The sequence below is a fragment of the Drosophila rhopaloa genome, unplaced genomic scaffold (genome assembly GCF_018152115.1).
Source record: "Drosophila rhopaloa isolate 14029-0021.01 unplaced genomic scaffold, ASM1815211v1 contig_3, whole genome shotgun sequence".
In the NCBI taxonomy this organism is placed as follows: domain Eukaryota; kingdom Metazoa; phylum Arthropoda; class Insecta; order Diptera; family Drosophilidae; genus Drosophila; species Drosophila rhopaloa.
Genome location: NW_025335123.1, coordinates 5,190,832 through 5,328,765, shown reverse-complemented (window position 1 = coordinate 5,328,765; position 137,934 = coordinate 5,190,832). Strand labels below are relative to the sequence as shown.

The window sequence follows — 137,934 nt, the reverse complement described above, 5'->3', positions numbered from 1 at the left end:
GCGGAAAGTGTAAGGGGTGAGGGGGGTGAGGGTGCCTGAGGAGGCATGACCACTGCAGTGAGCGCTTTTAACTTAGTTTGTGTGCGTGGATGTATTCCTTTTATGCTTGCAGCCTTATAATTTGATTGCATACTTTTCGGGATGCCCATTAACACGATACGCGTGTGTGTGAGTGTGTGTGTTGCCACCAGCGTATGCGTGTGTGTGCGTGTAAGCTTTTAGCTAGCTAATTGCGGCCAATTGGCCAAAACAAAACCACCGCAAAAAATTGTACAAAAATTATACAAAAATTGAAAATGTACAGCAAATGTATGTTTTTGAACTCAACCAGAAAAAGACAAGGCAGAAATATTCAACAAATTTGGCAAAAACTGTGTGAAAAGAGTACTGCTATACAGTTATATTTATGCTAACTAGTTTGAAGCAGTGGCAGCTGCATAAACAATTCCCTGCGACTCGTTTCAACTTCCATGGACCAACTCGTTGCTAACAAATTTCGGTAATTAAACTACATTTGCATTCGCATTGCAGGGAAATGAGAAATGTGCCAACGGGAAGGGGAATGCGAAGGGGAAGGGGAAGAGGAAGGGGAACATCGAATTTGTTCACAAAAACATTGATTGTTCTTAATTGCGAAATGGATGACTGATAAACTCATTCGATGCCACAACATAATGGTTGCAATCGATGCTAATGAACGGGCGGCAGCGAATGTTTATAAGCGGAAAAGATCAATCGGCAAATGATTTGCTTTCTATTGTGAAAGTTTTGTTATTCAGGAAATCAATGAAATTTGACTAATGAGAATATCAAACTTATAGCATTGTTCTATAGTAAAGACGTTTTGGGGCATTTCAAATAAATACAAAATATTATAGACCAACATACAAAAAAGCAGGCTAATAAAGAATTCAGTCAGAGCAATTAAATCGTTGCCCAAGAAAAATCAATCAAATCACAAGCGTTTAGAGCAGCATTTCAAAGTTTGTTCAACTTTCTAGTGGTGTAAGCCAAGTAAGCAATATAACTTGATAACATAATTGATGCTCTTCGTCGGCACTTGGGAATGGGCTCTAATAGTTTCCTATTAAAATTGCAGCACTTCATTGTACCCGAGTTTCCATAAAATTGTTGCGTATATTAATATAAATTGATTGCGGAGCGAGTCTCTTGTAAGTTTAATGAGACAATTATTGTGCAGAATTTATGAGCCACAAAAGGGGCAATCAATCACTTAATTGCATAGAATTCCTGGGCACATTTATACTTTACAGAAATTTAACCAATTACCACATGAGTTGAATTAGGTGAAACCGAAGAACTTACCATTTTGCCGGCCTGTCAAATATGAATATAAATAGCATTGCCCTCTATTCGCTGGCAGTCTGAGCCAACTTTATTGCCCTCCTTCGGCCACGTTAGCCACTTGAGGCTTCAAAGAACTTCCAACTCCGAATCACGTCGCTTTATTAGTTCAACTTTCATCGTTCGCCGATTTTTCAGGTCCCCAGATCCCAGCCAGCTTTTCCGGCAGGCGGAATATTTTCGAGGGGTGGGGAGGAGGGTGAGAAGATGGTGCCGGTGGGTGTTACTACGTCCACTCACCTATTGACGTTTATTGAATCAAAAATGTTCGATTCCCCGCCGCTTTGGTTTTAGTTCGGTTTGCTCTGGTTTTCTGGTTCAACCTGGTTCTTTGTTGCGGGGACCTTTTAAAAAATGGAAAACACGGCAAAAAATATCACTTAAATGTGCCTACAATTCGAAATTTAACGAGCAGACGAACGAAAGGCTTTTTGTATCGAGTAAGAACCAAACTCAAAATATAATTCTTTGAATATATTTATGAATTGTTTAAAACATACAAGATTTGTGATTGTAGCCGTTTTAGGAACACCAATAAATTCCATAGATAAAGTATTTCCATAAAGTAGTTTCGATTGATCGAACTGTATTAAGTATATGTAGAAAAATCTGAGGATATAATTTCTGACATAATTAAAATAATGACGAAAAACCCGATACATAAATAATGCACCTCAATAAATGTAATCGAAATAAAACTGTATCTTAAGCTTAAGGCCTTTCCTTAAAATGTAAAATATTTGGTCAAAGACAACAGTACGTATGAGTGATAAACTTTGAAGTTAATGCGCGGAGCGTGAAACACTTTTTTCCCAACAGTTTTGTATCTCTGCACCAAAGCTCATAGTATAAGTAAATAAAGGTATAACCTTAAAATCTTGTTTCACATTTGGACTGCCCTTTGATATTAAATTATTGAGAACTTTTAGACCAACAAAAATATGAAGAAATATCTAGATAATCTTGTAACAACCTTACAACTGTTTTAAGCCCTTGCGATTTTTCCAAGTGCAGGGGAAAATGTTTGCGCGAAGTGGAAAAACAAAAGAGATTTCCCCATGGAGCGTGTGCTCGGCAAACTGCTAAGCCTTTCAGCTCCGTCGCTGGCATTGCCCACACAACCTACACAACCCACACATCCCACAAATCCTACACATCCTACACAACCTACACATCCCGACACCCGGCAAACATTTCAAATCGCCGGGTCATGATTCAAGCACTCAGTCAGCTGTATTTTATTGAATTAAGGCGGAGTCCCGACTGCTGTTCGATGGGCGGTCTGGATCGGATCGGATCGGATCATGGGGGGGGGGGGGGTTATCCCCACCGACTTCAAAGGGGGACTTGAACAAATGCGACGCCTGGGGCCAAAGCCGTATGCGATATGGATGCAGGAGCTCCGGGCTCCTCGTGCTATGGTCCTTTAGTCCTTTAGTCCTTTTCCACTCCCATAAACGATAGGTATATGCGGTCCACAGCCCCCAATAACTTCATAAATCAATGCGTTTGCTCAGTCATTTTTAGAATTTGTTTGCCACTGCGCTGCAATGCAAACAACTCGTATGAGAAGGCAAAGCCGAACCTATACTAGTTTTTTTTTGTTCCTCCAAATAGCATTCCTCTTAGCCTTTGTTTTTCACTGATTTTTCTGACGTTCGCTTTTATGGCCATCGAAACGGGGTATACTGGAAGTCTTCTGGACTAAACCGTATGATTAAATCTATTTAGACTAGATTAATTCCGAAATTTTCGCTATTGCGGCATAAATCCATTAGAGATTTAAATAATTTCACTTTTTTCTTCAAAAAGGAGTTCCCTTCTGCACAACTTTAAAATAAATCTTTAAAAATATATAAAATTTGTGGAGCACAGCTTTGTTAAGTCTAAAATATATTTTTCAGATCAAAAAGTTTCTGATTACCACCAGAAAAAGTTTGCAATAAATAAGGGATCATTTAATTTAAACTTTTTCTTGATACAAATTTAACATTAACTTTTTTCCAGCAGCATTAAAAAATATTTTGAAACAAAGAAAGTAGTTCAAATTGAAATAATTACTTATATATTTAGACCTCAGAGAAATAACAAAACAAATTATGTAAAACCTTTTGCAACATATTCTAATGTTTTGAAAAAAGTATAAAAAACAAGAAGTTTAAAGAGAAGTATTAAAATAATAATTGCTATCGAATTAGACAACGAAATGTTTACATTCTAAAAAAATAAACTAAATAAGAAACTTGAAAATATGAAGTATTAATAGACTATAGAAAAAATGAATAATATTTTTGAAAGTAACAAACATTACAAACGAAGAGGGTGTGTAATCTAGAGAATTGAAATCTCGTTCGAGGGCGTCTGAAATTCGATTCCCTTTGGCATTACGTAACTTCTTTGTCCTGTCCCATTTGGATTTCCATTGTTGTTGTAATTGCTCTGGTTGCATTTTTTCTGTTTTTGTTGCCTGGTTTCCTTTTTTTTGTTGTTTTTTTTTTTTTTGTTGTTTACCTTTGTCAGTGGAATGCTTGCCTGTATGCTAGATGTTCGTTTGCTGGTTTCTTTGGCAATGCCATTCCCATTGCCATTGCCATATACCCATGGCTCCCTTTCAGTGATTTAAATTACAATTGTGGGTGGCGAAAGGAGGAGTCTGTTCATCGATGTGTCGCCCGTGACATTGTCATTTGTTTAAGCTTTATTAATGGTTTATCGGTTGTGCGACGCGGAGTCTGCTGAAATGCGAAATGTGGCTGCCCCTCAAGGGTAGGCAACACTTTTTGTCCCCGCCGAGTGCTCTCTAATTAGTGCTTGTTTACGGGGCCTGAGAACTCTCGACAGCCGTCGCCTTCAAGTATCCAAGCAAGTTTTGCAAAATACGATTTGCATATTAAAGCAAAGTAGGTAGGGGGAGTTGTTGGATGTTAGAGCAGCCAGGCGAACTCATTGAAATTGAACGGAAATTTTGCGCCCAAGTTGAGCGAAAGTTGAACAACTTTTCCTCGTTTCTTGTTTTTCATGTTTATGGATTTTTTTCTAGCCACTTGCCTTTCACATTCCGTATTGCTTGTTGTTTGGCCTGGCTTTCTATTTGCAGATTATATTTTACCGAGGCCCTCCAGTCCGTTCCTTGGCTCCTCTCGTATTTTATTTACACGCTCGCTTTGACTTGCCCGTGGAACAATGAATGTCACTTTGGTCTAGACCCCAGACATTGCCCCCGGCGTTGCGGTTGACGCGGGTTCCTGTCGGTTGTCCTGTCGAGGATAATGCCGACACGGGCATACCCTTTGGTTGCCCGAAATCCTTTTTGAATCTCACAAATTAGATTTTCAAATATCTTGAATAACAAAAATAGCATTAATAACTTCATAATTTGTTTTTAATACTGTAACAAATTCACTGATTCTGGAGATTGTTTCAATTTAATTTGTTAAAAACAAAAAAATACAAATATTGTGCTAATATATATATATTATATATTAAATATAATATATAATATTAAACTACAATATTTATTTTGCTTGGTCTAATTTGTAATTATAAAGCAATTTTTATTACAAATGTTACAAATTATTTTTCATACTTTTACATTTTTCTTAAGTTCCCTCCTATTTTTGCTTCCTACTTACTTTTTCATTATTAAAGGCTCAAATATGTTTGTAATGTATTGTAAAACTTGTAAAACTTTTTTATTTTAGGAGGCTCAAATTTATTGGCAATACAAGACTCTGTAAAACTTGTTCAATTTAGAAAATTCAAATTTTTGAATGACTAGCTTTAAGAATATGTTAATAATTCATTTTACAAACTTGAAAGCCTTTTTTTTTAATTATTGAACAAAAACTTTTTTCTTGTCTGTTTTATACTTCATACTTGTCCTTTTATAATTAATAATAATTACCGCAATTAATATTTCTTTTAAACAATTTAATATTATAGAGCTAAGGAACATTGCAACACATTATTAAAATTACTTTTTTATAAAAAGAATTATTGAGCAAAGCCATATTTATTATTATTTATTTATTACTTGAAATATTCATATTTTATCAAAAGCGACGAGCCGATCTGATCCATTTTCCATTTGATGCGTATAAATCTCTTCGCATTGGACTAAAGATATTTTTGGAAATTTTTCGGTTATGATTGAGTGAACCTGTTGCCCCCGGTAGAGTAATCGCCTCAAATATTTTCGTGTATAACTTTTGTTTGTGCCGAACTGAGGTCCGGGGGCTGAGGGGCGTGTATGTACACACAAATATTCGTGTGGCAAGTAGTATGTGGCATGTAGTATGTGACCTGGCCTGGGGTCACACGTGAAACGGGGTAAGCTTATAAGTTTATAAAGTTGCGGATGGACGCACGTGTCGTTGCTTTTCGAATGCTCTTTTCTTTTTATTTTGCCATCGATGCGGCTGACTCTTTGCTGTTGACTCTGACCCCTGACCCCTGACCTCACACCACCCCAAACCCTCTACCCCCCCCACATTTTTCCCGGTTGTTTCTTTTTGTTGTACCTGCTGTTATGGCTGCAAAGGATTAAATTTTTGCTGCTCTTCGGACCAAAGGACATTTGAAGAAAGGCTCTTTCGCTCTCTGTGTCGCAATCGGATTTATCGCATTACCCATACGCACTGTTGGTAGCCTGGATATTCCCCAGCCCTCCCATCCTGCCATCACATCACCCTTCGTCCTGTTCATGGTCATTTTACATAGCCAAAGCCTTAATCAGCCCACTTAGCCAATACTGTTGTTGGGGCAGGAGTTTAAGTTACCCGTGTGCTCATGTGTTGGTGCGGGTCAATCGATTATTCATCGTAAATGCTAGTGGTCGAATCACTGAGCCCGACTAAAATCCCCAATTAAGGCTTGTATTTGCAGTCCACACAACTTTTTGGCGCTCATTAAATATAGCTGCTTGGTTGGCTAAAGCCAAAACTAATAATTTGTGTGGGAATTGATTTTAGATAGGAGTTTAGGGAATTTTTATCCCAATTATAGAATTGTTTAACGTCCACTGCTTCAAGTTTTACTTAGAATGGGCCTGTTTACGAATTAAGCTAATTATCTTATAATTGGATTATAACAAAAGTTTTTGTTGACAGTTTTCGATTACATTAGAGAGGCTATACAAAGCCATTTAATACAAGTTTATAGAGACATTATTTGCACTATTACCACTGAACAATAAAAAATCCATTTTCTAGTTATAAACTTCCAAATTGGTAGTATGTTTTAGGAAGTAAAGTAAAAGTAATTTTAAATTTCTTAAATTAATTAATTATGCCAGGACGTATTTGAGGTCATGTTCTTAAATAATCAAACTTAAAAAAAATGAAATAAAAAAGCATACGTTTTAGATAAAAGCAGTCAGCAGCAGCAAAAAAAATGTCAAATTAATTGATTTAACAATAGTATTTTAAAACCCTTTAACCCAATTAGTAATCAAAGTTATTTATAGTGTATTGAATGCTTAAACAAATAACCCATAAATGAATCAATTAATAACAATAAAAAAATATAACAATTACCAATTACAAAATTGTAACTTTCCTGCACATAGTGCACTATGTGGTGATTTATGGGTGATCTTTGCCTTGATTTGGCGACGTGGTTAACAATAATGATGTCACCTGTTTGGAACTCCGACAATGAACTAATAATCTCTGCAAAATGCCTTTGTGGCCGTGTCCTTCCTGTGGCCAAGTAAGATCATCTCCCCTTTTTTTGCAGCTAGTCAACGTTATAAGGTCCTGGGGCATTGCTTATTTTTCTTCCTTTCCTTTGCAGTCTCGCACAATGAAATCGCTGAAATTCCATGCCAATTTTATAAACAACAATGAACAGGCAAGTGTCGGTGGCGTGTTGGTGCCAATACCAGGGGTCCGGGTGGGAATGCTTGCCCACATTTCAGTTTGTGCATTATTCTGCTTGTTAAACAGTTGACGGTGGCCTTTGACTGGCGACGCCAAATAATACCAAAAACACCAACAAAAGGACCAACAAAAAAAAAAAATAGTTAAAGGCAAAGGAAGAAACACAGCCATCGCATAGAAATGCAGAAACAAAAAGTAATGGCTTGACTTTCAATTGCACAAGGACAACAGGAATGGCAGGACGGCAGCAACCAGCGGCAATCAACAAACAACACAGCAGCGCCGACAACAATAAAAGGCTCAGTGGATGGGGGAGTGATGATAGGGGGGTGGGGTTGGGGGGAAGGGGGAGGTCCTGCGGCGGGGGGGGACATCAAAATCAATTCGAGTACGGAAACTGCTGCAGTTGTTCAGTTGAACGGCCTGGACACACAGGCTGGAAAAGTGGCAGAGAAAATGGGGAGACTGCGCTGGCAAAAGGAAAATGCACAGCGGGAAACCTCAACTCGAAATTCAGAAATCGGTGTTGTAACTGATTTTCCAAACAACGGTTTGCACGTTTACCATTTTCTTAAAACTCTGTCATACGAAGATGTTAAAACAAAAATAATATCTAATAGTAAATTAACTTAAATAAATAAGCAAATAACTCCTATATTGATAAATTACAAAAACGCGAGTTTTTGAAAATTATGATATATTGTTTCTCCCGAAGAGAAGTGTTTGTTGAACCTCAAAACATGGAAAATAAAAAATAAACCGTCAAAGCAAAATAAACGAGAAGCGCAAAATTACTAGATGATCCTTTTATAATTTTTCGTGATTGCAGAATTTTTCCGTAGAAATTTTACCACAAATTTTTTAACAACTAAACCATACTCCTCTTAAGTTATATTCTAACTTTAAAATAGTTTAAGCCATTTAAAATCATATTTGTACGAACTAATGCCTTTTTCCTTTGTTTTTAGCATTTATTTTTTTCAGTGCACTAGAGTTATTCCCGGAAAGGATTCCCATTGTTTTTACTGTTGTGGTTTTTGTTGTTACTCAGCAGGCTCTGCAGAATATGCATCGATATAAATGAATTGGTGGAGTCAAAAAAGGATGGAAAATGGATGCACACGCGTTAAGAGGGAGAGAGAGAGACAGGGAGAGGGAGAGAGAAAGAGAAAGAGAAGAAGAACACGATGCCGCAAAACACGAAATCAACTTTAGTGGCTAAAATTTGAATTTAGATTAAAAGCAGATTTCGAAGTGCCAAAAGGCTAAGGATCGAAGATAGGTTTTGCATATAAATGTTATCCTTTTAATAATAAAACTTAAGTAAGTTTATAATGAAACTGAAGATCTTTAAAATAAATTATGGATATTAGCATTAAATTTAAATATGATAAAAGACTCAAGTTTGAAATAAAAAAACTTAAAGGTTCATAATAAAAAGAGCGTAATTAAAAGCTCGCCTTTTTTAAACTCAGAAATCGGATGTTTGTAGGAAAAGTTATGAGATTCGAAGAGCAGTTCTTTGGTCAATTTTCCGCAAAGCCATTTTTGCATTTTTTTTATTTTTTACATCATAAAAATGAAAAATCTACCCCAAAATAATAAACCAGATAAAAACACAGATTTTTAGAGAATTTAACCATGATCATTCAGAAGTACGTTTGTAAGAAAAGTTATGGGCTGGGAAGTGCAGGTCTTTGGTCACTTTATTTATTTATTTATATTTATTTTGACTTAACTTATAAAAAGGTTTGCAAGGGTATAAAAAGAAAGCAGATTAAATAGCTTGGATGGTACTTTCCCAATCATGGTTAATCCAAAAATGATTCGAAGGCTCATTGTCATCGTAAGAACTTCGCAAAAGGGCGATTTCTGGCAGTTATTATTCCCACAGCTCATTTTTGAACCCGATCAGGTTCGGTCCCAAACGGAAATCAATTCAAATTAGATGAAAATTATAGTTGAAATTGCCGGGGGCACCCTGCCGCCAATCTCCCCAATCTGATTAACACTTGATAGTCGTGGGGGGGGTGGAAGGGCTGGTCAGATAAAGAAATCGATTTGCCAACACCCACGCAATCAGGGCAGCCGGAATCGGAATAGGAATCGAAATCGGAATCGAAGCGAAGCGAAGGGACGACGCGCTGACCACCAGTTGCCCATTTGGTGGCCACCAACTGATTACAGTCTAATAAGTATGCGTGGGGCGTGACCGAGGGTCCTTTGTTAATAGGTATCCAAAGGGTCACTCGCACACTCGCACACTTGCACCCACACACACACACACACACACTCAGCTCACATTGTGGTCATAAAAGGGCGAAAAAGAGGGAAAACTCGAGAACCGGGATTGGGGGCTTCCAAAAGGGAATTCAAATTGAAGGCCACGACGAAACGAAATCTTAACAATAAAATAAGTTCAAAAGTTACGCATCAAGAAAACAGCAGCAACAGCAACTAAACAAATACCAGCACACACACGTAAAACACACAAATACACTGGAACAAATTCAGAAATACATCTCACGTTTGCCTCCTCCACAATTTTTAAAATAAAAAAATAAACTAATTGCCTATTATTAATACAGTAAATCTGGTAAAAATTCACAATTGATTATTGATTTTATTAATTCACCAAATTATTAATAACTATTGCTTGTTTTCAGCAATGATAATAATTTATGGTATATCATAAGTCAATTCATTCACCTATAGTTTCTCCCTAGATATTTACCAATTAATATATTAATGATTTAACCTATGCAATAACTTAACGAGAGAATTATCGTATAAAAATGTAAAGTCCTATTAAAACTTTTTACCAAACAATTACGAGTTTCCCAATGGATTAACCAATTCACAAACAATTTTAAATATTTCTAAATGTATTTTTTTTTTGAGAATATATGCTCCCTTTTTTTTTGGGTGAGAATGGGTGTTGAAGGGATCTTGGCATTTTGATTTTGATGTGTTCATTTACACTTGTACTCACTCCCACCGAAGATAAATTAAATTTAAACTGATAATAAAAGGAGGAAATTTACGAGCCAATAAGACAGGCAGCTGGCCTTGAGATGCCGATGAGGAAAAGCCCTTCGGCCCACCACACAAATAAATAATAACAAAGGGCCAAATCCGAGGCAACAACAACACGTCGGGCGGCGAAAGAGCAGCGGCGGTGCCAACTTCAAGTCCTGACAAAAGGGATGTGTGTGTGGGAGGGGAGCGGAAAGGGGAGTCCTGACAAAGGGATGTGGGGAACAAAGAAGGAGGGAGCCCAAACCGAGATAAGGACAAGACAAGTGCAGTGCGAGATAAACTTAACAAACGAAGTCAACAGCAACCAGACAGGCGGCTGGGTGGAGGTCCATGGAGGTCCTTCAAGGGAGGAGAGGGGTGGGGGGATTGGGATTGCCCACAATAAGGGGAAGAACAAGAACAATGGCATTGACAATGTTTAGCACATGAGAACAGGACCACCAGTAAAGTAAAAAATAAAAAAATGAAGGGAGCCAAGGAGCAGGACCAGCTGGGTCATAACAACAGATTCCAACTGCTTAGTGGATACTTATCCTGGCAAGCACACACACACACACACACACACTCACACATACTGCTCCCCGCAAACAATCAAACGTTAAGGTATATTACGTATACGTATTACGTATACGTAATGTTTGCTTAACGTGAGCGAGCGGCGGCAAAGAGATTAGAAATCGCACAAAGCACAGCCAGCCAAATCCAACTTCAATTTAAGCTTTTGTCAGTGAAAAGAAAGGCGAAAAATGGGGGTGGGAAAAAGGGAAGAGTAGAACATGATAAAGCGGAAGAGAATGGAGGAGTGCACTTGGCCAACAAATGGAATTAAATTCGCCACTTACCAACTCGCTGGAGGGAAAACTAATCTGCTTGCACTGAAGTTGAGCGAAATGTCTTGTTCTGGTTTGGCTCTATCTTCTCTAATTGATTTAAATTGGTTTCTCTGCAATTCTTTGATTACTTTCAATCGATCGCTTTCGAGGATCAAGTGGTTTTTTAAAAAAATTATGTCGACTATGGGGTTTTTAATTCCTGAATATTAATACTTTTTCCTAGGTAAATTCATATTTCCAAATGCTTTAAGTCCTTAAGTGAAGAATTGCTCAGACAAGAGCATGGTTATTTAATTAATCGTAGCCTTCATTTTCTTATTGATTGTGACCATTTGTTGTGTGTCTAATTTGCTTTTCGTAATCGAGTTTTTTCCAATTTACTACTGCTATTCTCCCATTTTACTTATTTTTCTACTTTGCTTCTTAAGTGATTAAATACCTTTTTAATTTATTTTAATACTTCTCCAGTTTTCCCATTCAATCTGTGCGTATCTTTTCTTCAATTTCTTTTTATCCTATCGCTCCCCGTCGACTGCCATGCGAATGACCCTCGAACCCTGCGCCCATATCCTTTTTGAGGAGCGCAGAAAAGTATGCTAAATGATTTCATTTAACCAGCAAATGACACCGACACCAATACACCAACTGGCGGAAAACAACAAGGGCAGCAGATGCGAAGTACGAAGAACGGCGCCGAAAACGAATGTAATTGCAGCAAATGAATAAATGAGACGAGGCAGACGAAGACCACTGTTGGTTGGGCTCTGCTCTTAAGACCCCCTTAAGCCCCCTCCCCCCAAATCTCCCTTAAAAACCCCCTCAAAAAGCCTGATATCCAACCATCTGGCCATGTGTGTGTGTGTGTATGTGAGGAGCTTGAATGCAACGCATGTTTTGCCGCTTATTGCCCCAACAACAACAACAACGGCAGACAATGAGAGCAACAAAATAATATAAAGAAAAATTATTGAAAAAAATGGCAAAAAATAAGTCCAGAACCTTAAAATACCTGTTAATATGATAACATAATAATATCTTTGGTGATTTTAAATATACTACTAAATCTATTTTCAGTTGAATTTTTTTAAAACTTTTGTACAAGTCTATACTACTGTTAAAAACAATCTTTAAAATAAATGTTGTGATGTTTGTAGGTTACTTTTATTTCAAATAAAATAAAATATTTGATATTGTTTTCTAAATCTTGGGATTTGAATTCTCTCCTAAATGCAAGTCTCAGGTGAGCTTAAATTGAAAGAGATTTTAATAATTGGTGTTTTTTCTCTTTAAACTCTGTCATAATTTAACTTATGATATAGTAAAGTTTTTTGAGGGTTTCGAATTTCTTTTCATTTGAAATTACAAGTTCTTTGAAATATCTTAGGACTTGAAATGTCTATCAACTAAAAATTACAATAATTCTATGTAGTGAACTTATAAAGAAAATGTAATATTAGACAATAAAATAAAACATATTGTAGTTTAAGACACCTTTAAAAGTAGTCTAAAAATATATAAAGTACGGAATAGAATTGTATAAATATTTAAATAATTCTCCAGAGAAAAACGCACACATTTTAAACATGTTCCTGTTGCAAACACCCCAAAGGATACGATATACCCTCGAACTCCACGTGCACCGGGTAAAAAAAAATGAAAATTAAGATGAGCAAATGTAAGAGCACTCGTTGCCTCTCTCTCTCTCTCCCTCATTCTCCAATTCCAAGCCCCCTATATAGCCGCCTGATCCCGACGCTATACTCCTCAACTCCGCTCCCCGGGTGCTTCATAAATTCAAATTTGATTTTCATGTTGATTATGATGCGAGAGATGTGCAGATGATGATGGAAATGAAGATGGCAAATGGCAGCCGAGGCCTCGGAGATGGAGCCACAATCAGAGCCAAAGGCACACGGACACCCAGCATCCTGATTATTGTCCTGTTGTGTGAGTGTGTGTGTAAGTGAGTCCTTGTGTGTGAGTGTGTGTGGTAACTCTGTTGCTGGTGCTTTGCATTCCACTTGGATTTTTATTTAAGCTTTCTTATCGTCTCGTCGCGTCGGTTGCTTTTACGTTTGCGTTTACGACTTGAACGAAACTTGTGAATTGTACTAGCCTATTTCCCCAAGAAAGAGCCTTTATGTGTTTTGGCCCAGAAGTGCCATATACTATATATGGTATACTATTTATGCCATACATTCACATACCCGCCAAATGTCCTCTTGAAATCTATTATTAAGTGACATCCGATGATTAAGTGACTTGGCGATTTCTCCCAAGCTCTGTTAATGCACTCGTAATTAATGAAGGGGGAATTACAGCACAACAACATATGACTTATGCCTCTTAAGGAGTTATTATTTTAAATTTAATATTAACGCAGTGGTTTATTACACAGCTTTTTAGCCTGTAGTGGTTTTAATAACAATGGAACTAATAAATAATATTAATTATAGCCTGATAATAAACATGCATAGCTATAATTATAATAAAAAAAAATCTTTATATCCTACTCTCAATTTTCAAGGATCGGAAACCTTCGAAGTCGTTTCCAAAAGACACATATACATATATTATAGAGTTCAATCGCATACAGTTACAGTTGAGATCCATTTGCTGATTCAAGGATATTGCCTTAACTCTTTTGGGATACATAAATGTCATATAGCATTTCGCAACCATTCTACTGCTTGCAGCCAAATCACTGGCTGCCAAATGGCCAAGACAATCAAAGGCGGCGGCTATAAAGTCAACTCACTTTATTACAACCCTCCAGCTGGCTCGTTAGCGCGGTTAATGCCCAAAAGCGGTGATGGCAACGGCGATGACAGCGATGCATTCCCATCTCGATCTGCAGCTCGGTCTTTATCTGCCACATCCTTCGCCTTGGCCATCGCCATCTCCATCTCCATGTGCATCCTGCACTCTGCATTGCCATTTCCAGGACACCACCAATACCAATACCAATACCAACACCAATCCATGTCGCACTTGGCCAGAAAGACACAAAAACAAAACCGAATGGCAGGCGACATATGGACGTCATCGGCCAAAAGGGGAAAGGGAAATCCCCCGCCATAACAAGGCAAACTGGCGGCAGCTGCTGGCGACACATCCCCTATGGCCACCCACTCCCAATCCCAACCCAATCCCAACCCAATCCCAATCCCAATCCCCACCCACTCCCATTTCGAATCCCATTCCGAATCCCGAACCCGGTGACAAAAGACGCCGTTTCCCTTGTCGCACGCACCACTGTTAAAGTCCGCCGTAAAACTCTCATTCTCAATTACAATTGTAATTGTGAAAGGCAATAATTTGGTGCAGGCGAGGTGGATCCAGATCCATACGCTCGAATACATTCCCTTTTACAATTCCCGTTTTGTCTTAACCGACAACGGGCTATTCTCTTTCGATGCCATACAAAACTTGATCCTTAATTCTGAAAATTACACCTTTACACACATGCAAATTGTTGTTGGTTAAATCAACCAGCTGTTGCAGTAAAGTAATTCTTAAATTATGGAACCGTATATTTTGATACTGCATTTTGAAAGGAAGTGACGGAAAGAAACACAAAAATTGTTTTTTATAAGTAGGATCTAGACTATTTGTTGTTAATTACTTTAACATACCTGTTATCTGTTTTTTCCATTACCGAATCTAACTTTAAGGAAACTATGAAATTGTTAGTTTTTTATGTTTTAATCTACTTCTACTTGTAATTCCCAACTAGTTCTAGAGCGCCATGAAATAAGAACCAAAACTTTATTAATTGATTTTATAAGGAATTTTTTATCTGTGTATGGTTAAGAAATATTTTAGTCCCTAAGCAATTGCACCATTATTTGTAGACGCTCAAAACAATAAAATGAAAAATATAAGCTTGCACAAAATAAATTATAGAAATTGTTAAGCCAAAAAGGTGATTTTTATCATAAGTTAAAAAAACAATATTACAAATTGGAGGACTTAATCGATTTTCCAGATCTATATCTTTACTTATGTAAATTAAATGAAAAAGAGTATCCCGTTTCCGGTCGGGTTTTGTGGACATTCTTTTCCGCTCTGACCAACAGGTGGAAGCGACGGATGCGAGTCCAATGTCATAACATCCAGAGGCGGCAAAAACAAAAGGACATACTGTGAGCAAAACGGGGACAGGATACGGGGAATCGGGAAACTGGAAACGGGGGGAATCTGCCGTTTGACGCCGGCCAAATGGCGAACGTTGACGGTCCGACGCGGTTGTTATTGAAATTTTTCGAGCGTATGCTGTCGATTGGGTGACAGAGCCGAAGTCGAGGACCAAAATGGGGGCGGGCCAGCTGCGAGGCCATTAAGTATGCAACAAATTGCAGCCAGGACAACCGGGACGCACACCACATGCTCCAGCATCCAGGACATCCACGACATCGACAATCAAATGGCCGCAGCTGTAATGCAATGATAGGTTTTCGAGGAATTTCCCAATGAGAAAAAGGCCAATCGCCGGAGCAGTGGCGAAAAAGTTAACGGATCCAAAAAGACGTCGGGCATCAGGACCGCAAAGTGGGGACATTAAAGCTGCAAATGCACGAGGTCCTTGCTTGAATCATAAATTTAACGACACGTCCTGCAACTGTTTTTTCTCTCTCGGCAAAAAAAATAACCCCTTTGGCATATATCCTGCAAACTAAGAAAAATGGCGCCCGACTGTGCCTAAAAATGGAATCGAATTGATCAACTGGGAATGCCGCACTCCTTCTATTCACTCCCCCCTCTCCCTCTCTATGGCCACACCCACCGCCCCCTGCCACCCCTTTCAAGGTAAACCAGCCATAAACCCAACATAACCTCACATAAACTTAAAAAGAAGAGTGCCACCTAAAAAGGGCCGAGCAGAAAGTCGAACAGAGCGAGGACCGTCGTAAAGCAGCTGTTGCTCCTGTGCGTGGAGTGTCCTTGCCACACCACACTCACACACACACACACACAACACACATCACCGAAGACACACACAACATTACACATACACGCATACACTGGCCGAATGTGAAAAAAACATGGACTTAACTTCGATACTCAATGCTTTACAATTTTTTTGAAACAACTAACTTTTTTACGATGTTCGATATTTTATCCACTATACCATCACTGAGAAAAGCACGCGAAAAATATTACATGCTTACTTTCTTTTAAGTTTTCGTCACTACTTTAACTTTATATTTATTTTTATATTTACCATTATTTATTATTTTTATTATTTGCATTAGTATTAAAGGTTCAAGCACAAACATTACTTAACAAATCCAAACGTGAATACGAATAAAACAAGTTATGAGAATAAAAGTACATTCCTTATAAATTCGCCTTGCTCTTAAGAACACAAACCAAATATTATGCACAGGTACGATATACCTTTATAAAACAATCAATTTTCTTAAGGCTTCTCAATTTGACTTAACAATTTAATAGAATTTAAAAAAAAGTTTTTAATTTATGAAAACTTTTTAATTATGTAAATTAGTAGTCAATTTATTGCGATTATAAAACTGTCTTTAAAGTTTTGACAGCCCTAAGAACACTTATAACATTTTTAACCGAAATTCATTTTTTATCGCTGTCTTAATAGTAATATATTAATTAATTACCAGAATAAAGATTTTACAAAATAATTTTCTGTAGAGAACGCTCGGAAGCAGTTTTGAGTATTGTGTTTACTATATAATACAGGATTATTTTAAAAATTAAATAAGACTCATCTTAATGTGGCATATTGTCTTAACTAACTTGTTTTTCCAAGTACATTTAGGTAATATATTTATGCAAGTGAGAGGGGCGGGGATGATAAAGTGGGGGAGAAGCACCAAAAAGAGAGAGAGAGACGTTGGCCGCCGCAGAAGGCAACAAAATTCAATTTACTATGCGCGCTTTATGGCCGATTCCAGCCGTGTGTTTGTGTGGGTATAAGTCGGGCAAACACCGCCCACCGGAAACCACCCACCGAAAACCACCCACCACCATTCCGCCCACTTAAAATGAATCCCAGTTTATGGGCAACAGAGCTTGGCCAGTTGGCCCACTGCTCCGCAGACAGAAGTAATTACAAGTGTTTGCTTATTAAGTTCCATGGCTCATTAGGCTGCTGCTGGCGATAAAGTCCGTGAGAAGAGGAGAAATCACCATGTGATCTACCTACCAGGAGGCATCGACACCGCATTAAGGCAACAGGCAAACAGGAAAACAACCAGCAACATCCACATCCACAGCAACAACCACATCCACATCAACAACCACATCAACATCAACATCAACGAGCAACAGGAGACTGCACGGCCGCTTAAGCCCACGTTCGCATTATCTAATTGTCAGTCTTAGTGCGGGGATTACTGTACTAATTTTTCATCCATCAGTCCGTAAAACCCTGAGAACCCCCCCTCCCCCCCCTAGCCCCTCATCCGGACGACCTCTGACCCCGGCAAAGGCAACGTTCCGCGTTGCGGCCATCGGCAATCAGCGAAATTGTTAAAGCGTTAACAACACGGCCGGAATGGAGCTCAACCTGCTTTCACCCGGTTGCCACGTGGGGGTTCCCCCGATTTGATGGCTGCATTTGTGGCCGCCAGCAGACGGATTTTCCATTTTCCATTCGAAATTTGCGGCCATCACGTTGCGTTTCTCTGCCACTTATTTCTACCGATTACAGAACAAGTTTGGTTTTATGAAAACCGGAAACTAACATATAGTAAAACTATGCACTTGAATTTGAAAGCATAATTAAGTTGTTTTTAATTGGTTTTGATGAAAGAAAATAAATGATAATAAATGTATTATCAAATGCAGATTAAAAATAACAAATATGCTAAAAGACTAAAAAGGATTATATATCCATAAAACAATTTCTCCTTAATTTTAGTTAATAACATTTTCTTTATTCTGTAATTTAAGAAATAAATACATTGTTAGCAAGCTTTTGAGATTATTAATTATTAAGTAAGCCAAATTGAAAAGGTTAATGTTATGTAAAATTATACTTTATACTTTTTTTTTATTTTATGCCTTAAATGCATTAAATCCTCATAACTAACACTAATTCGAATCTCCCAAATAAATTAAATTATATTCAATTTTAATTTTGGTGTTAGCCAAATCAATGTTATTTGTTATTTAGCACTTGATTTAACAAGAGTACTTGATTCTTCTACGCCAAATAAATAACGCAAAAATATAATCAATAAATTCGAATGGAGCAACAAATCATTGACAACTTTTAGTAGATTTCCTATAGATTCGCACATTAACTTATCAAAAGCTTTCAATCCGTTTCAATTTTCTTCGTCACACGCCTCACTTTTCACCTCCGTTTTCCGCCTGCCACTTGACCCTTTCAATCTTTTTTTGCCACTGTTCAGCATTTTCCTTTTGGCCAGCCCGTCTGCCAATTACCAATTAAGCTTTGCTTAAAGCCCAATTAATACCCTCGCTCTGATTACCCGCCCACCGTCATCATGGCCATCATCAATGCAATTATTGACAACAAAGCTCGGCGCTGTGCCAAGTCCCAATATCCCAATATCCCAGAATCCCAGAATCCCAGCCAGAAGCGCCAATCGACTAACTGGGGCGAGGCATGGCACCCCTGGACATTTGGACATTCGACACATGGTGTGTCCTTGGGGGTGGGAGTGCCGGGTGGTGTGGTGTGGTTTGGAGGATGGCAATCGGACTACGGCCAACCACACAATTCCAAAAAGGAAGCTGCTGCAGCCCGATGACCCAAGGCATTTCGTCTAACCGAAATTTTGCAGACACTTCAAGGTACACGCTGAAAAATTAAGTAATTCCTAGTTCAAATGACGGACAGACAAAAAAAAACACTTTACTTTAATAAGTGGCAAAGAAACATTTATACATAAGACAAAAGCTTCTTATATGTTACAAAAAATGTGTCTGCCTTGATACAAAAAAATTAACGATTAAATCTTTGTAAATTAATTAAAAATCATGTTATTTTAAGAGAGCAGTGGAATTTGTGAAAGTTGCTGCTTGAATTTCGCAAGCCAGTTTTGTTCAATTTCTTTTAAAGTTTAAAGTTTTAAAGTTTTTTTATTAATTAACATTACTATCCATTCCTAAAATGCCACATTTTTTAGAAACCTTTTCGTTCCACTTTTTTTTTGTACTTTAAAAATATTACTTTTAATGTAGATCGATTGGCTTTTGTGTTGTGATCATAAAACTGTCAACTGTTTTTGCTTCCGACAAATAAATTTCCAACATTGTAAGCAAAGGAAAGTAACTGCTTTGTTTATTTGTAAATTTTATATTTTCTAATTGTTTGTTACTATCAAGCAAAACATAATTAAAAATATACATTTCATTTCGAGCCACATCATTTCTGCATGTGTAACAGCCGCTGGCTTTTCAATTGGTCTTGTTGGTGAGGTAAGTGAAAAATTGGTCACTGATTAAATTCAACACGTTGTGGGATTAACTAACTTGTTTTTTATTTCCCGCCGAAATTGTGTTGTTAACTTTTGGGCCCACGCGAAGCGGGCGACGGAGGTCCAGCCGCAGACCAGCAATTACACCTCATCCACTGGCCATTTCAGGAGACTCCGTCGTAGCCCCCGTAACCCCCGTAACACCCGGAAACCCCATGGAATACCCCCCGATCCGCCCAATTGAAAGGCCCTCGAGCATTCAGACAAAACACTCGCGCGGGGAACGCTACTTTTTCTTTCAATTTTCCCTTCAGGGCTAGTCAACAAATGTCCCGCCCATCAGCCCCGCCCCCTTCTTTCCTAGCCGCCCACTACGTCGCCGCTGTTGCGTCATTAGCGACAGCAAAAAAAAAAAAAAAAAAAGAAAACAGGAAAAGGAAGAGATTTGCGCCAGAGATCGAAGATTGGGATATCCTGTAGGTGAAGTTGTTTTCGTTAAGAGCATAAAATTAGTTGGCGATTGGAAAGAGATTTAGTTGTATGTACTTTGGGGTAAGGAAAACGGATGGGTAAATACAAATTTGTTAGTCAATTCAGAAGCCAAATTTAAAAACATTTTAAATACAATCTTTGACCTTTTCAATACCAATTGAAAACCATTTTTAGTCGAAACTAGACTTCTTAAAAAAACAACAAACAAACTAACAATTTTCGGCCTAAAATTATTTTGGCCTTAAAAAAGCTTATTATACTTCTTAAATATACTTAACCACAAAGCACTTCTTATTTATTTTGAGTTTTTGCAAATAACAATCTTTTTTTTAGTTTCTAAATTAAGATCCCTTTGAAGCTGTTTTCTTCCATTTGAAAATAGAAAATACCCTTAGTTTTTGGCTTCAAGATAGAGAAGCTGCCATGCCACAGAATTTGCCGCCGGCGGGGAATCGTTTTTGTTTTTGAAGTTTGCCCAACTGGAGCATCGCGGCCAGAAATGTAGGAATTGGAGAAGCTGTGGGCACGGGAGTATGGCAGGGCGGGAGTGGTTCTCGGATTAGGACCAGGATGCAGCGAAGGCGGCCCAACCTGGCCAACAACTTGGGGCGACTTTTTGCACTCATTTCGCACGTTCAAACAAAGGCAGCGAGGCAGGGAATGCGGACTGGGGAAACGCACAGCGAGCTAAAAGTAATTGGTAGAGGAAGAGGACACAGGACACAGGACACAGGACATGGCCCAAGGATAGGGAAGTATCTGGGAAAGGAACAAACTCCGGCACGCATCTAAGCGCTGTGGCAAAATTAGGAGCCAGGCGACAAAATTGTATGCTTTGATTGTTGTTTTTAAATTGGCTCAAGATAGATTATTTGTAAATGCATTTTTGTTCAGTTCTTTAAAACCACTTACCTATCAAAAAAAATGTTTTAATGAGTTTCCACTTAAATTTAATAAAATTGGCTTGCAATTAATTTTGATATATGTCTTTATATTTTTTAAGATTACAAAAATGAATTTGAAAATGTACAACCAAAAATATAAGCTTTCAAAACCAATAATTCCATTTGTTGCTATTTTTTATGTGGCTTACATAAACATAATATAATTATGTTTTAAATTGCGTGTTGTTTAATTTGTATTATTTAAAAATAAGTTAATATTTTTGTCATCATATTTTATTTAATTTTCAACATGAATTCTAAAAATAAAAATTTAAAAATATTGAAGTGAATAACCTGGAATTCATTAAAATGTTATATATATATGAAAGTTTTATGCTGAAATAAGATTAAATTTGTTATATGTGTAACCTTTGTTTCCAGGTTATTTACCCTAATTTAAATAACCAATATCAACGGGCTTTTATTCAGTGGCCATAAAAGTATTTATATTTGGGGGACCATTATTTTCTAGGTTATCTATTTTACAATTTCTGACAAATCTACTTATACCATCTGTAGGATATAATCGTACCTTTGAAATCTTCCCCTTGGCAATACTTCAGTTTGTTCACTTTCATCTTTGTCGGCTGGCTATTTGTGGAAATACTAAGATACCTTCTGCGTTTTCGACTGGGAAAACTGGGCAAAAAAGGGAGTGGAAGTGGGAGGGGAAAAGCGGGAAACTGGGAAAACGCAGAAGGCATTAGGGGCATCAGCCGCACACGAAAATACAGTTAGCTTAAAGCATTTCCCGTATTTTACTGTCAAGCCACGGCCTCTGTTTTTGTGAGTGTGTGTGTGTGTCTCGGGGGGCGGACGGCGGAGGGGGCGTGGCAGCCAAAGGGGCGGGGCAGTGGGAGGTTACCCAACGGTGCTTTGGGGTTTTCTACTTGGTCGTTGTAAATTACTTGATTCGTTGTTGGAATTTAATTAACATTTTCCTAAGTTTTACTTTTAGTCTTTTTAGTAACTGTCTGTGTTTATATGTGTTTGTTTGGCTGTGTGTGTGTGTCTGTGTGTGTGGGTGCACTCTCCATCTCTTTCTTTCTGGCAATTCCCTCTCTTTCTGGAAGTGACAGACATTTCATGCGGGCAGAAACGGACCCAAAAGCTTACGAGCTGTTATGTTTACACATTTGGGCTTTTGCATTTGTGTTGGTAAACAGGATCACACACACCCACACATACCCAAACACAGCCACACACATTGAGCAATGTACATTTTAAAGTGCAGATAATTGCGCGTGTAGACAAAATGGATTTTCGACTATTTATGTGGCTATCCCAAACTGAATCCTGAACCACTTTTCCACTTTTTTGCCCCAACCACTTTTTCCTCCACACACACGAACAGTCGCTGGAAAAACTGAGCCAACAAAAATTGTTTTTAATTGAAGCCCGATTGGAAGCCAGCCCGAAAATTAAACAAACAATTTGATGAGCCAACGCTGAATTGCACCAAGGTTTAGTTTTTTGAAAAGCATTTATTATCGGGTCCTATTTCGGAAAATACAAATAAAAGCACATATTCCACAATCGATGGTCCTTATGAATGTCAGCATAGTTACTAAAACTCTGAATTCTGAAGATTTAAAATCCAATACAATTTGTGTGGCAATTTTTTGATACACGTATAATAACGTAATCTTTTTAGTCTTTAAAAAATTTTTTTTTTAATATTACTTTAATTTTTTTGCCGAATATTTGATCCATATTTAATTATTTAAGTATTTCTTTTATTACCAGTACCAGTATTGGTGCTAGGCAGATCAATGGTGCCACATTTATTTTTTTCGATAAGCCTTAAACGTTATTACCAGTTTATGTATTCATTTTTTAAGATTATACAATTATATTTATGAGCAAGCTTAACTAGAACACACGGAGATGGGGCTAAACAAGTAAATAGTAGCACATCTATGGCTTCCTGGACATTTCAGGACTTTTTCCTACGGCCAAAAACGAATTGCAGTGACAGGACGACTCATGGATAGCAATTTCAAAAGGAATTTCAAATCGAGCCAGCCAGCAATAACAACAAAGGCAGCCGCATCATCGGGAACAACAAAAACAAACGGCAACAATTGTAATCATTTACATAAAAAACAATGCAAATAGAGTAAAATTAAGCAAATATAAATAAAATGCATTGCTCAAAAAACATCAACTGGAAAATGAAATGGAAACGTGTGGGCAACAACAAAAGATATCTACGTGTATGTATGTATAGAGATATATGTATGTATGTATGAATATATATTCTATGCGAGTGGACAGTATAATGTGCATGTAGAAATCGGAATCAAATGCAATAAAATGCTCTGACGTGTTGCGATATGTAACAGAGAATTTTGCTAGCTAGATAATAAAACAAAATGTTATCAAAGTGAAAATCATATTGTATAGCCATATGCGGGTGGCCAACAGTTTTTGACCATAACAGCTAACCAAATGGCTTAATTCTTGGCCAAAGGCCTAACTAAAACCAGTTGGGCAGTTGCTTACGGGTTATCCATTTCATATTGCTTTTTGGAAAAGTATTGCCTAAAATTATTATAATTTGTCTGTATCACTGACAAGTTTTCGTGACACTTACTCAAAATACGATATTATTATCTTCTGTGGAAATATTGGCAGTTGGATTCTGTTACAAATACTGCAAAATCTATGATTTTCCTTGATCAAACTTTCCACAAACTAAGCCACTGAATATTTAAATATGTATGGGCAATTGGCAATTATTCATGTATTCCTTGTATCAATTAGTTATTTGCATCAAAGGAATGTAATATAAAGTCAATAATACACATCTAAATATTATATGTAAATAATGTGGCAGCCTCAACTTGAGACTACAAAAATAAGTAGTTTAGTACTGAAGCTTAAACAAATTGTAATGTAACCAAATTTAATAAATGGCAAAAACAAATATGATGATGAATTGAAAGCACACCTGAAATGTTTTGGCTTCTCACAGGATTTTCTTTCTTTTACTCACATTCTTCAGGAAAAATGTAAGGGTATTGAATTCATTCATCTATGGATATTCTTTTGTTCTCTTTATTTTTCTGCCGTTTTTCCCTCAATATCGCAGCACTTTGTGTGCAGCGTAATAAATATTTACATTTTGCCGTGCGCGCAAACAAACAAACTTTATTTTTGGGTAGCATAAAACAACTACAATTCCTTTCTACCGCCCCCTTTTCTCCACCCCTTTATCCATCACTTTCTCCCGCCCCTTTTGGCACCCCCTCCACCTTTCATTTCTTTCTTCATTGCCGCTTGACAATGTAAGCTCAAACAATTTCATTTCCAAACAAACATACTCACAGCAACTCACACATACACATGAATACATGCGAGCACGTACGCGCACAGATACAAATACAAATACAAACAGACACTTACTGATATACTGACACACACACGCATAACGGTACATTAATTGATAATTGTTTTGTGCTCAAAAGAAATTAAAGAGCAACCCTCCGCTTCTTCCAGTGTCTTCCCGTCACCCCCGTCACCCCCTTCTCCGCTTTTCTTCACTTTTTACCCTTTTCTCTTCTTCTCTTCTGCTCCCTTTCTCCACTACTTCCCCTTCATGCCCCATTACACTGCGGATGTATTGCGAAAACAGAAGGCAGACGGATGTAAATAAAATGCGAGACGACATCTGAGCACCTATACATTGAAAAACGCGTTTCGCAAGTTAAATAGAAAACAGCATTCTTTAAAAATTACAAATTTAAAGAGCTTTGTTACTTCTTAAGCCCATTGGAAAGTATTTATTCTTTCAGAGTTTGTCTGTTTGCGACTTTACTTACTACCCGCTTTATTCTGTTTTCAATTTAGTACTGTATACAACAGAAGGAAATAGTTTTATGTCAAAGAAAATAAACTTTTCGTATAAAACAAAAATAAAATGATATAGCCAATCAAACGAAATCTATCAACACAATTTTATTGGCTATTTGAAAAATTGTAAATGAAAAAATTCCGGAATTCAGATGTCTCCTTCACTGCGTTACACACTTTTGACCAAAATTATAATACCCTCTGCAAGGGTATAAAAATAAGTCTTTGTTTAGTGTTTCCTTATAGTTTTAACACAACGAATATTTGTTAATTCACATAAATCAGAATGAATGGACAGACATATCTTCAAAGCTTTTTTAGCAATGATAAATTTAATACTTTTTAATAAAATTTATTCAATTGACAACATTTGGCAATCCCTTTACTTCATTATATTATTTCCTAAGCAACACTTGCATGTAAACTAAATTTAAGACACACTATTTTCTTACAGTGCATTATATTGTGTATTTGCTAATACAATCTGCACAAACTCTTTTCTCTTCGCTTTTTTCATTAACTTTTTGTGTTCGCTGCTTGTTTCGGACAAGGTGCCACGCCCCTTGGCCGCCCCGCGGGCAACTTAATTGAACGATTAGTTTTTGTACGTGGACCACGCCCACCGGAAGCGAATCTCCCTTTTGAAGCCCCCGATTTTTGCTGTCCATCCTGGGTCAGTATTTAATTTTATCTGCTCCGTTTTGGCTTTTATTTTCGTTTTTATCGCAACAGCAACCAAACTATGTACTACAATTTGCCACGCCCCCTTCCAGCCGGCACCCGACAACTCCCGCCCACCGATGCCTCTGTTTTTTTTGTTTTTTTGGAAGGAAGGGAAGGGAAAGTCAAAAGCCAAAGCACTAAAAAGTCAAAAGGCCACAAAGAAGCAAGGACAACAACAAGAAATAGTAATGTCGATCTACTGGTTGGGGAAGTGAGATAGCAAGCAGGAGTGAGGGAGAGGGAGATTTGGGGATGGGAGTGTGGGAAAGAGAGAGGTAAATGAGACAAAAGTTGAAACAAATAAAACAAGGCAAACGCATGAAATGACACAACAGAGACAAAGAAAGTATGGGCTGAAAGGGAGCGAAAAGGGGGCGGAAAAGGGGCGAGTAGGGGTTGGAGTAACGCCCCCAATAGCACCCACCCACCAAACACCACCAGCTGGGCGACAAAACGTGGCCAAACGACACGAGCACCCGCCTAAAAATGATAGCAAACGTGGCAAGATGTTGCCATCCTAAAACTACACAGAGAATAACACTTCTTAGAGTTTTGAAATTACTTGAAAAATTTAAATAGTATACCATAAAAAACAGAACGTCGTTTTTCGTAAATCATTTTCCTTTACTTATTTATTTAGACTAATTGAAAATACATATCGCATATACAGTGATATTAAATCCTTAGAGATTTCTGTGGCACTCCCGAAATCTCTATAACTACTTAATATTTTACCTAAAAATTAAGTAAAGTCTTGGACATACATAAAAATAAGACTGTAACAATTACTGAAATTTGAAAAATAAAAAACTTCTTACATGGTATTGATCTTAAAGTTCCTCAATCAGAAATTTAATTAGTAATTTAAATTATTAAGACACTTTAAGACCTTTTTCTCTTTATTATGGTAAGTCAAGAATAGCTTTAAGAATCCATACAATTTATCACTTTAAAACTTACATTTAACTAACCGTGAGATTATCGTAGGCTAGGAGGTTAAAAAACTATTTTAACTTGCATAAAACAAGGCAATGACTTTTTTTTGTATATCACAATATTTATTATTATTTGTATTATTATTATTTCCTTTGGAAAATAAAATTTTTACAGGTTCAAAATATATGTTTTAAAAAATTAACAACTAAAAAAATAAATTAAGTGAATTGCTGGCTCATTAAAGTCATAACTTGTCTCAGTGCAAAAGGCTGCTAAAACTGGAGCGTTAAATAGTAGATGGGTGGCAGTGGTGGGGGTGGGGTACTTTTGGGGAAAGTGGGTGTTTGGGTGGTTGGGATGGTGGGTGGTTGGGTTGCGACGGGTGGTGCCGGCAGCAATAACAGATAATTTAAAGCAACACGGCAGTGCCGACTCCACCAGAGCTCTCCGATTCCCTGATTCTCGACCGGCTCCTGTTTTCTTCGCCCGCTGTGCCTCCAAGTAGCCGAATGGCAACTGTTGATAATGATGATGAAGATGCCGTCGACACGCTCTCGCTATGGGATACAGTGAAGCCTGGCGACAGGAATTGATGAGACCTGGTTTTTGGGGCACTATTTCACCGTGGATTAGCTAGAAAAGGATATTTCTAATTAGAGGTCTTTTGTGTATGTTTGTTCTTCATATTTGATATTATATAATATTTATTTTGATTTCGTTTTAATACATGATTAATTAGAAAACACTTGGTTGTTCCCTTTAGATGTGTATTTTTAGCTTAGTCATTACAATAAACATTTTCGAATTGTTGTTCAGACCCACAGCTAACTTTTTTTTATAGCTGTATGAATTTAATAATTTTTCCCTTTTCTTTAATCAAGTTATTGTTTGATGTTTGAAAGCTTTAAGTTCAAATGAATACTATTTGCTTTCTAATGTCTTTAAAATCATGCCAAAATAGTATAAACCTATTTTTAAAATTTAATTAGTTTAATTTAATTTAGTCTTTAAGCTGTTAAAATGTTCAGTCAACAGTAAGCTTTACTATATTGGTTTTACAATTTAAAACTATTTTGTATTTTTTTAAATTGTACTTAAAACGTTTGTATGGGTAGTTTTAATGTATTGATCATTTGAATGCCTCATGTTTTTTTCAGAATTTTATTAAAATCGCCAATATGTTTATTTTTATGTTCTAAAGAGTAAATACCTCCTTGATCATAAATTGTTATGCCACTACTTTATAGTTAGGATTACCTGAAATGCCTAAAGGTAGATTGAATTGCTGAGAGCTCTGTATGAATTGCTGCACTCATTAGTGGCTCAGCGCACGTCTTTTACGCTTCATTAGATCCCAAATGTTATGACAAAGTGACCTCCGATTTGGTCAGTCAAAATCCTTTGTCCCGATTTTGCGGCTGCGACTGCCCGATGTTGATTTAAATGTTGATGCAACTGTGGGCGGACTGTGGGCTCCTTGAGGTCGCCGCAAAACGCACACGCGCGTGAATCAAACGGCACAGGTGGGTGGTTGGGTGGCTCAGTGGGTGGCTCAGGAGGTGGTTGAGTGGGTGGGTGGGCGGTTTAGTGGTATGCGAATCGCTGTCTTGTCTCGCTGTCACTGTGTGTATGTTCATACAAACACACGCGGTAATTAATTTTATTTAATTTTCGACGACAATTCAAGCGACAAGAGCAAGGGCAGCCAAAAAGCCGTCACAGAAATGAGAAAAGAAATGGTGGTGTGGCCGGGGGGAGGCGTGGCCTTTGTGGCACAGGAAAAAACAAGTTAACAAAACGACAACAATAAGAGGAAAGCCGGCCAAAATGACCAAAGCGTTCAAAGAAGGCGGACAATGCCAAAAATAAAAATGCCCCAACAGTTGACCATTTTTCGCTTGCTCTAAATGTTTGTCACTATCCACTGCACAGCAGCAAATAATAACAGAATTCCATTTTAATTTTTTTTTTAATTTTTATTAAATTTTGAAATGTATGTAGGCCAAAGTTAATTTTTTTGTCAATAAAACAATTTTAAATGCCAATCCTTTTTAATAAAACTAGTTTTGTTTGTTTCCAATTTTCTATATATTAATGAACATTGGTTTATTTGTTGTGTTTATTCAACTTTTAATCATTTATGTTTTTCGCAGCTTACGCAAATTTGCATCATATTTTACACAAGGAATTCAAGGTATATTCTGTATAAGAATTGGTATAATAATAATCAGTGTAACATGATCATTATATTTCCTTCTTGATTAGTATGGCATGCTCAACTTTTCGGCTCCGTGTGTCTGCAAATATAAAGCGTGGAGAGTGTCCGTTGTCTTCGTTCCGCTGTCCGTTGTCCTTTTCGTCCGTGCAGGGGGCACATAATTATCAGCCACATCAGCCGCAGACGACAGGACTTTGACTTTTAGAGGGAGAGCGAAATTGGCGAATCGTAACGAAGCGAAGTAAGAAAACAAGTTTAACTTAATTGTCAACATTGTGCCAGGCGGACACAAACAGCGACAGCAAGGACAATGGAAGGATGTGGAAGGATATGGGCAGGAGATAGAGGATAGAGGATAGAGTAGAGAGATGGCCAAAGCACAAAAAGCAGATGAGAGAACAAGCTGAAGTTGAATACCAAAACGGAAGGGCATAAAGTAACGGCACTAATGATGGAGCACGCCATCTTTGCAAAAATGGTGTGGGAAAGAGAGGGGGCGACCAGCGAGGAAGAAGGGAGGGAAGTCGACAGTTCCACTTTTCTAAACTATAATTATATGAAATTTATATACAAAAAATATAACAAAATTTATTAGAAAACATTAATAAGAATGTTTAGTTGCTCCAAAAGGTGAACGGTACTCACTCCTTTAACTTCTTTAATTTTAATTTTCCTCAATTCAAAAATGTTCACCTTTATTGCACGTTCATTTTCCCACCTCATGATGCTCAGCGGAGCACGAGCAAAAAACTAAACGCGGAAAAAATACAATCAAATGGCAGCGTGCTAATGAGACTCTAAACAAGCGTCGCGACCATTAACCCATGCCACCCCCAGCGAAAAACGCATGCCAGCACGCCTCTCATAACCCTTAACACTTGCTCCCCCCAAAAAAACGAAGCGAACTCAAAACGAAACACAAAACAAACAGCAAACAAGTAGCGTGCCATGGCAATAAAATTTAAGAGCGTGATTATTTCCAAGAAGCCAAAAGAAATATGCATAAATGGGGCTGTTGTGGAGGGGTTAAAAAAATAAGAGGATTTAAAAAGCTTTTAGCGCGGACTAATTATGATTTGTGGCGGCTAAAAGCTAATTGCGACTAATTTTGGTTGGCTATGAAAAAAAACGAAAGTCTTAACAATCCCGCTAAAGTACACAAATCAAATTTGAATTTGAATTTCAATAAATACATGGGAACCACTATCGATAACAATCGATATAAGGGGACCGGAGTGAACCAACTTATCAGTGTGTGCACACCATAATTATGGTTTACAAGTCAAATTAAAGTTGTATTTAAAATTTAAATAAAAAAAAAAATTTCATACAAAAATCATTTACAGATTTTATTAATTTAGAGACAAGCCCAAATAGGAACCATCGACATAACATTTTTTTCTTCAAATAAATTTGATTAGCTTAACATTAAAAAGGAATATTTTAGTTTCATTCCCAAAAATACTTGAACTAACTTTCGTCTAGTAGTTTGTTTGATTTTAAATTTATTATCTGTAATCGATAACCGTTCGATGCCTATTATCGATACGCGCAACTATATTTCATTATTTATATAAACAGTATGTTTTTACGAATTTTATAACGCATAGTTTGGCGGCCCAAAGCTCTTCGAACGGTTAAATTTGAATTTAAATAAATGATACATTTTTGGGGAACCGAGTGGTCAGCTGTTTTCAGTCAGTGGGAACAGATTGCCATATCTGACTAAACATTACTTAATTTGACTGCCCAAAAAGACGACTCCCCAAAAAGACGACTTCCGTACAGTGAATACAATGTCGGAGGACAAGCAATTAATAGAAAGGGAGCCGGAAACCAAGGAAACTGGACACAAGACGATAACGAAGGATGTGGATATATATCGGGACACCTTCATTCGCTATATGGGTGAGTTCTGATCCGGATAAATCCGATGTGGTTAGACGACTCATTTCCCATTTTCATTTTTTTATTAGGTTACAGCAACGAGATTGGCGAATCCTTTCGCCCGCTGGTCCCCAAATCCCTAGTGGCTGCATCCTACGGCATGGCCATCGGATATGTCTGCACCGATACCTTCGACAAGACACTGCGCCTCCAAATGGAAGGGGCATCCCCCCGAGAAGTGGCCATCAAGGGCGGCGACGTCTTCGCCTGGCAGATGCTGGCCTCCGTCGCCATTCCCGGCCTGGTCATCAATAGGTGGGTTCATCCGTTCCCAGGGGATTACCATCCAAACCTTATATCGCTTATGATTAAATGCAGGCATTAGGATGAGGGGTTTACCTTTTGGGAGTCCATTTTTTATATAGGTTACGTAATGGTTAGCTAAATTAAGACAACAATTTGGGCTTGGTCAAGCTTAGATATTGTAAAGTACTGTCATATATAGTATATATATTGTATATATATATTGTATGCTGTCATTTATATTATACAGTCATAACAATCAATGTCACTAAAAACTGGTTTAATGTTTTGAATGTACTTACATTTTGCATCAGTAGATAATGAAGTCATCATTCCCATTTCGATAACAAACCTTGTATATAATATATCAAGTAATTTAAAGCAGATATTTTAACGATGCATCAAGTGACATTTTAAATAGGTTATGATACATTTAAGATACTCTTTCTGTGCATTCAAAAATATGATTGCAATTTATTTTAATAATTATATTTTTAACGTTGAATTAAGTCAATCCTTCAGCAAATGAGAAAAAATAATTAATATTATATGCTATTTAAGACAATATACTAGCAACTGACACATAGAAGTTTTCTTTAAGACTACCTGCTTTTTCAGTATTATGTGATATATCATATTCATATTTGGCTTTTGCTCTTCCAGGATCACTTGGGCCACCAAAAGACTGCTGAGCCGAGCTCCCGTGCCGATCCTGAAGACGGTGCCCACTCTCGTGGGCCTGGCCAGCATCCCGCTGATCATCCATCCCATCGACAGCATGGTGGACCGCTTGATGGACGCCACCTACCGCAAGATGGTGAGGTAGTGAACGCCGCGAGAGATGGTCGCCTGCCTACTATTCCCATCCTATGTATACTCCCCCGGTGATAGTTCTTAGATACTAAGAGTTCGTATTAACTGTAGCGAAGCTTTAAAACCCCAAATCCAGTTTGCATCTTGACAAGGATTTCTAACTTAACGTTTTGTTTATTGCAATTTGGGTGTGGGGGAATTAGTGAAAAATGTACAACACGCTTTACAAAAATAATCATTTATACAAGACTGAGGCAACAGGTGGAATGCCGGCTTACAGACCCTTGTCCCAAAGGATACCTAGTTCTCCTCGTCGTCGTCATCGCTATCAATCAGATAGGGACTGTCCAAAGCACCCAATCCGGCCGCCACGCCTCCTTCGTTGGCGGTCGAGAGCTTGGTGCGCAGCATGTGCCCCGCCTGGTAGTTGTGCACAATGTGCTCGGCGTCCCCGATCACCACACCAAAGATGCCCAGCTCGGAGACCATGTCCACGATCTGGGGCGGCATATCGCCACCGGGCCGCACCATATAGCCCTTGGTCAGCGGCGGATGGATCAGGTCCATCAGGATCCAGGCGGACCGCTCCACGCGCGACATTCGCTGTGAGCAGAAATCAATAAAGGTTCGTTAGTAAAGATTAAATTGTGTCAGCTATAATCAGGTGGGTCTCTCAAAAACTGTACAGATGCAAAAAGCATTACTGCTTTTAAAGAGAACGAAATTGAAATCTTGCTTTATTAATTAAAATCAAATAGTTGGTTCATCATATAATTCCTCATTTAAATATCAATTAGGAAAGCAGCGCAAAGAGATTCCCAGGTGGTTGTGTTTTTAAAGTTTTTAGGGGAACACCTCAATAATATAGGTAATGGACAGCGGGAAAGGTTGGATAAACTTACCTTAAGAGCGTCGGGTATGTCCACGCCGTACACATTATTGCCACCTCCTTCGCGCTGGGGCTTCAGCACGAATCTCTCCGGAGTGCGGAGCGCCATCTCGTAGCTGGCATTGCCCGCCTCGTTGTCGTCCAGGGAATAGAGGCCCGTGAAGATCTTGCCCACCGCCTTGATCTCCTCCGGATCGTTGATGAAGCGCTCGAGGACCGCCGGCTGGGCCAGGGCCTGCTGCACCTTCTTGGTGCCCGCCAGATGGTAATGGATCGAGGGGCACTTGATGGCCAGCGATGTCTCCATCAGATAGCGGGCATCCCACTCCGCCTGCGAGTGATAGTGTCCGGGCTCGTAGCCGGCACGGAAATAGATCACGGCCACCTCCTGGTTTCCCCTGTAAAGTGAGGAAATGTACAAATTAGTAGACTGTCTATTCGGTTAGATGTGGGCTGACCACCTACAGCAGCAACTCCTTTCCCAGGCCCAGTTTGCCCTCGCGATGCACCTCGGTGAGGGTGCGACGCAGCACCTTGATGTGCGGGTACGTCTCGCGGATGTAGAACTCGTGGAAGCGCTGGTCGCAGATGTTGTACGACACATCCTCGATGATGAACAGGATCACTGCCTTCGGCTTGGCATAGATGTCCCAGGCCTTGACCATGCCATCGCACAGTCCAGACAGCGCCTTGTTATTGGGCATCTATACCGGGAAGCAGATACAATAAAGATTAAAGCCAAAGGTAACCAATATTAAACAGATTGAACTTGCTTATTTATTTTCTCTATCATTACTTGTCTTAGACATTTTTATACCCTTGCAGAGGGTATTATAATTTCAGTCAAAAGTTTGCAACGCAGTGAAGGAGACATTTCCGACCCTATAAAGTATATATATTCTTGATCAGCATCACCAGGAGAGTCGATCTAGCCATGTCCGTCTGTCCGTCTGTCCGTCCGTCTGTCCGTCCGTCTGTCCGTCCGTCCGTCCGTCTGTCCGTCTGTCCGTCTGTCCGTCTGTCCGTCTGTCCGTCTGTCCGTCCGTTTCTACGCAAACTAGTCCCTCAGTTTTAAAGCTATCTGCTTGAAACTTTCGCAAAACTTGTCTTTCTATTGCAGGTAGTATATAAGTCGGAACGAGCCGGATCGGGCGACTATATCATATAGCTGCCATATAACTGAACGATCGGAAAAGTCATAACTTTGGTGTTTTTAAAGATAAGAAGTTGGGACTCTCTATGGGTATTATATTTGGCCAATCAATCCGACGTACCAAATTTCATAAGGATCGGCCGACTATATCCTATAGCTGCCATATAACTGATTGATCGGAAATGCCATAACTTTGGTGTTTGTAAAGTTAGAAAGTTGGGATTTTCTATGGGTTTTATATTTGGCCAATCAATCCGACCTACCAAATTTCATAAGGATCGGCCGACTATATCCTATAGCTGCCATATAACTGAACGATTGAAAATGCCATAATTTTGGTGTTTGTAAAGTTAGAAAGTTAAGATTTTCTACAGGTTTTATATTTGGCCAATCAATCCGACCTACCAAATTTCATAAGGATCGGCCGACTATATCTTATAGCTGCCATATAACTGAACGATTGAAAATGCCATAACTTTGGTGTTTTTAAAGTTAGGAAGTTTGGATTTTTTATGAGTATTAAGAATTTTTTTTGTTCTTCAGGATTTGTTAATATTTAAATACTATGGAATTACGGTTTTCATTTTATTAAAATCGGATGACAGTATCATATAGCTCCCATAGGAACAATCGGAACAATTATATGAAATAAATGAGAAAAAAATTATTACTTCGATGTTTAATAATTTAAATAAATATACTTCAAGATATAGTAAATCTTGAATATTTTAGATTTACGTTTTAATTTTTATTGAAATCGGACAATAATATCATATAGCTTTCATAGAAATGACCGAAAACTTGAGAGTAAAATCGACCTAGCTTCATTGTTATATCAGGCGATTCGAATACATCTTCCGTCAGTTCGTAACTATAACTTTGTCGTTTCCTAAAATATTTCCATATACTCCAAGATATAGTAAATTTTAGCAATCTCAGAATAATAGTTTTAATTTTATAAAAATTTTAAGACTATATCATATAGATGTCTTAGAATGATCATTAAATAACAGGCAAATCAACACAGCTTAAGCGTTTTGAAACATTTACTGACATTTTTGGAGAAATCATATGTTTTAAGATTGTATACAAATCATATAGATCTTGCAAATAAGATTGGCATACTGACATAATCTTTTCCTTTCAACATATTCCCAGATTTCAGATTCAGTTATTATTATTTTTTATACCCGTTACTCGTAGAGTAAAAGGGTATATTGTATTCGTGCAAAAGTATGTAACAGCTAGAAGGAAGCGTTTCCGACCCTATAAAGTATATATATTCTTGATCAGGATCACTAGCCGAGTCGATCTAGCCATGTCCGTCTGTCCGTCTGTCCGTCTGTCCGTCTGTCCGTCTGTCCGTCTGTCTGTCCGTCTGTCTGTCTGTCTGTCTGTCCGTATGAACGCTGAGATCTCGGAAACTATAAAAGCTAGAAGATTGGCATTTTGCATGTAGATTTTAGAAGTTCCTACGCAGCGCAAGTTTATTTCAAAATGGTGCCACGCCCCCTTTAACGCCCACAATCGCTTATATACGATTTTAAAAATTTAAATATTTCGGAAAAGTAAAAATGCAGTTTTATTGTGTTTATCAATACCTACCGAAATGTAGAATAAATTTTTCAAATCGGACCATTCGTTAAAAAGTTATGCGTGATCAAAGTTTCTATCTCCATCTCCCTCGCACTCCCTTTACCTGAGTAACGGGTATCTGATAGTCGGGGCACCCGACTATAGCGTTCTCTCTTGTTTTTATTTTAAATATACAAAACATCTGTCATCTATTTTACAAAGGTCTTTTTTTATGTATTAAAGTTTGATACCCCACGACTGGTTAAGGGTTTCTCTGATAGTTTTATTTTATATTTATTTGTAACCCTACATACTAAAACTTTTACAAATATTGCCGAACACTATGCAGGTTATTACGCCCCTACAGAAAGTCACCTTAATTTACTTTTACATTTATGAATCAAGGGCAGGTATATACAACCCGATAGTTTGATTTCATATTGCAACCCAGTCTACCTAGACTTTTCCAATTCTTGATTTACATCATACAGGTCAAATGGTAAGGTAACTGATTCACTAATGTACACGTACACAATCCTTTAATTGCATAATCAAAGTAGTTACCTGCACCTTTCTGCACTACGGGATTCTTCGTGAGAAAAAGGGTTGACCTTTGTGCTGTCAACAGGTAAAATACCAGCCTTTATATTGACACGTATGCCTAATCCATGGATTAGTCTGTAAATAACAGTCGCCGTATAACAACCTGTTTCTGTGAAGCCTATATTACTTGTATTGTGTACTTTTTGTTATTCAAAAGTGAAAAATTAAATTAAAAAGTGATTTAAAGTGATATCTCCTACAATTGATAATTGGTAAGTTTCCGTTAATTTGTTAAAACTGTCCGAATTTTCTGTCTCCCTTTGCTGTTTTAATACACATTATATTTTCCACAATTTTCCACAATTAAATAATAACAATTGCAGTATTTTGTCTATCTATCAGAAAATTATAAAATTATGTATGTATCAACCGTAAACCAAATACGGGGCATAGTACATAAATTTATCATTTTATCACAATTTCAAAATTCCCTGAATTTAAAATTTTTTAATAACAAACACGTATAATCCCTTTAAATTTTTATTTTTACGATTTTTTAAACAGCAAAAAAAAAAGAGAATGCCACGCGTATCTTCTTTATCTCAGGAACAACGCCGCCAAGCCGCACTGAGGCGCAGCCGAGCCCAATATCGTCAAAATGCACCGCAGATAAGGACCCGGAATGCCTTACATATTGCCGAGACCCGCGCAAGTAATTTGGAACTAGCTGAGGACGCACGCACGCGAAATACGGCAGCACGCCTTGTCAGAAGGCGAAGTGATCGAGTTCGAGCTAGGGAACGCGCACTGAACACTGCTAATCGCGCTACCTGGAGGGCCGATGAAGAAAATCGCAGGCCAGAGCGGGAACAGGACGCTATAGCTCACGCTCAGGCCAGAGCTAACTCCGAGGAGCGCCGACGACAGCAGTCGCAAAATACTGCTAATCGCGCTACCTGGAGGGCCGATGAAGAAAATCGCAGGCCAGAGCGGGAACAGGACGCTATAGCTCACGCTCAGGCCAGAGCTAACTCCGAGGAGCGCCGACGACAGCAGTCGCAAAATACTGCTAATCGCGCTACCTGGAGGGCCGATGAAGAAAATCGCAGGCCAGAGCGGGAACAGGACGCTATAGCTCACGCTCAGGCCAGAGCTAACTCCGAGGAGCGCCGACGACAGCAGTCGCAAAATACTGCTAATCGCGCTACCTGGAGGGCCAATGAAGAAAATCGCAGGCCAGAGCGGGAACAGGACGCTATAGCTCACGCTCAGGCCAGAGCTAACTCCGAGGAACGTCGACGACAGCAGGACCGAAACACTGCAGCGCACGCGTTAGCCAGGGCAAACTCCGAGGAGCGCCGACGACAGCAGTCGCAAAATACTGCTAATCGCGCTACCTGGAGGGCCGATGAAGAAAATCGCAGGCCAGAGCGGGAACAGGACGCTATAGCTCACGCTCAGGCCAGAGCTAACTCCGAGGAACGTCAACGACAGCAGGACCGAAACACTGCAGCGCACGCGTTAGCCAGGGCAAACTCCGAGGAGCGCCGACGACAGCAGTCCCAAAATACTGCTCATCGCGCTACCTGGAGGGCGGAAGAAGAAAATCGCAGGCCAGAGCGAGAACAGGACGCTATAGCGCACGCTCTTGCCAGGGCAAACTCCGAGGAGCGCCGACGACAGCAGTCACAAAATACTGCTAATCGCGCTACCTGGAGGGCCGTTGAAGAAAATCGCAGACCAGAGCGCGTAAGGGACGCTGATGCTCACAGGATCGTTAGGAATAACCCCATAACTCGTGCGCATCAGCAGCACTATAACACATTGCGTAGCCGGGAGACACGCCTACAGCGGAGGCTTCGAGAGCAACAAATTCAGGAAATGGCCGCGGAAAGATTAATCACATATAGGAGCAGTACCCAAAATCGTCAGGCGGAATCTTTAAGGCAGTCGCAGCGAAATATTGCTGCTAGAGCTGAACTTTCCGCAGATGAAAGGGAGGATCAACGGGAATTACAGCGCCGGAGGAGCCGAAACACTGCGCGGGAACAATATCTTCGAAACATTAAGGACGGACCAACAAAAATATGTACATGCTGTGGAGGAACATGGTTTTCATCCCAGGTAAGTGGTTTGAATCAATTTCTTATATCTTCTAAGTTCCCCAATATGAACGTAGGCAACTCATTTTATTTAAGTAGGAAATTTCCGAGTCCGTCCGGTATATATCTATTCTGCAGTACATGCCGTCAAGCTGTTTCCAAAGGCAGACTACCATCTCTTTGTCTTTCCAATGGCTTAGACTTTCCAGAAATTCCGGAGTGCCTTAAAAACTTAACGTGTCTGGAAGAGCGCCTTATTTCTCCTCGAATTCCGTTTATGCGCATTATCTCCTTAGGATATGAAAGGCAATGCGGAATAAGAGGAGCGGTGGTAAATGTTCCTATTTCTGTCCCAGACACTGTAAGTGCGCTTCCCCGATCGTTTAATTCCACACATGTAATCCAAGTTCACCTTAAAAGGAAACTGGAATACTCCCATAATTTTATGACAGAAACTATTCGACCAGCTCGGGTCCTTGAAGCTGTACGGTATTTAGTTAACACTGAACTGTACAGAAAACACAATATCATATTTGATAATGACTGGCTTAACCAAGTTGGCGATAGGGAAGAATTACCTTTTATCGCAGATGAATCTGATCGAGAAGAAGTTGAACAACTATTGCGACAACAGCTTTATTCTCAACAAATCGATCAACAAGAAGAAGAGCTAAATCCAGGCGGTCATGAAACTTTATTAGAAAATAACAATACTGAGCTCGAACGTATTGCTTTGGCCCCTGGGGAAGGCCGCCGTCCAACAAACCTAACCCTAGATGAAGATGCGGAAGAACTTTCGTTCCCAACTATATCTTGCGGTGAAATATTTAAGGCCAATGTGACCTATGCAAAGAAAGCTAGATCACAGATTCGTTTCTACGACCGTCGTTGTGCAGTGGTACCTAAAGTCCTTTATATGTACAAGTTTTATGAGATGCAGCGAATTCAAAACACAATTTCCATCGCCCTACGAAAAAAGTCAGGTGCGGTAACTGCTGCAAATATAAGGGATGAATCATTTGTTGACAGACTTGTACAGCATGACGACGGGTATCATATTCTTAAAGGTCTACGTTCCGCCCCAGCTCATTGGGAGGCTGAAAAAAAAAAAGTTATTGCCATGATAAGACAATTTGGGTTGCCTACATTTTTCATAACTCTTTCCGCTGCTGAATCTAGATGGAATGAGCTGTTAGTTATTATTTCTCTTTTGGTGGATGGCAAAAATATAAATGAGGACGAAGCGGCAGCTCTTTCGAGTACCGAAAAAGCTCGCTTAATCCGATCTGACCCAGTAACATGCTCCCGTTACTTTGACTACAGGCTCCGACAATTGCTGAAAGTTTTCAAAAGTTCTGAGATATTTGGCGAATATACCCTAGTCCACTATTATTGGAGGATCGAGTTTCAGCACAGGGGATCGCCACACTCTCATGGCATGTACTGGCTTTCTGAAGCTCCAAGGCTGGACGGAGCAGAGAATTGCGATCAAGTTATACGTTTTGTTGATCGGTTTATTACTACTAGCGGAGAAGATCCTGAATTGCTAGAATTTATTCAATACCAGCGCCATAAGCACAGCTCTTCATGTTTAAGAGAGCTGCGTGGCCAGGAATTCTGCCGCTTCAATATGCCATACCCTCCAATGCCTGAAACATTGGTGTTATATCCATTAGAAGAAAACGAAACCAATGTTGAACATTCTAAAGAATTGTTTAAAAAAATTAAAGAGCTTTTAAAGTCTAGTTCCGATGAAGAAGCAGGCACTTTTAATAATTTTAACCTTTTCCTGACCCACCTTGATACTACATTTGAAGAATATAAGTTTGCCATTCGCTCCAGCCTAAAAAAACCTCAGATATTTCTTCGTCGCAAATTTTCCGACAGGTTGTTAAATGCTTACAACAAAAATATTTTGGGCTTACATAGAGCAAACATGGATATTCAATTTATCCTAGATGCGTACGCGTGTTGTAGTTATATAGTTAACTACATTAACAAATCCAACCGTGGAGTGTCGCAACTCCTTCGCGAAGCAATGACTGAAATAAGTCACGGAAATATTTCAGTTAAAAGAAAACTGCAGCATCTCGGGAGCAAGTTCATTAACGCTACAGAGATTTCTGCCCAAGAAGCAGCCTACAACATTTTGGGATTACACATGTCAGAGGCTAGCGAAGGAAATATTTTTGTTAACACTTGCCATCCAGATAAAAGAGTGCGGATAGTGCGATCTAATAGGGAAATAGAACAGCTTCCTGAAAACTCCACTGATATCTTTGAGAAAAACTTACTTGATCGGTATGTACAAAGGCATGAACAATTAGAGTCAATATGTCTTGCAGAATTTGCGGCTTGGTACAAATTCGGCAAGTCCAACTCTCGAACAGAAAGGTCCAACGAAGATTATGATGAACCGATCGACTTGGAACCAGATGAGGAAAACGCCATTGCTGAACAATGTTTCGCACTGCTAGATGGGACTGGTAGTGTGAAAAGGCGTAAGCATGCCTTAATTCTTAGATGGGTTCGCTTTAGCTTAAACTCTTCCCCATCTGATTATTTTAGAGAGCATGTAATGCTTTTCTTTCCGTGGAGGAGTGAGGAATCGGAACTTATTTTAAATGACAATGAAAGTACATTCAGAAATAATTTTGAAATAATCAAGGCCAACAAAGAGCAATATGATGTGTTTGATGATATGGAATTGGAGAGGGTTCTTCAAGAATTGCAAAATTTTGATAGAGAACCAAACAGTCATCTTGCTGAGGGGCTTGCCTCCCAATACCTAGATGAAGAGTTTAGAGCCTTGGCAGTACCAAACGTTGGGCAAAACGTAAATGTACTCCAAGATGACATTGAAAATAACCCAGAGGATGGAGAACTTCAACTTATTAGACTTCCTCCTTTGGTATCTGAAGACACACTTTGCTCCCTTACTAGGTCGCTTAACTTTAAGCAACGCCAGTATTACGCCCATGTAATGCATAATGTTGCAGCAAAGAACATTTTTTATGAATATGTTGGTGGAGGTGCTGGAGTCGGAAAAAGTAGGCTGATTTCAACAATATATCAGTCTATAACGTGGCGGGCGAATAAGCTTCCTGGGGCAACTGATTCTGCAAAGGTTTTACTTTGTGCTCCTACTGGAAAAGCTGCTTTTGGGATTGGAGGACTTACGCTTCATTCCGTTTTCTCCCTTCCTGTTAATCAATCTTCGGGTCCGTTAAGACCCTTAAATAATGATTCTTTAAACACTTTGCATTGCAAGTTAATTGACATCCAATTAATTATTATAGATGAAATTTCCATGGTCGGATCGAAAATGCTTGGGTATTTAGATCAAAGACTTCGACAAATTTTTAGAACTCAAGATCTAATTTTTGGTGGAAAATCAATAATAGTGTTTGGAGATCTGAAGCAGCTTAGCCCAGTTGGGGATCGGTGGATATTCCTAGAAAATAGTAATAACCCCTATAACATTCTTGCCGGAGCTAACCTTTGGAATAATTTTAAGTTTTTTGAGTTAACTGAAATAATGAGACAACGGGACGATCACGCGTTTGCTTTGGCATTAAATAATATGTCCGAGGCTAATATGACAGACGCAGATGTAGAGCTTCTTAGGCAAAGAGTTGTTTCAGCCACCGAGGTTGCTGATGACGCAATTCATTTGTTCTGCTCTAATGATGAGGTTACCCATTATAATACCTTTAAGCTTGCCCAAATTCAGACTGAAGAGTTCTTTTCAACTGCCATAGATACTGTTAAATCAGCAAATATGTCAGAAAGCAATAGAGTCAGGACGTTAAGAATGGCCCAAAATATGAAAACCTCAGAAACCCAGGGCTTACCATATATTCTTCAGCTAAAAACAACGGCAAAGTATATGGTTACCGTCAATATAGACACAAATGACGGACTAGTAAATGGTGCAACTGGCCAATTAATGCAAATTGACCATTGCATGGTTAACGGCTCCCATATAGTTACAGGACTGTGGATAAAGTTTTCAGATCCTACGGTTGGGGCCATAGCCAGGTCAAAAGTTCGAAGGAATGATAATCCCGGTTGGACTCCCATTCAGAAAACAGCCCGAGTTTTTCAGTGCGGAAATTCAGGACATTCTTCGATTGATCGTAAGCAATTCCCAGTTGTTCCTGCTGAGGCTATTACCATCCACAAAAGCCAAGGAGCAACCTACAGCAAAGTCGCAGTGCATCTTAAAAGAGGCATTAAGCGAGCTTCGCTTTACGTAGGATGCAGCAGGGCAACATGCGCATCGGGTCTTTTCCTTTTAGGAGACTTTGTTCCTCCAACTAGATTTGGAGCAACAAATGTCCAAGAAGAACTTCAATGTTTAAGAGGGGAAAAGGCTTTGACTACGCAATACGAATTCTTGTTCAATAGAAATGATGCCATCTCATTGTATTACCACAATGTTGAGTCTCTTCGTGCTCATCACGAAGATATTGCCAACGACAAAATTATTTGTTCCGCAAACTTTTTATGTTTTGTTGAAACCTGGACTCTTCCACATGAAGAGTATAATATAAGAGATTTTGACATTATAAGGAGAATAGATAGCAATCGTTTGAATGGTATTGGGAAGAACGGAATACTCATCTATGCTAAGCAGAGTATTTCGCAAAATGTTGTATTTTTGTTCGAAACAACTAAATCAATAAGCCCGATGAGCACCTATCAATCAATTGCATTTAAATTTCTTGACACGTCATTTTTAATTGTATATAGGAGTCCTAGATTTCCTATTACAAGATTTCGAAATGAAATTAAAGCTGACGTCGAAAAAGTACGCAGAATAGATAATAATAAAGTGGTAATATTAGGAGATTTTAATATTTGCAGATACTTAAGAACTGATTCTCTGGAGGCAATTTTAAATGCGTATAACCTTTTTGGAACAAACAGCTCTCCAACAACAAAACACCTTACGCAGATTGATTGGATATTTACTGATGCTCGAATTCCGGAAACCCTCGCCCTCATATATGAAACACCATATAGTCATCATGATGGAATTTTCCTCAGTTATAGCTTGTAAAGAAATATAACTATTATATAATAAGCGCTCAATTGTAAATAAATAAAATAAATAGATATAATATAAATTGTAAAAAGATAATTGTATATATATTCTAATTGTATTTATCTTTATTATTTAAGCAAATATAGTTTCCCCCTCGTGGATTGAGACCTTGTCGTGGTGTGGGGGCTGAGTACGTGAATTTCGAAATAAATATCACTGAAACTAGCAACAATCCGATAAAATTAAATAGGTTCATTTACTATATATTAACATGATAAAAATATAAGGCCAATTTACGCGATTTGATGGCTGTCATTTTCTTTCTGACCAAATAAATACACTGAATAATTATTATAACTGCAAGGGTATATAAACTTCGGCATGCCGAAGTTTGCTTCCTTTCTTGTTTGTATTTAGAATAAATAAAAATATATTATTATTATTTCTTAGTTAAGGTACATACTTGAGTAACATAGTTTTAAAATGAATTATGTATTTTGAATCACAATAAGTCTAACATTTATCAGGACTCATGAACATAATTAAATATAACAAAATATGTATAATTTTTATATAAAAAACTTTTTAATTTGAATGTGAGCAAAGTAAACTTAAGAGGTTTGCGTTATTGTGAACTTCTAGATTATAGAATTTGTGTGGGTAGGTGCATTTCTAATCTGTATTGATAATTGTTAAAGATTGTTAGGATTGTAGGAAGTTCCATTTATAGGTGTATCGACTATATTCTGTTCTTATATTAATCTTTGAAGTACTTTCATGGGTTTATTTATTTATATATTTAAAAAACTGTTTTTATTGAAGACAAAATGCTGTACATTTTCTGTTTTTGATAGTTATATAAAGTAATTTTGGATGGGTATACTCACATTATGCAACTTATCCGCATGTCCCAGTTCGCTAAGTACAAATCTGCGCGGAAGAGAGAGACGGGAGAAGGGATTGCCGGAACGGAAAGAGACAGATTAGCATAATTCCGTAACAGTCTGATGACCAACAACAGCAACAAACAACAACAAATGTTTTGGGGGCAGATGGGGGTTAATTACTGAGTCCACAACCGCAAATAGGTTAGGGAAATTGGGAGGGGGGAGGTTATGGGGTTTACGTGTCAGTGTTAAGAATGTTAAGCTACAGCGTGTAGAAAGAGACGGATATATAGCCAGAACCAACTGAACCGCATGCAAAAAGGAAACGGCAAACGAAAGAGATGGAACCAGTGATCAGTGATCAGTGATCAGTAGTTAGTGATCAATGCGTGCGTGCGTGAGTGGGTGGGGGGTGGGAGGTAGTTGGGGTAGACAGACAGATTCATAGATAGACAGACAGGTGTGTGTGTTCTTTGTTCTTAGGTGTGTGTGTGTGTGTTTGTGCATTCGTGCATTTGGTAGAGAGAGAGAGAAGAGCGCTTAATACTTCTGCTGCGGCACCAATTGGGTGGCAATGCCAGCGAAACTGGAGGCCACCGTGTTGATCTCGACCTGCTTTATCGCACAGCCCTCGGACACGTGTGCCATATAGTCGGATCGCAACAGACCGATGCTATATGCCTGCAATTATGATCATTATACATTATATATACATTAGGACCGTCACAGCAGCAACCCTTAAATTATCTACTTAGCCGGTAAAGCGATTAAAAAAATAGTTTGCATATATCTAGGTATGGTGTGATCCTCGGCCATAGGTCTTAATTAAATAGGATGAGGCAGGTGCAGTTGTATATTTAAGTATTCAGAGAGAGGTGAGAAATGGCAGAAGATGATAGAATGAAAAGATGCTTTCCCCAATTCAATTTGATCAAATTCCTTTAAAAAAAGAGGAATTTTGTCTTTTATCTCAACTAAAGTAAATCTTGCGTTCATTTTTAAAACCAGAGAAAGTTTCCACTCCCGAAAAAATTCTTATCAATTAATTTAGTCTCAAATGCCAAATATTAGATGGTAACATGTTGAAAAATTAAAATTATAAACATTTTGTATCATAAATATTTTGGTTGTTCAAGGCAATAAAGTATCAATCACGCTGTTTTACTAAAAAAATGCTAGTAAGTTGATAAAGCTATCTCAATTTAGTTGAAGAATAAATGAAAATAGCCTTTGATATGGATAATCAATCTTTTTGGCAGGAATTACTTTCAAACAGAATATATTTAAATTTAAATATTTGGCGCATAAGTAAATACTTTAAAATGAGCTTTGGTTCATTTTTGTCATATTTTTTGTTCAACTCGAACTTGATTATGAATCAGCTTTATTTTTGGATAAGCAGCGTTCTACATTTGCAATGTAGTCATTTTTAAAATCATTAAGCAATTATTAAATTAAATGAAACCAGTAATTTGCTTATTAACCATCCCATTTCAAAAAAAGGGGAACTAAGCATTGTATGGCAAAATAAACCAGTTTTTATCCCATCATCATTTACAGCTGTTACTTTTATTATTTAATAAACATGTTCTGATCTATCTGTTTAGATTATGTTTACGTCACCGCTGCTGGCAATTAAATAAACAGTCAAACAACTGGAACCAAACCCCATCGAACAGGTGTTTTTGGTTTTAACATTCTCAAGGAAGAAAATAAAAAAGTATGGCTGAGCTAAACAAGTGATTCTAACGATTCGGCGAATTGAAAGTGCAGATAAAACTGGCTAAAACTCCATGACTATCTATAATTCATTTTTAAAAACCAATTGCTCTGGTTGCTATCCATACTTTGCACCTAAAAATGCACCTAGTTGGCCTGTTATCGCTCACCCGTACTCTAAATAAACAATTACCAGGCGTATCTATATCAGTTGGGACCGTATCCCTATCTGTAACCCTATCTGTAGTACAGCCATGGCCTCTCCACGGGGGGCTTTATACATGTGAGTTCGGTCTACAAAGTAAAGCGAATAATCGTGAAATTCTGACCTTGAGACTATGGGTTTAATATCTATGTTTGGGGTCATTTATTATTTATAATCTATATTTATCAAGACTCTTTTAAGAATATAAATAAATGATCTACTGAAATGGTGCTGTTTCAATTTTGATTGATTAGATCCGACATTTATATGTATGTTCTAGAAACTTCTAGAGACACAGAAACATAATTTTTAAGTTGTGAAATGTATTATTGGGGTATTCACTGATAAGGTGGACACAATTTAAATGACAAATTACAATAGTTTATCTTCTAAACATATCACTTTATCAGATCTTATCTATACTACCTAGGTTTGCTTGATATTTTTTGATTTCTTTCATCATCTTGTGGATAAACCATCTACTTTTTATGATATTGGGTCACCCTAATATTTGTACAACCATAAATCCCCCCCTTAAAACACAAACTAATTTCTGTCATTTGAGGGGGAACTTAGAAATTATTTGGAAAAGCAAACGACAGCTGAAGGGACAATCACTGAGGGAAGTGGAGATTATAAAGCGGGTTAGCTGCTTGAGTTAGATCGGGAGGAGCAGGTGGCAGGAGGCAGGAGGCATGTGGCAGGAGTCAGAAGGCGGGTGGCATGTGGCATGTGGCAGGAGCAGAGCAGATCAGATCGGGTACAGAGCAGGCAGGAGGCAACAGGCGAAACAGGCAGCGGCAGCAAATCAAAAAACTACGCAACAGTCCCAAGGACTCAACCAAAAATGTTTGTTCAGGCATATTGTCACCAAATATGTAGCTATATATATACATGTCTAAGAAACAGTGGAACAAAATCAACTTCAACTAAAGTACAAAGGACATAACAAGGCAACACACACTAAAGCACACATAACAAGAGAGGTTTTCAAAATATATTACTTCTTCAATTTTAATTCATGTCTGAAACCATAAAAAAACAAATATTTTCTTTATGGTTTTTGATTTAAAGATTGTAACATACATTACATTTAGATTTATTAATTTTGCTTTCAGACATAATCTGGTTTCTTACTCGAAATTGTTCGAATTGTTCCGACATTTAAAATCAAACGTTATCTATTAAAGGAGTAACATATTAGATCTACATCACTTCGCGATTTCTGTTTCTAATCAAATTTAGATTTTTTTTATACCTATATAATATAGGATTATTTAAGGAGCAACAATATATTTAACATTGGTCTTCTTATGAACATACGAGGCTAGGAATATTAAATAGGCCACACATTTTCGTTTATCAAATTGGATTTCGATTCGGCAAACGGGATGTATTCTGGATCTAGTGTTAGTGTGTGTTTTGTGTGGTTAGGCGGAGGATGCAAGCAATGCAGGAATGCAGATATGCGATGGGGTGATCGGGGCATAAGAGGACTGGGGTTTTCGGGTAATGTTGCTGATGGTGGTGTGGTGTTGCAGTAACAATTGCATTGATGGACTGTGGGTGTGGACAGCACCTTTGTATGGTTTTACTTGCTGGTCCCAAATGGCCAAAGCCCGAAGCTATCGTATTGATCTCGACTTGTTTCCAGCAGCAGTACGCGGAATGAATGCCGGCCGCCCTCCGTTCCCGCTCTTTGGTGGCCCGGCTCAGCTGAATCTCCCTGTGCTCCTCCTTCCGATTCGCCCGCTTCTCCTCCTCCTCCACCTCCTGCTTCTCCTTGCCGCTAGTGCCCGCAGCAGCAGCAGTAGCAGTAGCAGCAGCAGTTCCGGCTCCTCCTCTCCCCACAGCAGCCGCATCCTGGCCTCGATCCTCGCCTGCCGCCGGCCGCAGTGCCCGTGGCGACAACTCCGGACAGCCGGACTCCAGCATCAAGTCGCTGCGCAGCATCCCCAGCGATATTTTCTTCGATTCGATTTGTTTCGATTTGATTCGTTCATTTTTCGTGGCATAGCGATGCAATGAGTGACGCATAATGGAGCAACAGATTGTGATTGGAGATCGAGAGTTTGTACAATTGCGTGGTTAGGTTTTATTTTCGAAAGGGTGGTGACGAGAAAAGCACATAACTTGAAATAACTTTGCACAGAAAACAAATAAGTATTCCCTTGGAACTTGATATTTACACATTATGGTATTTTTAAGTTACGTTATTCATTTAAAATCAAAGTTTGAAAAAGCCGCTAACAGGTATTATTTGATTTTAAAATTCACTAATATAATATGTTATCAAAATAGTTTTTTTAAAGCACAAGCTTTAGCAACTAAGCAAACAAGATTATTAAACGTTCAACAAATTGTATTTATTTGCGAGAGAATTTAGTTACGAATAAAACTTCGATGTGCAAAGATCAAGTTCTTTTGGACTTCAAAATAGTCAAATTCGTATCTGTTTCGTTAGGAGAAATTAATGTAAATTAAAAAAGGAAGAGCAACGGCAAAGAACTAGCGTTTTAAGGGGCAGGGATGGGCTGTCCTACATCGATTTACAAGCGGCTAACTGGGCGAACCAACGATAAGGAGCTGCGAGACCAGGATGCTCGCATAAATCACGCGAGATTAGCGACTACAACCGAGTTCTTGGGTAAGACTATGGCCGGGCGATTTATGGATGGGCGATTAGATTGCGACCGCGGGTGTAGAGGGGCCCAATAAATTCTAGCGAGAAACCCACTGGCTGCCTGTTGATGTGCTCCCGATGGGGATGAGGTGGATACGTTGGGTGATGGTGGTGTGCAGGGCGGATGATCGGAGATGGATGGACGCCGGCTGGCGGAATCTCACCTGGGTGAACCCGTGCGCCAGCACCTTGCGGTAGATGTTGAACAGATTGGCCGTGAACTCGTCCACCTTGATCGTCTCCGCCAGCGTCGTGGTGATGAACTCCTCGTCGTGGGCCACATTGTGCATCAGCCGGTTGATGATCGGCTGCAGGGCCACCGCCTTCTCGAACTCCTTACGCGGAAACGAGGAGGGCACCAGCACAAAGGGGGCGAACTGCAAAGAATTATGATTAGTAACTTTAACTTCAATCGAACAACGCTAGGTTAAATCTCCTGCAAATGTATTTCATGGGTTCATTCCACTCATTTCATTCCTTAACTAAAGATTTCATTTAGTAAAACCTTTATAAATTTGGTTTCGTACTGTCTACTGTCTGAAATATTTATATTTATACTTATTAAACTTTATATATATTGAAAAGGAAATACTCAAAATCATAAATCATTAAAAAGAAAGATAAAAAAATAAGTATACAATATATAAATAAGAAACTATAAAAACCATATTTTTAATCTTTAAAGCCGTTGTAAATCATTTCAGCCGATAGAAAAAATTAATCAAATCTAATGTTAAATAAAAAAATTTTAAATTTAGAAACTACTTCAGAAAATGTAACGAAAAAAATACTTAGAGAGATACGACTGTACTTGAGTTTACAAAACAATCATAAATCACCTGTCGCGATGCAAATTAAAGAAATTCTAACTAACTCTTCGGTATGGACACTTTTATGTTTATGTTTAAATATTTAAAAACTAAGCACTTTAAGAACTAGCGCTTGAGTCTAGAAAACCATATTGAATGTCAAAAAATAAATAAATGAAATGAACTTGAAACTAAAGATCTCGCTGGCGAGGATCGACTGTACCACCCACATTGAGGGAGTCCGGGCTGAAGGCGGTCTTCGAGCGCATGGCGGCGCCGTGCATGATAGCATAGTCCTTGGCCTTGGCGGTCACCTCCAGCAGCTCGTCCTCCGGCAGCGGCAGGCGGATGCAGTTGCGCAGTACGGGCGTATTGGCGTCGCTGGACATGATCGGGCTTGCGGACGGGATGGCTCTCTGTGGGGGATGGGATCTGCGGATCTGCAAAACGGAGTGGAGAGCCCAGTGTGAGTATGTTTCGATCCACCGCGATCCGCGGCCATCTCACGGGTCTGTTCGCCGGAACTGCTCGCTGGGCACTGAGTATGTGTGGTGTCTGGTACTGGGACTGTGGTGCTCTAATTCTCTGGCACTCTAGTACTCTAGTACTCTAATACTCGGGTACTCGAACTCGAACCCACCACTGGAACTGCGCTATCTCCCGATTTGATTTCGTCACGTTACACACACAAGGGCCCGATTGTTGTGGCTGCTCCACTCGTTTCCGTGGCGACACTACACCGGTTCGGCTGGACACACTGGGAATTTGGAGGCCTAATGGGTTTGTGCCGGGTTTTCAATTTAGAAATCAGCCAAAAACTGACACGAAACGAAAATAATAATAGTTGGAACGGAACGTAAGAAATCAAAATAATACATGGGAAACTAGAGCTGGAACAAGAATCGATGTTCGTCCGATAGTATCGAATGGAAGGCCGACGGACTGCGGATCTTATCGATCTGGCAGCGCCGACATCTATTCACTTACTCTACGAATACGTTACGTTTTCAAATTATTTATCAAATATTAAAATTTTTTTTGTATATTGTTTAAATAAATACATGTACAAATATTTTAACATATGAAAAACGGTTAGTAAATAAAAGCGCAGTAAATGAGAATATATTGCCATAGTTTTATCTTACGATAACATCAGTAAATAATTTTTATTGTTATAATTAACCATACATATATTCACACTTCTCATGTTTTGAGAGTTCAAATTGCGCACAGCAAATATACAACTATTCGAATATTTGTTTTCTTGAACTGTATTAATTAATCAGTGCCTGGTAAGGTACAGATTAAATTCGAAATTCCCGCTAAATTGGTTTGAGTCTTTGCTTAGTACATACTTAATATACATATATGGTTCAGTCCTTTGCTAAAATGTCTATTGTAAACGCCCAAAAATCATCGATAGTAGCACTCCGAAAAACTAAAATGTTTGATCTCTTAATAAAGTTGCGTTAATAGTATTTTTCAGGACTATATATCACGCTATTATAAAACCTAAGGGATTTTTAGCCACTATCTGACAAAAGTACCAAAACACTGAACAGTTAAAAAAAAACTTTAAAATTGTTCACATTAACAAATAATTATTAGTTTTTATACTTGTCAAACAAATTTTTTACTGAAACCTTGGCATGAGAAAAAGGGAAATATGACATTATAATTCAAGGTTTATATATTATTCATTACACATGCCAGTATACCATTATCAAAGAAAATACTGTTTTAGCCCTAAAAATACCATAAACGCCGCTAATCGATATGAGAAGTCCCCCGGGCCTATCGATAGTGTGGGCGAACAAAAATCGATGTTTATCTGACACTATCGATATTTCCACTTTTCACTTTTTTGTTATTGTGCTGTGCTGCCGAACCTTGCAAAGATCTGTGAAAAAGCCACGCGCTGCCGTCGCCGCCAAAAAAGAAGAAAAGCAGAGTCGGTGAACCAAAGAAAAGAAACCGCTGCGATAAACGGGAAAACCGAAAATTTAACGCTTTTATTTAAGCATTTTCCCCGATTCGCTAGTGTCTGTGTATGCGTGTGCGTGCGTGAGCGTCAGCCTGCGTGAGTGTGTGTGTGTTTTTTTTTCCTCTTTTGGTGTGTGCCTTTTTTTTGTACACTTCTGTGGAGACGCGCTCTTTTTTGTGGTAGACGGGCGGAAAAGAAGAAAAACCAAAGAGAGAGCTACCATACAAGAAAAAAATAAAAAGCAGGCAAAATCCCAATGTGAAAAGTTTCTTAATTAAGCAGTACAAGATGTACATTTGTGTGTACAAAATGGAAACATAGAAAAAGGAGCAGCGGCAGCAGCAACAACAACAAGTAACGAAAAACGGCAAAAATTTTTGTTTGCCTCTCTCTCTCTCTTTTGCTGCCTGTGTCGTGTGTGTGTGTGTGTGTGCGCGTCGCATATCGACGTCCCTCTCCACCAACAACAACAACAAAGAGAAAAAAAGGAATAAAGTGAAACATGTTTTTCTGTGGCAGCAACAACAACAGAGGCAGCTGCAACAACAACTCCGAAAATGTTTGGAATAATGTCTAACGAAAACAACAACACAACAAATCCGAAAGCCTGGAAATAAAAACAAACGGTGAAAATTTAATGTAAGTAAGCCTTTTTTATGCTTCTGTTTTTCTATTTGGTTAGGTTGAAAAAAGAGAGAAGAGAGTCAAAATTAAGCGTCGAGCTTAACAGTGTGCTGTTAAGCGCTAACAGTGTTGCTGTTAGGCGCCCAAAGGCAAGCTAATTGGACTTGCCGGCATTTTAAAGTCCAAATAGATTTTGGGTAATGAATCCTTTAGCTTAATGGTTTTTAATTTGAGTCAAGCTATACATAAGGTATCAATTTATTAATTTCGCAATTAAAGGTCCTTTCAACAATTTAATTATATATTTTACTACCTTATTTTCGGTCAAAATTAAAGTAGGTTTTTGAATTATTTATTAGAAAAGAGCCTGTTACCACAAACGAAAAGAGTTTGCCGGCATTTTAAATTTGTACCGTATTTATTGTATTTAAAGAATGCCTTTAAAATGTATTTGTTTGTAAATTAGTAGTTAATTAATTAAATGGTCATATAAGATATCCAGTTGGTATAACAATATAAATATAAATTTTTAAGTTTTTTAAACAAATGATACGTTTTATTCGTTTATTATAGGGCTTCGAAATTGTGCTGGAGTTTTTTAATTTTAAATAAGTTTTTTGTCTTTTGCCCGTTATTTTAATTACTTAATTCAATATGCTTAAAGTGTTCATTGACGATTTAAAAATTATAAGTCAATTTATTCTAATTCCATGGATTTGCTCTCTTTTTCGCTCTCTTTCTCGCTGCGAAATGCGCGCGCCCTCTATCTCTCTTTTTCCCTCTTCTTTCTCTCTCTTCCGTTTCGAGTTTCAAAAAGCGACGCCAAAATAGCAATAAAAACAACAACGACGCAACAGCGGTGCAAAAGATGGCAACCCTGCCGTCATTGCACTTTTAACACCCAACCGCCCACCTTTTTCATCAAAAATACAAACGAACAGAAAAAAAAAACCCAAACAGCTGGACGCGTCGCATTGGCAGATGTTTTATTTTTCGGTTTTTACCGGAAAGAAATGGGTTTTCCACGCTCCTACTTCCATTTTTTTCTTTTCCTCTTTGCGATCGTGATTCGTTGATTTTTGGCCTTGCACTCGTTTTCTTTTGCTTGTGCCATTTGCCCAACAACAACATTTCCTCCATTGTTATTGTTTATTTCTCAAGAATTACGGCACTGCAAGACGAATTTGTTGGTAAACATAATCAAGCAGGTACAGTGGTAACTCGAAATGAATAACCTCAATAGTTTTTGATTTACAGCTTTAAACAATAGTACAGTGCACGCTAGACGGGCGTTCACTGTTACCATAGGCAAAAGAAAATATACAAATTTAAAAAATGGAAAAGGCAAATATGGCATCTCAAACAAAAAAATGTAGAATGCAATCGCGATCAGTCCTTGAATGTAGTAGCAAACCTGATGTAATCTAAAAGCATTTTAGGTATAGATTACACTATCTTTTGTAAAAATAGAAAATGTAATCTGTAACCATTATAAAAATAGAACGTGTACCTTGGAACCTCTATCAAAATATAGAATGCATTTAAACGGGAATGTAATCCTCTGTGATCCTTAAAATATGGAATCAATTGAAAGACAATGATTTTACTGGAATTTTCTCTTTAAATGTAAAGTACAAAACAGTAGATAATGCATAAAAATAATAGTGCTGTAGATCGGGGGAGATATCCTTAAATCCTTCTTAATGTGTGTCTAAAAATCTCTTCTGAGGATGGCTTTTATTATAGAAAGTAATTGTCAAGCAATGGATTTAAATGAAGAAGGAAAATTAATCTCCAAAGGCAGACTATGTATATTCCAAAATATGATTTCGAAACTTTAAGTAAATACAAAATACAATCTATAGTCGTACAATAAACAATCTGTATCAAAATATAGAGTAATGGTAATCCTTGTATTTGGATTGTCCTTGCCCCCGAATCCCCCGCTTTCGGATCTTGTCCCGTCGCTGCCGAAGTTGTTGCCTGCGGCGCTGCCTGTAGAGATCCAGGAGGGCGTTGCAGGTGCCCCTCTCGGAGGAGACGCCGCATCCACCCGGCCTCTGAGGGGGCGGAGGAGCAGACGGTGGAGGTGGACCAACGCCTCCCAGGGGCATGCAATTGTTGGCAGAAGCCTTTTGTTTGGCTTCCACAGCGGCGGAAGCGGCTCGACAGGCCGCCTCCCTCACCTGCTCGTATTCCAACCTGGCCTGCGCCACCTGGCGGGCCAATCGATCACCACGCGCCTTGGCCGCCGTCAACATTTGGGTTTTTTCATCCAGGTCATCGTTGGTCTGCTCGATCAGGCCTTCTATGTCCGTCAAAGTTGCCTTGGTGTGCTCCACCAAGATCCTGACAGAAATATTACGGAAAAGATCGATATCAATTCGATTTTAAGACGGTCGATATTCGTATCGGTATTTTTACAATATATAAATGCTATATAATTAATGATAGTTTACCGACAATATGTGGAAACAAATTAATTATTTAAAATATTTTACGGTATTGTCCATATGATTAAATATCAAAGTCCGATTATCGAAATCATGATAACTTCGTGTTTTGAAATGATACATTTATGTAAATATTAAAAAAATTAAATTATTGGAATTTGTCTGATATTTTAACATTAGGAACGATATTTGGGAAACATTTAAAATATCGATATTTGTAAGGATAAAATACTTTGGATATGATAATATACATAGGTAGGAAAAATACCTGAAAGAGGCGGCTTGAGCCTCAGCCGCCTTGGCCGCGGCACAAGCGCAATCCACATCCGCTTCACTGGAGTCCAGGGATGAGCTCACCTGTGCCACAACCGCCTCGGACTCCCGGATTTCCCTTGCGTAGTTATCCACAATATTTTGTTTACCTTCCAAAACGGCATCGGCGGCCCGAGCGGCGGCCATCGCCTTGTCGGCCAATTGCATTTTCACCTGGCGCGATGCATTCTGGGCGGCCGCCGCCTGAGCATCGTTGGCGGCCTTGGCCACCTGGGCGGCATTCTGAGCTATGTGGGTGGCCTTCATCCTAGTCATGCTCATCTCGATTTCATTAGCGTCGCAGTTATCCTTATCCCGATGACTGTCGCACGATGGACTGGTCTGGTAGGGCGATCCATGGCCATGTGGGGGTTCCATTGTAACCGAAGCGCCGCCCTCCGGATCGCAGTTAGCCTCCTCGGGTGACATGTCATCGCTGGGGTTGTCCAGGTAGGAGTCGAATCCATACAAGGGCAGGTCAAAGCTCATCGAACGGGCACTGCTTATCCGGAGGATCATCGTTAGTACGGTATACGCTAGAATCGGCTTCATTTTGGGATATACATTTCGAGGGATTTGACTCAGGCTGCTGGGTAGTCGATAAAAACAAGTCAGTTTAAATGAATCTTAGGTTTATATAAATAATTATTTCTGAGGGTTTAGAGAATTATCAGTAGTAGAAATAACTTGATTTTAGAAGCTCAGACTGCTGTGAACCCATAAAACTTACAATATAAAACGGTTATTAGCTTAAAATAACCCTAATAAAAGTCATTATATTAAAATCAAATTAAGTAATCAATTTCGGAATACCACCTTTTAAAAACCCATCTAAAAGTATTTTAGCTTATATTAGTTTGAAAATGGTTAATAACATTTCTTTATTGCTTTCATTGTTTCTTTATGTGAAATTCATCACAATGAAGTTTCTTCAAGCGTCTGGTTTCCCTTTAATGAATTTTTAATTAAGTTGAAAATAAAGAGGTTGCTCATATTTTCCCTCTTATCGCTTTCTCCACTTTCTATTTTTCCTGCAGGATTAATGGGTGCCACAGCGATGGGTAATTAACACCTTAGTTAGTAGCTTTCACACCTTTCTCCCCCTTCTTGCGGGTTAAATGCGTATCAAGAATATTTCATTCGTCCCCAATTGCGGCGCAATTGCGAAGCCGACGCAGTCGACTAACTAACTAACTAGCAAAGTAACTAACTAACACGTGTGCCGACCAGAGAGAGAGAGTGACAAGGGGGAAGAAAGGGGAGAAAGTGGGCGGCCAAACTGTCACTTAATCAAAACAAACCAGATGCCATACACGTGCTGCCCCGCGAGCGAGAGAGAAGGCATTTGTTTTGGTTATTATTATTTTTCTCTCTAATCAGTGCAGCAAAACAAATAAAAATATGGAAAACAGAGACCATAAATGCAGTTAACTAAAGGTGGGGAAAACCAGCAGGCAAAATTACGCCAACTCATCGCAACGATCTGTGGATACAGTAAATATTGGTAAATATCGTTGTAATAGGTTTGCACTTGACTTGATTTGGATTATCAAATAGTGCTTAATATCGGCTTTGTCGCTCCGCAATTTCCATTGCTTTTCTCAGCAGACATACATATAAAAGACTGAATGTGTACATATTTATTCTTCACATTAACATTTATTGTTTTCTAAGAAAGATATATATTCTTTGTGAAAGAATTTCCTAAGAAAATTTTAATAGCTTTTTAATCTTCATAGACATTTATGTGTGTCATATTTTAAAAAAAGTCCTAAAATGAATATCAAAATAAATAAGTAATAAGATCAAAAAATATAAATTTATTTTTACTTAAATCAATATTACCATTATTATGTAAACATAAAATATTTAATGTACAATGTATTTACAATTTTAAAGAATTTTTAAAAAGTTGTAAAATATTTCTTAAAATTACAGCATGTAAAGCTTGTTTAATTATTGCAGTTTTGTATGTCTTTTCTTATTTAATTCTTGTATTTAAATATATATTTTTGTATAAAAATATTAGAAAATAAAGATGTGTTATCTCTGATGATAATTATGTTTACATATGTAATATGTTTAAAAATATAAAAATTGTTATAGAGGGGATATTTATTTAATTAAAATTCATTCCGGTTATTCCTCTCCTTTGTTATTTAGTATAGTAATTGTAGCTTCTTCTTATTCTTTTTCTTCCTGTATATTTGTATTATTGTTGTTGCCTGCAGTCTGCTTGTGAAATTGAAAATTTCAATGCCACTGTCAAAGCTGCGACGTCATCCGTCATCAATGAATGCGCAGTTTTGAATTACCATACAAAACACACAGCTGCACTCAAAGAAATTGAGAATGATACCAAGAGTTGTATAAGAAATATGCATGGGCATATTAAAAATGAATAAAACTATAAATATCGTCCAATAGTTTATAAACATAGACAGATTACTCATATAATTTCAATGTTGCCCAATTAACATCTAAATATTTTATGGTTTCCTTAGTATTTTTTGTAAATGAAATATTTGTTTTTCAGTTAATTTAATTGTTTCTTATTATTAAAAATATATTCTGTATTTTTTGGTAAGCACCATCTGCGTTTTACGTCCAAAACAAACCGATTGCAAAAAACTATCATGTTAATGTATGAAATTAATTAATAATGATTATTAAATTATACATTGCCCACAATTAAAAATAACTTAAATTAATAAACATGAAAGGTTCTAGTATATGCCGCTTATTCTTTTGTATTTTGCCACTTGTTGGTGTTGATATTTTTTATTTGCACATTTTTGCGCTATTGCGTATTGAGCAAAAATCAACTTTATTAACTGACCTTGTGTGTGGCCATGTGCCTCAGTGTATGTGGGAGTGTGTGTGTTTGTGGGAGGGAGACGGGAACAAAGCTCTGCGACTGCGCCGCTCACTTCAGTTCACTTTATTTTTATTTCTGTCCATTTCGCTTCAGTTTCGGCAAAGGCAAAATCGGTCATTGAACTTTGAACCAAGCTGAGGTAAAAAAAATAATAAAAACAAAAAACACCAGAAACAACAGCAACAGCAGAATAAATAAAATAAACTTTGCCAGCCAGCGGCATTTAAATTCTTCGCTCTCCTCTCTTCTCCGCTTTCGATTCTTCTCTATCGCCCTTTCTCCTTCTCTACTACGCACTTAGCCGGGGTGCAAGCGGGATGGAGGACAGGGTTATGGGGACTACGGGGAGTGCAAAGAAAGAAAGCATAAGTTCTTCGCCTTTCTTTGCACGATCTTCCATTGAAAAATCGCTGTCAAAGCGCAAAAACCGTTTTTTTTTTGTCGTTAATTTTTTTTTATTTCAGTTGTACCTATATTTAAGATCCAAAAAAAATTAATTAATGTATCGCTATTTTTTATTTATCAGAAATAATTGAGCTCTCCGGCCCAAAAGTCTCTAAAATATGTCAAATGTATCTTTGATTTTTTGTGTAAAAATCTATATTTTTTGTTTATGTTTATTATAGGTTTTATTTTTTAATTTTTTTTTTGTAAATAAATAAAAGTTATAGAACTCGGAAGTGATATACTTGAACAATGAAAGGTAATACTTGGTATAAATAGATAAGTTTGAGAAAAGTTTAGTCACCAAACTCAATTGTCAATAAAAAACTTTTTTTTGAAGAAGTAACGGGTAACGTTCAAGTCATGGAATTTCTTCCGTATTTGTTTCCTCTTCCACAGTTCAAGTTTCTTCAGTTGTTTTTGTTTTTTGACTAATCAGCGATACTAATGAGTACAAAAGAAGCGAATAACGCCTACAAGGTATTTTTAGTAGTCACCTAGAAAACTGGAGCACGCACATAGCCAAATATATACACTAGGTACTAGTGTGAGTACGTAATATTAATGAAAACTATTTTTTTTCGGGCGTCGCCACATGTTGCGCAAAAATAAAACGAAAAAAGAACAGAGGAAGACGCTGTTGCAGAAATATGATTTATTTCACTTATTAGTTTAGTAACAGCATTTAATGTGCACGCAAATTGAATTAAACAAAACGAGCGCAAATGGAAAAAGTCACACGAACGATTTGGGTCACCACATGCCGTCTTCTTTTTCTGCGGTGGGTGGATGTAGTGGGTGGGGTGCGGAGAAAGGAGAAAGAAAGAAGAAAGAGAGCACGAGCACCGAAGCAACCACATATACATACATATGTTCACTATCCGTTTGTATAATGGGCACAATCTGACAGACAGACAAACTGATTCTGACGTCAAACGGCCGCCGCTGATCATAAAGTTGTATTTTTTTATGCCCCAGATACATATAGTGGATAATCGCTAAGTTGGCCACAATATCGGTATTCCCCACTTGAAACTTGTTACTCCGAGGAGGAATTTAAAGATTTCGACAGGAAAATTATAATTTCATAATGCAATCACAACCAAACCCTCAAAAAACAAGAGCCTAATCTCTATTGATTAACAATTGATTATTTTCTGCGGTATATTATTACTTTTTAAAAGAAAATATAGGATTAATAACTAAGGTGTTAGAATGATCTATAAAAATGTTAGCTGAAATTATTTCATAAAGTTTTTGCGACTATAATCCCCTGACAAATATTAAGGACTGTTTTATAAAATTCATTTGCGAATGATCACTGTATCTATAGGAATATTTATGTGGAATTTTCAGTATTTTTCCCAGAGTTGCGGGAGTAGAGACTCGATCTCGGACATATTTGTAGACCACCCAATCACAGGATAGGATTACCAGATGCTCCAACAAAAAAAAAACCGAAAACATTAGCTCGCGTTTCTTTCAGTGCGCTTTATTTTGTTTTTTTTTTTCGTGTGGGGGGTGCGTGGGTATGTGTCGTTATTGTAGCTATTTATTGTTTCTTTTTGTCGATTCCGTGTTGGCCCCAAAAATAAATGATGAAACATGCAAAAAACTGTGGCTGCTGCCTACGCTAAAAATAATTGCAAAAAATAAATAAATAACACTCTCCCCGGACATTGCAGAAAAGTGTGAAAAGTCAAATGAACTGATAAGCGGTCGGCGGTCGAGTCGATCAGTTGACAACAACGGGTTAACACTCGTTAGCCGCATGATCTGCAAAGATCCGCGCTCTGGGAATTACTTGTTTATTAGTCACAAACTGCAGAGAGGAGTGACGCATTTATTCGTTTTTATACATTTCTGATTCACGGCAGGAGAATCATTCACAGGCTGCAGTTTTCTTTTTTTCTGTTGATTTAGGAACTGGTTTCCTTCTGTTTTGCCGGTAAATTGTGTGAATAATTTTCTACAGAAATACAAAGAAACAACAACACACTAACATACACGCCTCTACAGTGGCGGTTGGAAAACTTGTTTTATAAATTTTGCATATTTTTACAAATAACTAACGGACTTATTTCCCTGCGATCCAGATAAAATAAATGTATTTAAAATATTAACATTGTTAAAATCATTTAATTCATATTTAAGTTTTATTCTGACCCAAATGTTGTAAATTCTCGCTTTCTTATGATCCCAAACTCCTTAATACAATTTTGCAAGACAAATTTTGTGTTTTTCATTAATAAACTGAAAACTGGTAATCACATCCCAAATTTAAACTTAAATTCAAGTATTCCCATTTTAGCTGTACAATTATTGAAATATGTGACCACTATAGTTGTGACCATAGCTGCACTTTTGTCCTTTTTTGTGTTATCCCTTTTTTGCCGAGAGGCAGAGCCAAAAATTGAAAGAGGGGTGGCATCCCTGGTTGACTGCTGGTCAATTCCATTTGCTTGGCAACAAAATCGCGGAATGCCGACATGTGCCTCAGAGAAGCAACAACAAAAAGCAGGCGGCGCAGCTCTAAACGTTAATAAACGCCACTTTCACCGCAACAACAACAGTAATGTGCTTTTTGTTTAGCTAATTAAAATATTTGCTCACGTATATTGTGAGTTGTAGGGGTTAATCAGCATTTGTAATTAAAATGCACACAAATTTTTCGCCTTGACAACAGAGTCGAAAAAGAGTAATCGAAATCGAAATCGAACTTGAAACAGCTGTCACTCGGTGTGCATGTGTGTGTGTGAGTGCAATGTCAGAGGTGGGCGCGTGTGTATGTATTAGAGGCGGCGCCCCGGCAGCAAAAAAAAAACGATAAAAAACGCCAAGCCACACGTTGAACTTGCGCGCTCTCTCGCTCGCACACAGACGCATGCTTTTTGCGTCGCGTGTCGTTCGTTCACCTGCCAAAGAGAGAGAGAGAGAGAGCGGCAGAAGAGAGATAAACCGTTAACAGTGAGTTAACAGAGGCAGGGAGCGCGAGATTGTTATTATTTATTATTTTTATTTGCGCCGTACGTTTCAACCTTTTCCGGCTCTCCAATATTTGTATATTATCTATTAATAATTATAATTCAATTAGTTAATTAAACAAACGTGTTCTTCTCTTCTTCCAGCAAGCAACAACAACAACATCATCAGCAGCAGCAAGCAGTACAGTTTTGTAAACAAAGCGTTTCGACAATTATTGAATATTATTAAATGTAAATGTAAATGTAAAAATAAAGCGAATAATAAAAGTGCTGAGATATGATTAAGCAAAATGTTGAGAAAAGCGGCAACCAAAAATTACCATAAAATTAAAACAACATTAACTTGAGGAAATCGATAAGGAATAGCAAAGAAATCGATATTAATCCACCAAAAAACGCAGTAGAAAGCCAGATCGGGCTTTCTTCTCAAATTTCCCTCGTACGTGTGTGTGCGTTCGCGTGTGTGTGTGTGTTTTGTTTTCATTAGAGCACACACACACGCTCCCGTTGTGTGGGAGTGTGTGCAATTACAATGCTAAACGGTAAATAAACGGAAAGAGCAATAACAACAACAACAGGAGAAGGAGTAATACACATACCGACGTGTTTTTGTTTTGTTTGTTTCATAAATGTTTGACAATTACACTGCAAAAAATAAAAATAAACGGCAAAGCAAATCCAACAAAAGACTAAAAACTTGTGTTCATAATTTTAAAATAAACAAAACAAAACAAACAACAAAAAGTATTCGACCCATAAAAATATATACGGAAATATATATATTAACCAACAACACATGCAAATTTATATATTAACTGGTACTCACGAAAAAGATGCAACAACAACGACACAAAGGATAACGAAAAGAATAAAAAAATACACAAACAACTATTTATTTATTGAAAACAAAATCACAAACAACCAAAATCGGACAAAAACAAAATTTCAATCTATCCAAATAGCATGAACAAATAACGCAATATATATATATATACACATACACCGATATATATATTTATATATATATATATATATATAAACACAAGTATATATATGTCAAGTACATATAGAGTAAAATATAGGAATAAACAAATCAAAGTAACGATTCATTTATCAGCGCAAAACCAACAAACATCAGCCCCATGTATAGATTAGAGGATACGAATAGCGGCGGCGTTATGGATAAGAATAAACAGAAACGTAAGTATTCTCCGATTCCACTTGTAAAAACTCAAGATCGTATTGCTCGATCCCATTCAAATACTGCCGATTATTTCATCATCCTTGCTGGGTCTTCAAGTTAAATTTCAAAAAGTTTGCTATGACTCTGCTGCAAATTAAAAGACCTTTGTACTTTACCAACTGTTAAAAAATTCAGAATTTATATTTTAAGTTTTGTAGTTTCCTTACTGTTTACGAAAATATTTCAAGTTTAAGATCATTTCTATAATTTGTTCAAAAACCTTCTCAGTCTTTTTGAAAACATTACTAAGACTTCCAAACATTTTCCGGAAATGTTATTAAGAACATGCCTTTTATATCTCATTCCTTTCCCTGTAACTCAGGGTTATAAATCAATTTAAAGTTATAACATCGTGTAAATATGTTGGCTTGACTTCCCAAGAAAAAGGGTGTTGGTTGATGAAACAATTTGACAACGTTAACGATAGCGTATTATTTACTTTTCAAATAAGTAAGTACAATTGACTATTACTAGTTGCAATTGTAGTGCAACGGCTAAAATTTCTTTGGAAATAATATTTATACCCGTGGAATTGGGCGATATCAGGTGGAATTTTAAGGGGGAGGACAGGAGTACTTAAGCAGCAAATTCTGGCTGTATTCTTCCTACCTTTTCCGGCTTTTCTACCCGCTGGAAATGCAACAATCTCACTCCATTCATCCAACAAATATTGTGTCAACTGTTTGCTTATCACTCTACTGTCTCCGTCTGTATTTGCCTCAATCCGTACTATTTCGAAAACCCGTGACTCTGTGTGGGACTTCCCCATGTTGCGTCAAATTTGTGGGGTTACGGGGACCGAGAATTTTGTATCTGATTAGCTTGGTCTGTTCATAAACTTTTCAAGTGGGCTGCCACAAGTAACTGCAATTCATGACATTACCTTTGCCAATAGGTCGTGACTCACTTGCTCCGCATTCCATCGTCATAGTCATTGTCCCCCTCCCAAATGTAATTATCGATGGAGGTGGTTTATAATGCCTCGATCCCATTTCTGGGCCAAAATGCAAGTGGCCAAAAGACGAGGAACGAACGCAAAATGTCGTCAACTATTTTTATTTTCGGCCGAGACGCGACAGACATTTGAACATCGGATCGGGGGAAATCCTACATTAGAGACGGAGGATCGGATCCCTATAAATAGAGTGGCTGCTCACTCTTCTCCTCCTCATCTCATCTTGCTCCTCCCCCTTTTTGAGGGGACCCAAACTCATTTATCATTCAACTCTTCCATCGATTGGCAAGCGTTCAATTTATTTATAAAAGCAAATAAATTTATAATTGGTTCGGAAAAAGGCTTCAAAAAAATAAGTATAACGTTTCTATAAGTAGAATTTTATATAATTTAAAAAACACCCATTTATTAAGTAGATCTTTTGTAGAACAATTATTTTGATTTGCTTGTATTGCTTTTTCATTAGTTTGATAAATGCTTGTCCTTTTTGCTTATATACAGATCTTTTTGTAAATCATTCAAGTATGTATTGTTTGATTCTCTCTTTTCGTATTACATGTTTAAAACTAGTTTCGAAATATTTTGAACACACCCCTTCTTTAAAAGACAACCCAATCAGTTATACAATTTTGTAACGCACTGTATTATGCACACACTTTTTAGCTGGGGTTAATTACATTTTATTTTAATTTCTCATTTCATTCGCTTTGTTTTGATTTCCTTGACTTGACGACGACGCAAAAGCCGAAACAAAGAAATGAATTTATCTGTATCTCTGCGCGCACGAGACAAGTGCGAACGCTTTACCACCCACTACCCACTTCACTCCGCCACATGTCATTATTGGAATTCCATTATCTACAAAAAGCGAAACTCACCCTTTCACTACCCAAAACAGCTGAGACAAAAAACAAAAGGGGAGCCAGAAGTGCTCGTTTGATCAACAAAGATACCGGAACACCCCTAAGAAAACACAAATAGAATGGAATATCTGTTTCTGATCACCGATGAATCGGGAAGTTAGTTCGTGATCGAAATTATACGGTCTTTTTGAGACCACTAAAATCGAAAAATTAAAAATGTATTGCTTGATTTCTTAGCACATTTAAATTTTAATAAAACACAATAACAAAAATTGATTACATGTTACTTTTTTTGTTTTCTATATGTGTTATTATAAATATGTTTGTAATTGGCCAACACTGTTTAACTCAAACATAGTTTCTTAACACTAAAAAGGCAGCTTTTTCAAAAAGGTGAACTAAAAAGTAGGACATCGATGGCGGATACCCACTGAAAGTCATATTGCTGTTTTGGATCGTTAAAATCCTATTAAGTAGTTGGGCTTTGGGTACTATTTCCGCTCTTTTACTCAACTCAGATTGTGCAACACTGAAAAGCAGACGAATGTAAACAGAACAAATTCCGATGCCAGATTGCCGGGCATCCCCTACACCTTCATTATCATTATCACCCCGAGATCGTGATGATCGTTGCAATCGCTATCGCTCGTTCGTTCGTGTGATCCGCAGAAATGCAGCAAAAAAAAAATGCAAAAACAAAATAAAAGAGCAGCCAGAACCCGCGACAGAAAACACGGTTCCGTATAAATAAAACAGACGACAAAACGACCAGTGGCAAAAACTTTGGGGCTAGGGAAAAAAAACTGCGTCAGTTTGCGCTGAATTTTCAAGCGACACAGATCGCGCTTTCAAAGCCAGGGAAATGGATCTATAGCACAGTCAATTAATTAATTAATTGAATAAAAACAAACAAGGGAAATAAAAAACATATAGATAAAGATTAAAAGGAAGAGGAAACGGGAAGTGCGAGTGCGAGTGCGAGTCACAAAAAGACAAGATATGTCGGCGGCTTTGGTTTATTGGCAGTCAACGAACGGCGGCGATGCGGTTGACAAGGCCACCACCGATTGGGCGCCATTCGCCGTTGGTCCACCTGGTGGCAGTGGCAGTGGCAGTTTCAGTGGCAGTGGCAACTTGAACCACCATCATCACAGCCATCACAATCACCATCATCCGCCTCATTACATCAATTATTTGGCGCAAATTGGCTGCCAGCATCGTGTCAGAAATTGGCCAACAAATGGCAATCAGGAGGTGGACGACGATGACGATGGCGATGGCCATCAAATCATCTCAAAGTTCCAGCCCAAAAGTGTTTGGAGCACTGTCGATGTGGATCGAGTCGATGGCAATCTCTTGGTGGTTCAGGGATCATCGAGGAGTGAAGAAGAACGACCACTGCATTATTCTTGTAAGCTAAAAGTCTTTTTTTCTTAATGGTTATCCAACACTTGTAATCGGATAATTATTAAACTTGAGTATCATATTCTTGTCAACCATCTAGATTTTGTTTAAAGAAATCCACAGGTTTTTAAAAATATTTTCTTGGTAGTAAGTCTATGTTTGTAAACAAAGCATTTGCCACAATTTAAACTGAAACTATAAAATAGATCAATAAATATAGACACAAAATAAAATTAAATTTATAAATTTAATTGTCATTTACTTTTCAATTTTACTATTAATGCTGTTAAAATCATTGGCACAGCTAAAGTTTCAAGCAGGTAATCTTTTCATTATTTACATTATTTCCTCTTAAATATTTCATGTTTATCATTTGAATTGGGCTTTCATTACCTTTTATTGATCAGGTTTCTGTCAGTCAAATGTTGATGAAATAGAATATCATTTAACATTAAACACAGCTGCTGCGTCTTGCAGGTTTTTCGTCTAACCCTCCTCAACCCCTTCGCCGTGTATTTTGGTGTCTTGTTTATATCGTTGGGGCTATTTTTGTTGCACAAGCCAAGCTAAAAGCAAAACAAAAAGTGAGCAAGTGAAATGGTCATAGAAACTTGGGAAATAGAATCAAGAAACGGCAGAATTATGTATGTGCGCCTGCATATTGTGTAATAATTTCAGTTCCGTCTGGTTCTAAAATTAAGGTAGAGCTTCTTTCTTCTATGCTTCTTATTCTTCTGACTGCCTCTGCACAGAGGAAAAGAAATGATAACAAGAAATAATTTAAAAGGAAGTTAATAATGAAATAGTTTCCAAAATGAAAGGTAGAACTGCTGTTAATGTAGGTTTGCTATCCATATTAAATGGCTGTTATAAATCTTTGACAAGCCGTGTATTTAAGCCATCGAAACTTATTTTTTATTTGAATAATAATTTGTCATTTCATATTTATATAAACAGTTTAAAATTCAGATAAATTATTTTAATTTATTTAGTTATTTTATTTATTTTACATTTTAACATAAATTTCATGATGCGTATATTTTAAATGCTTTGTTTTAATCAAATTACATTTGAAGTTCTATCAAGAAAAGGTATTTTTGATTTAATGATGGGTGATCCTGCCATCTAAGGAGTATAAGTTAGCGATTCTAAGATAAATTTTACCCTAAATGGGAATCGGAATTGGACGTTTCCCTCAGTGCATATCATCTCCTCTCTCCCTTTTTGCATTTATCATCGTTTTGGCAACTCTCGGCGCTGACGTAGTCAGGTGTGCGAGAAAACAGGTGCATTCTGCAAAAGAGCGGTGTCCGAGCGATCCGGTCAATGAACCAGCACAAAAAGCAAGCGAACAAATACAGAAATACGGCAAACACATATGTATATAATTCCCGCCGATAACTGATAATATCTCTTCTCTCATTCGCTCTAGTATCCGCTTATGGGTCCAGCGGAGGCAGCGTCGCCGTCGACGCAGCCCAGGGCAGCGGGGGCGGAAGACAGCGCCACGCCCCCCTCTACGGACGCTTCGTCGTCGAAGAGGATCTGCCTGCCACGCACCGGGATGTAATGCACCATGTGAGTACTTGCACCATATCAAATACTTTTTCCACAAAACAACATACCATTTTGACTAAACAAACATTACACTAAATAGCAGTTAAGAGTCAAAAAAGAGCTAAAGTTTATTTATTTTAATAAGAGTAATTATTAAAAATGAATAATATGGGAAAGATTTCCAGAAAGAATAATTCAAAAATTTGAAAAAACGACACAAGTGTAAAAGTTACCATTCCACTTTCAGAAAACTTTTTCCCATGCTCCAGTTAAAATTAAAGTTGCAATTAGAAAGGTTAATAGCCACATTTAAGTAAGCCCAGCCTTGAGAAGAAAATGTAAAAGAAAGGTTTACCCACAACAGGTTTTTGCCATCACCAAGTGAGACAATTTCGAAAAAAATATTTTTGTTTTAAACAACTTATATGTTAAGAGTTTAAACAACATTAAACAAATTACATTGAAAGGTATGTTTTAAAAGAATAACAAGTAATTTAAAATACCTATATAAATTAAAAAGAAAGACAATTATTATCTTTAGCAAATCGATGGTGTATTACTGTTTAGATTGTGAATAATAAATAACAATTTTTTTCATTCGATCCCGCAGCACTCTAGTCCCTCGTCTTCGTCGGAGGTGCGCGCCATGCAGGCCCGTATTCCCACCCACTTTCGGGACCCCTCCTTGGGACCTTTGCGCAAGCTGAGCGTCGATCTGATAAAGACCTACAAGCACATCAACGAGGTGAGTGTTAGTCCTGAAAAAAATCTACAAAATAACAAATTGGGTCATAGTTTGATATCTGTGACATATCAATATGAAATTTTCAATGGGTTACAATAGGTTTCTTTAGACAAGCCAGAAAACCTATTTTTGTAATATTTGGAACTTTGTTCGCATTACCATCATTAAACATATAGTAATGAAGTACTTTAAACTAGATCTTTATTGTACAATAAGTCACTTTCATATAGACATAATTTAAAATGATTTTGTGGTAGTTTTTTGGCAGTTTGCAAGCTAACAAATACTATTATTTTTTTTCTGTGCAACTGCTCAAGAGCCTTGGCATCTATCCCGTCTTTTTTTATACTGTCACGCTCTTATGACGATCGGAATTTAGTCGGGGGTTTTTCTTGTCTTGTGGTTGTGTGACTATCTGCTGACAGCGGATATTTGTGGCGTTGAGCTGAGCTAAAGATACGTTTGTCCTTGACCCGCTTGGGGGGTCAAATCCCACTCCCACACCACCCTCGCCCACTCGCAGTTGACTTCGATTGACGTCGTCAGCCGCATCGGTTGACAACAGCCAAAAAAATAGAAAGAGGTTAAATAAGTAAAGAAAGCTAGCCACAGCCACACGCAACTGTCTCGGTTTTCCTGCCAAGTTCTTAACAAAACGACCCCGAATCCGAATACCCAATAACTTGGCTCTCATGGAAACTGTCAAATGACGTTATGACGAAATGCCGCCGACCCAAATCGGTGATTATATTTGCCTTGAGTGGACGGGGTGATTGTCCTATGCCACATTAGGATGTTAGTATTTGACGCTGCTCGAAGGAATCCGAGTTGCACGCAGGTTGCGTACGTAAATAACTTAAAAAACAAATACGATTGGAAAGTGGGACCTACTGAAAACACAACATAAGTTTTATTCAGGCATATTTTGTTTGAATCGATTAGATTTTGTTGTAACTGAAAGACAAAAACACTCGGAAGTCAAATTCAAAGACATGACATTTTGTAATTCAATTAGAGAAATGGTCCCAACTTGTTATAGGACAAAACAAAATTTCGTGCAGTGTTGTTTTTATCCATGTATTTAGAAGAATTTTTAATTCTTCTAATGCAAAATAGGACAATATAAAAATATTGATACAATCCAAGTTATCTTAAATTTAAACTATAAACAATTGCAATATTTAAGCCCTATTTGAGATTGCAATCAAACATATTGATGTTGGTAAATATGAGCTTTGCAGTCAGCCGATTTGACAGCTGGCGTTGCGGTTGGTTGCAGGTATTTGAATTTGACAGGTGCTCTCGAGCAGGCTGGAGTGTTTTTGTCAGACGTTACTGTTACATTTGCAGTTGGCATTTTGTGACGTTAGAGATGCCGTAATATTGCAAAAGCCTTTTCGCTGCCGTTTTGTATGCTACAGTTTTCGTTTTCGAGAGAGTGGGGCTATTCCTCTCTCTCACTTTATCTCTCCCTATGCGGCGCTATCTCGCTCGCTCCACCGTCAGCTTGCCGCGTTAGCAACAACTTTTTTCGCCAAGCTGCCACCATTTCCCCCTTCTCCTTCCCTTTCCCAATAAGAAAAGGGAGCGTGAGAGAGAAAGAAAGTGGGAGAGAGCGCAAAAAGAGAGAATTTTTCATCTCGTTTTTCTCTGCATTATTTTCAGCTGGGCGTCCGCCCTCTTTCGGCATTTTTTTATTTGCCGGTCTTGCCTCTCATTTTCGCTATTTTCTCATTTTCCCCATTTTGTGTTTACATTTGTCGTTGATGAAGTGGAAGTAACAGGATAACTTCTAGCTGGCCAATAAGATCCAATTAACTCTACCGCCTTCAATTTGGGGCATTTTCATTTTTTCTTGTTACCCAACAAACATTTTAAGATGAATTATTGATCGATTAACATCGATCGTTTTTGGACCATAGTTACTCTTATCTCGAGCTTCTAAACCGAGACAGGTAACGCCAATCCCTGGAATGATCTTTAAAAATAAAAACGAACGTATTATATTAAAAATTAAATCACAAACTAAACAAAATTTGAATATAATGGTCTACAAACCAAACATAATAACAAAGGTTCAGCTTAGAATTGAAAATGCAAACAAACTTTAAATTAATATTGTTGATTGAAATACATGAATTTATTTAATTTTAATATTATTGACTTGTTTGTTGATAACTTTGGAAAATTTCCGGCTAGAAAAAAAATTCTATAAATTTGTTCAGATCAAATCATAGTTATATATTTAAGAGATTATAAAAATGCTTAAACTTTTTTTGAAATTTTAGGTTTACTATGCGAAAAAGAAACGCCGTGCCCAGCAGACACAAGGCGATGACGACTCGTCCAACAAAAAGGAGCGAAAACTTTATAACGACGGCTATGACGACGATAATCACGACTATATAATCAAGAATGGCGAAAAGTTTTTGGATCGTTACGAGATCGACTCGCTGATCGGTGAGTGGGAACCTAATATACTGTGATTAATTATTCACTGACTGAAATGTTACCTTAATCCCACAGGAAAGGGCAGTTTTGGTCAGGTGGTGAAGGCTTACGACCACGAGGAGCAGTGCCACGTGGCGATCAAGATAATTAAGAATAAGAAACCGTTCCTAAACCAGGCACAGATCGAGGTCAAGCTGCTCGAGATGATGAACCGGGCGGATGCCGAAAACAAATACTACATCGGTACGTAAATGCCACAGAATTGGTTGGTTTCCTTTTCAAAAAGAAATTGGTAAAAAATTATGAAGAATTTATATATATTTCAAAGTTATATAGAATCAATCTTAGCTAGATGAAAACAATTTGTTTGTAAATAATAATTGCCAACATTTATATTTAAAATAATAATGAGTATAATTTTGATATCAATTGATTGATTTAATTAAGGATTAAGCTTAATATAAAAACATTCGTGCATTGAAGGATCTCACAATTCTATTTAAATGTTAGAAAATTTCATCTCAAAAACTATACTAAGTCTAGAGTTAAATACTACGGAAACCACTACGATATTTAATATTGCCATCTTTTCGATCCACAGTTAAGCTCAAGCGGCACTTCATGTGGCGCAACCACCTGTGCCTGGTGTTTGAGCTGCTCTCATACAATCTGTACGACCTGCTGCGGAACACCAACTTCCGGGGCGTTTCTCTGAACCTCACGCGCAAGTTCGCCCAGCAGCTGTGCACCGCACTGCTCTTCCTCAGCACCCCCGAACTGAACATAATTCACTGTGATTTGAAGCCCGAGAACATCCTGCTGTGCAACCCGAAGCGCTCGGCGATCAAGATCGTTGACTTTGGCAGCTCCTGCCAGCTGGGACAGCGGGTAAGTCGAGTCTACTCCTCGGAATTGACTGAAATCCTATATAATATACGACTTTGAATCCCCTTTCCAGATCTACCACTACATACAGTCGCGCTTCTACCGCTCGCCGGAGGTGCTGCTGGGCATCCAGTACGACCTGGCCATCGACATGTGGTCGCTGGGCTGCATCCTGGTGGAGATGCACACCGGAGAGCCGCTCTTCTCCGGCTGCAACGAGGTGGACCAGATGAACAAGATCGTCGAGGTGCTGGGCATGCCGCCCAAGTATCTACTCGACCAGGCGCACAAGACCCGCAAATTCTTCGACAAGATCGTGGCCGATGGATCCTATGTGCTGAAGAAGAATCAGAACGGAAGGAAATACAAGCCGCCAGGATCCCGCAAACTCCACGACATACTCGGTGTGGAAACAGGCGGGCCAGGAGGCAGGCGTCTGGATGAGCCGGGCCACTCCGTTTCCGACTATCTCAAGTTCAAGGATCTGATCCTGCGCATGCTCGACTTTGACCCCAAGACCCGGGTCACGCCCTACTACGCCCTGCAGCACAACTTCTTCAAGCGCACGGCCGACGAGGCGACCAATACGAGCGGCGCAGGCGCCACAGCGAACGCAGGAGCCGGTGGCTCCGGATCCAGCGGAGCAGGCGGATCCAGTGGCGGAGGCGGTGCCGGTGGCCTAGGAACGAGCAGCAGCAGTAGCGGAGCGGTCTCCTCATCCAGTGCAGCGGCTCCGACGGCGGCGACAGCAGCGGCCACGGCCACGGGATCAACTGGTTCGGGATCGAACGTCGGCACAGGATCCTCCGCGGCGCAGCAACAGCAGGCGATGCCGCTGCCCTTGCCCCTGCCGTTGCCACTGCCGCTGCCACCACTCGCGGGTCCTGGCGGTGCGTCGGATGCCCAGTGTCACGGTGAGTAGTAGTGGAACACACCTAGAAACAAACTCCTAAACGCAGCCAGTGGCTCGATTTTTTGGCATACAAAGGGAAGGAATCAAAGGTGCTTTATGTAATCTATAGTCTGTTTTTGGATTTTGGGTTATTAAGCAGTGGATAAAATTACAATTAATATAAAATATTTACTTCTTATCAATTTTTATTTAAGGAAACAAATGAACAGTCTAATACAAAATAATTGAAGTATGGTTATAGCAAGGCACTGTCTTAATTTGATCTCAGCAGACCTTAGTTATATATTTTTACATTTTAAAATAAAATCTTAGAACATCATATTTTTCAATATTAAATTCCGGGGTAATTTAAATGATAGTGGCAAGCGGTGCAATTACCAATAAAAGATTTTGATTTCAGTACACATTGAAGTGAAGTAAGAAATTAATTACAATTTTTCATTAAAGATAATGTAGTTGAGATCTAATAGCAAGATGAGGCGTTAAATAAAAAAAGATAAGTATAGTCATAAGAACTAAGAACTATATTTACGGGGGATACGAATATGAGAATAGTCTGAAGATTACGTTGGGCATCTAAGAACCTTTGCCTTAAAATCGAGTTTGTAGCTGCTTTCCCATAGAATTTTGTGTTTGTTGATTATGATTATAATTTTATCGTGAGCTGATTTGATGCAAAAGCTGCGAGTTATATTTTGTAGTTCGTAGCGAGTGGCGACTGTGTTCATGCGTTGGTTTTGTGGCCAACGCATATTCGCAATCTTTGCTTGTTGAATTTCGTGTGTGTTTTGTGTGTGAGCAATCAAAAAAAAATTTTAATTTAGTTATTAGCTGTGGACAAAATTGTACTTAAAATATCTTGTTTGTATTAGGCTTTTATAATTTTTAGTTGATACTGATTACCATTTAGTTGCACTAGTCACTCTTAAATGTAAGAAGTGTTTCGTTTTATCTTTAGTTCGGCGCTTAGTGCTAATTTAATTAGTTGTACGAAACGAAAGTTTGCGAAATGTAGCAATGCAAGAGCGTGAAATGATTGTGTTCCCAACTATAAAGATAAATTCCTTTCTTTTTCTATTCGAACTCCTCGATCTCGAACACAAAATATAAATCAAATAAAACAACAAACTCAAATGGCGGCAGCAGATGATCGCCGATGACCGGCAACAGCAGCAGCAACATCCGCAGCAGCAACAACATCGATTGCAGCCGCAACTTCAAGGCTGCCACAACAGTAACCAGCAATATGCAACGTGAAACAAGCAACATTGAGCGCAGCAGCAACATTAGCAGCCCAACCAGTGACCCGCTGGCCATGTTATTATCCATTATCTAAACAGCTCCAGCGTTTTGTAAATAGTCATGTCTCTCTGTCACACACACTCACTATCTGTCCTTTTCAGTCCTCTGTCCCTGTCTGTCTCTATATTTATATCTGTCTCTGTCTCTATATTTGTCTTTGTTCTGTCCCTGTCCCTGATCCTATATATGCATCTGTCTGTGTCCCTGTCCCTATTTAATTTATAATTGAGAAAAAGATGTTTTTTTCCTATAAGAATTATTGTGACACCCTCCTTGGTTTCCGAAAACCATATGTTTTTTTTTCTAGAATATAAAATGTAATTTGTATTATGCTCACGCATTTCAAACGCTCGGATGAAAATACAATCGTGTGTTAAGTGTTTAAAGTTTTTTGTCAACTTAAATTACGCAAAAATGGCTAAGAAAAATAAATAATTATTTAAGTCTAAGCATTTAGGATCATAGAATTGTACGAAGAGTTTGCGAATACATAAGAATAATAATAAGAGGAATCCTTAACGACTTTCTTAATGACTGCCATACATATACATACATACTTAATATACATTTATGCATAAGTAAAACGGACATACAAGTTAAATCACACTGAGAGAAAACAGCGAGTAGCGGGGATCTCGTAGGAATACATATGTATATTTTGGCGCTTTATTTATTTAACAAGCCACAGAAATATCGAATGATTTAAAGTCTCTTTAAAATTGTTTATTCCTGATTAACGCATTAGCGTGAATTTCCATTTAAAGTTTGAAGTTTCTGAAAGTATTTTTAAGAATTTTTCTTATAATTGTCGAAAGTGTTAAAATAATTACAGATTTTTATACCATTTGAAATGTAATTAAAATGATCATGAGAATATTTAGTGATATGAAATCGCCTCTTAAGATGTCTAAATGTAGTAGGCAATGACGTGTTATATGAAAAACTTTTTGTGCTTTTTTTTTGGATTTTTGAAAATTGGAAACTATTAACTACTTTTTTGAATTGTACTTAAAGTCATTACATATTTTTGTGGCTCACAATTAGTTTTGTGGAATTACAAAAAAAAATTTTAATAAACACAAAGAACCGTAATCCCTCGGTGTTCTTCCCATAACACAAATTTCTATGCATTCCTCAGAGTTTCTCTTGTAAAAATAAACGACCGACCCTGCTGTTTAAATTTCGACAAGAAATAAGTGCGAAAAACGATATTTGAAATTTTGAAAAAGCGATAATGGATCTCAGTGAAATATGCGAAATACGAAACACAAATCATAGTTTGTAAAAAGTATAAAACCAAAACAAAAAAAAGTAGACATGTAAAAACAAAATTCACATGCAAAAAGGTGGTAAAAAAATTAAGTCGTTTAGTAAACCAAGAATATAGTATGTACTACATACATAAACCAAAGTCAAGTAATGAAAAGTGAACTTAATGAAAAAATACCAGTTTTGTAACATAGACGTACATCCTTATTTTTTTGTTCCCGTAATCTAAAACTTTTAATTGCTCTCGGATAAGGAGTGGTAAAAGCAAACAATGAAAATTCTTTAAAATTTTTTCAAAAGAAAACATGTTTCCAATATTTGTTCATTAAAAAAGTCTAGATAACTATCTTGAGAACAGTCGTCGAGGTATATAATCAAGAAAAAATTTGGGTCATCTGCGAAAAAAATTGATAACCAGAAAAAGAATTTGATTCCATATTGATGCAGATTAAAAGCAATTTCATCGCAATTTTCCAAATTGCAAACGCTCTAAAATTCTATTTACCCCAGAAAAGTTATTGAATATTTTCGCTTTTACTACACCTTATCTGCACTTCATGGGCATTAAAGGGTTAACCTAACAGTGGCGTACTCGCTCTCTTTCTTACTCTATCGGGAATTTACAAGGATTTGGTGTAACGGAACCTCAGAGAAGAAGGGGAGCGAGCAGGCAAGCGATAGTCGCTTTCTTTTGTGATAAAAAATCCGCAAAAAATATTTATCCTTCTAAAACCTTACCATTGCCGCAATCTTCAAAAAGTTCGGGCCTTGTTACAATAAAAAGAAAACAGGCAAAATTGTTAAATAACAAAGCTAATATAAACACACTCTCAGAAATAAAGCAGCGGTAAATATATACATATATACATAACAGTTTTAATTGGAATGATTGATAAGCGATAACCGATAAACAAAGCTATAATTATCGATAGAGCGCAAATAAGCGACATACGAGTTAAAAACCAAACACAAATCATAGTTTGTAAAAAGTATAAAATCGTAGACTTGTAAAAATAGCTGAAAAAATAAAGAATTGGTATAGAAATGAATGCGTTTAGTAAACCACAAAAAATAAGAAAACAAACGAAATCGTATAGCAAGCATAACAAATTAAATCAGTACGTACTAAAGAGATGAACTTTAGCATTTAATAAATTAACATACATACATCTATATATAACACTTACAAGTAATTATGCGGAAAACTCAATTAATTTTATTAGACACAAACATAAACGCAGACAGACAAACGGATACGAAATACATATAAAAGTAAATATTAATTAAAATTAGAGGTTAGCCCCGAAAGAAAATGATCCATGATTCAAGAATTTAACAGCAACCGGAAAGACACTTAACGAAACTTGTGTAAAATACTAAAACCCGAAAAGCGAGAGTTATAAGTCGAATAAGTTTAAAAATCCAATTTCCATACATACACACACATACACCCACAAGCAAACACAGAAGATGAAGAAAATATGCAATATTAACGATAATTGCAACGATAACGATACCATAAATGATTGTTATTCGAGCAGAGTTGCATTTTGAAACGAAAGCGGAAACGAAAACAAAAATAAGTGCAATAGCGAAAGAAAGAGGGAAAATCGGGGAGACCATAATGCATTTTTTTTTAACGAAACAGTATTGCAAAATATGAAAAATAAAAAAATTCAAATTCAAACCAAATTAAAAAATAAAAAACACAAAAAGGCACTCACACATACACACAGATAAACCAACAGACCGACACACATATGGACATGCAACATGTGTGGCATTTATATAATATAAACATAAAACAGCTGATGGTTTAAGTTGAATAAGTACGAGATAATTTATTAACGATTGATGAAACCGAAATGGAAACTTTACAAAACAAAGCAAAAACCAGAAAAAGGAATTCATAAAAAAAAACTAAAACAAACCAAAGCAAAAAACAAAAATTACAAAAAAAAAATTGAAAAAAATCTTCAATAAAAACTTATGATATAATCAACAAAAAAATTTGAGCTAGAAAACTTTATTGTGGGTCTTCACTTGAAATCCATGGAAAATTCTAAGAGATTTTGGTATTTAATTTTACATTATAGAAACTTGTTTTTCTATTGAAATGAAAACCAAGATTTTAATACGTACATATTTGTCAATTGCAATACAAATTTGATATGAATTCATGAGTATTGATATACAAATACACCGTAGGACAAATCATTCTAGATTTACAATAATTTTTTGTGCTAGAAAAAAAGGTGTAATAATAAGACAAATTAGTTTAGAGTTTTCCAAGGATGGCTAACTGAACTATGGTTCTTGTCCAAGACAATTGAATAATTAATAATGTATTTTCAACTAATAATTTTTTTTAATTTTACAGGCCTGCTTATGCACTCGGCGGCAGCCAACGCGATGAACAACTTCTCCGCTCTGAGCCTGCAGCCCACCGCCCATCCGCTGCCCTCGCTGGCGAACAGCCATCACAGCAGCAACAGCCTGGGCAGCCTGAACCACATTAGTCCCGGCAGCAGCAGCAGCAACAGTGCGCGCCACGGTCGCCTGTACGGCGGCAACATGGTGGGGCACCACAACAGCAACAACAGCAACAGCAACATCAGCAACCACAACAGCATCAGCTATCCGCACGCCATGGAATGTGATCCGCCGCAGATGCCACCGCCGCCACCGAATGGCCACGGAAGGATGCGTGTGCCGGCGATCCTGCAGATGCAGCCGAACAGCTATGCCCCCAGTTCGATGCCTTACTACGGCAACATGTCCTCATCGTCGGTGGCTGCGGCGGCAGCAGCTGCAGCAGCGGCCTCCCACCTGATGATGACCGATTCGAGTGTGATCAGCGCCTCGGCGGCAGGCGGTGGCCAGGGTGGCGGCAATCCCGGACCGAACCCGGTGCCGTCGTCGGCTGCCGCCTTTCTTTTTCCATCTCAGCCCGCCGGAACGCTCTATGGAACGGCGCCCGCCTCGCTGAGCGAGTTGCCGCTGCCATTGCCGCCTCTGCCGCTGCCAATGCCACTGCCCATGTCCATGCCTCTGCCCCTGCCCCTGCCACTGCCGCCCTCGTCGTCGTCATCCTCCTCCTCCGCTTCGGGAGGGGGATCAGCGGGAATGGGTGTGGGCGTCGGCGTTGGCGTCGTTGGCCAACGGCGGCACATCAGCGGACCCGCCTCGCAGGTCGGCATCTCTCAAAATGCCGGTGGCGGCAGCAATTCGGCCACCGGAGCCAGCAGCAGCGATGCCTCCTCGTCGTCGCCCATGGTGGGCGTTTGTGTTCAACAGAATCCTGTAGTTATACATTAGCATAAACTGGGGAAGAAAAAGAGAAAACGTTAGTTGCCCTGCCCGCTTAATATACTTTTTTTTACACCCTTTGCCGCTCTCTGCTGCTAATTATCGCATTGCCACCACCGCCCAATCAAGGAACCACAGAATCACCACCGCAGCAGAACCCTAGGTGGTCTAAATCGTGGGTCTTATATCACTGGTAACTCCAGAGCAACGTAGCGCCTTTCTTAACACAAAATGTATTATGTCTTGTTCTTAATTGTGGTTTGAAAAGATTAGGTTCAAGTGTTTTTGTTTTTGATTGTATACTGTTCTAAATGTTTAATTGATTTCTGTCTTTATTGTGTAACTTAATATGTTGGTTTTTTCTAAAAATCTATAAAAACGTTTTTCCAAGATTCTGTGGAAGTTTTTATATGATTGATTAAACCATTATTTATTTCTAAGATTATTTAAAAATTGGATTTCTTTAATATTGTGTCAAGAAATCCGAAAATTTTTGAAAATATACTTTTGTAAAGATAAATAATTCTCTAAGTGGAAAGTTAACTATAGCCGTATCTGGACGTCGAAGAAGCAGGCAAACGCAATCAAACTATTTTCAAACTTACTGTTAAGTGGATCTAAAATCATTAATTGGGCTTTAAAAAACACTTTTAATAACTTTAACTATTTTGAGTGGGGAAATTAAGAAAAAGGCTGGATAAACGAAGCTTACGATAGTAGGGGATTTTCTTGTGAGATAAGGCACCCGATTTAAGTCACCACGCCACAGATACACACACACACAAACTATATATACATTAACTTTAACTAGCTGAAATTTACCCTCCATATACCCACGAAACCCACACAAAAACTCATTCACCTGCGGTTTTTACTGATTAGTCACTTCGCGCTCTCACCGCCGCGCCCACATCACCGACCACGCCCCCATTCGTCCTGGATGAAGGCAGGGATCCTGTGTGGGCGCCCCACTTGAAGGATTTTGCAAAGCGTTTATTTTTTTTACATACTAGAACCTATTTTTTTTTTTGGTCTAATTATAATGTTTAATTTTATGCTGTAACCGTAACGACATAACTTTACTTTATATAAACGAATCAAAATTATACATTATTTAATTGTTAATTTAAATTATGTAATTTTATTTGACGAGAAATCGCTAGTAATATAGAAAGCAAACAAATGCTTAATTTAAGCAAAATTCAAATTGTATTTATTTTGTACACGGGGTAATAGCCAAAGCCAAACAGCGATGTTTAGATCAGAACTTGGGCGCGATAGTGCTTCTGCAGCTTGTTGGCCTTGCAGCCCAGTTTCATCTGCCACTTGGACTGGACGCGCTTCATCAGATGGATGTCTCGTGCCTTGCGAGCGGCGGACAGCTGCTGGGTGTGCGTCCATCCCAGCGCCCGGTATTCGCTTAGCACGCGGTGCAGCTTGCGGTCGGACTTCTGGAGCACCACGGCGCGTTCCGGGCGGAGACGCTGGCGATAGTAGCGGAGCAGGGAGCGATGGCCGATGACTGCGCCGGAGGGCAGCACCAGCTGGTACTCATCGCCGTCGAGCAGGTCCGGCACCACCTCGTCATCAATGTCCATGCCTTCTTTCTGTGTGGGTTAAAAAAGAGAGAAGATTTAGTCACTTGGTTTCGGGGTTTTGATATTAACTGGTTATTAAGGTTGCCGCAAAATTTTTAATAATTTAAATAATATAGGCTGTTGTATCCCAAGATCTTAAACTTATAAACGGTGGTTTACACTTTTTTGCTAAGCATATAACTAATTTGATTTGCAACTATTTTGGTAACTTAAAGCTCAGTATTCAAGCGAGACAAATCTCCCAAAACAAAAGTCAATACGTGATTTTAAATTATATAAAGTTATTGCTAATATCAATATACTCAATATCCTATACTCACATTATCCGGGTAACTGGAGCTGTAGTCGTAGTACTCAGCATATTCGGCCAGGGCCACGCCCTCGTGCAGCATCTGGCAGTGGCCCTTGTCGACCATGTGCTTGCGCACCGCGTCCAGGGAGTAAAAGGTCTTGCCGCGATCGTTGCAAAACAGGCAGATGAAATAGTTGGCCACCTTCTCGCCCAGGTAGTAGAGCAGGCCCTCGATGTCAGTGCAGTATTCGGTGTCCGGAATGAAGAACGAGTGCGCCACGGACATGTGCTTCAGGTTCTCCACCAGATCCTCGCTGTTATGTGCGCAGAACAGGCAGTCGCGCTCAGTCAGCGGGTTCTCGGGTATCTTGTCCCACTCATCGGAGTCCACCTGTTGAGCATCAAGGAAAATTGGATTACGTTTATTTATGTCATGTTTTGAATTAATAAACTTCAAATAGGGACTAGAGCGCTACAAATAGATAACTTTTCAAATGTTCAAAAGCATCTTGAACGTTTAAAACTCGAATGGCTAAGATCTTCCAATATTAATAAGAAGTTTAAAATGATTTAAAGATCGAAGGTTTTATAAAGAAAATTATAGTTATATTAACTAAAAGCGGCTAGGATAATATTATAAAGTAGAATGTAGTATTACAACAGTAAGAAAATGTTTATCAAATATGAAATAACACATTATTGCAAAATTGGATAAATAGGATCTTCTGACTAAAATTGCTCAATTGAAATGCTTTAGGCGATGAGAAATCATTTTAAGAAACCCTACAACAGGATATCTAAATCTCGGGATACTCTTTAAGAACTGAGGGCACCCTCTAACAGGTTAAAAACAAAGTACTGCTCTTTGGTACTCGGATTTAGCTCTCCTACCTCTTCCTCCTCGATGTCCTCAAACTCTTCGTCATCTTCATCCTCGTCCATCTCCTGGTCATCGTCTGCCTTGGCGACCCGCTCCGCGAATGCCAGTCGACCCTTGCCAGCCGCTGCGGCGGCCAGGGCGGGATGTGGGCGTGGCTCCAGAACGCTGCGTGTGCAGACGGACGCCGTGGTGCTGGCGCTGCCGCCACTGGCGGTCATCTGATCGCGCTCGAAGCGGGCCAGCAGCTCCTTGTGCTTCCGGCTGTTCAGGTGGTTGTCGTGGGCCTTCTGGCTACCGAATTGGCGCCGGCAGGCCTGGCAGTAGACACTCAGGTTCTGCTCCTCCAAAGCAGCATCCGTGGCGCTGCGGGCGCTCAGCACGCGCTGCTGGAACTCCTCGGCGGTCACGGGCGGCAGCTGGGCCACCCTGCGCTTCAGGTTATAGCGGTGCCAGTCGGTCTTGTAGTGATCCCGCTGCACATCCGCGCTGGCGAAGCGGGCATCGCAGTTCAGGCAGGTGAAGTGCGACATGCCGTTGGTAATTCAGTTCGGGTTCGGTTTTGACTGACAAATTCAATGGTGAATTGGAATGGCGTATTTCACAAGGGCTGCTCGATCTGATAGTGATGGTTATAATAGAAAAACAAACCACGTTCTTGGAGGCTGCACCTGGACTGGAACGAATATCGATGATTCCTTTCAGAAATTGGAAACTATTGCATTCCATCTCTAGCTGTCGGTTAAATGTATCGATAACGATTTGCAACGCCTGATATCGGTTGGGAGGTAAATGTTGTTGCTACGGCGAAATTGACGCCGCCAAGGATCTGATCCGGAAACCGAATGATGCAGTGAGTAGAGTAGTGGGTCGGGTCACGCAGGGAAGGTTACCTAATCCCGCCATCCTCCGCCACAGACGATCCCGCGCTAGCAGCACAAGCAGTGGCCGCCAGCCGGCTCCTCCGCCAGCGGGACTGCCCCAGCCGCAGGTTCAGCCGCTGGAGGCGCCCAAGATCATCGTGATCCATCCGGGGTCCCAGCACCTGAGGATCGGGCGGGCGGCCGACCTCAATCCGCTGACCCTGCTCCATGCGGTGGCCTACAGAAGGCGGCAGGTGGACGGCGACTGGCCGCACCACGACGCACTCCTGCCGCCGCTGGACAACATCAATCCCGCCCAGCTGCAAGTGGAGTTTGAGGAGCAGCGGCTGGCTGTGTCGCGTATCCTGCAGCACTGCGTCGTCGATGAGAAGAACCGCCTGCGGGTGGCCACTCCGCCGCAGCAGTTGGCCCACTTCAACCGGAGCAGCCAGGCCGAGAAGGTGCCGCCGCCAAGTGGCCACCCACCGGAGGACCAGCAGCCCTGGCTGGACCGCGAGGCACCGGTCCTGTTCGACGACAGGATCCTTCGCCTCAGCGCCTTCGATGCCCGCGACTACGACATCCACTTTCCCATGCAAAGGGGCGAGCTGAATGTGCACAAGGAAAAGGGCGGCTCGCTGCAGGTGAGAATTCTTCAAGGTGACCACCTTGCTGTTGCCAGTGACTAACAGTCCTTCCATTGCAGGCCAGCCTGCAGCACTTGGAGCGCATCTGGGCATATGCCCTGGAGGCACGTCTGAAGATACCGCTGCGGGAGCTGGGCACCCACTGCGCCGTCTTGGTGGTCAACGATGTCTATGTGCGGCGGCATTTGCGGGAGCTCATGACCCTGCTGCTGCAGCGCTTGGGCTTCCGGCGCTGCTTCCTCGTTCAGGACAGCGTGGCCTCCACCTATGGCGCCGGCATTGGCTACGGCTGTGTGGTGGACATTGGCGCCCAAAAGACCTCTATCGCCTGCATCGAGGACGGCATTTCGCAGCTGGATGCGAGGGTGAGACTGCCCTATGGGGGCGGTGACTTGGACCAGGTGCTCCTCATGCTGCTGCGCAAGTGTGGCTTTCCCTACCGCGAGTGCAACGTCCAGGACAGCTATGTGGATGCCCGTCTGCTGGACGAGTTAAAGGAGAAGTTCTGCCACCTGAATGCCAGTGTTTGTGGTGCCCAAGAGAAGCACTTCACCCTGCGCAAGCAGAACGGCCAGTGGTTGCGGTACACTATCCAGGTGGGCGACGAGGCCATCATGGCACCGCTGGCCCTCTTCCACACGGAGCTGCTGAACATTACGGGCCGGTCGAGAGCGGTCTGCATGCAACAGGCGCCGCAGGAGCAGTACGACTGCGAGGACTGCTTCGATGCGGAGTATCTGAAGGAGACGGGCCGCAAGAACGGGGTAAGGGGTGGCGATGCCTTGCCCCTGGCCACGGGCCCAGGATCCCAGCCACGCCCCCAGCTGCCCGTGACCGCAGACGACGAGGAGCTCATTGTGGTGGATCAGGACGAGGCCAGTAGCAACTGCCAGTCACAACAGGCTTCGCAGCCAGCTGGAGGGCAGTCCAGCGCGAATGGCTGTTACCACAATGGCCAGGGCCAGGTGCTGCCTTTGGACCTGGCCATTATCCGAGCCATCAACCGACTGTCCAGCTACGAGACCAAGCGCAAGATGTTCGGCTCCATTCTGCTCGTGGGCAGCAGTGCCAAGTTGCCGGGACTGGCCGCCTGGCTGGAGCACCGGATCAGCCAGCAGATACAGCCCACCGGCGCCGAGGTGAACGTCTTCACCAAGGGCATGGACGCGGGCATGGTCGCGTGGAAGGGAGCGGCCATCATGTCCGTGCTGGAGAGCGCCCGCGAGCTGTGGATCTCGCAGCACGACTGGCAGCGCCACGGACTACGGATACTCCGCGAGAGATCGCCCTTCCTCTGGTGAGATGGCCATCCCCTCCTCCCATTGCATTTCGAATATGTTCAGGGAAACTGTAAATGTTAATTAAGATAATGTAGGATCCTACTTTAAATGCCGACCAATGCATTAACGACTTGCAACCGATTATCCTAAAAGCAACACTCATTTCATAAAAAACATCTAGCTTTTATTTTAAAGCACGTAACAAAGTATGCAAAATAATAACAAACATCTGAGCCTGTTTTTGTTTAGCTTGTTTGTATATTTAGAATTATTTTATATAGTATCAGAGATTAAGTAAACAAATTAAGAGTCCAGCGATTAGCTCAGTATATACGCAAATTTAATGATTGTGAACAAAGAAAGTAAGAGCCAACAAAACGAAAGGTACAACAAAGCTTTGGCCGTGAAATTCGAACTTTATCCAGCGATAAGTAAATACGACTGTCTTATCAAAAATAAATCAACGAAAAATGCATTTGCTAGACAAAACAGAACACTGATAGACTTGAAACGAGGATCAGGCCAGGTACTTTGGCGCACTGGAGCCCATGTAGTGGTACAGGTCTCCCAAAGTGGACCTCACCAGCTTCGCCTTGATCGATTCCCGTTGGAGTCGCTTGTAGGCCTCGAACCGGTGGCATCCGCCGAAGCTAAAGTAGTAGTCGCCTCCCTCGCTGCCCGAGATCCACAGCAGATCGATGGGGGGCACCTCGTCCTCGCTGGTCTCGCCCTGCGGAAATGAGAGCAAAAGAGAGGGTGGTGCAACCGGTAGAGTAACCAGTGGAGCAGGTAACCGGTATGCTGAATTGGGAACGCACCTCATCCAATCACCTATTTTTAATAGTCTCTGCCTTAGTTAGTGGCCATAAATGTATGTATCTTCTCTTATTTAGGGAAGAATTTTAATTTATTTTTAAAACGTCTAATTAAAGCAAACTGAATAAGCGGTTTTTAAAAGTTGGAAATTATTTACTTTTGAATTTAGTTTTGAAAGGCCCTTAGTTTTAGTGTAATCAATAGAGCCCCTTGCACCCAATTTTAAGAAACCACTTTTAAAAGATACCTAAATTCGATTTAAGTATATCTACACTTTACCAAACCTACATATGTATGTTCATTAAACGATCAATACTCTTGTACCTACATATATTTTGAATTTTATAAAATTTGTAATTCAAATTAGAGCATTAGATACTGACCAATAAAAAAAAACCGGAGCTGTACTCCTTAAAGAATTCAATAACTTTTTACCTAATATTACCACTATCAATACCTGTTCTACCATCTAATGATGATGATGTTTTTTTACCTTCACAGAGTACTGAACTTTTGTACCTTTCACCTTATCTAGGTACATTGCACCCCACTTTTCTCCAGCGTATTTTGTACCCACCTTAATGGTTTCCATCAGGGATTCCACCTTCTTCTCGTCCAGAACGGAGGGTATGGGTCTCTGGATCACGCTCATCGGAACCTGATGGATCTCGGCAATGCCCGCGGAGTGAATTGTGGTGTCCATGGTGCTGTATGCCTGTCGATCGGTTAAAAATCTTGGCCAGTTGTGAAATTTCACCAAATTGCGGCAATAAGATATCGTTATCAATGTGGGTGTTGGGGCAGGGTTGCCACCCACCCACACATACACACACACAGATAACCGTTGTGGCTGCCACAAAAATGGAAAAACCTTACTGTTTTCGGATGATTCTGCTCCGATTTCTCTGCAGGATTGGACTGATTGCGGTGGCGCGTCTGCTCGCCAGTCGCACGAACTGGCTAATGAACTCCATGGCGGCCAATTGAACGATTTTTGCGGCGTCGAAACTTGTTTTCCTACGTACACTTCGCTTAAGTGTGAGTTCGTTTACCGCTATATGTTTTGCTGCAGCTACTTGTTGTTTGTTTTATGCATAATCATACCCCCCACCACCCACAAACACACACACCCAGCCAGTATTGCCAGTGCGATAAAAGCAAATGAAAACGAAATTCAAAATACATTATATGGTAGGCTAACTAGGGGGTGGCGGGGTGTAGGTGCCCCCAAGACAATGGCAAAAATACTTTGAAATACTCGGCTGGTGGGCAATCGCGGTCTGATTAGCGTCAGCACAGAAATTAAAATGTGTAATCTACGTTGACAACTCTTGCTGCTTGTTTTTCTCCATCGCATATCAAACCCAAGATAAATGACTAGTGCAAATGGGGGAAAAACTAGGGGTGCGGCTGATAACGAATAAAACTTCTCAAAACAAGTTTTGCATATTTCTTCAAAAGAACTGCTACAAAATAAAATTCGCTTAAGCTTGAACCGTTGGCCAGTCCAGCGGGAAGTGGCCAGCTCTGCCAACGTTAACACGTTGTGCAACACTGTTTAATTCGAATTTGAAATATAGAACGAATTTTGGAAAACAAGGGTTCGCAAATTATGTTTAAAGTTGACCAAAATACTTTGATATTTTTAAAATGGTACAAAAATCTTTAAGCTTGTATTCAAAAAAATATATAGATCAATATTTGCGATCATTTTCTATGTTGTAATCAAAATTTAAATTGGAGATGATAGGCTTGGAGTTTTTCTGAAAAAATGTTATATTAGGTTATAGTCATGAATTTGTCATTTTAATCACTTCAACGGAATTTAGTTCTAAGAGAAATCTTAGTCAAGGGTGAGCATCATTAGTTGGTTATATTTTTGAATCTTTTCAGAATTCAAAAACTACAAAGCAATGCCACAACATTTTTCAACATTTTACAGGGCTCCCAATTTTTGGCAATTTTAAAAACTAGGCCAATGGCAATACCATTTCACCGTGAACCATTTTCGCCAACAGTAGCTCCTGGAACATGTAAAATGATTCGTGTTTGTGCGTCAGTAATCGGCATCTTCAGTTCTTCAAGCGGCTTGTCAGCCTCACAATCTTCAATTAACTGCCACGACTTGTTCGACACCGCCGACAAGCAACCGATTCCGGGCAATTTCTAGCCGACTTCCAGGGCGGAGTCGCTTACAAAAAGGTAACCGATGCCGGAAGCCCATTAACAGTCCCATTTGGCCCTCAGCCTTAGCCACAGCCACAAAGGCGGCTCAAATTTAAAATTCCATTCTTTTTGAAGTGATTCTGTATTCGGTTCGATTGGATGCGAGCATGAAATTCAATTTGGTGCAGACACTGGTCTTCACTTTGTGCCTCATAAGCGTGCAAATATATGGCATTCAAGGTGCTTAAGTGAAATCGAATAAAACTACACAGATCTACTTTCGGAACTCAAATAACTATCGAATCAATTGAAATAAATAAATATTTGCGGTTCAACAAAAAGAATCTGAAATGTTCTCACATTTTTTTTAAAATTAAAATATATGTGTCACCATTAAAAAGTTTGAAAAGGAAATTAGTTATAAACCTTAAATTGAAACATGTGTCTCTCTGAAAAAATTTGAAAATTAAGTCAAATTCCCAATTCCTATTCTATTAAAAAAAACGATTTTTTAAAAAGATATAAATATTAAAAACTCGAAAAGATTGAATCAAGTGAATTTGTTTTTATATTTGATGATCATTATTAATGAAAAACAGAATCCAACTACAGATAAAAAAATTAATATAAAAAGCTGTTAATGATTTTCTTGGTCATATTAAAAAGTACTCATTTATTAAAAGAACAGAACTATTTCCTAACCTAAATGCTCAAATTAAGTGAATTTGCTTGATATTTGGTGAGCATAATGCAGGATATAAAGAGGATACTAATTGGTATTAGTAATGTTTTAAAATTTTAAAAGACAGAAACCAAATTTAAGTGATACAATACTACAAGTTACTAACAATAAGAACGAATATTACCCACAGATGCCAGTGGGAAGCGGATCGTGAGCAAGTATGAGCGCATAATGCAGATGTATCCCCAGCTGTCCTCAGGCGCAGGCGAGTCCTCGCAGTGGCGGGCGGCCGAAAAGGATAACGCGCGGCATCCTTGCAAGCGCGACTGCGCCGATAACCAGCCGATGACCTGCTACTACTACATGGTGGTGCACTATGATGATACGATGGCGGAGACCTGCAAGCGATACCTCCAGGTGAGATCTGGAAACCACCAAAGAATCACAGTTCTACGAAAAAAGATATATATTTTATATATATATATTGATGTTAAATCTGCATTTCCTATTCAATCATTATTTATTTAGTTTATGCGTTAAAAAGGTGGTTCCAAGAAAGCATTACTCTCACCCTTTTATTACAAGTTTTAGGCGTTGCGCAATTGTTTCAAAGTTTCCATAAAAATTACTCATACGATACGTAGGCCACTTATCATTTTATACAAACAAATTTGGAACCATTTCTAACATCGTGAACTTATTGATCTCGGTCAAATAAGATTAAAAATATGGACAACCAAAAAAACAAAGGCTACGCCCCACCTGCATAACAAAATATTTAATCAGAGGCAACAGTTCGTATGAGTGATAAACTTTAAAGCCATTGCGCAGACTTTTAAACTCTTTTTTTTCTAACATACATTTCCGATGTGGGTTTAATGCACCAATGCGCACAGTATTAGGAAGGACCTTTAACATTTTCAAACAAATTTGGTCACATTACTTCAAAGAAAGATTTATAAAATAAAAGCAGAAGAAAATTTCACTTACGTATGTATCTTTAATAACTTTTTTCTGATGAATTGAAAAAAATTTGCCCTTTCAAATAAATTATAACAAAAAACTTTTTACCCTTTTATTATTATAAAAACTGCAACTGAAATTAAGTTCTGTAATAGAGCCATCTATATACCATTGGAAACCACTTGCTGATTATCAAATCTTCTTTCCTTGCAAATGGGTTGGCCATTTTGGTACCCATGAAGCTTCTTCTTTAATTAAAGAAACCCGAATTATGGTCCTGATTCCCCGCTACTTACATGTTCCCATCTTGCACTATCGTTTAATTAAACTCCGTAAATTGCAGTCCAAATTCCGCTTCAAGGTGGGTGGGAAGGAGTACATCGACGGCATTAAACTGGCGGAGCAGATGGCCGCGAACGACGACTGCAAGTACGCGGACGGACTGGAGAGCGAGGTGATGGTGGTCAACGGGCAGCTGCCGGGGATGAGCATCGAGGTGTGCCACGGCGACACCGTGGTGGCGGATGTGATCAACAGCATGCACGAGACGACGACGGTCCACTGGCACGGGATGCACCAGCGACTGACCCCGTTCATGGACGGTGTGCCCCACGTGACCCAGTATCCGATCGAGGCCGGCCAGGCGTTCCGGTACCGCTTCGAGGTGGACCACGGGGGCACCAACTGGTGGCACAGCCACACGGAGCACCAGCGGGCCTTCGGACTCGCCGGTCCGCTGGTGGTGCGGATGCCGCCCAAGCTCAATCCCCACGCCCATCTCTACGACTTCGATCTGACGGAGCACGTGATCATGGTCCAGGACTGGGTGCACAACTTCGTGGAGAGCGTCGCCGAGAACATCCTGATCAATGGCCGGGGCAGGAACCTCAAGAAGGGCGCCAAGTCGCCCAAGCCGACCCTCTACGCCCACTTTCCGGTGGTCAGGGGCGGACGCTACCGATTCCGGGTGATCTTCAACGGTGAGTTGCACTCGGAGCTCTGCTCTTAACAATATATGTATTTATCCAAAGGGAGAGTGACAATAACGTTCATCAAATTAAAGGTTTTAGGATCACAACTCACCCAGAACTACCACATACATTTCTGCTATTACAAAACTATTTTCATTTATTCTTTAATTATTTAAAGTCAAAGAATGTAATGTTGGTACATGCATTTGATATTTTTTAAAGCCACTGGTTTTTAGTTCTCATTAAAATCTGTAATATTTCAAGTACATACGCTTCCATACTTTTTATCACCCAGTCTAGATATTTAGGTTAAAGAAATGTCATAATATTTCTTACTTTAAAATAAATGAAAACAATAACATGGATTCTATCATTTACGTAAATGCCAATCTTAAATCTAACAGGTAACAATCTAATAGGTAAATCTAATAGGTAAAAATTTTTTTTTTAAATTAGATACACAATATAACTTAAAGTGGGCTAATTTTTTTTTTTAAATATCAGAAAGAAAGAAATTAATAAATGTTAATAAATGCATTTATTTATAGTAAACGTCATCTCAAAAAAAAGATAGATAAATGATAAATTTAATTTATATTTATTTTGTCTCAAATTTAGCGCGTTTTGATACAAGAAGATTTTTTTTCCATTTATACCCTTAAAAATATCCTAAAAACACATTCGCACTTATGTTGTGTCATTTTGAAAATGATCCTTTGCAGGCGTCTCCAATTGCCCAATTAGCCTGAGCATCGACAACCACGACCTGGTGGTGATCGCCAGCGATGGCAACGACATCGAGCCGGTGGAGGTGCAGCGGATCATGTTGCACGGCGCGGAGCGCTTCGACTTCGTGCTGCACGCCAACCAGGAGGTGGGCAACTACTGGCTGCGGGTGAAGGGCTACAGCTTCTGTGCGAAGAACCAGCTGCACCAGGAGGCGGTGCTGCACTACAGGGACGCGGACACCAAGTCGCTGGACACCCACACCCTGAGCTATGCCTACGATGCGCCGGGCAAGACGCTTAATGAGCTGGGCGACGGGGAGGCGGGTGGCGGGAAGGGCACGAGCAGCATATCCCTGGCCAGTCTCAATGCGCAGCGACCGGAACCGGAAGTGCCGCCAGCGGTCACCTTCTACACGAGCATGAACGCGTTCGAGGTGAAGCAGGGCGAGGGCTTCCGCTTCCAGATGGACGACATCAGCTTCAGCATGCCGAAGATGTCCCTGCTTCAGACCCGCAACCTGGGCGTGGGCCAGTTCTTCTGCAATCGCTCCCAGCAGGCGGATCTGGGCTTCAATTGCCGGCAGCGCCACTGCCAGTGCTCGAATGTCATCCAGGTGCCGGCCAACCAGCAGGTGGAGTTCGTCGTCTCCAGCCTGTCGAAGACGCCGCATCCAGTCCACCTGCATGGGTACACGTTCCGGGTGGTGGGCATGGGCGTGCTGGGCGAGCAGAAGATCGGCCAGATCGAGCAGATCGACAGGAAGTCGCCGCTGCCGCGTCGCGGAAAAGGTGCTCCGCTCAAGGACTCGGTGCAGGTGCCCGCCTTCGGCTACACCATCCTCAGATTCTACTCCAACAGTCCAGGCTACTGGATGTTCCACTGTCACATTTCGCCGCATTCCGAGAACGGAATGGCCGCCGTGGTGCGGGTTGGCGAGGATGTCGAGATGAAGATGTGCCCGGTGAGCAACTGCGGACTGTGCAGTTCGGTGGCCTAGTGGGCTCGATCGCAAAGTTCCCTCAGTTATATGCAATAAAAGCGTTACCTTCAAACTGGCATTTCAAATGGATTCACTTTGAGCGGGCTGAACCGGTTAACCGGAAGGAGTTCAGCGGTCAGTGTTGGAAAGCGTCTGCGAACAGTTGCTTCACCGAAAAATAATATGAATTACGTTATTTCTTCGTGGTTAAAATGAAAATAATGTTTATAATAAATATATATACTTAATTTATTATTCAAATGGTTTGTGTCAATAACAAGTTAAAGCAAAATATTATACGACATTTTGGAAAATAATATTCTTTATAATTAATACAATATAGTTTTTTGAGACAAAACAATGACAAAACTTATTAAAAATTGACTCAGAAATAAACAATTAAAAATATCAACTTGCAGAAATTTCAGCATTTGAACAACTTCTTGGCTACTAAATCGTTTAAAACCCTTATGCTTATGCGAAATTCTTGGAAATCGTTTAAAACCCTTATATTTATTCGAAATGTTTGGAAATTGTTTAAAACCCTTATGTTTATTCGAAATCCTTGGAATTCACATTAGGGAGAATAATTTTATTCCTTATATCTTATTTATAGACTTAAAAAGTTAATAGACGACCTAACCACCGTTTTATATAATGTATTTTAGGGGCCTTAACTGGAAACTATTGCAAAAATCCAAAAATATATCGTATTTTTCCAAGAAATCATATTTTGAACTAATTATTCTTACTCAGATATATATTTTGAAAACTTTAAAGGGAGACTTTGGGTATTTGAAAGTACACCCCTATTATTAAACAATTTATTAATATTAATATTACAATTATAAATTATAAAAAAATTATTTAATTTTAAATGGGTTAATTAATATTTAACTTGACATTTAAATTAGAATGCACAAGTATAGTGTTAAATAACGCTACAAAACATTCACGTGTGCACTATCAGCCGGTCCGGTGGAAAATGTAAACAAACGCAACTTATTAAATATAGTACAAAATGAGTGGGAAACCGAGATCTAGCGACTCCGACTCGGATTCCGAGGATGATGCACAGATGCGTCAGTTCCTGGAGGCGGCAGATACCACCCTGCTCACAAATGCCATGTTTCAGGGGCAGCCGAAAACAGATCCAGGTGAAGTAGCCAAGAAGGAGCAGCCAGTAACCACCAGGATACTGGATAGGCCGACCGTCAGGAGCGAGCGCCACCTGGAGGAGCAGGAGGCCCCCGCCAGAGACCTCCAGATCACGCAGGAGATGCAGACACACATCTGGAGCAGGCTTAGTGGCATAATCCAAGACCAAATAGAGTTTTCCCTGGACGAGCCAAATCTCCTAAAGGAACAGAAGCCCCCACCAGACAAAGTTAAGCTGGTATCCAATGCTGATTGCTATTTAATAGCCGATTTGGTGGAGGAGGGTCCGCCAGGTCCTAAAAAGAAACCCAAGATCAAGAGACGGACCGCCGAAGAAGACCAATCCTCGCCAGAAGCTCTTAACTCTGTGGTAGTCACTGGCGAATCCATACTCGATGGCAAGGACCTCCTCGCCTGGGCCCAGAAGAAGCCGCGCCAGGACAAGATCTTCCAGTACAGAGCTAGCGATCCAAATGCCACTAAACTCCTGGCCATTGAACCCACAAATGAGTTCACCAAGCGAAGGCGGCAAAACAATTGGAACGAGTCTAAGATTTGCAAAATAAAAAAGAATAAATGACATGGAACCTCTACAAAATGATAAATAATTATTTAATTACTAAGACTTCTATGGCTTTAACTATAGTTCCTAGTCATACAAGAAAAACTTGAAAGATCGGATTGTAAAATTGTATGTAATCAGGATTCTGGTCCCATTTTAATTTATATCGTGTTAAGTGGCGTGACTATTGGTAAAACCTGAGTTTACGAACATTTTGCATGAGATGTGAACTAAATTTTCAGAGAATCTGATTCAAAATGGACGGGATGGTATTTTAAACTGCGTTTAAAAAGCAAACTCAAAGAAAATTCCTATTCCCTTTTAACAGTTGCTTCCGTGCTATTTTAGAAATGAGGATTCTCTGGTTTTATTACGACTCAAAGGTGGCATGAAAGTTGGTGACCGTAACCCCATTGCCATTCCCATTGCCACTCGTGCTGCCGTTGCCACTTGTTCCCGTCATATTGGAGGTGTTGGACGATATCTGGCCATCGAGCAGGCCGTACAGCATCTGCTGCGAGCTGACAGTGCCACTGGAGCCCGTACTCCCGCCCAGATCCTGCAGCATGTCGCCCATGGCCATGTTGCCACCTATGCTTTGGCTGCTGCCGGTAGCACTGTTGTCCAGGATGTTGAGGAAGTCGTGGCCATTGAACTCGTTGTGCTGCTTCTGCATGCTGCTCTGGCTCTCCTTCATCAGCTTGTCGTACTCCTGCAGCACGCTGTTGAACTCCCCGATCTCCACGCGATTCCTGGCCAGCACCTTGTGCTTGTAGTAGTTGTGCACCTGGGTAAGCGAGGTACCCGTTAGCGCGGCATGGGCACGTTCCAGTGGCACCAGTTGTAGCGTCGTGGACTTCTGAAGCCGCGGCTGTGCGTCATAGTAGCCACGATACTCGCCGATGAAACTGCGCAGGAACTCCTCGGTGGCATCCGTCAGCAGCTGCACCGCCGACTCGGAGCAGTCTGTGAATCCGGTCAGGCGCAGCATGCCGCACATCACCTTGCGCACCGCCTGGCGACAAGTGCTGCTGGAGATCTCAGGATACGACTGCGGATCCCCCCGCGAGTAGGCTGTGTCCACGGTGGGCGTGAACCAAATGGGCTTTTGGAACTTCTGGCTGCCCAACAGCTCGGCAGCGTTTTCCGGTGGAAAATCCACCTCCGGTATCATAAGGCAGGGATTTAGGAGGTAGTTCGAACTTCCCTAGGATGAAATAAGGTTATTTTTGATTGTAAAATAATAGTTCACAAAAGAAACGCACTTTAAGAACATACTAAAACAATAAATCGTCCAAAGATGTGAGTCTCAAAATATAAATTGATTTTACATATACAAAAATTTAGTTTTAATAACTTCAAATAATTGGTTTTTAAAGAATTTTAAGTTTAGAGTTATAATTTTACTAATTTACTCTTGTAAATGATTTTGATTACGATTAAAACAAAGATGATAAGCATGATTTTACCAAATGATGTATGACAGTAAAAGAAAAGAAGTGATTTCAATACCATAATTGTCTTGACAACTAGGGAAGTTAACATATAAAGCACTTTTAAAGACTTCTGCTGTTATGATTACTGAATAAGTTTAAAATGTTTTATCTTTTTAGGCCACTCTTAAAAGGTAGAAATAAATATTCATTAATTTATAAGTGAAATTCCTAAAGGATTCGCAGTTATAGCATGTATAAATCATTAAATTAGATTGGACACATCACATAAGACTTTTTACTTAATGTACGGTGGTAAAATTCGATGGAAATCGATTCCGTACTTAAAATTGTATATAGAATTAAGTTATGAGTTGAGTTCTGGTTGAAATTGATAATTATCTTTATGACGGGGCTCATTTGGGTTTGAAGAGGGGACTTCCCGTAACTTACGTTTTTGTTGGAATACGTTTCGATGAGGGACTGCAGGACCTCGGTTTGCTTCATCACCTCAATGGTCTGGGTGACCAACGCGCTCCTCAGTTCCACCGCGTGGCTGCGTGGAGCAGAAAAATGAGTAACACAACCGAATTACCCTTATATCCTGATATATTTACTGCTTTTCATCCGGCTGCGGTTCCCCGCGCAGGCGAATCTCGTCCAGTTTTGGTTTCTTGGCCACCGTAGGCACATATTTGTCCGGCGTCAGTTGAACCCCATCGTCCTCCGTGGGCAACGAGCCCCAGTGCTCCACTTGCATGGTTATATTTCCGATTAAAACATTACTTCCCGTATTTTGACCTAAAAAACAATTGTTTGCTCAAAATAAAAACAAACGCAGCTGGCAGTGTTGGTAAACGTGCAAGGCCCATAACCGGCATCTGGCAACGCCGGCCTCGAGCGTTTTATCAGAAAAAGTCGTCATCGTCTAATTAAATCAAGGTTAGCATCAAAGAAAAACAAACAAGCAAAAACCCCGGTCTAGTTGGTTTTAGATTTGAAGTTTAGCCAAACGAGCTGCTTGTACTCTGTGTAGGTCACACATATATATTTATTTTCCGACAGACCATGACAAATGGCAACGCCACGACAGCTGGACACGCACACAATCACAAAATGTAATTATTTGTTTTCTTTTCAAGAATTTTTTTAAAGGTAAAAGCGAGCGAAATAAGTGTTGGCAAGATATCGCAGCGACGCAGACGACGTGTGGGATTGTCCGGCGGATTGGCGGCTGCAGGATACGGCGGATACAACGGCAACAAGATGCACCAGCAGCACATGGACCTGCACGCGCCCGTGGACCTTAATAAGGTGAGTGTTTTTCCTGGTGATTGGGAAGCCCTATTTACTGGTGAAATGCTTTATTCCATGGGTCCCGCCGGATGCTATGCAGTCCCTGGACGAGATGACGCCGGAGGAACGCATGCGGTGAGTGCTTTGGCCAAAGAAAACCCCGTATTTGGTGGCTAATTCTCCTGTAATCCCACAGAGCGGAGCACCAACTGATGGTGGAGAAGCATCGCGGCCACGACGCCATGCACTCCGAGATGGTGATCATCCTGTTCGTCACCCTAGTCGTTGCCCAGATCAGCCTGGTCGAGTGGAAAAAGCGACACTACCGCTCGTACGCCTTCGTCACTCTGCTGGCCATGTGGCTCATCCCGCTGATCATCTCCTGCAGCTTCGGCTGGCTGCGCTTCATCATCATCTGGCTGGTGTTCACCTGCATCACGGCCCTGGTGATGCGTCGGGCCATCAGCAAGCCCATCCAGGGCACTACGCCCCGGTGAGTCACCCTTGATAAGTTTTTTTACCACTCCTTACGAAACTATGCTGATGATAACCAATCTAATCCGCTTCTCAGGCTGGTTTACAAGTGGTTCTATTTCATCTACAAGCTGAGCTATGGCCTTGGCCTGGTGGGCTACCTGGTTATCATGGCCGCCTTCCTGGGCATGAACTACCTATTCTCGCAGCCACCCAACACCTGGATGGACGTGGGCCTGATGTTCTGTTTCTATGGCCTGTATATCGGTGTCCTGGGTCGGGATATATCCGAAATATGTTCGGATAAGATGGCAGCAGCCATAGGCGTGAGTTTGGATTGGTTTGGAACCTCTTTTAAGCCCACTCATTCACCCCCTATACTCGCAGTACTACACACCTCAAGGCATGCCCACCCGGACTCTGGACAATAATGTCTGCGCCGTTTGTGGGAATCAGCTGCTGGTCTCAGAGAAAGAAGAGGGCGTCATCGAGAACACGTACAAGCTGTCCTGCAACCATGTGTTCCACGAGTTCTGCATACGGGGCTGGTGCATTGTGGGCAAGAAGCAGACGTGCCCCTACTGCAAGGAGAAGGTCGATCTGCAGAAGATGTTCCGAAATCCGTAAGCTACACAGAGGTCTCTTTGATCCCATTAGTTAACCTTTCATCTCTGACAGCTGGGAGAAGCCCCATGTGCTGTACGGACGCTTGCTGGACTGGATCCGCTGGCTAGTGGCCTGGCAGCCGCTTATCTTCTTCATAGTACAAGGCATCAACTGGATGCTGGGACTGGAGTAGGTCCTGCTCCCGGTACTGGCTTTCCTCGGCGTCTAGTCAAGCACACACACTTTGGATTAAGTCCTGCACATGTAGCCACACAGAAAACACTACGATTCAACAACGACAGACCAATTGGAGGGGCGGGACACCCGCACCACCAGCACCGTCGCCATTCATTCCCCCGCTCTCCTCCAGAACTCCAGAAAGATGATGACGATGACGGATAACGGATGACGGAGCTGTAGACAAGGCCATCCAGATGCTATTGCCATCCAACCTGTTTCCGGGTTTCCAGTTCTGTGTTTTGCTTTTGGGCACCCCACTTTTCCATTGTTCAGTCTTTAATCGAAACGTAAATGCAATTTTGGATATATGTATCTATATCTATATATTATACATAGCTATGTATTTATGTACATATGTGTGCCTGTGTGTATGTCTCCTAGGTGTTGTTACCAATTTTATTTTCTTGATTTTAGTTAATTGCACTGGAGCTGGTTAGGAATATACATATACCAAAAAAAATCTATTGATAAAATACTCAAATCAATCTTTTATTTTCACAGTGAGGGAAGGCTAATTACTAATTTATTTTACTCGATTATGCAAAGAACACCAGCATTGCTGTCTCTTTCTTATTCAAAAGGCTCTTTAAAAAGTAAGCACTTTTTTGAAATAACAAGTTTCTCGCTTTATTGTAAGGTTTTTGATTTTCTTAAGGCAACAACAATAACAAAATATAGGAAAAAGAAACCCGAAAGATCTGAGTAGGAAAAACCCTCTGGCATAACAGACTAAAATTGGACAGAGCAGAGCATTTGCTAAGCTTTGCCAGGAGTCGCACAACATCCTGGCTTTAAGGTATTCAGGCACGGGAAAGAGGGTCAGGACCAACTTTGAGGCGGGGCAATGAACGAACTGCACTATACATCATCCAGTATGTACATCTACACCTAAACATAGATTGAGGCAACGCTTAGTAGCCAGAAGCGCCGATCATCTTGCGTATCTGTTCGAAGGACAGCCAAAAGGTGAGTGACCACGGTGCCATTCGAATCCAGCAGGGCAGGAATCCCTTGTAAAGCGCCACAAATCCCTCCTTGCCCACCGTCTGACGCAGACAGTCCACGGATCCGCGATACAGCAGGCCCCTTCAGGAATGTGAGAGTTGATTAGGGATTCTAATGGACAAACCAGGCTTACTCACCGCCCATGCTCATCAGTGGGTTGGTTCATGATCCGCGTCTTCACCACATCCGCTGGCGTGCCCATGATCGCCGCCACGAATCCTGCGCATACCGAGGCCAGCACGTGGACCGTATGGCAGTCGGGCATCTGCAGACGGTCCATGATCAGGTGCTTGATGGTGTCGTACGTGGTTAAGTCGCCCAGGTTTACCAGCGCCGCTCGCTGCACATTTGGGATGCTCCCCTTCCACAGGCCCTTCACTCCGCCCCGGTGGACGATCTCCCGGAAGGCGTGGCCAGCGGAGTGGACCCTTGGCGGCTCGCCCATCAGCCGTCGCCGGCCCTCCATCTGGATCTGCACCTTAACCAGGTCAGCGGGCGAGGCCAGCCACTGGGCAACGGCTCCGGCGGTGACGCCACATAGCGCCGACTTCCAAACGGGCAGCGCCTGGCTGCCGTTCTGGGTGAACTCCTTGCGCATCAGGTCGTAGCTGCAGATCCTCACTCCGCTGCGGATGGACAGGGAGAACTCGGATTAGAACTGGCTAACTGGCTGAGTGACTGGCGTTGATAGCTGATAGCTAACAGCTGCTGGCAGATTGGCTGTGGCGATGATCTAGATGCTGGAATGAGGGTTTTTGGGAATGCCCACCTATAGACGACGTGTCGGTAGAGCGCTGGCGTCACGCCCTGCCACAGCTTCAGGGCGCCCTCCTCGCGCGCAATCCCGAAGGCGGTGGCCACCATGCCGCGGTATTGCATCTGGTAATGGTAATCGTTGGTAATCGGTAATTGAGGGTGGTTCATTGTAGTATCTGTATCTGCTGTAGGCCGAAAAAACACAAGATTCACATGGAACGGGCACACAAAAACGGGAAAGGGTGGGCAGTGGGATGACTTGATCTCTGGAGTGCAATGCAAGACTTGCTATTCCGCCCAAGACATTCTAGCTCTTATCTCTGATCCAATGGTTTATATTTTGGTCGATTTATTTTAAACTAATCCAGTTAGTACTTTACTATGAAATATGTACGGTTTACTTTTCTAAAACTTTAATTTAAAAAAAAATTAATTTTTTTGAACTCCAAGAGTTTTTCTTTTCTAACAAGATTAACAAGAATAAATTTAATCGTTATCTTTAAATAGTTAATATATATATATATGAAAACATATTGGCCGCCCGAAAATATGACAAATATAATGTTTTATTTTATCTTAACGAAAAAAAACCTAAACCGACTTATGCATATGTTTTCTTACTTAGAATTGTTTTTTGAATTTAATTTCATATTTTTTAAAGCAAAAAAGGTTTGTTGTTATTAGCTCACTGTATTATTTTATAAAGATTATATTTTTATTTGTAATTATCGCTATCATATTTTCTTTTAGTCATAAACAGAGCTTATCAAAATTGCTCAGAATTGGCAGTATGACAAACAATTCCTTTTAAATCGATTCACACAAGAATGGGAAAGCAAAATGGGGCATACGATTACGACTATGGATGGTGGTTGATGGGCAAACCAAGGTGGGGGATGGATCTGATCTGGGCTGAAGCTGTGACTGATACCGAAACGCCTGCAAAAGCGCCCTGCAAGCCGAGTGTTATCAGCATGGCCGTGCCCACTTATATTCGCCTTATCTTTCGGCGCCAATACATTCAAAATTTGGCACTCTTATCGCGCTAAATAAGAGAGGCAGTTCCATGTTTGCATTAGTTTGCGAGCAAAGGGATCTGTGATTCGGTTTGGGATTAGGTTGGGGATTAGGGATAACCAAAAGCCGGAGACGATAAGAACGACAAGCAGGAAGCAGAAAATCGGGTTCCACTCACATTGGACTTTCCGGCGGGGTGCGCGGTTCCTTCGCCCTGGATTTGTAGACGCGTCTTGGTCAGATCCAAGGGATAGGTGGCCAGTTCTGCGATGGAGGCGGCCACCACGGACACGACGTAGGTGCAGGCAAAGGAGTCCGCATAGTCGAACTTCACGGGCCGCAGCTGGTGACGTCCACTGGAGGGCACGGGACTGGGACTACTACTGCCACCGGGAGTGACTGCTGGCGAGGATTCATCGGCCTTGGCGGCCATTTCCGAGCAGGGGTGATCTGGAAAACAGACGGCGTAAATACTCAGTAACTCCACAATTCGAAAGGTAAACAAGTGCTAAACAAACTCTGGGCAGGTGAAACTTTCACAATCGCGTGATGCTTGCGGGTGCTCCGACCTTTCGCTTTGTGTCCCAAAGGGGAGCACGCAGATTATGGCGGATTCCGGATGCAGATGATGGTTGTGCCTTTGTGTCCAACGTTCTGCTTCCGTGAATTTACATAACAACAACGTTTTGGCAAGGTTTTATGTATTTTTTTTGTTTGTGGGTTTGTGGTAGGAGGCGTAACAAACAACAATGGCAATGGCAAATCAAAATCGCGCTCTTATGTATAAAACACTCGCTGGCACGCGCTAGGCGGCTTATCATGTTAGTCCAACCCGCCTGCGAAATCCGCTCTATTTATATCCTGCCAGATATTGTGGGGCTATTGTATAAAACCTGTAGTTAACCGCAATAAAACAAAAAAGTTCACAAAAACAATAACACAAGGGGCCAGTGTGCAACAGTGGCGATCCAGACCAGAGTTGCCAGGTGCAACGGGTTGCCACACAAAGAGAAATAACGGCCGTTACTGTTTAAAAATCTTAATTATTTTTGAAAATACTGTCTTGTCTTACAAACCTTGTTTGAAACTTAATTTTATAGTGTTATATATTGTGTTATATATTTTTTACATTATAACATATCCATCACAATACCAGATTCTTGGCTCAAAAAAATTGTTTACTGAAATGACATTTACTTAATGGCTAATAATATACTAAACATATACAGTACTTTCAAAATAATAACATTTGAAAGACAGCAAGAAACGCAGAAAACAAAATAATAAAAAACCATCTTAAACCATTTAGGTTTAATATCAAGAACTCTATTTCCCCTCCAAGCATCAGAATACAAAATTTGTATGTGGAAAACAATAATTTATTTAGTCCTTATTTTTTCGTAGTGTACAATTGCATGACTCCACCTGGCAACCCTGCAGCCGGCAACCTGGCAAGCCTCGATTACAGTTTATCGATAAGAGCGCGCTCAGGACGCGGCAAACTTTTGCTTTTTGCTGGACTTATAATTATTATTTTGTTTTAATTCGGTAATTGCGATATGCAGGCATTTTTAAAGACGGGAAAATCGACGGCGGGAGCTGGGGAGAAGAGTCAAGGAGGTCCAGTGGAGCGACGCAAGCCGCCGGCTCCATGGGTGGAAAAATAGTGAGTTGCAATCCGAAGCACATGCTAAATAAAGTGGCTAACATCTTTTCCAACTGTCCTATTTAGTCGTCCGCGCAACGTGGACGATGTGGTGGAGCAGTCCGAGGTGGTAGCCGTGCTGCGCAAGTGCGTCGAGGGCGGAGATCTGCCCAACATGCTGCTCTACGGACCTCCCGGCACAGGCAAAACCAGTACGATCTTGGCTGCCGGCCGGCAGATATTCGGGGACATGTTCAAAGACCGCATCTTGGAACTGAACGCCTCTGATGAGCGGGGCATCAATGTGGTGCGCACCAAGATCAAGAACTTCTCGCAGCTCTCGGCCAGCAGTGTGCGTCCGGATGGCAAGCCGTGTCCGCCCTACAAGATCATCATTCTGGACGAGGCCGATTCAATGACACATGCCGCCCAATCCGCTCTGCGTCGCACCATGGAAAAGGAGAGCCGGAGCACCCGCTTCTGCCTGATTTGCAACTATGTCTCCAGGATCATTGTGCCCATCACCTCGCGTTGCTCCAAATTCCGCTTCAAGGCCCTGGGCGAAGACAAGGTGATTGCCCGTCTGCAGCACATTTGCGAGCTGGAGGGCGTCAAGATCGAAGAGGATGCCTACAAGTCCATTGTTAAGATTTCTGGCGGAGATCTGCGCCGGGCCATTACCACCCTGCAGTCCTGCTACCGCTTAAAGGGCCCCGAACACGTCATCAACACGGCCGATCTGTTCGAGATGTCGGGCGTTATACCGGAATACTATCTGGAGGACTACCTGGAGGTTTGTCGCTCGGGGAACTACGAACGCCTGGAGCAGTTCGTGCAGGAGATCGGTTTCTCCGCCTACAGCGTTGGCCAGATGATGGAACAGTTCGTCGAATTCATTGTCAACCATCCGGGGCTGAATGATCCACAAAAGGCCAAGATCTGCGATAAGTTGGGTGTACGTTTTGGCCCCGTAGCCCTGTCCTTTTGCCTCTTGTTTAATGATTTAATTTTCTTTTAGGAATGCTGCTTTCGCCTGCAGGATGGCGGATCCGAGTACCTGCAGATCATGGACCTTGGCTGCTGCATCATCTTAGCTTTAAAATGATGACCACATTCTACTCTAAACACGTTCATTATACTTTTGTTAGCGACTGAAGTTTAAAATATATTTTACGCTTAATTTTAAATTCCGATTTTTGCATTTATATATTAAACACTTATATTTTTAATATTTGAAAATAAATCTATTACCGATGTATCATTTTTACGAACCCACAAGCAAGGTTTATCCCCCGATTGTTAAAGATGTTCGGTTTCTTTTGGACTATACGACTAATTTAAACAAAGTATTTGTAAAACATATTTTTGTTTACAATTCCTAAAGTGCACAAATATTCAAAATTTAATTAACCGACATTCATCGGTTTTTTCTTATTTCGGACCTTTAAATATCCCCCGAAGTACTCAATCAAATGCCTATGTTTAGGTCTGGTTTTCAAAATATATTTAAGGTTAATCTGTTCGCTCCCCTAGTTGGCTACAAACTCAAAATCCTCCTCCTCGCGCTCCCGCTTGACGGCCACTCCCACGCCGGAAGATCCTCCTGCCCCGCTGGCATTTCCAGATCCCGATCCACTGGCGATGCTGCCCACAGCTACTGCATCGCTGTCCACCTCCATCTTTAGATCTCCGCCTGCACTACTGGGCTCGCTCTTCACATCCAGACCCGAACCCCCGCCGCCGCCTGATCCTCCAGAGCTGGACACAGTTTTCGTGGTCGTGGTGGTGGTGAACTTGATAACGGGCTTGGGAATGGTAACCACCTGTTGCTTGGCCACCACGGAGTGGGCTCTCTTGGGCCCATTGGCACTGGACACAGGCTTGACCACGGTCTTCAGCGGACGGCCCTCCACCGCAGACTTGGTCATCTTCTTTGGCTGATTGGTGGCCCGCAGCTTGTAGTTGACGCCGGTGAGGCAGTAGCGGTCGGGCGGCAGGCGGAGACCGCAGTGCGGCTTGATGGGCGGCAGGGGCATGCCGTTACGCACGTCGGCTACCTTGGCCAGAACATGACGCGCCGGTGGCCCGGTGAAACTCTTGTCCAGCGTCATCTCTGTGGCCAGGCGCACGTCGTCCATGTCGATGGTCTTTTTGCGCGCATGGTTGGCATACACCTTCGCATCGTCCAGTATGCAGGTGACATAGCCTGAAAGGAACTGCAATGTTTAGTAAATTCAAAGAAAATTCCCATTTGTGCGGCACCTACGGAAGGTGAACTCCAGCATCTGGTTGACCACGCGCGGCTCGTACTCCTGGATGTTCAGCTCCTTTAAGATCGACATGATCACCTGGGCGTCCTTCGGCACGTGCTTGATTTGGGCACTGATCTTGGCCTTCTCGGCCTTTTCGCCGCTCATCTTGTTGTTATTTGTAGGGATTTGTTTATTAAAATTGACATGTACATATATAATCTATCGGTTATCGGTTGTCCATTTTCGGGGCGATTATTAAAAATATGGTATTACTTTTATTTTAGGGTATTTTTATTAATTTGGTATTATTATTTAAAAAGAGTGTGGGCACTGCATTGAAGGCTTTCATAAAATAGTTTACCGCGAACAATTTCGATTCATTAACCGATTTGAATTCGTAAATAATAAATTTCTAAAGACATTTTTCTACACCCAAAAAAATAAAAAGAAATAAAATTGAAAGGTAAATAATAAGATGTGGATTTTAAAAATAATACTATATAAGTAACAAATTGTGCTTTCTTACAACATTTATTTAAAAATGATCTGGGAATGATTTATAAAAATAAACAGTAGAATGTTCCGGCTTCCCGCCATAAAGAATTTTGCTCAGAAAAGTGCTAAAAAACTGGACTTCTAAGCTTATAACTTTTCGTACAGACATCCGATTTCAAAGTGGCATACTTGGTTTATCGTGGTTTACTTCTCTAAAAACTATGTTTTCAGTTAACTTTTTATTATACCCGTTACTCGTAGAGTAAAAGGGTATATTGTATTCGTGCAAAAGTATGTAACAGCTAGAAGGAAGCGTTTCCGACCCTATAAACTTTATAGTATAAAGTATATATATTCTTGATCAGGGTCACTAGCCGAGTCGATATAGCCATGTCCGTCTGTCCGTCTGTCTGTCTGTCCGTCTGTCCGTCTGTCCGTCCGTATGAACGCTGAGATCTCGGAAACTATAAAAGCTAGAAGATTGGCATTTTGCATGCAGATTCTAGGAGTTCCTACGCAGCGTAAGTTTGTTTCAAAAAGGTGCCACGCCCCCTTTAACGCCCACAATCGCTTATATACGATTTTAAAAATGTAAATATTTCGGAAAAGTAAAAATGCAGTTTTATTGTGTTTATCAATCGAAATGTAGAAAAAATTTTTCAAATCGGACCATTCGTTAAAAAGTTATGCGTGATCAAAGTTTCTATCTCCATATCCCTCGCACTCCCTTTACCTGAGTAACGGGTATCTGATAGTCGGGGCACTCGACTATAGCGTTCTCTCTTGTTTTTGGGTCGATTTTTCGTCATTTTCAATGATTTCCAAATTTTCGAAAAATGGGTTTTGCAGAAAAGTGCAAAAAACTGAACTTCTAAGCTCATAACTTCTCGTGCAGACTTCCGATTTCAAAGTGGCATACTTCCAATTGATCGTGGTTTAATTCTGTGAGAAACTGTGTTTTCAGTTTAGTTTTTATTTTTGGGTCGATTTTTCGTCATTTTCAATGATGAAATCCCCTTTCCAAATTTTTGAAAAATGGCTTTGCAGAAAACGGCCAAAAAACTGGACTTCTAAAGCTCATAACTTTTCGTACAGACATCCGATTTCAAAGTGGCATACTTCCAAATGATCGTGGCTTAATTCTCTAAAAAACTGTGTTTTCAGTTTAGTTTTTATTTTTGGGTCAATTTATCGTCACTTTCAATAATTTCCCAATTTTCGAAAAATGGGTTTGCAGAAAAGTGCAAAACAAATTGAACTTCTAAGCTCATAACTTTTCGTACAGATATCCGATTTCAAAGTGGCATACTTCCAAATGATCGTGGTTTAATTCTCTAAAAAACTGTGCTTTCAGTTTAGTTTTTATTTTTGGGTCGATTTTTCGTCATTTTCAATGATGAAATCCCCTTTCCAAATTTTTGAAAAATGGCTTTGCAGAAAACGGCCAAAAAACTGGACTTCTAAAGCTCATAACTTTTCGTACAGACATCCGATTTCAAAGTGGCATACTTCCAAATGATCGTGGCTTAATTCTCTAAAAAACTGTGTTTTCAGTTTAGTTTTTATTTTTGGGTCAATTTTTTCGTCATTTTCAATAATTTCCAAATTTTCGAAAAATGACTTTGCAGAAAAGTTAAAAAAAAATGAACTTCTAAGCTCATAACTTTTCGTACAGATATCCGATTTCAAAGTGGCATACTTCCAAATGATCGTGGTTTAATTCTCTAAAAAACTGTGTTTTCAGTTTAGTTTTTATTTTTGGGTCGATTTTTCGTCATTTTCAATGAAATTTTTGAAAAATGGCTTTGCAGAAAACGGCCAAAAAACTGAACTTCTAAAGCTCATAACTTTTCGTACAGACATCCGATTTCAAAGTGGCATACTTCCAAATGATCGTGGCTTAATTCTCTAAAAAACTGTGTTTTCAGTTTAGTTTTTATTTTTGGGTCGATTTTTCGTCATTTTCAAATTTTTAAAAATGGCTTTGTAGAAAAGTGCCAAAAAACTGGACTTTAACTTTTCGTACAGACATCCGATTTCAAAGTGGCATACTTCCAAATGATCGTGGTTTAGTTCTCTGAAAAACTGTGTTTTCAGTTTAGTTTTTATTTTTGGATCGATTTTTCGTTATTTTCAATAATGAAACCCCTTTCTAAAATTTCGAAAAATGGGTTTGCAGAAAAGTACATAAAAACTGAACTTCTAAGCTCATAACTTTTCGTGCAGACATTCGATTTTAAAGTGGCATACTTACCAATGATCGTGGTTTAATTCTCTAAAAAACTGTGTTTTTAGTTTAGTTTTTATTTTTGGGTCGATTTTTCGTCATTTACAATAATGAAACCCGTTTCCAAATTTTCGAAGAAAAGTGTGCTGAAATGGAAACACAATCGCTCTGGAAAAAATTCAAAAATCAAAAGTTAAGACCCGCCAACAAAAATTGAAATTCTAACGTAAGAAACTTTTATTCATTAAACGTACAGCTCTACATACAATATGCACTATACTTGGAAGACAATTTGAAGCTTGTCGCGCATTATTACATTCATATACATTGTACAATGAAACTTTTAGCTTAGATACATATTTTGTTTATTATTATTTTAGATACGCTAGATGTACGTTACGTGCTACAATAAATTAACTCTTTATTGTTTCGTCTTTTATTCGCCTTCTCGCCGTGGTCAACATATACATATATCCATCCATATACTCTGCCGACGTCTTTCTAAGATATTTCGCGCAAAACTATGCGAAAACAATTCGCGCACCAAAAACTTGGACGCAACTTTGACTCAAGTCCCACGATCAGTTATACATACAAGCATATTTTTATAGCTCTATAAAGACTACAAACTAAATTCTTGTCAAAAAAAAATTGATGATTTATATTATTGTCATTGTCAGAATGTAATTTAAGATTTCGTTAGCGGTTGTTCTATTTGATCGCCAAGTTTTTTGATTACTGGGGAGGGGATGTTGGAGAACCAGGTTCCCTCCTGGTCATTTGTGATTTCTATGCTGATATTGCTCGCAGAGAGTTTGATTCAAGCTTGTGTTCCTCGGCTTCCATTGCTGATTGCTCCGGGTTTTCCTAGTAGCAGTCCCTAACCTAGTAGTTATAGGGGCCGTACTGCGAGCCATGATAATAGGGTCCTGGGTAAATCTGCGGCTGGGCATAGTTGGCGTAGGGCGGATAGGGTGGCTGCTTCTGCGAGTAAACTGGAAATCGAAATGAGGGGTTATTAGTAACATTCAATGCTAAGGAGGTTGGTGATCCCGATCTCACCTGGCATCAGGTACTGCAGGTTCAGTTGCTCCTCCTTCTCGCGCTCGTTGCGCAGACAAACGGCCGCTCCCGATAGAAGGATGGCCGCCAGGAGACAGGTCCCGATTCCTGCCCAGGCCACGATGTACGACCAGTCGTAGGCAATCTTCGTATTGTCGCGCAGGACCTATAAAGCGCATAAAAGTCATTAGAAATAAATAAGCCATTGCTTAGGAAAGAAGAACAAACTAATTTTACATCATATATTATAAATTTTGATCTGATTTTATAACTGTTTAAATGTGATATTCAGAACTCAAATATTCCGATGTAAAAATAGTTCCCACTTATAAGCTGAGTATTTTAGCTATTGCCATATAATTCTCAGGGATGGGAGAACATACCGTGTTCCACTGCTGGAAGTAGTCCTCTCCGACTACCTTCTCCTTCTCGAAGAACTCGACGGTGTGCCAGAGGCCCATTGCGCCGGCGGCCAGGAGGCAGGTGACTAGCAACAGAATCGAGGTGGCTGTGATGGCGCCCGAGGAGCGCTTCCAGCAGCCGGAGAGGCCGGTCCAGAAGGCACAGAAGATGGTCACGAAGCTGATGATGAACAGGGCAATGCAGGAGCGGGCCAGATGGAGGCGCGAGGTGGCGTCCTCGTTGGCGATCTTCTCGTCCTCCGCCTGCGGGAAGTAGTCGATGTTCGAGCAGTGCGTCTCGATCGGCGACAGATAGGTGGGCACTAAGCAGTCGAGGAGATCAGGGATTAGATATCTCATATATCCTATAGGTCATGCAGTCGATTACTCACCCGATGCTGCCGGCGGCCGCTCCTTGGGATAGCAAATCCTGAACAGACCTCGTGTCCTCGTGTAGTAGTAGTACTTCACATTCATGTTGTGCAACAGCAAATCTGCATCGGAATGTTTGGCGGCAAAGGACTGAAATTGATTAGAGAATAACAAAGATGGGTTAGTTATATTATAGTAATACTGTAAATTAGTACATCTTGAGACCATTAAGTTGACATATTTTAAGTTGAGCAGATGGGGAATTTTATTATTTTGTTTTAGTTTAAGTTTTGCAAACTTATTTCAAGTAAAGTTATAAAACTATTTCAAAATGGTGGTAATGCATCTTAAAAATGTTTTATTTTTTATGTTTATACCAAACGACTTTAATTTGTTATTTATATATGAATACAACATTTTAAGTCAGTTTCTCAATTACATGTTTTACATATTTCCGGACTCTGGTGTTTTTTAATAGCTTTGAAAGGTTTCTGAAAGCTTGCAAGCACACCTAATTTTTTGATAAGATTGATAAACATGCCTATTTTGCACTTGATTTCGTTCAGCTTACGAGTTAACCTTCTTAAGGGATTAGCGCCTAGAGTATATGCCAAAACTCGAGCTCACAGCCAATTGTTATTCAATCGAAATTTTCTATATGCTCATTAATAAACCCGTTTCCGTCCCTGGTGGGCGACTCTTGATAATTTGTTCAACTACCTCGCCTCAGACTCCAGTCGCAATCGCAATAACAATAACAATCGCAATCACAATCACAGTGAGAAATACAGACAGTCAGCATTGAACCGCATTGAAAGCCGATGTCGATCATCATCATCATCCGGTCATCTTAACGATATACGGATGTTCGGATAGCGTGGGTTGGAAGGGATGGCATATGGGTATATGTATGCTATATGGGATATAGCCATCGTATCAGATCGAGTGGCATTTTGAACACGTTCCGCGGTTTCTCATTGTTTTTTGGTTTTTTGCTGCTGGGTTGAGCAATTCTCTAGAGCGAGTTTACGGCCCAAGGTTCGCTGGGCCCAAGTGGTGTGCATAATGCATAATACAGTGCGTTTCTTGGCTGTAAGGCAGCCGGCTTAAACGATCTCTAACCGATCATTGTCACCAGGGGTCGCATCTCAGTCGAGATCATTTGGTAACTCAGTTAATGAATAGGCCTTGAGCTTAATGGCTTTTAGGTAAGTAAGATGTGTGTTAACCTGGTAATTAAGTGATCTACCTTTTAAGAAAATATGATCTTCACCTGAAGTGAGAAAACGTTTTGATATGAAAGCAATTTGCTTCAGTAAACGTAATCACTATAAGCAGCTTGAACTTGATTTAATATGAAAACTTTAAAGGTAAGAAATCGGTAAGTGATAATTCTGATTAAAGGAATTTAAAGGTCAAAAGATTAATCTTAAAAAATGTATTTAATCAAGTTTATCTCCCTATTTTATAGTTAACATCCTCTTCTTGGTGTGATATATAAACCTTTATGTAATCTGACTGTTTAATTAACTTCAGATAGCATATCTTATTTGAAGATACAATTCTCAATTATCAATCTGTACGTTTATTTAATAAGTAGTGAAACGAAAGATCTTTAATTATGGTAAAAATAAGCATAGAAATTCTGTGATTCATTCTACAAAATCGCATTTATCATGTGTCAGCTTTTATCCAAAATCATCTAAAGTCATCATTATTTTAGCCTTCACCCCGAAATTTGATCTCAAAATAAATTAAAATATGACACATTTTATTTAATCGCCATTCAATTCAATATTCTGCCACCTCTTGCTCATTGAATCTTGAGCCGTGTTTTGTACATTATAGAATTTCACGTAGTGATGTCTAATATTTCAATTCCTCCCCACCAATTTCTCTGCGTGAAGCCCGAGTGAAATCCAACTATTCCGAGTGATATCACGTTCCTCACGTTTTGGCAGTTTGCCAGAAATTCTACGATTTCGGTTTACGCGGATGATCGTTGGCTTTTCCACCTTCCCAAGTGGCGAGGGAAATCGCACAAAGACGAGACGAGACGAGTTTTTCTTCATTACTGCCATGCATTTTCATGAGGGGAAAAGAAATGTTAAGGGGGAGCGGGGATTGCGAGTTGAAAAACGTGTTTTACTCTACGGTATGTCCGGTACTTAAACAACAATGGGAAATACCAAAAAAAAAACAAGGGGCTGCAGAAGGGGGCTAGGTCCAGCTTATATCGAAAATAGTTTTTAGTTTTTCATCGTTTATTATTTGTAAATGCACTAATATATATACATATATCGGATCGCAGGCTTATGTAAATTGGAGGCTGGCTGGAAAATGATTTTCGGTTGCGTAACCCTCGTTTGGAGACGATGGTTAGGGCACCATGAACTGGTTAGGGCGTTCCACCTTCCATTTCCATTTCTATTTCCATTTTCTTCTCTCCACTCAACCACTCTTGTGAAACGTTTTCGCTTGACTCGGTCCCAGAGAAAAAAGAAATATCAAAGACTTCTCTTTATTAGCGCCTCTTCAGCGGATTAATTTTGTAACTTTCTTATGAAAGTCTTGGGCAATTAAGGGCCCCAGACTTGTAATTCATATATATATGTATATATATCTAACAAATTGTGTCCAGCATTCAATCAGGAAGGGGGCCGAACTGAGCTGGATTAGAAATGCATTCGGCTGTGAACGAAAACCTGAGAGATACTGTCGAGAAATGTGAAGAAATCGGTAATCAGTCGTGTGTACCAGCCCCAGACCCAGACGCGAACTCGGACTCCTCCTACGGCGGAGATGGCGGTGGAAAACGAGAGCGGTTCGAATTATCGGTTGGTTAGCTGGATTAATGCGGCATACTATATATATCCATGTGGTTATAGATTTACGCATGGCAAGATATTGATTGCGAACAAAACTGTAATGCGAAAAGTGCTTCAAGGTTGATCAGTGCTTCATCGATCGGCCCAGCGCATAAAGGGAAAATAAACTGCAATTTACCTGAATAATTTCATATCGCAGCCCGATCCACCGATAACTTAAAATCATTTAAACGTGTCCAACTTTATCCGCAGCCCCGGGGAATTTTCGTCAGATCGCCTAACGATAATACAATGCATTTTATTGGTAACCCAAATCAATACGATTTCATCTTCAGCTCAACACAAAAACTTTCTTCAATGAAATTACCCATCGACCATATGAAAGAAAGTCTCTTTTGAAAGACTCTGTCATTTGGCTGCCAAAAAGTTTTAATTTGTTATTGAAAAGATAATCCCATGAAGGTGACACTAAACCTTTATTTACCACTCATTTCTAAACGGAGTGCCTCGGAAAAAAATGGTTTAAATCTTCATTTTTGTGTCCGATTATGTGTGATGAATAGTTAAATAAAAATGGTCGATGTACCTCTTAAATAAATCGGCGGCTAACAATGTTTTAATCAAGCTGGTTAGTTGATCATATTCCATGGAACTACTTAAACTAATTATAATCGATTTTAGATAACCAGAATAAGCTCTATTTAAGACCAGATGTGATCTTGCTTTCAATCCTATGATTCAGGTTCTCTGAATGAAGAAATTCCAACCGTTCGGTAGATTTGCGGAAACACTTGCGTACAGCCAACTGCAATGAACCACTTGGTGGTTTGGTTTGGTTGGCTTGTTTGGTGGTTCAGTGGCTTAGTGGTCCGGCGGTTGCCTCAGTTTCCTCGGTTTCCAGAGCTCAGTGGCTCAGTTGGACAAATGGCGAGGCACAAATATTTTTATGACACCCGGGCTGGAGCACATGCGAAACTAGTTTGGAGCCCCAATGCAGACCAAAACTAGACCCAACTCCGCACACCCCCCTGACCCCCCCCCATTTCATACCCCTCGAATGCCGACGACGGATGTCGGTGATTAGCCAATCGGGCAACATGTGTAAGCCGGGGTATGGGGCGGCTTGACAAAAACCAGATAAAGCCCCCCCTAGAGTGGCTAACTGGATTGGTTCTTGAGAGCAGGATGCCAGCAGCTGGACCAAGTTACTCCCCTCCACCAAAAATATGAACAACCACTGGCAAAATCCGCTGAAGTCAAGGCCGAACAAATGTCGCAAACCAACGGAATTTTTACTGAATTTAGTACCCGGGGGTGTGGTTGTATTTTTATTGCACCCGCCACCACTGAGAATAATTATGAATATATATCATTGGAATTTCTTTCCGCCCAGTGTTAACTATTTATGAAAATATGAAAGAATTTTAATAATACATATAATTAACTAAGTCGGAATTTTAATTGCCAAAAAAGTGTATAAAAGCGTGCTAATTGGAAATTATTTGAAAAATAATTAAGACATATATATTTTAAAAAAACAGTTATAGTCATAGACTTATCTTATAAAAAACAGCTGTAGTTGAAGACAATTGTGTTTGTCTTGAGTTTAATCTTTTGATTTCTTCTTGACCTTATTTCTCGCGGTGCAGCCTTTAATGAATAATTTATAACACACTGCACCTAAGACAATACAAAACAAAAAACAGTTTGCAACAATTCCGATGCACAGACATCAATTTTAGTCGCCGAACAACTGGTTTCTCTATTTCTGTGAATGTTTCTTTTCTGGTTTCTCGATTTGTCGAAAAAAGGTCGTGGGAGCGCGACATTGGGGGAAGATCGCTGAGGTATTTCAATTCCACATCGCATTCTTGACACTCGTATGCGTACTTTGGCCCACACGGATTGCCAGATCGCAATTACAGCCCCCAAAGAAGCCCCATTATATTTTTATGGAAGACTCGAATCTACGCGACACGGAAGTCAGTCGCCACATTTGTGGATAAAAAGTGATAATGAATAAAAGTAATAATAGTAGCGAGAAGCGTAAATGGGCGCAGAAACCTGAAACCGATTGAAATCAAATGGTTTGTTTATTGAGTGAAGTAGCGAATAAAAAAAACGCACACGATTATCGCTTGAAACTTTGTTTGCTTTTGTCGTTTTTTTTTTTTTCTACCATTTTTTATTTCTTTTTATTTTTTTGGATGGGAAGCGAAAGCGTTTTGAATCGCACGCTCAAGCGGTCTCCATAATAAGAGACCTCGGATGCAGAGATCTTCGAGACCCAAGAATCTCGCATGCGGATAATTGCGAAGAAATTAAATTTCGCATAGCCTTAATTTTCAATTGCCGGGACCTGATTTTCCGATATATAGACAGAAAACTGGGCCTAAAGGTGTTTTTAAAGATTTATTTTGTATAATGTGAGTCTGATAATGATCTAACGATCACCTGCTGTTTGGATCATTTCTATTGATTAATTACGTTCATTGTTAACTTATTAAAATAACATATAAATACCCAACTATTTGAAGAATTATCGTGATTACAACAAAAACTCTCCATTCTCTGTTTTTCAATTAGAAAAAAAACCAGTTCTTTGAATTTCATTAAACAATTTCGTCTTCTTCCGTTACCAAAAGAAAACAGTTTGGAAACCGGAAACATCAACCATTCCTCGATAATCTCCCTTTATTCCCAGAATTCTCCCAGGCTAAAAATCAAACCAATTTCTATTCGCTCTGCCTGAAATTCAAGTCGCTCTGAGCCAAGTGCAATTCACTTTATGCTAATTTAAGCCAATCGCGGGAATATGGCCAAGTGCTGATTAACCGATTTGGAATTTCACATGATGTCAGCAATAAAATAATAAATTAAACACTGAACGATGGCGTCAATACATGTGGAGAAATAAAATGGGTTCCACTTCGGTTAAAACGGCAGCGAGAAAAAAGGTGGTGAAAAGAAATCTTCTGTCACACGCGGCGTATGCGCAACCCCAGCTGAAAATAATTAATTTCACATCGCGAATTAACATGTGTTTCTTCTTTCTCCTGACAAAGCGCTTACTAAGCGTAAAGGCCCAGCACGAAATTCATTCATCGCCAAATGGCAGGGAAAACGGCCAACTGGAAAGAGCCAACTGAAAAGCTAAACAACTAAACAACTGAACATCAGGCAGCAGCAGCTTTTCATTTGATATTTGATTTGGCTTCGGTTTTGGGTTCGCTTTTTTGTTTTTCTGCCTTTTTTCTTTATATATTTTATTTCTTATTTTGTGTTTTTAGTTTTTTGTCGTCGTCGGCATTGCATTGCCCAAAGTGAGACGAGTGTAAAATGAAATCGTACACAGAAGTAAGGTAAACAAAGGTATGGAGTGCATATATCCACAGAAAAAAATATATGTCACACAAATGTTTGATTTATTGGGAGTTTTTCATTTCAAAAGCGTTCCCAATGCATCCCAAAATTGATTTAAATATTTAAAGCGCCATGAATAAAATCTGATTAAACTCTTCTAAATTTAAAACATAAGGGAAACTTAATTCTAACTCGTTTTTTAGAATCCATTTTTTTGTTATATTTTAAAAACTATTTTATTTAAATATCATTCTGAAACCAAGATATAAATAAAATAAGGATATCAATGATTTTTTTAAGGATTATACAATTGTTTTATGAAGTTTTATTTTAGGGTCATCTTATTCCTGCTTCGTTTTTCAAAAAGCTATAATTTAATATTATATTCGATTTTATTGCAACGTTGGGAGAAGGGTTTTCTCTTTTCACCGATCGAACAACGAACCCCCGAGATTCGAGTTAAAGACGAGGCCCAAACGCAGTTCCATCAATTCGGTTTGGGTGCCCGGGGATCCCAAGCACCTCAACTCCCCCCCATAAACCCCTCCACCTAAAAGAGATACAACAACTGCGAGTTAGGGCCAAAAAGCGAAGTGGCAAAGCAAACCGGCCAACTAGCCGCATACCAATTTTGAGTCGTCGAAGTCGTCGTCGTTGTCTCGAAAACGTGAAACGAGTGAAAACTCAACTTGAAAACCAGTTTGAAGGGGTAGTGAGAGGGGAGGGTACTGCGATATAGGCGTGGATACGATACAAAACCCCATAGCCAAAGCCAAATGGTTTGGCCTAAGACAAAACAAAAAGCGATATGGCTTTGGCATGCCAGCCAGTACGAGTACTTGAAAGATAATGAAAAAGGAGAAGAAACAGGATCGGTGGGGGAAAGCCAGAGGTAGATAGGGACATTAGTGTTCAAGTGCCTGAACTTTGTTCAACTAAAAGATCTATGAAGAATACAAATACAGAGGAAGGGATATATCTTAAGTTAACAACATCATTTAAGTATTTGAACCCAGTTCTAGGTTACTTAAGGTTTCTAATAGATGGTTTACAGAAAAAATCATACTTTTGGGTAAATTATTATTCATTTGTATAACACCCTTATGGAGATTCCTTAAGATCTTTCGTAGAGAAAAGAATGCAATATAATACCAATCCAATATTACATAATTTGCATAAATGCAGAAAAATAAATATTGATTAATCTTAATGAAATACATAATAATTTATAATACATTTATTAATCTAAATAAAATATAAAGTAATTGCCATTTGTTATATTTCACGGAACAAACACTTAATTTCACTTATAATAAGCAATCATAATGGTCAAGATTCTAATCTAGTTAGTTTGTTTCTGAAAAGATTCTAAGCTGTGTAATTCCAATTAAATGGTATATGGTTTTTTAATTTAATGTCTTAATGATTTCTGCTAAATAAAATTGATGGTAATTCACCAAGAAATTGATTAATACTCAGAAGAGTATGCCGACATCCCGGGATTCCCTTTTGAGGACCGTTCATAATCGATCTTGGCATTTAATTTTTCACTCCCTGGGGATGCACTTTATAAGATTGCAGGTCTTTCGATGGTTTCCTGTACAGGTAGCCCATCTCAAATTACCTGTTGCACCTGAGCGGTTTTTTCAAAGCCGCTTCTAAGGGCGGAAATTAAAAACAAAAAAGGGAGGGGGGAAGTAACGTAAATAAAGAGAAGGGAACGATGACCCAAAATGGGGGAGGTCAAGGCAAACGAATTCTCTTCTGCGGCGATTACATAGTTCTGATGGCTTTATAAGTGGCCTAAACATTTCGTTGAAGGGAGAGATCCGATCCACCAGTAGATCTCACCGTAATTATCGTTCCCTAGATTCCATTGAAACTTTCGGATTAGGCGACAACTTCACCCGGAGCCGCAAAGTCAAAAACGTGCAAATATTTTCAGCACACTTTGATTCGTTTTCTTCTTCTTCTTCAGCTGTTTTTATTGTTTTTTTTTTTGGGTAACTTGTTTTGGAATGAATGGTATGCGAACTCACACACTCAAACGATCTTCGTATTGCTTTTACATGCATATATATACTATATCTCTCTCGCGTCTAATGTTCTCCCTCTCTTTCAGTTGCACCTTCAATTTGGAGTTAGTTTTTTTTCAGAACACTTCATTAGGACAAACGCAACCCTAATTGGAATATATGATGTTTTAAACTTGCTTTATATAATTTAAATTGCTTGCAATTTAAAATACTAGTAATTTGTGAGAATGGAAAACCTCCCACTCTAACCGTTAGATTGTATTTCAGTACTACAAACTGAAGAATTTTCGATTTAATAACAGAAGCAAAGTTTGATTATTAGAAGATGGTCTGTTTTTGCAGTGTACAAATGTGAAATTGTGCTGGTATTGGTAATAGTGCCTGCTACTCCTCTCCTCCTCCTCCTTCTCGTCTTCTTCTGACTGGGCTCTTCTTCTTTTTTCGCTTCTCATTCATCGCGTTTGGCTTGGCTAAGCGCTCGCGTAGAAAGTTTTAACGTTAACGGCCGTTGCCCACCCTCCACTCCCCCTTTCCCCCTCCCCCTCTTTCCAATCACCCTTCTTACCTCCCTCTCTTTCCAATGCCAGTTGTTGGTGTGTTTGCTTTCGACCTTTCTTCTCCACCGCCTTGCCCTTATTTTCTTTTGGCCAAACACAAACCGAGCAACTGTTACTGTTACCACCGTTTGTTGCTGTTGCCTTTGTTGCTACCTCCCTGTCTCTCCACCTCGTCTTTACCTTCTTATTTCCCTCCTCTTTCCCCTTCTCCTTCCGCACAGTGGGCCACACACACACACCTGTTTGCAGTGCACAAATGAATGCAAGTGCATCCCAATTATCTTGTTTATCTAAGCATCGCCATAGATATTGTTCTTGGAAGAGGGACCCAGATTACGAAAGAATTTCTTAAATCCACAACAAAATATCACTCTTAAAGTTACTTCATAATTTTTAATTTATTATAATTCTTTTTACACTCTTTTATTTTTTAGTTTTTATGATTGAGAACATTTAAATTGTAAATCTTTGTAATACATTTTTGACTGTTTGCTTTTTTATTATTTTCAGGTCTTAAAACTGCACATCTATTTTATTAGCACTCTGACTAGATATTAAAACGTGCTTTTCAGAATCACATTAAAACTTTTAATTTTATTACAGCATGTTTAAAAAACAAAGATTTTCTATATTTTCAAGAGTTCCATAAATATCAATTTCGGAAATTAAGGCACATCGTTAATTTACCAATAAATTATTTTCAGACTGTTTTCTATTTAAATTAAATATCACTAAATAAAATGTATTATTAAAATGTTTATTCAAATTAAATAAAATCAAGTAAAATTAAATTATGCAGTCTCACAAATTTTTTTCTTTTTGCACATTCGTACTATAATTAAACCTTTTTTTAACTAGACTAGGTATTATGAAAAGTGGTGTATGACTTTAAGCCAGATCTGTTTCTAGATTTCTTAAGCCGTTGCTTAAGCCCCCATTAACTCAAATTTAGCAATATCTTTTGACCCAATGTGCGGAGTTCGTAACCGGAGTTTAAGCTCCGTTTTAAGCGGCAGAGTCTTCGGCTTTGGCTGCGGCTTCTGCCACGCAGTCGCCGCAGATGCACCGTAGTTTTCGGTGGCTCTGTGTCTGGCTGATTATGTATTCCAAGCGGTTGGGCCTTGGTTTAATTCGACTCGTAGCCCTCCCCCATTTTTTTTTTTTTGGTCTGGGGCCTTGGCTGCCAAGATTGAAGACTCGAAAACTAAAGACTCACCTGTATCTGGTTGCGCCAGACATCGTAGTGCAGCCAATTATCCGTGGAGAAGGCGATCGCCAGCAGGGCGGTGGCGATGATCGCGCAGATCGTCGCTATAGATAGGGTTACGGCCGAGCAGGGCATTGTGGTGTATTCCGGATTCCTGTTTCGAAATCAATCTCTGCTTCGGTTATATTTCGGGACTTATCAACCGAAAATTTCCGAATAGCATAAACTATACAATCTACAGTTGCTACTATTCTTCTTCTTCTCCTTCTTTGATCTGTGATCTTCTGCGTCTTCTGCTTCTTCTTCTTCCGCAGCTAGATTCTTTTGCTGCTTCTTCTTGCTACTGCTACTGCTGCTGCACAAATACACAGTTAAAAGAGCAGCAACCAGTTTGGAAGGCACAGTAAAAAAAAAAAAGAACAACGTTCGTTAAAAAAATAATAATTTTAGCAACGGGCCAGCACTAACACACTGACACGGCGTCCAGCACACACGCACACTGCACACACACACACACGCGCGCCGGATAAGAATCTGAGCTGGAGAATTGAGAATCTGAAGCTGAGCAGCGAAGCGAAGAAACTGAGAACTGAGACGTTGTGATCGCAACAACGTTCGCTGGCGGACTGAAAATCGTCGACGGCTGAGCCCGACTTCAGGTAATACCAAATAGCCATACCCATACCCACACCTATACCCACATCCATACACCCATGCCCATAGTCTCAAGTCGCAGTCTGCGTCGCAGTTTGCGTCGCTGTCGGCGTTTCATTCGAGCGCCTTGCAATGCAACAAAATGAGGGGGAAAGAGAGATAAGAGAAGGAGGCAAGGAAACGACTTCTACCTGCTGGATAACGCGAAAACAAGAAAGGAACGCACGATTCGATATCCGAACTACGAAATGCTCTAACTAAACGTTCAAACCATTGCCATGTAAAACTCGCTATGTCCCCGGAAAATCCATTATACAGCCATCTGTCAAATTTCAGATATGTATCTTTCAAAACAAATAATATGTTATTATATCCCAATATTAAAGCAACTCAGTTCGTGTAAATAAAGAAGATAAACAAATATATTGATCCATGATGATAAATAGCTATTTATAAAACCAAACATTAGTCGATTAATAAATGTATGTAATGAAACAATATTTCAAAATTATTTTCATTGAAAATAGGACGAAAATAATCGCTTATTACGCCACAAATAAATATTTTTTAAGACTCGAAGACGTCAAAGTTCTGATAAATGTAGATCACCCCGTAGATAGAGTATACAAAAGGCAACCAACAACACAGTGCTAGCAGCCTGTTGATATTTTCTTGTTTTTGTTTGACTTGTGGTGATCGTGGTGGTGCTGCTGCCTGGGCCAGTGGATTTGGAACTCCGAGTTCCAGTGGGCAGGAAGGTAGGACGCGAGGCACAGAGGCGTGGGCGGTGGGCTGGAACCGGCATTAAGGGGGGAGAGGAGGCAGCCCAGCAGGGGGAGTGCTCCCATATCTTTTCCGTATCGCAGTCATTCCGCGCCAGATCGTAACTCTGTCAAAACTAAGCAACATATTTTATTTGCAACATATTGGGATCAGCCTCCTCAATACCATTTTACACTGAAGGATTACGTATGAGGACTATTCAAATATTTTAGTGGAATATTACTAAGATTATGTAATCAGATTTAGTAGTTTTTCTTAAGATTTTTTTGTATCTAATCTCAACCATTTGACAGAATCAAATTGATATTGAATTTAAGCTTGATGTATTTTCAAGTTTTTTTTAACAGATAACAAAATATGTAAATTATCATTACTTGATATTTAGCCAGTGTTTAATTTTCACCTGCAGATCATCACTTAGACACCTTTTAAAACAGTTCCAGTTTCAGGCCTGGATTACCACATGTGATATAGAGCAATTAGTAAGTCAGTATTTAAAATGGTTCATTTGAATTCGGACAGTTCCCTGAAATCGGTTGGCAAAACAATACGCCCAGCTGAAAAAAAGCAATTACCTAATGGGGCAAGAAACTATGTACCTATGCAGATTCTAAATAAATAAATGAAAATTCCGCCCATATGACGTCCGAATTAGTTTGACAATAATAGATTAAAGATGACAGTTTCACCGCCCGCTGTTAATCAGGGCGCAGCTAATGCCCGATTTCGCACAGTGTACAATTGACCCAAAGATGCTGCGACTGCGCAGGTAAAAATAAACACAAACAAAGATACAGATACGTATACAGATGCAGATGCAGTGTATCTGTGTGCGGCATTGGCATCTCGCAGCGTCTACTTGTTGTTGTTGATTTTCATCGACTTTAATGCCTTTGTCTATTTTGGGTTTCTGTTTATGGCGTGGGTTTTTCTCAATTGCATTTTTGGGCGCGCTCTCGACTGCATCAGCTTAAACACAATGGTGGGAAAAATAATAGCAGTTCTTAAATATAAAATATATATAAAGTGATTATTATTAGTTTTATACCAAGTTTACCAACATATAAAGAACAACTTTTGGTTTGAAATTTCAACATAGAATTATTTAATACAGACAATTTGTCTGTTTTGTTCCCAAAGAAAACAATATATTTTTGACTGCATACTATTTTAATTGATTTTAATACCTAGTGATTTTTGTGGAACCTTCAGATTCAGTTTATGTATTTCCAATAGTCTAAGTCTGGGAAAACATTCTCTCGAAAGTTATCTTAAAATAATCTTATATTTCAGTTCTTGCTTGAAAGGTATAATGATAAAAAAAATGTTTAGAAGGGAATGAATAAGACTGTTTTAGTTCTCCTTTGTTATTTGAAGGAATAAGTTCTTCGGTAAAATAGTCATTTAGTTTTTCGTGAAAGTTCAAAATATTAAAAAAACATTTTTTAAAGGCTTTTCAAAAAATTCCATGCTATTATTTTGACTGCTGTTGTGAGTGTCATTTGTGTGCGTGTGGAAATACCAGCATTACCTAAATAACAACAAGAATAGCCATGCACTTATATAGCCAATGTTTGTAATCGGATCGGATCGGCATGTTGGCCAGTTCTCGATCTCAATTGCTGGCCAAAAGTTTCAGGCCGCTCGAGTGTCTGTCTGTCGCCTGTCTCTCTCTGCGCCCCATTAGCCCTCTCTCTCTCTAACCGCCAGCTCATATAATTCGTTTTCTTTTCGCATTCCGCTGACATTCCACGGCGTCGCATTTTTGTTTTTGTCGTAAGTAAGTCCCGACTTGTTGTCACTTTTCAGTTTTCTGTTTTCTGTTTTCAGTTACCCGAGGTGGTAACCAGCATTATGCGTTATGCATGCCGCTTGGCATTTAATTCACATTTTAGCACAAATTATTAAATATTTGTCAGGCCGCAACGAAAGTGAGAGCGGTGGTGAAATGTTTGGAGAAGCGACTTCCGCCACTGCTGCACACAGAATGGCTAATTTATGCGATTATTGGGAAGGCAGCCCTGCCATTTGCGTCGTCTTTCTGTCATTTTAATATTAATAACTCCTGCATTGTGGACGAGCACAGGCCAGCGCAAATAATCACAAAGCCCAGCGAAACGTGTTGGCCGCAGTGAAAGTAACGGCCAAAGTCAGCAGGTAACAGGTAACAGGCACCAGGTAGCAACAGGTGGTGACCGCGACGGTCAGAGGCCAAAAATGGCATCGGCTCCCATCCCAGATAATCCCTGCCAATTCCGACCACTATGCAAATTTTAAAGTGCTAATTATTTGGTACACAATCGTACTCCATCACAATTGGAAAAACTACAGAAACTTAATCATACACAAAGATTTAAGGTGACATGTTCAGTTGAAATTATTTAAAACGCCCTTCACAGTGCAGAATAATTGGTTCAACAACATTTTTAGTAGTAATAAAACAATTTATAAAACTTATAATCATAATAAATTAGCTACAGTCGTTTTTAAAAAGTCAAAGTTTTATGAGCTTAAACATTCCTTTTTGTTCTTATCAGAACTACATACAATTTTTCAATTAAATATTTTCCATATTTATTGTATTAAAATTATTCATATAATCTAATATTATTATAATTTATATATTTTTTCAACCAAATGTAACCAATGTATTACATTGTTTGTGGAATTTCAATTTTTAGAAATCAGAGATGATGTCAAAACTTCTGTGCAGAAGGTATATATATATTTTACAAATTTAGTTTAAATTCAAATTTAAAATCAAAAACGGCTACGTAATCGATAAGTCTATCGAATAGTCGGTTCAAGTCCTTGAGTTATCTTAGCCATCCACCATGGCTTGAGTCTGGCCATTAAATATCTTGGCAGCGGTATGAATCCTGGCTTAACAGCTGCTCTGGCATTTTTAGGCCCTTTCCTTGCAGTGGGATATTCAACTCGCCTGTGAATGTTCAATCTGGTCGAAATACTGAAACTAGGGCAGTGAAAAGTGTCCTTAATAATAGTATTTTTATTAAATTTAGTTTTTATAAAACGTCTTTCCATATTACGTCTTACGAAGATGATTTATAACTTGCTTTCAAACTTGGAAATTTATCGGATCATACATTTCGGAGATCCCAATAGTAAGTTACACAGATAAATAAAATTAACCATGTTTTTAAGTTCAAAAAATGTGAAGATAGTTCTGTTACGCGAGTGACAATTGTTTAACAATTCAACAGGGCCATTCCTTCAAGTGCTAAAAGTTTCAGTTAAATTTGTAACGACTGAATCGCTTAATTTTTGAGTTGTAAGCCACCTGTTCCATACAAATTCAACTCTCAAAAATGTTAGCAATTAAGCCACTTGTAGACTGTTAAATTGCGGAAAAAACCAGACCTATCCAGCCGTTTAGTAAATTAATATAACTAATTTAAATAGTGATAGTTTATAATACTGATAGATTTAAACAGTGATTAAAAAAAAGTTTTAATTTAATAAATAAATCAGCTACGCGGGTAGCTTCTTGACAATTCAAAAGGAATATTTTTGGGTGTTCCCTCAAGTGCTGAAAATTTCTGTTGAATTTTCAGCGATTCAGTCGTTTGGGGAATCCCCCATTCGAATTTTGGAATGTATTTGGTATTTCATGAAGATAAAACGGTATTTAATTTATTTTGGGGCCGGGTGGTATTTTTTATCGTTATTGGCGCGGTCACACTGACGCTGAAATGAAATTGAAAATCGAAATCGAAATTGAAAGCAGCGGCCGTGCAGCAATTGCAATTGCGATGCGTGCAATCAATCCTGTCAACAATCAAGTGCTTGCAGTGCTGAGCGCGCAGTGCAGCCAATAGGAATCAGATCGGAATCGGGATTGCAAGTGGGGACAGGATCGCAATCGGGAATCGGATCGGAAGTCGTGAATCGGAGGAAGGAGAATCAACGAAAGAGGCAGCGAAAGGCAAGTGCGATTGCAACTGGAATTGTATTTGTAATGAATGCAAACGGGTGTGTTAGTGTGTGTGTGCGAGTCTGGCCTGCGCTGGTGTGTGTTTATGTGTGTACGCGAGAGGAGAGCAATAATTAAATTAAGCAAAGGTGTTAAATTAAGCCAGTGTGTGTGTGCGTAGGTGTCGGGGCTCTCTCGCAAAGCAAAGTGTGTGCGTGTGTGTGTGCGAGTTGTGTATATATGCAGAGTGACAAAATTCTAATAAGAATTTTTGTTATCGCTGCTGCACTCAGTCGCTTTTCCTCTCTCTTTCCCTCTCGCTGGCGGCACCTATATAAAATGGCTTAAAAAATACTAGCAAACGTCGTACTACGAAAACGACGACGCACGACTTCGGTGGGCGGTGGGCGGTTTTCGGGGGGCGGCTGCCTTTTCCGGCTACTCTATGCCCATGTGTGTGTGTACTACAGCGGTACTTTTTACGCACTTCAAAATCCAATTGGCAAAGATCCATCCTTGAAATCTCTTATGTCCCTTTGAAAATCTCGCGCAAAATCTCCTTTTGAAAGGACTCCTCTTCTTGCCAAATCGAAATCCCCACCTAAATCTCTACGCCCAAAAAAAAGTCTCGTCTGCTTTTTTGGCTTCAATTTCTGCGCACAAGCACGAGCGTAGGTGAAAAGGGGGCGGCGGGGGCGGTGAGGGGGCGGCCAGGACGACAGGACGAAAAACGGCGCACGCAACTGTCATTGACCTTCAATTGCATTCGTTGCAAGTTGCAGCCGCCGCACCCAAAGGTCATAGGTTGGGATGTGTGTCATCCAATTAATCAAAATCGAACCCCCAAAATCGTTGCTAATACTATTTTCATTGGTTTTAAAAATTGTTTATACAACAATCCTGTCGTGGACTAATAAAACAGGAAAACACCGTCCACAGAAAGTGGCCAAAACATTGTTGACAAGTTGAACTTTTTTTTCGCAGTAAGCGGCGTTTTAAGAAATATTATATATGGCGAAATCCACAAATATTACAAATTACTTTTGAGAAGTTTCACCTGGAAAGAAAGTTTACTTTCTTACAGTAAATAAATTATACATAAGTATATCTAACATTAATCCGAATTTTATTTTTAATAGACTAACTAGTTTTTATCTTAACAAACATATCAATCAACCTTTATTCAAAATACCACAATCCAGAAATGGTTATTATATTTTGGAATACTTCGGTAACAATATCTTTGTTAGCTAAATTTAAATAATAACAAACATTTACATTAGGCTGTGTCCTTTTTAATTACTCTAAAAATGTATATACAATTCCCATAACTTGATTGAGTCGTCAACAATTTTTCCTAAGATATCTTCTGAAAAATGCCTATAGACAGTTTTTAAACACCGGGTATCTCCTTTTAATCCCTTTATTTGTGATTGTATTATTACGACAGCTTATTCAAACCGTTTGCACTGAGAATATAATGACTTGAGATATCTTTAATAGTTTTTAAAAACCCGAACCTTCCTTTCATCTATTTCACTTAGCTGTTGCCTCTCACCTGAGTCTCTTGCCCGGAAAATGGAATCGTCCATTAAGCTTAAGGACAGCAACTCCAACTGCAGCTCCAATTCGAATGGCAATGTGGGCGGCGTCGGTGGCGGAGGCGTGTCAGGAGGCGGCGGCGGTGGAGGAGGCGTGTGCGTGTCCAGCATCTGCAGCAGCGATAGCTTCAGCATCATGCCACCGCCGCATCACGAACTGGTCAGCGCCAACAGCATCGAGCTGAATGCGGCGGCCTCTTTGAGCGATGACAGCGGTGTGCCCCTGACCACCAACAGCTCCATCTCCAGCGGGGATTCCTACCGGCTGGGCATGTGCAAATTCGAGATTGAGGTGAGCTTACGTCGCACGCATTTCCCCTGGGTGACTCAAACCCCCTAATCCCGTGTGATTGTTGCAGATGGTGGAGAGCGATGGCGAGGTGTCGCAGTTCGATTCGCTGGACAATTGCTCGGAGGGCGGGATGAGTGCCGAGAACTTCAATACGCTGAAAAAGGGTCCGCTGGCGCCCATCGATCCGCCGCCCGAGTTCCAGGACTCGCCGCAGACCACCCTGGTGCGGTCGATCTCCAAGAACATAGTGAACAGCCTGCGTCGCTGGACCTCCTCGCAGTCGTCGTTCGAGCATCTCAAGGACGACGCCGCCACCATGGTGAGCGGCTTGGCAACGGCCGTCCTGCCCGAGGAACCGCATCCGCATCCGCCCAGCCAGGAGTTGGTCCTGCTGCTGGCCAAGGCCGAGTGCAAGCTGGACGCCCTGGACGGCCAGGCCCTGGGCCAGATGAGTCTCAAGGAGTCGTATGCGATCAACAAGCATCTGTACTCGAGCGACTCGATACTGAACAGCCATACGGACAACATCTACGACGAGCCCAACAACATTGTGAGCAGCTCGCTGGGCAACAGCGTCGATCTGCTGGAGGAGGAGCAGTCGGAGGCCAGTAGCTGCTCCCCGCTGCCATCGCCGCCGCCGCCCGTGTCCATAGTGAAGATCAAGCAGACGCTGTGTCCGTACTACCAGGACCACACCCGCTACTTCAAGGCCATACCCACGGAGCAGGACAACATAGCCAGTGCCAAGGCGGCGGCTGCCCAGCAGCGGTTCAACAGCGCCGGCCTGTCGGAGATCCATGACTACGACCTGTACTACGGGGCCAGGAGACAGCCGGTGGACAACAGCAGCCTGCAGCGACGGCAGGCCTCGCTGTACAGTCCGCTGGGCCACACCAGCCACTGTCACTATCACCACAGCCACGGCCACGGGCATGGGTACGGGCACGGGCATGGGAACCACCATCACCACCACCACCACCAGCCGGGCTACGGCTACAGCCATGGCCAGCGGCCCAACTCGCGCAACTCGCTGAACAGCCGCCTGAGCAGCTCGCACAATTCGCTGAATGTCTCGTCGGCCAACAAGCCGGACGACTCCATCTTCATCACCCAGGCCATGTCCCACGATGCGCTGTTCACGCGCGAGATCTCCGACTTCTACAACGTGCCCATCGACTCGGACATCTATGCCTTTCCCGTGGACATGATCGAGCAGCAGCAGCAGCAGCAGTTGGTGCAGGAGCAGCAGCAGCAGCAGCAGAAGCCCACCGCTCCCACCTACCACAAGGCGAGCAGGCGGAACAAGCGGAACAAGCGCAAGCAGCGCTACGGAGGATCGGGCACGGGCGCCGGCACGGAGACCAGCGACGGGGATGGGGAGAAGAGCAAGCACGGCAAGTACCGGACGCCCGTGGGCGTGGTGGGCATGGGCCAGGTCAGCGAGTCGGAGCCGTTGCACATGACCCTCGACGAGGTGAAGCAGTTCTACCACACCCTCTACTCGGATGCGGGCAAGCCCACGCCCAAGCCGATGGTCAAGTCGAGCAACGAGACCATTTGGAGTGTGTCGACCAATACCACCACCACGACGGCGAGGACGCGGAGCAGTGTGGGCACCACCCGGGCAGGAGGTGGTCCCCCGGGAGCGGCCAATGGAGTCGGCGGGGCGAGCAGTGATGGCGGCGTTGGCGGTGGCAGTGGCAACAGTGGTGGCGGTGGCGGCGGTGGCAAGTATCTGAGCAAGCAGAATAAGCACAATCTGGACAACGATAAGCTCAACAACAACAATAACAACAACAACCATCAGCCATCGCAACAGCAGCTGGAGAAGCCGCCGACGGAGCACCACAACCACAATCAGCACCAGCAACCGCCGAACAACAAGCACGTCCTGCACTCGGAGAAGAAGTCGCAATTCACGCTGAATCTGAAGCAGCGTTTCTGCAGCATCTTCCGCTTCCGGCGGAGCAACCATAGTCGCTGCCGGGGATCGGGTGGCAACCAGACGGGCACCCTTGCCAGTGCAAATGCGAATGCAGCCGCCACAGCGCCCCTGATCCCGCCGGCGGCCGTGATAACCAGTGCTCCGGGGACGGCGGGCCAAACCCAGTTGGCCACCGAACTGAACGGCGGCGTTGGCGGGACGTTGATCACGGCGGAAGCGGACGAACCGAATGCCGATCTGCGCAAGAAGTTCCAGTCCCGTGCCCTGCCACCACTACCAAAGAAGGGTGAGTATGCTAGTGGCTTGGCACTGCTTAGATGAACCTCTAATGGCAGTCCATCCCTTCAACAGCTGCAGCCTATGCCATTGAAGCCGTGAAACCGGAACCGGAGGAGCCCAAGACGAACGTGGTCCAGGAGCCGCGTGCGCTGCAGTTCACCTCCAGCATTGAGAAAGTCAAAGACGTAGGTTCCCTGTTTCACTGATTCCTCTCCCCGTAATCGGGCTAATTGTATCCCGATCTTTTCCCGCAGTATGGCTGGTACTGGGGTCCCCTGTCCAGCGAGGCGGCCGAGAAGGTGCTCTCCAGCGAGCCGGATGGCTCCTTCATCGTGCGCGACAGCTCCGACGACCACTACATCTTCTCGCTGAGCTTCAAGCTGAACAACTGCGTGCGCCATGTGCGGATCGAGCAGGATCAGGGTGAGTTCATGCGATTTTGAAGCCATTATGACCTAAACATGTACCTACCTACTACTTAAATATAACTAAATCTAACTACTAAAATATAATCTTAATACTTAAATATATATCTAAGGATTGTCAAAACAGATTGTTTGACTCAAGGAGGCTATGTTATCTTTGTCTTTTCTCACATTCTGATAAGTTTCGTGTTTTCAAATATAAACTAGTGAATACTTTCTAAATTTCTTAAAACGCTTAGCAAAATCAACTATAAAAATTACAACCAATAAATAAAATATATCCAATTCTGATATCACGAAGCCCATTAACCTTTTAAACAGTTAAATAAATTATTTCGGACACCTTAAGCCATTTGTATGTCTAAAACTTACGTACATCCAACCAAGATTGATTTATGTTTTGTATATTTTCTCCAGGAACTTTTTCCTTCGGCTCGTACGCCAAGTTCAAGTCGCAAACTATCACCGAGTTCATTGAGAAGGCTGTCGAGCATTCGCGAAGCGGCAGGTTAGTGCAGCCCAGTTGGATTCACAACTCCATCAATTAAATCCAAATTGTACTCCACAGATATCTATTCTTTCTGCATCGTCGGCCTGAGCACGGACCAATGCGTGTGCAATTAACCAATCCAGTATCTAGGTTTAAGCATGTACAAAGCTTGCAGCACATGTGCAGGTGGGTTTATCCGGCGAATCCAAGAGTTCCATGGGATGCTCTCCCGAACTTACCGAACTAAAAACTATGTAAATATACAATGTCTTTGTCTATTATCCTTTCAGATTTGTTATACTAAAGGCGGTTATACGAAAGGATCTTATACAGACATTGCCATTACCGAGAAGACTTCTAGACTATCTTAACTATAAGCACTGCTACTCCGAGCAGGTGGAGAGCGACAGTTCGCATTCGCAGGTGAGTTGGTCCTCAATTAACAAAAATAACTTTTAACGCAGCATAATGAAATTACAATTATTTTTCAAATTTTATTAAATGCTTGGAATAACTAACTTTAAAATTAACTAACATTATGTACAGTATAATTTTAGGGAATTGTTCCTAAGAAAGTTATGTTAATTTATATATTATTAATTACTATTCAAGGATAATAATTCTTTACAATTACCTATTTTATTTTATTTGTATTTTTTAAGATATCTGGCGATGGAACGATGTAAGGAAGGGAATACAAAACAGAATGGATTCGCTCGTGACAACAAAACGTAAACGAAAGCAACAGAAATTATTACCTTAAATAAGTAGTAGAATTTAACGAAACATTAAACAACAGCGACAAAGCAAACAAACAAACAACCGTTAAATGTTCTGTATAACAAGAACAGCAAAAAAAAAACACCAAACAAAACAAAAAGTTACATGAGTAAGCAAAGCGAAAAAAATTGTTAGTTTTGCTAAAAAAAAAAACGAAAAACGAAAAACCAGGAGAAACCAAGAAAACAAAATTCAAAACTCTGTTTATTGATCATTTTTTTGTACTCGGTGCTATACTATAAATATTAACTATTTAATGAAAGGAACGCAGAAAAACCAGAATATGACGATTATATAAATTAATTATGCGTAGTCAAGTAAACGAATAACAGAATTGTACATAAGTATGTTTGAGAGCCAGTAATCCAAGTCCCACCCACAACCAAAACCAAAACCACAACCCCCTCCCCTTTGGGCACGAATCAGACAGAGAAAGAGACAAGGTCGTTGATGTTTTGTGTAATCAATTAATTACTTTTATGCTTGCCTTTTAGCTGTGATTTAAATAAGTCGTCGAATGTTGAATGGAAGACGATTTGCAGTTTGATATTTAATAGATTTGATATAGCCTAGCCCCCATATAGTTGAGGTTCTGTTACGCACACTCGATCTGAAACCATTTCGAAGCTGCTCAATCATCACAATGCCAGTGCCCAAAGGTCCTTAAGCGAAAGGGATCCCCCACAGGTGGAGATCGAACATGTATAAACCAACCATTATTGTACTTTAGTTTAATCCATGTCATGTACTCAAACGAAGTTGTTGAGAATAGCAATTAGTGGAACTCACACAGATGAATGATGGGAAACCAACAACCAATACTTGTATTTAGATTTATTTGAATTGTTAACTAATTTTTGTTTTCGGCTTTGTTATTTATGTTTTAAGCGCAACTCTTTTGTACACTATTGCGTATGGTTTGTTTTTAGTTTGTATTTATATATATTTTTTTCGTAAAATTACGTATACGATATAAGAAAACCTCCTCCAATCCAATCCAATCCAAGCCAAGCCAAGCCAAATTCGAGTCCGTCTTGGACTCTGCTCCTCCTTGAACATTAAACAAACAATATTTGTCTATGGAAATTAAAATAAACGAATGACGATAGAAATACAAAGCAATGCAGATGATAAGAGGGCGAGGAAGGGAAACGAACGGTCACAGCAAATGAGCAAAACAACAAAGGCAATATAAAGAAAATTTTTAATAATAAAAATTAAACAATGAAATTTTCCATCGATTGTTTTCTTGGGGCATACATATGGGAGAATTACAAGAAATGATACGTTTTGTTTTAAGAATTTGTAAACAATGCATACAAAACAGTACAGGTCTTATTTTAACAGAATAACTGACTGTTTCTTGGTGTTTAAAAAATCCAACTCTACAACAATTGTTAATTTTGATATTTTTAATGCACACCTGTGAGCGATTTCAGCTTCTGACAGCCATGAGAAAGTGTACAACATTTGAAACACAAATTTTTTATTGGGTAAATCTTTATTAAGAGAATTTGGACAGCTTCAAAGCTGCTATTAAATAAGTTTATAGACTCGTAAATTTTAAACTTTTTAGGAATTAACACAACCATGCGCTTTAGAGATAATGAGAGCTTTTTAAAGATCTCGAACAATACGAATTGACCTTATAGGATCAAGACGCGTTCTTATCTCAATCGAACTCTGGTGTATAAGCCGCACAATTGCTATAATTTAGGTTTAGTATAGTTTGGAGTCGCCAGTTCTAAAAAGACATCATGAAATCGTACTGGTTGCCGGTTTGTCTGGTCTTATGGCTTTCCATAGCCGACGCAGACCCAGTAAATTATATGGATAATCAGTGTGATGGACATTGCTTGCAGGTTTTGAAGCCCATGTTCGATCATCTCGAACAGCTTAAGCAATTAACCGATTCCAACAATGAACTGAAAAACACTCTAAATAGCAAGCTGGAAACAATTACGGAATTGCAACGCCACTTAATTTTAGCTGAACGAGAAGACACATTCAAAAAAGAACTATCAATTATTCAAAATAAACTAATCGATTCTCAAAGTGAACCAATCCATAATAATGAATATATTAAGGAACTTCAGCGTCAAATAGAACATTCTAGGGGTCACATCAAGTCCCAAGAATCACAAATCAGTGATCTGAGGAAAGAACTGGAGACACAAGTTGGGCAACTTAAGGATCAAAAGGAACTGATCAACCAAGTAAATACTTTGATAGCGAATAATAATGAATTGCAGAGTATGTTGGTGGCTGCCACAGGTGAGCTCAAACTCAAAGACGATCTCATAAAGGTGAAGGATTCACAAATTATGGATCAAGGCATACACATTGCCTTCAAACACACTCAGATCAATAGCTTAAGCAGTCAAGTGAAATCGATTACCCAACAACTAACTAAAGTCACCGACGATCTCATGGTGTGTAATGGAACAGACAGATGTCCCAGTGGCACCCCAAGTGGCATTTACAAAATAAAATCCCACGGATTGAAACAATTCGAGGTGCCCTGCAACGAATCCGGTTGGATGACCATTCAAAAACGTTTCGACGGCTCCGAGAACTTCGATCGACCTTGGGAGGACTATAAGAACGGATTCGGAAACGTAAAGGCCGAGTTTTTCCTCGGCCTGGAGAGAATCTACCTGATGACGAAGTACGTACCGCACGAACTTTACATCAAGCTCGGCGTGTTTAATGGAGGCTCCCGGTACATTTATTACGATGATTTCAAGATCGGCAGCGAGTCCGATGGGTATAGTCTGAAATCCCTGGGGCAACATTATGGTCCGGCCGGAGATTTTCTATCGCACAACCTGAACGACAGATTCTGCACATTCGACCGGGATAATAACAAGTCGAAAGCTAATTGCGATGTAGATCCCGCCGGTGGTTGGTGGTGTAAAAGTTGCTGCATAAGGTATGTTCCATCAAAATTATTACTAACTCGAACTTCTGTAAGTTTACGATTACTTAAAAAACAGAAGGCTTTTTGCTTCAAATTTTATTCCTTTATTATTTAGTTTAAGTTCTTTGGATTTGGAGAGTTTGGAAATTGCATGCTGAAAATATTTTGAAATTACGTGCCGTTCTACAACTTTCTCTAAGTAAATAAAAATAATATGTTTATTATAATTTGTAAATCTATGTAATTAAAATGTTAACGTTGGCAGATGAAGGTTTGAGCTTTGGAATGTCGACTGTGATTTGTTTATCAGAGCTCATTCAATCCGCATTGCCTTAAAAACACTTTCAATTACAGCTCGCTAAATAGAAAATACCATAGGGATGGTATAAAAGAGAACGGATCCCAGGGATTTCAGTGGAGTACGTGGAAAAACCTCGACTACTTTGTGTCGCTCATCTTTTCGGAAATGATGATAAGGCCCAAACACCTAAGAGCGCAAGTTGATACACAGGCACCAAATATGTATGTTCAAAATATTTTGAAATAAAAATTATCTACATTAGAGTGGGTCAATGGGTATGGACACAAAAAAAGTAAGACGCCGTAGAAAATTTCTAATCCATATTGCTTATGTGCCCTTTATCTGGTTTGACAAATAAAAAGGAAAAATAGTATATAGACAATTTATAGCAATAATGACAGTATCTTATCTAGGTATCCTAAGTCGCGTTTGAGCCTCCGCATTGGCAAAAGAAATATACTATATTTTTTCAAAAAGATATGATACATAGTAGTTATTTGGAATATATTACAATATTTAAATTTACAACAAAAAAAAGTTGTACCTAAATTTTCATATACATTCTATAAAATGTATCTTACAAGCATTTTACGTGCCCAATTTACTTCGTTACATAGGTGGCTCTTATCGATTCGTTACTCCTAGGTGGCGCCAGTCTACCAGTTTTCACATGAGAAATGTTACAGGTTTATACAAAATTACAGGAATACATTGAGCTTATTCAATTATTAAAAACTAATTGCTTCTAAAAAAATATGTTATGAGAATTTTTTACAAGGGTGTTTCTTACTTACACTGCTCACTTATTATAAAAACTCATTATCAATATTACTCAGAAAATTCATCCGAAAAGAAATTCCCAGACAACAAGATTGGTGATAATGTACTTACTATATATGAAAAGACAATGGCCTAGAAGTAAACAATTTAAACAATTTTTAATGACTTTTTAAATTGGAAAATAACAAAAACTTGTTGTAGAAAAAGGTTCTTTACAATTTGATTAAAATATTTTATGCAATATTCTTATTATTTTTAGCTAATCAGTCTCCTATATGATAATTCTTTAAATTTTATTTATTATAATTTGATCAAATCTAATTTTGAATGATTTGTCTTACATGATTGAAATAGTAAAGAAATATGGTACACTTGGAACATTTTATTAAGTCAACTGATATAGCTAAAGCGAACTTTTAAAATACTTCAATAAAATAAATTAAATGTATTTTATTGAGAACATTATTTTATAAATGAAACATACATATATGTACCGTACAGTTCTTCAGCATTCTTCTGGGCTAATTTGTCTGGCATGGCGGGTTATCAATAGGACTCCAAGTGCGGTTTTACCTAGAACTTTCCCAATTAACTTGCGTCTGTCTACTTAGTTCCTTAAGTAGGTAGAGCAGTCAGACGAGCCGTGGATCGGTTAGAAACGTATTACGCAATAATAAAACTGTCACCAAATGGCGGCGCCGGGATTTTCAACCCATTTTTCAGGTAAGGCCATGAATGGCGGGAAATTCCAGGGGATTTCCAGCAGGGCAGATCATTCATGAAAGTGCGTCGGCGATGCGTTGCGCACACGTGTTGTCAATTACCTGAATCCAGATCCCTCCGAGACTAATCATAGGTACTATAAGTGGTGACCAGGTAGTGAGCCGGGTTTTTCCACCGGTTTTGTGAATGAAACGTCTCCGGTATATAAGGCCATCCCGCCGCAACGGGGACAATCAGAAGTCCAGGAAACCTCGATCGATTCACACTCAACCGCATTCGAAGATCAGGAGTTCAGAGAAGCAAGGAAGTCCGCACATTTAAGAGGCACAAGTAACATGACAGTACCAAGGATCATCGTGTGCCTGACCATCACCATTCTCGCTGGCAATGCGCTGGGCGCATCCATATCCACATCCGCCGGAAGTGGAAGTGGAGAAGAAGGACGACCCCAGAGGATCGGCGAGTGCCGCAAGCTCTGCTACCGCCAGTCCCTGCCGGTGGCCACGCCCCCCTCCTCTGCCGATCCCGGCCAGAGTGCTACATGTGCCACGACTACTGCCGCGTCCTCGAGGTCGTCCAGCGGAGTCTGGCCACCTCGATGTGCGCGGATCGGGAGTTCTGCACCCGGGGATGTCGGGTGGCCTGCGCGTACCACCGGATGGGGCTGTTCCACCAGGACACGAGTGCCAATGCGGTGCTCAAGAAGTGAGGCGGGGGGAACACGGGGTACTTGTAAATAGCTGGCCATAAGTTAACGCCTACCATAAGTGTACAGTTCGCATTAGATAAGGAATTTTATAAGGAAATAAATTCAACTGCAAATTAACCATTCCTTTTGTGTTTTATCTTAACCCAAAAACAAACTTCTCCCTTGGCTTTAAAGCATAAGCAATAATTGTATGCTAAATAATATAAAGTCAACACTTTATAGTGCAATTTTAAATCGACAAGACTAAATTGTTTTTCAATGGTTTTATTATTTAATCAAAAGTTTCATTTTGAAACTCTTGAAAACATTGAGGTAATAAAATAGTTTATTTAAACTGCAATTATATATATGTAGATGTGAATTAACCACGGAAAACATTCTTTCAGAAATCCTGAAATTGTTATATGTTTGTCTACTCTATTAACTTTGTATTTACGTTCCATTGACTTTATTCAAAATACTCATATAATATATATAATATCTTTAATCATTTCTATTGTATATATACTAGTTAAAAAATAAGATTGTAAGTACCTTAAAACACTTAAAAAACAATACATAAAATGAATATATAGCCCATAATTCCCAAAAAAAAAAATGGAAAATCCAGTGAAAATCAAGGAAAACGTGTAAACTCTCGCCAATTAGTGTCTGGGCAAATGATTATTAGTTCATAAAAAAGAAAGTCAACTGCGGACAGTTTTGGGCCTGGCCTCTGCACTTCTCACGAACGGGATTGGCAATGGGAATTGCGAACTGAAACTGGGAACTGAAACTGGGAACTGAAACTGGGAATTGGGAATTGGCCAGGCTGTTGCCGCCAGCTGTTGCAGTCCCGATCCCGAGTCCGATCCGGTCTGGATGTTGGCTTTATTAATCACCGACGGCCAGGAGCAGGAGCATGAGGTTCGAAGTTGAAGTCCGCACGAAATAATTTAAGCTTGCATATGAAGGAGAATGCAGGAAAAAATTAAATTAAAAATGCGGCGCACATAGAAAAAGGGGCACAACAGGTGGCCCAGTCGGTTCGCCCAATCGGCCACGACCGGATATTGACTGGGTCTTCGATCGCCATAGTATATAGCAAATAAGATATATATACCATATGTCGTTCGATCCGAGTGCAGCGATAAGGAGAGCTTCCCTATACCTAACGGTCCTCGTTCGCCGGCCATTATCATCGCCATCATCGACAGCATCAATATTTTGTGACTCTCTCAAATTGTTTGCCTTAACACCTAATTACATAATTACATAAAAATGCAGCCATCCGGATGCCGAATGGGTTAACACCCGCCCCGTTAACCCCCCACTGCACTGCTGTCACATAAAACCGTGGTGAGCGCATAAAAAGCGGCAGCGATGATCATAAAAAAATCGATTTGAAGTCTATAAAAATCATATCATACAAATTTTTATATGCCATGCTCGTTTTAAAATGTCACGTCGGTCGAGTTGGGAAAAGAGGGGATTTTCCGGGGAACATTCGGGCTAACGAACTGAGCCTAAGCCCCAACACAAGTCAAAGAAAACAATATTAACAAAGGAGGTTGCTTGAAAGTGGGGAATTATACCGATATCTGGTTGCCCTATATAAACGATATTAGGTGCATAAAAGTATTTAATAATGCTGTTCCGGAATATGGCTGAAACTAGAAAATTGTGCATTGCATGTAAAAAATAAAATTAACTATTCAGTAAAAAAATAAAATATATTTATAGAAAAATACTAAGAAGTAACTTAAACCAAATTATATAATATTAGGTTACTCAACTGAACTATTGTATTAAAAATATCCCAAATAAATAGCTCAAGGCATCTGGCAGCTACAAATTAATATTATTAAATAAACTTTTTAATTGCAAACATTTTTAATAATTTGTTTACACTAAATATTTAATTATAAGCCACGGATTATTAAACAAATTACAGCAATAAAAGCAATGAAAATATTGCATTAGTTTTTATTGAGAAAATAAAGTTGGTTTTATTTATATATATAATTGATTGAATTCGATCGTTTAAATCAATTATGCAGAAGCGTTAAAAAATCAAGACTTCCTTTAGACTTGAGGACTAGGATAATTTATTTTCATCGGGTAACTTATTTTTGAACACCTTAACAAAGAAATAACTTTAGAGAAACACTTCCGATGAAAGTTTTCCAAATCTAATCAAAAAGTCAATACCCCTCCGAAAACAAGAGAGGCGAAGATTTCGAAATGGAAAACTAAGCTGCGTTTTGAAAGCAAATTAAAAGCCACGACAAATGGTGCAAGAGGAATGACAAATAAATTTCCCATTGACCAACAGGTGCCTGGAGATGGAGATGTGGATGGAGATGGGGATGGGAATGGGTATAGGATTGGGTATCCCCACCTCCTATATCGCCCCTCCGTTTCTCGGCTGCTTCTCTAGCGAATTGAAAACTTTTCTCGATGATGCAATAAATTCACAGATAAATGTTAATTTACGAGTGGAGGAGAGCAGACCGTGGAAAAGGGGGAGGTGGCACTGCGACAGGCAGTCTGGCATTCAGGCATTCAGGCTTTCAGTCTTTCAGTCTCCCATTCTTTTTAGGTACCCGGAGCAGGGCCCTTCCTCCATAGATATAGAGGATATACCCCTTACCTTGCCCCTCTGAGATTATGATTATTGAAATGTTTTGCGAGAGAGCACCAGGCCGTCAAACAAAAGCAAACCAAAGTCCAATACGAAACGAAACGCGGCGGGCGTGCAAATCACGAAGTGCTATATCCAAATCCGGATATTTATACCTGTATTTGTACATGTGCAGCTACGTATTAATTAATTATAAGCCACAAGGACAGGACGGCGGAGCGGGACACCTCCAAAGACCCATCTCCACCTCCACCTTCCACCTCCACCTCCACCTCCATCTCCATAACGTGCACGAAGGTGAGAAATCAATTTTCAGTATCTCGCTTTGTGTTTAATATTTTTCCAGTGAAATGCGCCGACCAGCCGACGATGATGAGCCTCAGTTTTGGCTGAAGCTTCAGCTTTAGCTTCAGTTTGAGCCCCAGGCATCGCTTTTGACGGAGGTTCAGGTTCAAGCACTGCAAAAAAAATAATTTCACATTACTCTTGCCATTTTATATTAGCTTTCCATCATTTGAATGCTTATCAAACGTTGAAGTCATACATCATTTACTGATAATAGGATCAGCTTTCTTCAAAGTGTAACTTTATTTTGGTTACAACATTTATAAAAGAATAATGTTTCTAAAATGCCAAAATATCAAATGCCTACGCATATTTTAGTTACAAATTATCTTTTATTATTTAATTTATTTGCACCACTCAATCATTAATTTTAGAAAAGCTTAGATTCAAGTAGCTTATATTTATTATTTCTGACTATCATTACTCAACTATTTTGAATAAGATTTTCTTTAATAAGAGTGAATTTAATTCGAAAGGAAGTCCTTATATGTATTCCCATTTTTCTGAGTGCACCTCATACTGGGATTCTGTTTAGGTCTCTGTTCTGGGGCACGTAAATTAGGATAACAACGTGAAACATAATTATTACTTT

At 39.9% G+C, this 137,934-nt stretch overlaps 18 protein-coding genes across 28 annotated transcripts; 10 read left to right on the top strand and 8 right to left on the bottom strand.

The window, feature by feature from the left end:
• Window positions 1–30,263: 30,263 nt before the first annotated feature.
• Window positions 30,264–31,879, top strand: LOC108052680 (mitochondrial fission process protein 1). The gene is made up of 3 exons (XM_017135123.2): window positions 30,264–30,618; window positions 30,687–30,912; window positions 31,564–31,879. Exons 1-3 carry the CDS (start codon window positions 30,507–30,509, stop codon window positions 31,724–31,726), a joined length of 501 nt encoding a protein of 166 aa, XP_016990612.1. The 5' UTR covers window positions 30,264–30,506; the 3' UTR covers window positions 31,727–31,879.
• LOC108046461 (glutathione synthetase) lies at window positions 31,868–50,230 on the bottom strand. Of its 5 annotated transcripts, none has more exons than XM_044460869.1 (8): window positions 49,836–50,230; window positions 49,559–49,768; window positions 48,684–48,896; window positions 47,416–47,804; window positions 43,913–43,955; window positions 33,068–33,306; window positions 32,616–33,000; window positions 31,868–32,316 (listed from the first exon to the last, which is right to left on the bottom strand). In XM_044460869.1, the coding sequence occupies exons 2-8, from the start codon at window positions 49,715–49,717 to the stop codon at window positions 32,014–32,016; spliced, it is 1,731 nt and encodes a 576-aa protein (XP_044316804.1). In that variant the 5' UTR covers window positions 49,718–49,768; window positions 49,836–50,230; the 3' UTR covers window positions 31,868–32,013. The 5 variants fall into 5 exon arrangements, with proteins under 5 accessions (XP_044316804.1, XP_044316805.1, XP_044316806.1 ...); XM_044460870.1 differs by having other exon boundaries at window positions 49,969–50,230; XM_044460871.1 differs by lacking the exon at window positions 47,416–47,804 and adding an exon at window positions 44,460–44,593 and having other exon boundaries at window positions 49,836–50,227.
• A 951-nt stretch (window positions 50,231–51,181) lies between these two features.
• On the top strand, window positions 51,182–79,104 carry LOC108046444 (serine/threonine-protein kinase minibrain). 3 transcript variants are annotated; one of them, XM_017126112.2, is made up of 9 exons: window positions 51,182–51,951; window positions 61,152–62,207; window positions 66,905–67,050; window positions 67,640–67,774; window positions 70,063–70,234; window positions 70,301–70,468; window positions 70,827–71,113; window positions 71,184–72,024; window positions 76,975–79,104. In XM_017126112.2, exons 2-9 carry the CDS (start codon window positions 62,150–62,152, stop codon window positions 77,910–77,912), a joined length of 2,745 nt encoding a protein of 914 aa, XP_016981601.1. In that variant the 5' UTR covers window positions 51,182–51,951; window positions 61,152–62,149; the 3' UTR covers window positions 77,913–79,104. The 3 variants fall into 3 exon arrangements, with proteins under 3 accessions (XP_016981601.1, XP_016981600.1, XP_016981602.1); XM_017126111.2 differs by lacking the exons at window positions 51,182–51,951; window positions 61,152–62,207 and adding an exon at window positions 64,334–65,479; XM_017126113.2 differs by lacking the exons at window positions 51,182–51,951; window positions 61,152–62,207; window positions 76,975–79,104 and adding exons at window positions 64,345–65,479; window positions 73,170–73,199.
• LOC108046446 (translation initiation factor IF-2) lies at window positions 53,705–55,326 on the bottom strand. The gene is made up of 2 exons (XM_017126115.2): window positions 54,658–55,326; window positions 53,705–54,285 (listed from the first exon to the last, which is right to left on the bottom strand). The coding sequence occupies exons 1-2, from the start codon at window positions 55,251–55,253 to the stop codon at window positions 53,823–53,825; spliced, it is 1,059 nt and encodes a 352-aa protein (XP_016981604.1). The 5' UTR covers window positions 55,254–55,326; the 3' UTR covers window positions 53,705–53,822.
• LOC108046445 (zinc finger protein 622) lies at window positions 79,090–81,343 on the bottom strand. The gene is made up of 3 exons (XM_017126114.1): window positions 80,685–81,343; window positions 79,822–80,184; window positions 79,090–79,510 (listed from the first exon to the last, which is right to left on the bottom strand). Exons 1-3 carry the CDS (start codon window positions 81,201–81,203, stop codon window positions 79,160–79,162), a joined length of 1,233 nt encoding a protein of 410 aa, XP_016981603.1. The 5' UTR covers window positions 81,204–81,343; the 3' UTR covers window positions 79,090–79,159.
• A 68-nt stretch (window positions 81,344–81,411) lies between these two features.
• On the top strand, window positions 81,412–83,935 carry LOC108046462 (actin-related protein 8). Its single transcript, XM_017126156.1, has 3 exons — window positions 81,412–81,523; window positions 81,589–82,177; window positions 82,240–83,935. Exons 1-3 carry the CDS (start codon window positions 81,516–81,518, stop codon window positions 83,479–83,481), a joined length of 1,839 nt encoding a protein of 612 aa, XP_016981645.1. The 5' UTR covers window positions 81,412–81,515; the 3' UTR covers window positions 83,482–83,935.
• On the bottom strand, window positions 83,779–85,566 carry LOC108046464 (putative sulfiredoxin). 2 transcript variants are annotated; one of them, XM_017126157.2, is made up of 3 exons: window positions 85,153–85,566; window positions 84,854–85,010; window positions 83,779–84,190 (listed from the first exon to the last, which is right to left on the bottom strand). In XM_017126157.2, the coding sequence occupies exons 1-3, from the start codon at window positions 85,248–85,250 to the stop codon at window positions 83,978–83,980; spliced, it is 468 nt and encodes a 155-aa protein (XP_016981646.1). In that variant the 5' UTR covers window positions 85,251–85,566; the 3' UTR covers window positions 83,779–83,977. The 2 variants fall into 2 exon arrangements, with proteins under 2 accessions (XP_016981646.1, XP_016981647.1); XM_017126158.2 differs by having other exon boundaries at window positions 84,854–84,991; window positions 85,153–85,560.
• Window positions 85,567–86,517: 951 nt separating this feature from the next.
• On the top strand, window positions 86,518–90,845 carry LOC108046440 (laccase). The gene is made up of 4 exons (XM_017126101.2): window positions 86,518–86,682; window positions 87,315–87,541; window positions 88,431–89,067; window positions 89,781–90,845. The coding sequence occupies exons 1-4, from the start codon at window positions 86,610–86,612 to the stop codon at window positions 90,782–90,784; spliced, it is 1,941 nt and encodes a 646-aa protein (XP_016981590.1). The 5' UTR covers window positions 86,518–86,609; the 3' UTR covers window positions 90,785–90,845.
• Window positions 90,846–91,728: 883 nt separating this feature from the next.
• On the top strand, window positions 91,729–92,513 carry LOC108046457. The gene has a single exon (XM_017126146.2). It carries the CDS (start codon window positions 91,788–91,790, stop codon window positions 92,502–92,504), a length of 717 nt encoding a protein of 238 aa, XP_016981635.1. The 5' UTR covers window positions 91,729–91,787; the 3' UTR covers window positions 92,505–92,513.
• An 87-nt stretch (window positions 92,514–92,600) lies between these two features.
• Window positions 92,601–94,776, bottom strand: LOC108046453. The gene is made up of 3 exons (XM_017126140.2): window positions 94,537–94,776; window positions 94,373–94,475; window positions 92,601–93,693 (listed from the first exon to the last, which is right to left on the bottom strand). Exons 1-3 carry the CDS (start codon window positions 94,677–94,679, stop codon window positions 92,857–92,859), a joined length of 1,083 nt encoding a protein of 360 aa, XP_016981629.1. The 5' UTR covers window positions 94,680–94,776; the 3' UTR covers window positions 92,601–92,856.
• LOC108046456 (RING finger protein 121) lies at window positions 94,776–97,010 on the top strand. Of its 2 annotated transcripts, none has more exons than XM_017126145.1 (7): window positions 94,776–94,861; window positions 95,062–95,233; window positions 95,316–95,350; window positions 95,412–95,708; window positions 95,787–96,015; window positions 96,077–96,312; window positions 96,368–97,010. In XM_017126145.1, the coding sequence occupies exons 2-7, from the start codon at window positions 95,186–95,188 to the stop codon at window positions 96,486–96,488; spliced, it is 966 nt and encodes a 321-aa protein (XP_016981634.1). In that variant the 5' UTR covers window positions 94,776–94,861; window positions 95,062–95,185; the 3' UTR covers window positions 96,489–97,010. The 2 variants fall into 2 exon arrangements, with proteins under 2 accessions (XP_016981634.1, XP_016981633.1); XM_017126144.1 differs by having other exon boundaries at window positions 94,849–94,951.
• A 126-nt stretch (window positions 97,011–97,136) lies between these two features.
• On the bottom strand, window positions 97,137–100,273 carry LOC108046454 (mitochondrial uncoupling protein 4). 3 transcript variants are annotated; one of them, XM_017126141.1, is made up of 5 exons: window positions 99,832–100,273; window positions 99,492–99,763; window positions 98,310–98,419; window positions 97,678–98,166; window positions 97,137–97,621 (listed from the first exon to the last, which is right to left on the bottom strand). In XM_017126141.1, the coding sequence occupies exons 2-5, from the start codon at window positions 99,744–99,746 to the stop codon at window positions 97,447–97,449; spliced, it is 1,029 nt and encodes a 342-aa protein (XP_016981630.1). In that variant the 5' UTR covers window positions 99,747–99,763; window positions 99,832–100,273; the 3' UTR covers window positions 97,137–97,446. The 3 variants fall into 3 exon arrangements, with proteins under 3 accessions (XP_016981630.1, XP_016981631.1, XP_016981632.1); XM_017126142.1 differs by having other exon boundaries at window positions 99,883–100,273; XM_017126143.1 differs by having other exon boundaries at window positions 100,207–100,224.
• Window positions 100,274–100,766: 493 nt separating this feature from the next.
• On the top strand, window positions 100,767–102,145 carry LOC108046467 (replication factor C subunit 2). The gene is made up of 3 exons (XM_017126162.2): window positions 100,767–100,979; window positions 101,046–101,913; window positions 101,977–102,145. The coding sequence occupies exons 1-3, from the start codon at window positions 100,873–100,875 to the stop codon at window positions 102,061–102,063; spliced, it is 1,062 nt and encodes a 353-aa protein (XP_016981651.1). The 5' UTR covers window positions 100,767–100,872; the 3' UTR covers window positions 102,064–102,145.
• Window positions 102,146–102,439: 294 nt separating this feature from the next.
• Window positions 102,440–103,450, bottom strand: LOC108046468 (transcription initiation factor TFIID subunit 9). Its single transcript, XM_017126163.1, has 2 exons — window positions 103,225–103,450; window positions 102,440–103,164 (listed from the first exon to the last, which is right to left on the bottom strand). Exons 1-2 carry the CDS (start codon window positions 103,373–103,375, stop codon window positions 102,488–102,490), a joined length of 828 nt encoding a protein of 275 aa, XP_016981652.1. The 5' UTR covers window positions 103,376–103,450; the 3' UTR covers window positions 102,440–102,487.
• A 2,701-nt stretch (window positions 103,451–106,151) lies between these two features.
• On the bottom strand, window positions 106,152–118,395 carry LOC108046460. The gene is made up of 5 exons (XM_044461149.1): window positions 117,768–118,395; window positions 107,788–107,917; window positions 107,378–107,718; window positions 106,995–107,160; window positions 106,152–106,927 (listed from the first exon to the last, which is right to left on the bottom strand). Exons 1-5 carry the CDS (start codon window positions 117,891–117,893, stop codon window positions 106,818–106,820), a joined length of 873 nt encoding a protein of 290 aa, XP_044317084.1. The 5' UTR covers window positions 117,894–118,395; the 3' UTR covers window positions 106,152–106,817.
• A 4,503-nt stretch (window positions 118,396–122,898) lies between these two features.
• On the top strand, window positions 122,899–130,171 carry LOC108046458. Its single transcript, XM_017126147.2, has 9 exons — window positions 122,899–123,141; window positions 124,674–125,022; window positions 125,090–127,253; window positions 127,319–127,431; window positions 127,501–127,669; window positions 128,089–128,179; window positions 128,240–128,347; window positions 128,452–128,584; window positions 128,824–130,171. The coding sequence occupies exons 2-9, from the start codon at window positions 124,708–124,710 to the stop codon at window positions 128,845–128,847; spliced, it is 3,117 nt and encodes a 1,038-aa protein (XP_016981636.1). The 5' UTR covers window positions 122,899–123,141; window positions 124,674–124,707; the 3' UTR covers window positions 128,848–130,171.
• Window positions 130,172–130,698: 527 nt separating this feature from the next.
• Window positions 130,699–132,019, top strand: LOC108046437 (angiopoietin-related protein 2). The gene is made up of 3 exons (XM_044460817.1): window positions 130,699–130,719; window positions 130,804–131,873; window positions 131,977–132,019. The coding sequence occupies exons 1-3, from the start codon at window positions 130,699–130,701 to the stop codon at window positions 132,017–132,019; spliced, it is 1,134 nt and encodes a 377-aa protein (XP_044316752.1).
• A 1,897-nt stretch (window positions 132,020–133,916) lies between these two features.
• Window positions 133,917–134,374, top strand: LOC108046442. Its single transcript, XM_017126102.2, is given in 2 exon segments — window positions 133,917–134,175; window positions 134,178–134,374. Coding segments are annotated over 2 exon segments (372 nt in total). The 5' UTR covers window positions 133,917–134,000.
• Window positions 134,375–137,934: the final 3,560 nt, after the last annotated feature.

What these genes read in the sequence shown, in the direction of transcription:
- LOC108052680 (XM_017135123.2), top strand. Translation starts at nt 30,507, where the DNA reads ATGTCGGAGGACAAGCAATTAATAGAAAGGGAGCCGGAAACCAAGGAA. An exon ending in CACCTTCATTCGCTATATGG is followed by an intron (nt 30,619 to 30,686) that starts GTGAGTTCTGAT and finishes TTTTTTTATTAG; the next exon opens with GTTACAGCAACGAGATTGGC. An exon ending in CCCGGCCTGGTCATCAATAG is followed by an intron (nt 30,913 to 31,563) that starts GTGGGTTCATCC and finishes TTGCTCTTCCAG; the next exon opens with GATCACTTGGGCCACCAAAA.
- LOC108046461 (XM_044460869.1), bottom strand. Translation starts at nt 49,717, where the DNA reads ATGTCCAGCGACGCCAATACGCCCGTACTGCGCAACTGCATCCGCCTG. An exon ending in TGGCGCACGGGTTCACCCAG is followed by an intron (nt 47,805 to 48,683) that starts GTGAGATTCCGC and finishes ATCGAATCGAAG; the next exon opens with AAAATATCGCTGGGGATGCT. An exon ending in CTGGGAAAGGAGTTGCTGCT is followed by an intron (nt 33,001 to 33,067) that starts GTAGGTGGTCAG and finishes CTCACTTTACAG; the next exon opens with GGGAAACCAGGAGGTGGCCG.
- LOC108046446 (XM_017126115.2), bottom strand. Translation starts at nt 55,253, where the DNA reads ATGAAGCCGATTCTAGCGTATACCGTACTAACGATGATCCTCCGGATA. An exon ending in GCTCAAGCCGCCTCTTTCAG is followed by an intron (nt 54,286 to 54,657) that starts GTATTTTTCCTA and finishes TATTTCTGTCAG; the next exon opens with GATCTTGGTGGAGCACACCA.
- LOC108046444 (XM_017126111.2), top strand. Translation starts at nt 65,068, where the DNA reads ATGTCGGCGGCTTTGGTTTATTGGCAGTCAACGAACGGCGGCGATGCG. An exon ending in CGAGATCGACTCGCTGATCG is followed by an intron (nt 70,235 to 70,300) that starts GTGAGTGGGAAC and finishes TTAATCCCACAG; the next exon opens with GAAAGGGCAGTTTTGGTCAG. An exon ending in CGAAAACAAATACTACATCG is followed by an intron (nt 70,469 to 70,826) that starts GTACGTAAATGC and finishes TTCGATCCACAG; the next exon opens with TTAAGCTCAAGCGGCACTTC.
- LOC108046445 (XM_017126114.1), bottom strand. Translation starts at nt 81,203, where the DNA reads ATGTCGCACTTCACCTGCCTGAACTGCGATGCCCGCTTCGCCAGCGCG. An exon ending in AGGACATCGAGGAGGAAGAG is followed by an intron (nt 80,185 to 80,684) that starts GTAGGAGAGCTA and finishes GATGCTCAACAG; the next exon opens with GTGGACTCCGATGAGTGGGA. An exon ending in GCTCCAGTTACCCGGATAAT is followed by an intron (nt 79,511 to 79,821) that starts GTGAGTATAGGA and finishes TAACCCACACAG; the next exon opens with AAAGAAGGCATGGACATTGA.
- LOC108046462 (XM_017126156.1), top strand. An exon ending in AAAAGGGCGGCTCGCTGCAG is followed by an intron (nt 82,178 to 82,239) that starts GTGAGAATTCTT and finishes CTTCCATTGCAG; the next exon opens with GCCAGCCTGCAGCACTTGGA.
- LOC108046464 (XM_017126157.2), bottom strand. Translation starts at nt 85,250, where the DNA reads ATGGAGTTCATTAGCCAGTTCGTGCGACTGGCGAGCAGACGCGCCACC. An exon ending in AGCAGAATCATCCGAAAACA is followed by an intron (nt 85,011 to 85,152) that starts GTAAGGTTTTTC and finishes CAACTGGCCAAG; the next exon opens with ATTTTTAACCGATCGACAGG. An exon ending in CCCTGATGGAAACCATTAAG is followed by an intron (nt 84,191 to 84,853) that starts GTGGGTACAAAA and finishes TCATTTCCGCAG; the next exon opens with GGCGAGACCAGCGAGGACGA.
- LOC108046440 (XM_017126101.2), top strand. Translation starts at nt 86,610, where the DNA reads ATGAAATTCAATTTGGTGCAGACACTGGTCTTCACTTTGTGCCTCATA. An exon ending in GCAAATATATGGCATTCAAG is followed by an intron (nt 86,683 to 87,314) that starts GTGCTTAAGTGA and finishes TATTACCCACAG; the next exon opens with ATGCCAGTGGGAAGCGGATC. An exon ending in CCTGCAAGCGATACCTCCAG is followed by an intron (nt 87,542 to 88,430) that starts GTGAGATCTGGA and finishes CGTAAATTGCAG; the next exon opens with TCCAAATTCCGCTTCAAGGT.
- LOC108046457 (XM_017126146.2), top strand. Translation starts at nt 91,788, where the DNA reads ATGAGTGGGAAACCGAGATCTAGCGACTCCGACTCGGATTCCGAGGAT.
- LOC108046453 (XM_017126140.2), bottom strand. Translation starts at nt 94,679, where the DNA reads ATGCAAGTGGAGCACTGGGGCTCGTTGCCCACGGAGGACGATGGGGTT. An exon ending in CCGCAGCCGGATGAAAAGCA is followed by an intron (nt 94,476 to 94,536) that starts GTAAATATATCA and finishes TGCTCCACGCAG; the next exon opens with CCACGCGGTGGAACTGAGGA. An exon ending in AAACGTATTCCAACAAAAAC is followed by an intron (nt 93,694 to 94,372) that starts GTAAGTTACGGG and finishes ATTTCATCCTAG; the next exon opens with GGAAGTTCGAACTACCTCCT.
- LOC108046456 (XM_017126145.1), top strand. Translation starts at nt 95,186, where the DNA reads ATGCACCAGCAGCACATGGACCTGCACGCGCCCGTGGACCTTAATAAG. An exon ending in ATCCAGGGCACTACGCCCCG is followed by an intron (nt 95,709 to 95,786) that starts GTGAGTCACCCT and finishes TCCGCTTCTCAG; the next exon opens with GCTGGTTTACAAGTGGTTCT. An exon ending in AGATGGCAGCAGCCATAGGC is followed by an intron (nt 96,016 to 96,076) that starts GTGAGTTTGGAT and finishes CTATACTCGCAG; the next exon opens with TACTACACACCTCAAGGCAT.
- LOC108046454 (XM_017126141.1), bottom strand. Translation starts at nt 99,746, where the DNA reads ATGGCCGCCAAGGCCGATGAATCCTCGCCAGCAGTCACTCCCGGTGGC. An exon ending in ACCCCGCCGGAAAGTCCAAT is followed by an intron (nt 98,420 to 99,491) that starts GTGAGTGGAACC and finishes TACCATTACCAG; the next exon opens with ATGCAATACCGCGGCATGGT. An exon ending in TACCGACACGTCGTCTATAG is followed by an intron (nt 98,167 to 98,309) that starts GTGGGCATTCCC and finishes GTCCATCCGCAG; the next exon opens with CGGAGTGAGGATCTGCAGCT.
- LOC108046467 (XM_017126162.2), top strand. Translation starts at nt 100,873, where the DNA reads ATGCAGGCATTTTTAAAGACGGGAAAATCGACGGCGGGAGCTGGGGAG. An exon ending in GCTCCATGGGTGGAAAAATA is followed by an intron (nt 100,980 to 101,045) that starts GTGAGTTGCAAT and finishes TGTCCTATTTAG; the next exon opens with TCGTCCGCGCAACGTGGACG. An exon ending in AGATCTGCGATAAGTTGGGT is followed by an intron (nt 101,914 to 101,976) that starts GTACGTTTTGGC and finishes ATTTTCTTTTAG; the next exon opens with GAATGCTGCTTTCGCCTGCA.
- LOC108046468 (XM_017126163.1), bottom strand. Translation starts at nt 103,375, where the DNA reads ATGAGCGGCGAAAAGGCCGAGAAGGCCAAGATCAGTGCCCAAATCAAG. An exon ending in GATGCTGGAGTTCACCTTCC is followed by an intron (nt 103,165 to 103,224) that starts GTAGGTGCCGCA and finishes AGTTCCTTTCAG; the next exon opens with GCTATGTCACCTGCATACTG.
- LOC108046460 (XM_044461149.1), bottom strand. Translation starts at nt 117,893, where the DNA reads ATGCCCTGCTCGGCCGTAACCCTATCTATAGCGACGATCTGCGCGATC. An exon ending in TCTGGCGCAACCAGATACAG is followed by an intron (nt 107,918 to 117,767) that starts GTGAGTCTTTAG and finishes AATCAATTTCAG; the next exon opens with TCCTTTGCCGCCAAACATTC. An exon ending in CCTGCAGTACCTGATGCCAG is followed by an intron (nt 106,928 to 106,994) that starts GTGAGATCGGGA and finishes TTCGATTTCCAG; the next exon opens with TTTACTCGCAGAAGCAGCCA.
- LOC108046458 (XM_017126147.2), top strand. Translation starts at nt 124,708, where the DNA reads ATGGAATCGTCCATTAAGCTTAAGGACAGCAACTCCAACTGCAGCTCC. An exon ending in AGCTTGCAGCACATGTGCAG is followed by an intron (nt 128,348 to 128,451) that starts GTGGGTTTATCC and finishes TTATCCTTTCAG; the next exon opens with ATTTGTTATACTAAAGGCGG. An exon ending in GCGACAGTTCGCATTCGCAG is followed by an intron (nt 128,585 to 128,823) that starts GTGAGTTGGTCC and finishes GTATTTTTTAAG; the next exon opens with ATATCTGGCGATGGAACGAT.
- LOC108046437 (XM_044460817.1), top strand. Translation starts at nt 130,699, where the DNA reads ATGAAATCGTACTGGTTGCCG. An exon ending in TGAAATCGTACTGGTTGCCG is followed by an intron (nt 130,720 to 130,803) that starts GTTTGTCTGGTC and finishes CATTGCTTGCAG; the next exon opens with GTTTTGAAGCCCATGTTCGA. An exon ending in TGTAAAAGTTGCTGCATAAG is followed by an intron (nt 131,874 to 131,976) that starts GTATGTTCCATC and finishes TTTATTATTTAG; the next exon opens with TTTAAGTTCTTTGGATTTGG.